The sequence below is a fragment of the Gavia stellata genome, chromosome 2 (genome assembly GCF_030936135.1).
Source record: "Gavia stellata isolate bGavSte3 chromosome 2, bGavSte3.hap2, whole genome shotgun sequence".
Taxonomy (NCBI): Eukaryota; Metazoa; Chordata; class Aves; order Gaviiformes; family Gaviidae; genus Gavia; species Gavia stellata.
The window spans coordinates 30,383,594-30,527,772 of record NC_082595.1 but is presented as its reverse complement, the minus strand read 5'-3'; the positions used below and the strand labels follow the sequence as shown (position 1 = coordinate 30,527,772).

General features: G+C 41.2%; 1 protein-coding gene across 1 annotated transcript; it reads left to right on the top strand.

Moving 5' to 3' along the window:
• Positions 1-120,705: 120,705 nt before the first annotated feature.
• Positions 120,706-123,178, top strand: MAP10 (microtubule associated protein 10). Its single transcript, XM_009815879.2, has one exon. It carries the CDS (start codon positions 120,721-120,723, stop codon positions 123,157-123,159), a length of 2,439 nt encoding a protein of 812 aa, XP_009814181.2. The 5' UTR covers positions 120,706-120,720; the 3' UTR covers positions 123,160-123,178.
• Positions 123,179-144,179: the final 21,001 nt, after the last annotated feature.

Below are 144,179 nucleotides of genomic sequence, written 5' to 3'. Positions count from 1 at the left end.
ACTCTGTACATATGCTTAACAGAAAGTATATGAAATGGAAGCATGTGTTCCCGCTCCTCTTAGAAATAACCACTTCAAAAAATGTTTACAAATTTAGTTTATATTTTTGAGAAAACTTTGTTGCTGCAGTGGACTTTGATCCTCAGCGTTTGCTGGCATGTAGCCCCGCCCTTCCCGAAGTTGTACAGAGCCATTAATTTCACTAATCTTAAACATGACAGAGAAATCTCAAGAAATTTCAAGAAAGAAAATCTTCATGTTTATTTTTTCTTAAAGTATGATTCCTTTCTGTCCTTATCACTTTCTCCCATTCGCAGAAAGATGAAACAGAAAAGCTGTATACAAGCGGGCACTAGATGAAGTGGAGGATCTGGGAAAATTTTGTATTCCTCCTTCCCCCGCCCCCCCAGGCTGCCATGCATGAGAGAGTACACACTCCATTCATAAGGAGGAATTTGACAAAGCAGCAGATCGGGTTACTAGGCTAAATGACAAGAGCGAGATGGCAAGGCAAAGGAAAAACTGCAAGAAGTCTAACAGGTAAGAACTACAAAGTATTGTTCACAGCAAACGAATAACTTTTTAGATGACTAACAAAGATAAATAGACTACTTGTGAGATTTCTATTTTTGAGACTAGATGCTTCCTCACCTCCTGCCCCCTCCTCTCCCCCCTCATCTTTGCAAACAGACAGGCCTCAGAGTGTGCTGGGTTAATAACCAGACCAGGTCAGTCTGCAAGAGATTATTTTAAGCTGTCTGCATTTTTTAGATAGGAATGAATGTGACAGGCTACCCAAGAGAAGACCAAATATAACAAGAGGTCATCTGTATCATATTATCAATATTTTAAGACTAAAATTTACTGAAAAAAAAAGCTTAGACATTCCATAGACAGGGTAAAAATATTACAGCATAGCCAGCTTCACAAAATTCAAAGCACTGATAGTTCTTTCAGACAATCCGTTTTGACTCTGGAAAATGCTTCCAAAACCTCCTTAAATCTTTCCCCCTTAATGAATGTCTATCACCCTGCTACCTAAGCTCACTAATCAAGGAATAAAGTACCTGAGCATTTTCCCTACAATTTGATTAAGAAAGAGCCGCAAGTCACCTTGACTTAATCTCTTTAATTCATGGACTTTATCAATACATTCTAGCTTTTTTCTGCTTGGAAAATACACATCAATTTCTCCCCTTTTCCTACAAATTTTCTCAGAATCACCAAATAGCTGAGGTTGGAAGGGACCACTGGAAACTATCTAGCCCAACCCCCCTGCTCTAGCTGGGTCTGATAGATGGGCTGCTCATGGCCATGTCTGGTCAGGTTTTAAATATCTTCAAGGATGGAGAATCCACAACCTCTCCTGGAAGCCCGTTCAAATGCTCGACCACCCTCACAGTATAAGTCTTTTGTTATGTTCAGATGGAATTTCATATATTTCAGTTTATGCCCATTGCCTCTTGTCCTGTCACTGGGCAACACTGAAAAGCGCCTGGTTCCATCCTCTTTACGCCCTCCCTTCCAGTGTTTATACACTGATGAGATCCCCCTGAGCCTTCTCTAGGCCAAACAGTCCCAGCTCACTCACTCTTTCACCATATGAGAGATGCTCTGGTCCCTTAACGTTCTTTGTGGCCTGCACTGGATGCTCTCCAGTATGTCTGTATCTCTCTTGTACTGGGAAACTCAGAACTGCACACAGTATTCCAGGTGTGGCCTCACCAGTGCTGAGGGGTAGGACCACCTCCCTCAACCTGCTGGCAACACTCTTCCTCATACAGCCTAGAACACCATTAGCCTTCTTTGCCACAAGACCACATTGCTGGCTCACGTTCAACTTGCTGTCCACCCAAACCTCCAGGTCCTTTGCCGCAGTGCTGCTTTCCAGATGGTTGACCTCCAGTATGTACTGGTTCATGGCGTTATTTCTCCCCAGCTGCAGGACTTGGCATTCTCCTTTGTTGAACTAGGGAGGTACTTCACTGCCCACCTGGAGTACTGTGTTCAGCTCTGGGGCCCCCAACATAAGAAGGACATGGACCTGTTGGAGCAAGTCCAGAGGAGGGCCACCAAGATGATCAGAGGGCTGGAGCACCTCTCCTGTGAAGACAGGCTGAGAGAGTTGGGGTTGTTCAGCCTGGAGAAGAGAAGGCTCCGAGGAGACCTTATAGCAGCCTTCCAGTACCTGAAGGGGGCCTACAAGAAAGCTGGAGAGGGACTTTTTACAAGGGCATATAGTGATAGGACAAGAGGTAATGGCTTTAAACTGAAAGAGGATAGATTTAGATTAGATCTTAGGAAGAAATTCTTCACCATGAGGGTGGTGAGGCACTGGAACAGGTTGCCCAGAGAAGCTGTGGATGCCCCTTCCCTGGAATTGTTCAATGCCAGGTTGGACAGGGCTTTGAACAACCTGATCTAGTGGAAGGTGTCCCTTCCCATGGCAGGGACACTGGAACTAGATGCTCTTTAAGGTCCCTTCCAAACCAAACCATTCTATAATTCTATGAATTCTACAGCCTGTCAAGGTCGCTCTGGATGGCAGCCCAATCATCTGGGATACAAAACTGGGAGGATTGTGTGGTATCGTCATTAAACTTGCTGGGGGTGCATACAGTCCTATCATCTGGATCACTAATGAAGACATTAAACAGTATTGAACCCAGTATCGGCCCCTAGGGTACACCACTAGTAACTGGCCTCCTGCTGGACTTTGTGCTGCTGATCACAACCCTCTGAGCCTAGCAGTTCAGCCAGTTTTCAGTCTATCTCACTGTCCATTTATCAAGGCCATCTCCCCTCAACCACCAACCCAGATGTGTATGATAAGATGGCTATCAAGTGGGGTAAGCAGGATTTTCCCTTTTTAAATCCATGCTCACTACTCCCTGTCACATTCTTGTCCTTCATGTATCTGCAAATACCTTCCAGGATTACTTGCTCTGCCACCTTCATACGGTCAGGCAAGGCTGATATGCTTGTACTTCTCCAGATGCTTCTTGGACATTTGCTTTTCTCCAGTCCTCAGGAACCTCTGCAAATTGCCATGACTTGTTGAAGGAAATCAAGAGTGCCCTCACACTGACGTCAGTCAGCTCCCTCAGCATTCATGGGTGCATCCTATCAAGTCCCATGGCCTTCTTTATGCTCAGTTTGTTTAAAAATTCCCTAATTTAATCCTCCTCCACTGAGGGTAAATCTTCCTTGCTCCACACTTTCTGGGATTCCTGAAGGCTGGTCTTACCAGTGAAGACTGAGGTGAAAAGCATATTGAGTACTTCAGCTTTTCCTGCATCCTTTGTCACCAGATCCCATACCCCATTCATCAGTGGGCTCACATTTTCCCTAGTGTTCCTTCTACTGCTTATGTACTTGTAGCAGGTTTTTTGTTGCCCTTCACATCCTTCACCAGCTTTAATTCCAGAAGGGCTTTGGCTCTCCCTGACTAATTTTCAAGTTCTTGTATTTATTTCATTTCTCATCTTTCCCATTCTGTTAAATGTTCTGTTTCTCCAATTTTCTCTGAGTAGTGTCTCCTTCAGAAATGCAGAGCTTTTTTCCAACCTTCTCACTCACCCTGCACAGTTCTGGTACCAACCAAAAACAAGCTCATAGGATATGTTTTTGACCTGTTCTTCAGTTTATCTTCAAAAGTATTTGCATTAATTCTTAATTATTTCAAATATTTCATTAGAGATCTTTTTCTGCATGAGCCAGAAACAAAGGACTTCAATTAAGATAATTTATTGTAATCCTTCACTTTGTATAAAAGAACAATACACAATTTATTTTACTGAAATAAATTAGGTTATATGAATTAAGAGATCAAGATGGTGTGCATCCTTTCCCCCACTCCCTCCTGATGACTTTCTTTCAATTCTTTCTATTTGGTTATTAGGGCATTTGTTGTTTCTTCTTACATCTTTTTAGTATGCATCAGTGGTGCATCAGCCTCTTCCTCAAAGAGAAAATACATACTGCATTTGCTGTGGGCTAGGGAAAGAACGTTTTACACTAGGTTCTCCCAATTTTTTGAAAATAACAGTCTCTTTCCCTTCTAAGACTCATCACTCTCCAGCTCTTGATCCTAGCTCTCCTCTCCTTATACCCAACCTGCCCACATTCCCTCTTTTTTCCCCCACACCCTCTCCAAAACAGCTAGCAAAAACAGAAATTAGTAAGCTCTTCTGTTTTATTAACTTGCATGTCAATCCACCTTGACTTCTAGTTTTGGTGAACCTCACTAATAACGTATGCCTTCACAAGTGGTCAAGTAGTGCTTCTTACTGTTATCTCTTTATTATTTAGAGTGATACAGCATTTGAATAGGTGAGAGAGTCCTACTACTTTCCAAGCTTCAGTAAGCTGAACAGACAGATCCAGCCAACCTGATAAATCTTCCCAGAACCACAGACTTTGTGAAGGACAGTGCAGAGAAACCTAACATAGCACAGGTATTTTTTGGCTCGCTGCCTTTAGGAACCAAAATAGCCCTCTACCTGAACTGATAAGTCCTACCAGATTTATGACAGTCAGAAGGGAACCAGACTGGGAAGACCAACTCTGCAGATTGATATGATTTTACAAAAACAAACAAACAACACATAGCATTAATAGTATTTTGCAGTATGTGATCTAGTAACTTTTTAACAAAATACCTGATCACTTACCCATGACCTTTCCACCCAGGTGACAGATGAATGAACTATTATGACTATGTACTGCTCCAAAACTGAAGTATATAGCACACCATGCCTTGAAAAATAAAGCAGCTTGATATTTTATTTATACGTGACTAAGTATATTTTAGTTCTTCTCACAGAGGAAATAAAGGATAACAATTTGGAGATTGAAAAGGGATATTTGAGACATCAGACATCATACAGAATTACTGAATGTATTACATCGCTATTGACAAAAACGGTATGTGCCTATCTGCATTTCTAGCTAGTTATTTTTCACTTACTGGTTAGAGCTAAAGTTCCATCATCATTCCTTCATCAGTTCTGGAGCACTGTGTTCTGGGTTCCCCAGTACATGAAAGACATGGAATTACTGGAGCAAATCCAGCGAAGTGCCACTAAGTGATTAAGGGATTGAAGCATCTTTCACATGAGGAAAGGCTGAAAGAACTGGGACTGTTCAGCCTGGAGAAGAGAAGGCTCAGGGGCAATCTTACCAGTGCCTGATCAGGGGCAATGAAAAGGGAGCAAGACTCTTCCCATGGGTGTTCACCAACAGGACAAGAGGCAATATACACAAACTGAAATACATGAAACTCCATCTAAACATAAGAAAACACTTTTTTACTGTAAGAGCCAGACAAAAGAACAGGTTGCCCAGAGAGACTGTGGAGTGTCCACCCTTGAAGTTATTTAAAACCTGACTGGACTTGGCCCTGAGGAACCTGGTCTGGTTGACCATCCTTAAGCAGGGGGGTTGGACTACACGATCTCAAGAGGTGCCTGCCCACCTCAGCAATTCTGTGATTTGTCTAATACAGTTCAGCTTCTGAAAACAATTTTCTTTGCACCAAATGCATGCCATGTTTTCCATGAAAAAGTCATCACACTAGGCTCTACATATATTATTGGATCAGATTTACTGCTATACATTTTTTCTTTGCATTAGTTTCTGAAAATATGGTACGTTTATGCACAAACTACATTGTTCTATCTACCCCCACATCATAACTATCAACACACATAAGAACTGTCAATAGTTTAGGTTTTCATTAATTCACATAAATACATAAGCCTTTAGAAGCAGATTTTTTCCCAGGTCACAAATATACTACCAAAATACCAAACTTCTAGATCAGATAAGTTGTCCCACGTATGTGTGTCCCTATACAATAATTATCAGAAATATGAAAGGAATAGTGGTTCAGTAGCTAGTGGTTCAGTTTGTCAGTACCTAAAGGTGAAGAGAGGTGGACTTATTTTAAATTTATTTATTTATTTATTATTAAAAGGAACTATACCACTGGATGCAAAACTAAGACCAAATGCTGCATTTAGGTTTACTGATTCTATATTTACTTCATATATTTGGACATATGCTCCCAATCAAAAGGTTACCTGGGAAGCAGATGATGACTTAGGCAAATGAGGGTAAGTTTATCACTTAAATCTGTGTGTGACACATATATTCTATGTGGATGTACAGCCTCTAATTTTATTAGCTGTTCCTCTGCCTTAACAGTACATCTACAGACATAAAGCAGGCCTGTGCCGTTGCAACAGCTAAACAACCTAAGTAATTTAGAATCCTTTTTAAATAGTTGAAATTGTAAACATTTCTCAAACTTTAGTTTTGTGTGACAATTTTTAAAATACCTCTTAAACAGAAACAAGCTTCAAATAGTTTTTACTTTTTAGTGTTACCATTCTTTAATAAATGGTTAACTACTTAGCTTTCTTTAGATATGAAACCACTATCTATTTTCTACAATGAGAATAACTTCCTTTCTGTCTACTTATGATAGACAAAAGAGTGAATAAGGTCTTACGGTCTACAAAATACTCTAGGTTTACATATTTCAAAATCAGGATTACCAAAACTGATAATCAGTACCAGTGCTACCATAATTGTAAGCTTTACCCAGAGAATTATTTTGACCTAAGTGCTTTAGCAGAATATATGGAACAAAACCAAACAAAAAGTAAAAGTCAATGTGTATTTAGTTCATGGATGAGCAAATCACAGGTTTCTTCTCCCAGCTGTAAACAGCAATATTCTTTCTGTTACATACCTTGCAAATTATGAAAGAAAAACAATGCACCTCATTAATATGTCAGCACATGCAAGATTAGACATCTGTAATCCTCAGGTTTTTTTGCAGCATTATTATTTTACAATTACTATTACTTTGAACTATAGAAAGAGAGCAAAACAGAATTACAAATTATATTTTTCAGCTTCTTCCAGTAGCCAAAGCTACTATGCCTTGGCTAACTATACAGCCAAAAGATAAAGCAAATGCAATACTAGAAGTGGTTATCATACAATACTAGACTAGATCTACCAGTGTTAAGTTCTCATTTACTATATAATTAGCATTATTCAAATGCAGATATTCTTGACAACACATAATACAAAATACACTACAATAGTGTCCTCTCAGTCTGACTATTTCTGAAGCAAACACTGTTTATATGAAAAGTAGCAGGTAAGATTTTCAGAGGTATGTTCTACACTGCCATTAATATAGCAGAGCTTCATCAGGCTCAGTAACACAGGAGTCTGGTGATCTTATTTCATATTACAGAACAGACCATTCATTGAAAAATGGAGTCTTAGATGAGAAGGGGAAAGAAACTATTAAGTTGATGTGAGCAAAGGAAGCCACTTAAAACCTGATAAACGATAACATGTAGCTATTGAGCATCCACCTAGTTTAACTGCTGTAGCACACAGAGTGCAGAGGGGCTCAGGTGGCTGGACAGAAAGTTCAGTTTTGTTTCTAGCATCAAAGCATAAGCCAACCATGCCAAACCACTGGCAAGGAAGGTCAATAATTCAGACTCTCCTAAATCTATGATTCTTTTAATAGATTGACAAACCTGTACAGAATTCAAAAGCAGTTATCTTACCTCATACAAATCTCTGAATGCATAATAAATTTAAAATACAATTAAAAAAAGAAATCAATTCTTCTTTCAGGATTATTTTTTTCTCCTGGAAACTATATGTAGTTGGAACTGAAAGTTAAAAGTTTTACTGGTGTCATCAATATAATACAGACAGAAAACTACTACACTGGAAAAAAAGTACAAACTGCAATTCCATGTAGAGCATTCTAAAGTATAAAGCAGAAATTATCTTTAAGCCTGCATTTGGAACACCTGGAATATTCTGGAAGGGCAGCCCTGTCCTGTATCTTCAACAGGCATGGGTACTTCACAAGCAGCTGCTGTTAGAAATTCTGCCCTCTCTCTGCTCTGTCTCCCATGTTTGGCTGACCTCCCTACTCAGATACCTCATCTGTGCTGTAGATGTCTGTCATAGGAACTGCATGACTATACCTGGCTCAGTCAGAAAGAAAACTTATTGCCTCACACCAGATGCAGCCTAGTCAGAAAAGCTGACCACCAGCATGGACATTAGATGCTTGAACATCAGCTTTCACAAGCTTAGTTTGCCTCCTGGGCAAACATAGCTTCATGTTGAACTTACAAACAATGGAAGATTTTGGGACAGTTCCATTTAAAAAAAAAAAAAAAAAAAGGAAGAAAATATATTCTAGATTTATTTTCCTGCCCCCAAATACAAATATTTTAGAAAAAAATGGATCATGCAAAATAAGTTTTTGTCAGAAAATAGAAGTTTCTAACCAGCTTCAGTAATGATCTTTTACATTCTTCCTGTGTGAAAGAACATAGAGTAGTGGAGCACTGTATTTACTGCAGAAGTATGGTCTTTGAAAAGACTAGAAATCAGAGGCCTTGGTTCTTATGGGGGACTTCAGTCACCCTGATTATTTGCTGGGAAGGCCACACAGCCAGGCATGTACAGTCCAGGAGGTTCCTCCAGTGCACTGATGATAACTTTCTGACTCAGGTGGTGGAGGAGCCAACAAGGAGAGGTGTACTACTGGACCCAGTACTGACACAAAGGGACTGGTGGAGGACATTAAGGTTGGGGGCAGCCTTGGCTGTAGCAATCATGGGAAGACAGAGTTTAGGATCATGTGCAGTACGCACAAAACAACAAGTAGGATTGCAGCCTTGGACTTCAGGAGGGCTAACTTTGATATCCTCAAGAAACTGCTTGGAGAAATCCCATGGGTTAGGGCTCTAGAGGGTAGAGGGGCTCCAGAGAGCTGGGTGACATTCAAGTCCCACTTCCTCCAAGCTCAGGATTGATGCATCCCTAAGAGCAAGAAATCAGGCAAGGGAAGCAGGAGACCTGCATGGTTCAGCAGGGAGCTTCAGAAAAAGCTCAAGTGGAAGAAGGAAGTTTACAGTATGTGGAAGAAGGGACTGACCGCTTGGGAAGATTACAAGAATGCCGTCAGAGTATGCAGGGATGAAATGAGGAAAGCCAAGGCCTCCTTGGAATTAAACCTGGCAAGGGATGTCAAGGTCAACAGGAAGAGTTTCTTCAAGCACATTGGAGGCAAAAGGAAAACTAGAGAAAATGTGGGCCCACTGTTGAATGAGACAGGTGCCACGGTGACAGATGATGCAGAGAAGGCAGAGTTACTGAGTGCCGCCTTTGCTTCAGTCTTTACTGCTCTGGCCAGCCCTTGGGAGTCCCAGACTTTGGAGGTAACAGAGAAAGTCTGGAGGAAGGAAGACTTTCCCTTGGTTAAGGAGGATCAAGTTAGAGACCAGTTAAGTAAACTAGACATCCACAAGTCCATGGGTCCTGATGGGATGCACCCACGAGTACTGAGGCAGCTGGCAGAAGTCATTGCTGGGCCGCTCTCCATCATCTTTGAAAGGTCCTGGAGAACGGGCGAGGTGCCTGTGGACTGGAGGAAAGCCAATGTCACTCCAGTCTTCAAGAAGGGCAAGAAGGAAGACCCAGGAAACTACAGGCCAGTCAGCCTCACCTCCATCCCTGGAAAGATGATGGAACAGCTCATTCTGGGTGTCATCTCAAAGCATCTGGAGGAAAAGAAGGTTATCAGAAGTAGTCAACATGGATTCACCAAGGGGAAGTCATGTCTGACCAATCTGACAGCCTTCTACGATGGCATGACTGGATGGATAGGTGAGGGGAGGGCAGCAGATGTTGTCTACCTTGACTTCAGCAAGGCTTTTGACACCCTCTCCCACATCATCCTCATAGGCAAGCTTAGGAAGTGTGGGTTAGATGAACGGACAGTGGGGTGGATTGAAAACTGGCTGATAGATAGAGCTCAGAGGGTTGTGATTAGTGGCACAGAGTCTACTTGGAGGTCTTCCCCAGGCGTCAGTACTGGGTCCAGTTCTGTTCAATATATTCATCAATGACCTGGATGAAGGGATAGAGTGTGCCCTCAGCAAGTTTGCTGATGACACAAAACCGGGAGGAGTAGCGGACACACCGGAAGGCTGTGCTACCATTCAGCGTGCCCTGGACAGGGTGGAGAGTTGGGCAGAGAGGAACCTTATGAAATTCAACAAAGGCAAGTGTAGGGTACTGCACCTGGGGAAGAATAACCCCATGCATCAGTACAGGTCAGGGGCTGACCTGCTGGAGAGCAGCTCTGTGGAGAGGGACCTGGGAGTCCTGGTGGACAACAGGATGACCATGAGCCAGCAACGTGCCCTTGTGGTCAAGAAGGCCAATGGCATCCTGGGGTGCATCAAGAAGAGTGTGGCAAGCAGGTCGAGGGAGGTTATCCTCCCCCTCTACTCTGCCCTGGTGAGGCCGCATCTGGAGTACTGTGTCCACTTCTGGGCTCCCCGGTTCAAGAAGGACAGGGAGCTGCTGGAGAGGGTACAGCAAAGGGCTACCAAGATGATTAGGGGACTGGAACATCTTTCTTATGAGGAAAGGCTGAGGGACTTGGGTCTTTTTAGTCTGGCGAAGAAGACTGAGGGGGGATCTTAGCAATGCTTATAAATACTTCAGGGGTGGGTGCCAGGAGGATGGGGCCAGTCTGTTTTTCAGTGGTGCCCAGTGACAGGACAAGAGGTAATGGGCACAAACTTGATCATAGGAAGTTCCATCTAAACATGAGAAGGAACTTCTCTGAGGGTGGCAGAGCACTGGAACAAGCTGCCCAGAGAGGCTGTGGAGTCTCCTTCTGTGGAGATATTCAAACCTCGCCTGGACACATTCGTGTGCAATCTGCTCTAGGTGAACCTGCTCTGGCTGGAGGGTTGGACTAGATGATCTCCAGAGGTCCCTTCCAACCCCTATCATTCTGTGAAATGAAGAGACTAGAATGAATACAATAAGAATATGAAGCATAACTTACTTAATATGATTTATTGATAATCATATACAATCTATAGTTTGTTTATATAAAATTTATCTACTCTTACAAAACCCAACATTTCAGTTATAGCAGTAATCAGGAAAAAGGCTAAATTATACTAGCTTCTCAGAACATTTACTTATTTTCCTAGGTATAAAGATATATAATTCCTTCTTTTTGTGCTTTGTGCAAAAGAGAAAAAGTGACTACTACAAGAATTAGCAGCCTAGTTTAGAAGGCTAGTTTCAGCCTAGTTTCAGGCTGGACATTAGGAAAAATTTCTTTACTGAGAGAGTGGTGACACACTGGAATAAACTGCCCAGGGAAGTGGTGGAGTCACCATCACTGGAGGTGTTCAAGGAACGTGTGGATGTGGCATTGTGGGACATGGTTTAATGGGCATGGTGGTGTTGGTTGATGGTTGGACTTGATGATCTTACAGGTCTTTTCCAACCTTAGTGATTCTGTAATTCTGTGAAAATTACCTAAAACTTCTCTGTGTCTGCTTTTAACCCGATTTGATTTCACATTGATCATATCCTCCCGCCTCCAAATCTGCCCATTACATAGAAAGAAGGAACATGAGTACAGCACTTCTTCCTATGACACCCATTGAAGGGTAACTTCAGTGCTAACATGAAAGTGGGAAAATTTTGAAAGCTTCTCTTAAACAAAAGGTTTCAGCATTTCACTTTCCTACTTTTTCCTACAGCAACTGTAAAATTGTGAAATCTTGAGTTATATTAAAAGTGTATCCTTAAATCTACAAACATTTATTACATCTTACCTTTAATTTTTGGTACACACCTCTGATATATGTTTGACTAATGGCTAATGACTGCCCCAGGAATGTTGAATGAGCCACAAGACATACTGTGGCCCTGTACTATTCTATTTCTTCTCTATAAAAAAAGATCTCCCACAACTACTTTTCCCCTCTCACTACTGTCTCTCTCACCCTGTAACATGAGAAATCCATATTGCTAATTTTGCATATATATCATTGCTTTTCTTTTAAGTTAGTTTTTTTTTTCAAGCTGTTTGTAAGACAAAGTTTTTCATCTGGACCACAAACAACTAAACATAATTCTGAAACTTACTCAAGTCTCACACAATTATACATAATTTATTTTCCACTGTTTATCATTATCAATATGACACTCCAGTCTTCAAAAAAAAGCAGTTACAGTACATATTTACAATGTCTGACAGTGACCAGATTACCAGATATATTAACTGAAGAATTATTTATGTGGCAGATTTCTCTCTAGATTTTGTTGGTGAACCCATGGAGTGAAAGTAGAATGAATGAATTTGATCAAGTTTTTCAAGTTTGTATTGAAATACTTTCCAAATGTTTGCATGCTGTTGAAAGTAAACAATTTATCTATATATCCCCAAAAGCAGGTTTTATTCAGAAGTAAACATGCATGCACACATGGACAGGAAGGTGTTCATCCCCCAAGAAATTATTCATTTCTTCACTGTGCTGCAGGGAGCATGTTTTCATTAGATGACAGCTTGTGTTCAGCCAACATGAAGTATTTCTAAACCCAAGCCGTACGCTAGAACTATAAAGCAATCCAGCTGGACTAGATCAAGGAGTCTGCAGAATTAGAAGCTACAAGAGGATGACTGCACCTCTTAACTCCTGTAGCAGAAAATATCAAGGTGTCATGGTTTTTGGCAACTGTAGGCTCAGGATTTTCTACAAGCAGCCTAATTAGCCCTTACAAAGGAAACTTTTTCAGCTTATTATGCTAGTGTCTATTTCTGGTCGTATTAGCTCTTTGCCAGAGGAAGACCAAGCTAAGAATTTCCAAATCACTAAAATTATGATTTTATTTTTGGTTTATCTGATGCATTAAGGAATGCAATCATCCTTCTGTATAATAACAGCTGTATAATAAGCATTGCCTCAGAGTGATTGTACCATACCCTTCAATATTAATGAGAGGCAATTTGCCAAGTTACAGATTTCAAAAAAGACTGAACTTCACTTGTATGCTGAGCCATATAAATGATTCTCTCCTGGGTTTGTTAAGATGCTTTAGATATCCCAAAGAAATTCAGTTTGTGAGATGTAAAACATCAAGAAAGACAGTAGCACAGCTGCCGTTTTATTTAAAAGGTAGGGTAATACTACAAATATGCTAAAAATATATTTGTTACTAGTTAGAAATTATGCTTACCTTTGGCTAGAAGGATTCCCAAAGGATGCCAACTTGAGTCACTTTTTTTCTGATATCAGTAAAATGGAGATACCTGCAAGTCAAATGAGAAAGGTTTGGGGTTTTTTATTTTTAGGTGAACATGTCCACTTATGATACTAAGGCATAAATAAAAACAATAATCTTAAATGAACACTTGTGTAAAGTGAGAATCTACTAATTTATACATGAAAATAAAATATCAAGAACAACTCAATGGCTTTAAAATTCAGCCTGGTATAACACATACCGTGTGTGTGTGTTGCAACAGAGAATTTAAAGCCATTATTTGTGTAAGTTCCTGGCAATAACTGGAAAAAAAGCTTTGCTAGGGAAAGAGGTCATGAACCAGTAGCTGCTGAACCATCAGACTATTTCATTACGGCTCTGCTTCAAAGGTCATGATAAAGGGTCTGCAGCTATTCCTAGAACCATATTATAAAAAGCAAGTAGCTTAATAATATGTTCAATTACAAGTCTGAGAAAAATTCATGAAGTTCCATAAAATGTTTTGAGGGAAGATAGTAGTCAGTTCATCCAAAAAGTTTATAAACGTTCTATAACAATCTGTGGGATGACTTACAGCCAATAAGGTATCTAACACTGCAAACCTGACATTTCACAGACAAAAAAAAAAGTTGTTGAAACATTAACAAAGGTGACTAAAATGCAGAAAACTCAACCTCGCAAATGGGAAATATTATTACTTCTGAATGATGTAAAATAAAAGTATATGTATAGGTTTGTCGGATATAGTATAGGTCTGTCGGATCGACATACAGAGATATAGAACATAAAACTATCATGTACCAATAAGCTCATTTGGATTTCTATTTTATATCTGCGCTAACACAGTTTCAAATGGAGTTCATTTTAGCATGACCTCAAATAGCAAAATCTAGTTTGAAAATACACAATGTTAGATTCATATTGAAAGGAAAAAGAAAACACACACACAGCAGGAACAGATGTTATTTCCTGTACTAAATCACCACCATAAGGATAAAAATAATTCTACTATTTTACAGACTAGTGCATACAATGGAAAAGAACACAAAGCCTCAAAATCTTAAATCAACTGCAAATCTAGGTATTACAGACACCAGTAACGTAAACAAACAAAAAACCCATACAGATGAAATGCAGGACAGTTTACTATTATCCTCATTTTAGGCCTAGCCAAAACTGGGCAGCCACTTAAGTCGACTTTTACCAGTATGCTCACGGTAGGAAAAACCTCCTGGTGCAGTTATAATCTAGAGCTTGAGTAAACACTTTCTCCAGTGCAGCTTTTATGGGAGAGATAAAACAAAAATAAACTATACCAGTAGTAGTGTTAACCAACACCGTTAGATGACTAATCTGTTTGCCAACAGAAGACACAATTAAAAAACCACAATATTAAAAAGAAAAATCTCATTCCTAACCTAAAAGCTACATCTGATGAAGACAAGTTTTAAATATAAACCTCACTCAAGTAAAAGCTGAAACTAAAGCCAGAGACAAACATTTTAACTTTTTTATTCATGAATCCTGGAAGAACAAACTTGAGAACACAACAACAACATCTAAAACCCGTAAGAAATAAGAGTATCCAAATTCTAAATAATCCTTGCATATGATAAAACAAACAGCTGAAGAATGAAAGGAAGTCCAGCAGAACAGATTTGTTTTCTCACGTAGATTACTGCTGGGAGCAAAACTATACATCCTTGTAGAAATTGTAGACTGGCATGTATTTTAGTCTAATCTGACAAACTGGAGACAACAATTTAAAACAAGGATTATCACAATTTATAAATGATACACATACTTCTACATAAGAACAAGTCCATACTGTAGTCTCATAGTGTCACTGTGAGATAGACATTTGTCCCAATGTAAAACTGGAATTGAATCATAAACTAAATCAAATATATATATAGATATACACACACAGAAAAATATTCAATAAGCCTCTCCAGACATATAAGAATAACCAAAATCCATCCTTATTTTCCAATAGGACCCTCTGGATTAATAAATTATATTATCTGGATAAGAGGAAACATCAGCCATTAGTCAGCACGGAGGGAGAACCAGAAATGTAAATACATGAGAAGAAAGCAATTGCAAAAATGGAAAATAAATTCTTTAGAATGGCTATGGAATCTGGTTAATTTTCCAAAAGAAACTGGTTTCAATTTTCTATGAATAACTTTATGAAAACACTATCATTAATAATGTTGTCTTTCTCACAAAAAAATTAAGATTTTTCATACATTGCAAATCACTAGAAGAGCAAGCTTCAAAATATCTGTCTCAAAGACAATTTCCAGATTGCCTATTTACGGGAGTAGAAAGTGGAGTCAATTGATCCACAGAATAAAGTAGGATTTAGAGGATTATGTAGTTCTTTTGTGAGGCAGCCAAATGGGAAACCACTAGGCTTTGTCCACATATTACGGGTTTTTTTAATCCAAAGTTCTTATACAGAACACTGCATCAGGGAAAAAAATATTTAAGAATTGAAAAGAAAAATAATTACATGTATTTAAAAAATAATTCATGATTTCACCAGCACTCTAAGAGTTTTCTTCATGACATCTTGCCCCTACATTCATAAAGATCTACAAATGAAAAAAAATACTCAAAAAGAAAGCAATATATGTTCCTTTAAACTCACAAAGTAACAAATTCTAAATCAGAAATCAGGAGAAACTATGCCTATTTTCTTAAATGTATTTTAAAACTTCTTTGTAGCATTAGACATCATAAGACTCCTGTGTGTGAAGTGATTATCATACATCTGTTTTTCCTGGACATCTTTTACTATTCCCAGAGTCCCATCTGGGTTGCTTTATTCTCCAGGCAGTAATACATGCATTTTGTTTGCTGGTTTGTTAGTCTTTTCTTTTTCTAAATGTCCTCTGGAATTGAAAACTGGAGCCTTGCTTCTACAGGGAATGTCACTGAGGAAGCCAGCTTGGCCAATGACAAGGCAAAGAAGAGTTCACATAAGAAGATATCTGAAACACAAGTAGAACCAATTCTTAAGTACATTAGGAAGGCCAATCCTTATTAGTACTCCTGTTTGGCAAAGATCAGACATTCATAACTGTTGCCTGCCATGCACTGCACCTCATTTTCAACTACGAAAACATGGTTTTTCTGCATGAATCTTTGGTACTACTTCTGTCCAGTCCTTTAGTATTTTCTATTCCTATTTTGTTGTCATAGGAAAAGTGGAAAGAGAGAATATCATCAGTACCAGACATCTGATTTTCTCTGGGCAAGTTTTCTTTCTCTACCCAAAAAAGTTTTGGCTATGCAGAAGAAACTGATTCCAGAAACAATGGGCAGACGGGCAGCATCCTAGACAGGAAAGCCTAGTTCCAAGCAGGCTTCCTAGTGCTCTGAAACACTGTACAGATGGTCACTGCAGAGATAAGCTCGCTCCACAGCAAGTTCAGCATGTCCAGAATATCAACTTGCCGCAGTCAATCTACACAGTAAGTCTGATGTCCCCTGGACATGCTCAACTCATAGTATAGGAGCCCCATTTCTCCTGGGATATCTGAGGGAAAATAGGAGGACTTGCATGGGAAGGAAGAAGCAGTGAATCTCTGAAAGATAAGCCTAGCAAATCTCCTAGGAAAGTTTGATTCAAACTCCCATATATACAAAAAGAAGCTGATTTATTACATTTGCAAGATGTATAAGGAAACAAATTCTTACATGTGAAATATAAACCTAATAGTATCCTTGTTAAAGAATATTCAGGACAAGAATGTAATTACATCTGAGATACCATTCACTTTGAAAAAAAATATTATGTTCATAATTATACATAGTCCAGCAAAATAAATTCCACATGGCACCACAAAGACTAGTTAATGCCCTGTTGAGTCATTTGGTCTAGGTTGTAGGATACTATTGGCACTTGTTTCTTCAAGACTCCAAACTTTTAAGAAGAAACTTTACGCTTTCCTCTACACCTAGACAAAGTCTCATTCATGACTGCAGTAGCTCTTTTGGTAACACTCTACCTAGAATGAAGAAAGAGTTTAAAAACACAGAGAGAAAGCAAACAAGCAGACACTTCTGACCTAGAAGAACACAAAAACAAATACAGGCAGCAAAGGAATCATTCTATTTCTTCTGTAAGGACAAAGACAGGACACTTTCTCCATTCACCAAGACATGCCAGTAGATAGACCACTCTCAGCTGCCGTTTACATACACACATGCACACACTCCAGTCTTATTTGCCAGATTAGTCTGAAATACTCAGACATTAGGATTTCTGTGTGAGGAACTGGATTCATCATGCAGGGGGGGAAAAAAAAAAATCATCTCTGTAACAGGGAACACTGCTGTTAAGGTTTTCTGTATTTAAGTACCCATTTTGAAATCAAAAGTGGAGTTCAGCATCTATTAAGCAAGAAAGATTTTTTCCTTTCTTCATTTCCATGCTTACTTGAATGCCGACAAAAGGCAACTGTATTAACCAATTTTAATATATGTAGCAAAAGAAATGACAAAAACTGCTACAATAAATTTCCATTTTCAAGTGTGACTACAGTAAAAGAACTGCAGATAGAATAGATACAGCTAACAAGTAATATTGTATGCATATTTTTCTCTACCTTGCTCAGTTTTATCGGCAAAGCTATTGTCTGTCCTATCAGCTTATATATACACCTGAGGTTTCAAGAAAGGTAGATTATTCAGTAATGCTTAAGCAGAATTTAGTTAAATACCTAATCGACAATTGTTACTCGTGATAAAGATTCTTGCTGGTGCTACAGAAGATAAATGAAAATCAAATAGCTATTCACAGAAATTAATTTTATAACACAGGCAAGAGTAAGATATCCTGATTCACACCAGAATTATAGATAATATATTTCACAGGTGAAGCAGAACTTTGAGAATATGTACACTCTACATGTACATTTGAAACCATTACTTTCAAGAAAAATCCAATTATGACATTTCTCTAGCAAAGACAACTGTATTTCAAAGACAGCCAGCTGGAAGACAGATGTGTAAAAGTAACTTGAACCAGTAATTAAAAGTACAAGTATCAAAAACGTTTGTTTTTAAATAAAAGCCACATTCCATAAGCTCCTAGCTTTTATTTTGAAGTGTAGCCCATATCTGATCAAGTTCTTACAATGAACACAAGTTACACATAGGATTTGGGACCAAACCAAAACACTCCATGTCCTAACTCCTGCTTTGATTTCAGCAACTAATGGGGGCATCTAGCACTTCTGAGGGTCAAGACTGAAGTGATTACATGTATTTTGCTGTTTATTTCTGCTCCAAACACTAAACTCAATTTAAGTCCATATAACTTCAATATTGCCAACACAATAGGCTGATCTCTGTAAAGGCACTTTTCCTTCCTTTCATACAGAAAATATCCTGTAAACAGCCTATTTTCCACTCTCTGAGTGACTCCTTTTGTTTACAGGAAGGAAAGGCAACAGAAATCTTGCCATAAAGAAGCGAGAGCTAAAAAGTTCTGTTTCACTTCCTACCATGCAGGTGTTTCGTACATGAAATCTATTGTAATTTTTCATTTCAGAGAGAAAACATGCTGCTTCTTTTTGAAATACAGACTAAGAAATAGAAAATAATAAGGTTAAGGAAGTAGCAGCATGCTTTACTGTGAAACAAAACAGAGATGTACAATAAACAAGCCATAAACAAGATCAACAATGTATTTTTTCCCCTCTTAGCTCCATATAACGAGACACCTAGATTTAGAAAGTAAAATGTAATAAAAGCATGGACTCAAGAAAACAACAGATATCCCTGATCAAGCATTCATTTGGTTTGTATTGCATTCCAGTTCTCCCTAAACTCCACCCTCTGTCTTTCCCTTTTCTGTGTAGTTCCTGCTATAAACACACTCAAAGTGTTTTTTCAAGGCCCTAAATGTAAGCTATACAAGTCAGTATCTTTGCTTTAAAACCTACAAAATCCCTGGCTTTGGACACCACAATTCTTTTATAGGTTGACTTGTGAACTGGGTTTTCCTTCTAAATCCGCAAGTTCTTTCTTAATTTTATGCTGCACAGATAAGCGTGTACAAATCAACGTTCCAGCCACCTCTGATTACAAAAAAAAATCCTCCCTTATTGGACAAGCTTTTTTTAATACAAATGCTGGTAATGTTATCACATCTATTTAAAACCCAAACTGGAACTCCCCATTTACAGATTTTTCTTGGACTCTGTATTCTGAAGTGCTGTACCAAAGCCACGAGTACAATGAAAAATAACTTGTGTTTGTTCAGGATGCCTGGCACCTCCGTTTTGTGGACTTGTTTGTGAGTTTCAAGAATACCACCATCCATCCTAGTAAGAATTAACATTCACCGCTCTAAGATCTATAATTCTCTATTGCACAGTGTTGTGTGTAAAATTCAAATTCTAAAAGAAGTCAAGCAGATGAGGGCACTAATCATGTAGTAGGCTACACATATCACCGAGTTTAAAAGAAAATTGAGAATTCTATCACTATCACATACTATCACAGCACATCTATCACAAATACTGTCACAATATAAAATTATATAAAATATAAAAATACTATCACAAAGTTAAATTTGCCTCTCTGCGGAAGGGATACCTTATTTGATCCAGGCTGGCCTAACCTCACCAGCTACAGGTCAGTTCACAGATAATTTCACCACCACAGTAAACATTGTACCTAGTCTTACATACCAGTCCCTGTGCATGCAGCAAAGGAGGGATGCCACCCCAGCGGATGCATTTCCAAGCTCTGAGCGTCTAGGTGAGTGTTGCATTCAATTACCAGAGAGCACACTGCCCAAACACACATCTCATATCTTAAAGCAACAGCAAGCCAGCGGGAAGGACTAGGTGGGCCCAAGACAATTTGAGGGTCATCAGATAGATCACCACTGTTTCAGTCAAAACACTTTCAACGAAACATGCAATTACTTGGAGTTTGTTAAAAGCAGCTTTCCATACCAAGCTGAACTGTCACGTTATGTGATCAGTTACCTGGGAAGACAAATTACATCACTGCAGTCTGAATACTTATAGAAAGATTTGCTAATTAAGGGCAATTAATTACACAGCAGTACTAATTTGAAAAGCAATATCCATTCAGCTTTTGTCTGCTTAAGTCTCAGATCAACTGCTCAGAAGAATTGTTTATGGAACCTGCTGAGCAACCTGTAAGTTTGGATGAGCCTTTCTCTGAGATGGATAAGGAAGAGCACTTCCTAAGAAACATATAAGGTAGACAGTGCAACACACACTGTTGGTTCATTCTCTAATATAAGTAGCAGTATAAATAGGTCTATCCTTAGGCCATTGTAATTTTCTTATATACACTTGAATGTAACTATACCTTTATCCTGAATATGAAAAATCAACTAGTCCTGCTCTGACCTGGAAGAGTTCTATCGCATTTTGAGTATCACCTCAAGTAACAAATATTCTTCATTATGAAAACAGAAAATACAAGCTAGAGGTAGCTCTACCTTCTGAACTTCCTTTTCAGTTGGGAAAGGTTTTGTGCATTACACCAAAATGATTTTGTCTGAAATGAACAGAACACCCCACATCATTGCCCATCATTTCACTAGATGTCTTTTTACCTACAATAAATTGGCAATTAATATGGAATGTAATTATTTTTAATAGACAAAAAGCTAAATCTTTATCATTTATATTATCAACATGTCACTTCACACACTGCCATTCATGTACATAATGAGAACACCATCTTCATTCCCACCTTTTTTATTTTTATTCTATGAAACACTGTTCAGCTCCAGGCATTTTCTTCTCCCTTTGCAACACTTCATTTTGACCACAAAGCAAAAGCATGTAATAAAGACCACAAAGAGAGCATGAAACAGTACCAATTCTGGCACTACAAAATATCACACTTGGACCACAAATTATAGAAAATACAGTAGATAATATAGCCACTTTCAGATCTATTCTGTCTTTGCTGCTTATCTGTTCTCAGCCAGGAATAGCTCAGCATTTAGTTCTCACATTCTTTTTTTTTTTTTTTTAACTTTGTACTGTGCTATACTTCATCACAGAAATGAAGAGGTAAACAGTTAAATGTGAATGGCTTGCTATAACCACAGCAAAGTTGAGTACCACAGCCCACAATGGAAGAGATAGGGGGTCTTAACTTTCCTGTATTTTCAGAGTACAGCAACAAGACATTTGCAGTGCTTTTGATACCCCCTTAAACACAAAAAAAAGGAAACCTCATGAAAGTGTAAATGCTGAAAATATTAATGATAAAGATGAGTTACCAGCCTGGAACTGAAGTTACTAAACCAGACAGAAATCATTGATGTTATCCATAGAAAAGCAAATTAAAAAAAAAAAAAAAAAATCAGCTAGGAGATGAGGTAGTACCTGACAATTTCCAGTTAAAGATAAGAGCAATGTGGCAACTGACTTAGGGCAACTGCTTAAAAGCAGCAAATATACAAAACTATTCACAAGTCATAAAACAGGCATGAAATAAACTTAACTGAATTACAGTGTTGTGAACACTATCCACAGAAATAAGATGATTTTTTAATATATATTGAAATTTGCTTAATATTTTATGTCATTAACTTTTGTCTGGGGTCAAAAAACACTTTTTGTTATTTTTTTGAGTGGAAAGCAAGTGAGTACTATGGAAAAACCCAAAACATTTCTTTATCAGCTCCATTTTCTTCAAGAGTGAAAAGCAGGATTGTGTTCAAATGCCATCAGTGGAGGGGATTTTTTTTGTATTATTATTTTCTCTCAAAAACAAGAGTAGAGTTTTGTGAATATCATTTGTGAATGCCTTAGTGTGTGTAGGATATTCCTTTTGACAGTGGTGTTTGCTTTTTCAAATAAACGTATGAGCCAGTGTCACTTTAAAATGTGGTAATAAAAGAAAGGGGATAGAGGATGAACAAAAACCTCATCAGTTTAAGTTTTGGAGTGGCTGAGAGGGACTTCTGGAATTCATGCAGTCCAACCTTCTGCTCAGAGCAGGACTGTCATCAACACTAGAAAAGGTCAGGCATGGCTCTGTCTTGCTGAGTCTTCAAGACCTCCAAAGGTGGAAAATTCAACAGCTTCTCCAGGCAGCCTGTTCAAGGGCTGTACTGGCCTCCCAGTAGTGTTCTTCCTCATGTCTAACCTGAACATACCATGTCACAGTTTGTGGCCAATCTGGTGCCACTGAGAAAAATTCAGCTCTATCATTTTTGTAACTACCCTTCAAGCAGCTACGGGATACTCTTGGGTCACCCAATAGCTGCTTCTTTGTCAGAGTAAATAAACCTAGCTCTGTCAACCTCTCCTGGCAGATCATTTGCTCTAAGCAGTGGGCCTTCTACCCATCTTGTTGGTGCTCCCCAGTTCCTCAACATCCCTCTTGAACAGCAGGGAACAAAATTGGATATTTAACATAAATCAAGATCTTTAATGTACTATCAAGCTCTCCTACTGAAATACACAGTAATTTAAAGAAACTAGTTTGCTGAATTTAGAAATTAATTTGATCATTTCTTCATTCAACACAATTATAACCTCATAGTGCTTTTCATACACACTGAAGTTACGCATTTGATCAAAAATCCTATTCAAATGAACCAGCCCAAAACTCTCAGCATCCCAAATACCATTAGTCCATATCCACAGATCAACAGGATTTGGTGACAGATTTTAGGTACATATTGATTCTAGTTTCACTGAAGTCAAAGAAAGTTTGTCATAGACACTATGTCAAATCACTATGATTTCACCCATTAAGTGAACTGGGGAAAATAATACCTTTTATGAAGGTTGTAACACTGGATGTTTTAGGATATGGTGGATGTATTATACTAAAAATATGTGAAGCCCATGAAAGTGTAAATTTTATATAACACTTTTGATTTGAATAAACATGTTTTGGAGGTTGGAATGAGATAATTGATCTTTACATACTTTACAAAGTTATAAACTAATTCTTCTCCCAATTAGTTTGACTAAGGAAGCATTTTTACTATGTTTTGGATTCCCATTGCAACTAGAGCCCAATATTTATATACTTACACTACAGTCTAGGGTATATTCTGTTTGCCTGACCAAAAAAAAATTTGCTCACCACTCTTTCAGTCATCTAGTGCTTCTGTGAATTCTTACTAAATAAATAATTGATATTACCTGTGGGGGGCAGTGGAAGTTGTTGCTTTTGTTTGGTTTTTTTTCCTTGTTTTTTGTTCCTCTTCACCCCCACCCCCCATCTCCCTGATATAGCTGCAGAGAAGGCTCATTCACAAGCATTTTTAATACACGCAATTACAATTACCAAGTTTACTGCTGTTTCCCAGCCCTTTGTTCTTTACTGAATGACAAAACGAAGAAGTCAGTGAAGAAACTTAAAACTAAAACTTGGTTTCTGGTCAGGATTGCCTCATTTTGATTCCTTTTCCATTTATGTTTGACATATATTTCTTCTATTTAAAATAAAAACCCACAGAATTTTGATTGTACAAAATTTCCAGTTTAAATTCTTAAACACATTCTTGCAAATGAAGCTTCAATAACTTACTTCAAACATGGCATGGTTTGTGTGGCTCTGAATGAAAAAAAACACAGTCTGTATTTCAGAAATATGCCAGCCTGTCAATCAAGCCAGAAGCATCCCAAAGGCACTATTGCACAGAAAGAGAGATGAGGAAAGGCACAGATAATAGGCTGCCTCCTATAAACAAAAAATTACTAAGAACAAGGTTTGTTTGCTCTACCAGAAATATGTGAAAGCAGTGTTTGTCATGGACTTTATAAACTTTACTGTCTGGAGAAAAGAAAAAAAATACAACACATCTAAATTACTGAATAATTAGCAGTGATAACAATTTAACTTTGCCATGTGCCATATACAGTATTTTTTTTTTCCATCTTCAGTAATATAGTCCCTGGGTTTGTGTATTTAAAGAGGCCATCTCTTGCTGAACTTAAATAAATGTCCTTAACTGTGGAGCAGTTACAGCTATTCAGTATTTGTGAAACAGGAGTAATAGCCACCTATAAGATGAAAAAAAAAAAAGTTGGCCAAGAGACAAATCCACTCCCCATATTTTTGCACACAGTTTAGAAATCAGCATGCATCACAGAAATAAAAACAGTGTTAAAAAATGCATTTACAATCTCCATTTAAAACTCCATCAGTTAAGATTTAACAGATTTCAACATGATTCAGATATGACCTAACCTGCTTCTAAATAAAGCAATAGTTAGCAGGTTTTGGACATATTTATTTGAGAGCTTCAAAATAAATGTAAGTAAAAAATTAGGAGACTACATTAGGATAATAAAGTTCAATACATTCAAATAAGTTGTGTGTGAAACAAAATGCAAATTACTACATTTATGGAAAGAGAACAACTCATTCTCTCAATGTATGTTTTTTAAGTCATGACTTGTACTTTTTTCCCCAAACATTAGTTATAACAGCTCTAATTTAAGGTTCATGCTCCTAGTCCATGCATAGGAGAGAATGCAAACTAACGAGTGTTGCGTACCTTAATTGGGACTTAAAAGTTTCTTGCCATCTTTTATACCCAAACATTTTATAGATAATCTTATTCGAGAAAGACAGCAAGGCTCTCCATCTTTGTGCATTCTGCTAGCTAGTGCAGGTTGAGCAGAGCTCAATAGCTTTGGCATGATGCCATGCCGCATCTTCTGCCTTAAAAGTAAGTCTCCCTCACTCATTCAGTACCTTGATCTTCAGTGTTGTGAACACAGCCTTTTGGTCTTGTTAAAAACATACAGTAACTAAGAGGAATTTAACCCGACCTGAAACAAACTTTCAAGGCTGCCAAAGTTCTAGAAACATATCCTTTATCTCAACCATTGAGTCAAAACTAAACCAGGGCAAACCCTTCTATTATAAAGCTTCAATTGCTAGGAAGAAGGCTGGAGTAAAACACTAACTGACTTACAAAGCATTTTGAAATTGTGTGTGCCACCATACAGTTTTATCTCAATAATGCACTTGTATGACAATTTATACCCATTAAGAATGCTACCTACAGTATATTGCATTCTAAAAACTGCAATAGGATGAGAGAGTAACAAAAACCAGCAGTCAAGTAGTGTAGCATTTCCACCAGGAACAGATATCTAGCAATCAAAAAAAAAAAAATTCTAAATCATAAACAACATAGACAAGGATAAACTGTCTCTTTGTGCTAACTTATAAAACTAAGGTCCCTGAAAGAACAAAAAAGAACCAGCGCTCTATTTCAGATCTGAGAGTGTTTTGCTTCTTTTGCACGTGTGGAACAGACAATGAAACAGTCACTCACAGTTACTTTATATTTTTTCTACGTTTCAGATGTGTGCACAGGCATGCGCACATACACACCCCATTCACTCACCTCTTTCCCGTCTGGCAAAGATTTCCCTGCTCCCCAACCCAATAGCGTTAGTGTTGCTTTTTTTAATTTCTTTTTAGTAGAAGGCTCTACCCAAGAACTTCCTACCACTTAGCTAGAATGTTGAGACTGGCTTGACAAGAAACCAGCACATCAAGATTGAGCAGTACTGAAAAAAATGCTTGAGACAACTGTGCCGTTGCAATATACTCTGCAGCTATCACAAATATCCTAAATATCACCCAGCCCTTCTTTCTCCTTCCCACAAAGGGATTAGTTTTTCCTTCTTTCAGTCCTGATTATCAGCTATAGGATTTTTAAGCAGCTCATTCTTTTAAAAACAAAATAGGTACACAGCTGCTTTTTGCTGAAAAGTATTTTCAAGTAAACATGCTTTTAAGATGTATAGATGAAACAAAAAAAGAACATAAAAGACCATCTAATGTATTTTGGAATATGAAGAGAGCAGAATATTTGTGTTGACAATTTTCTTATCCCCCACAATAGGATAAAAATAGTATCTAGTGTTGATTATTGAAACAAAGATACTTTGAAAACTGACAACAAACTTAAAAAACACAGAAAAGTCAGGATTCTAGACCTTGGCACTCTGACGAGACAAATGGTCGATAATCTTGCAGGCATCAGACTTGGCTTTAGATAAAAATCAGACTAGGATAGTGGGAGTAAGTCCAGGCACAGGCTTCATCTCCTTTGTACTGAAAGTGACAGCTGAAAAGAGTCTGCATCAGCTAAGCAGAGTAGTGACAGTTCTGTACAAAAAGAGGCTCACTTCACAAGTTTGTCATTTTTCTCATATATCACTCAGTCACAAAAGATAGCATTAAGTTTCAGACACATCTTTTTGTTCTGTTAAGGCCACAAGGCTGGGGCATTCAGACTAGTTACTTGTGAAATCCTATACAAATAGGTCATCATTTTGTCATAAACTGCTCCCAATATAATAATGGAAAAATAAAGTAGTCTTGGGGAAAAAAAAAAAAGGAAAGACATACAAAGCAAGCTTGAAGTTTGCTTAATATAGAATCCAAATTCTCAAATATTCTACTCAAAATATCAATGATCACAAAACATACATCTGGACTCCCATCTGTACCAGCCAAAGAACAGCCAGGAAAGAGCTGAAGGGGATTCTTTTGATATAAGAAAAAACCCACTATCTAAATTCATCTGATATAGCACTTAATATCTAAAAATGAAACTTGAAGTGATTTTTTTTCAGATGAACAATTTTTTTAATCTAACAGAAAAATTGAGAGCATTTTGTATATATGGAGGGTATTCTTAATAAATATTTTCATATTCCACATGTGTTTCCATTCAGTTGGTCTTCTCACTCTCCCTCCGTTTAAGAGCATCTTGAAGACAACAAATACCTACTTTTCATACAATGTATATAAATATGGAGAGCTAAACAAATGAGGACCGATTCTACAGCCCATCAGTTTATGGAGACAAACCGCTACTAATATACTAACTTCTCAGAAAACATAACCTTACAGCTTGTTACCTCTTAAACATGAATATCATCAACTCTTCTAACAAGATAATGGCGTCTTTAGTAACATACCTTCTCCATGTGCTAGTAGTTTGTAAGTTTTACAAATTGCTCATCTTTGATTATAAAAATAATATTAAAACTTAGTGGCTACAGCAGTCACATAGGAGAGAGGAAAAAAGAAAAGTGAAGGAACAAGGAATCTCTGTCAAGGTTACTTATGAATAACCTCCAGAGTATACATACTAACTGCATGTACCAGGCAAGTCGTTAAAACAAGAAAAAAAAGAAAGAAAAAAAAACCACCCTGATTCTACAGGAGACAAAACTGTTTGGTCAAATTATTCAAAATATTGATGACATACAGAGCTAAAGAGGCTTTCATCCCCATCGTACCTGAATGTCAGATTATTTAATACTTCATCCATGAGATAAAGGGTGCTAATCCTATGGGTATTAAATAGAAAAAAAAAAAGGTCAAGACTTGTATCCTGAAAAGTGTTTAGGCATTTAAAATCCATTGAATAAACAAATAAAAAACCCCACCATCTTTGTGAACCATATATGGACTTTCTGATCTTTGGAACCTCTTGCAATGTTTTTATTTCCTCTAACTGATGAGACAGAAAATCATTTGAAGTCTAACTAGCTTGAAAGGACAGAACATTCTCCGTAAATTTAGAAAAAACATGCTACCATCTATTCCTTTATTTAAAGGACGTGCTATCACAGGAAAAAGAATTTTAAAACAAAACAGCAAAAAACCTCACTCTACTCTGAGAGCTCTTACATTACAGACCGTACAAGTCCCATAAAACACAAGGCTGGAAAAGGATTTTCACTAATTTGCCAGTGGTCAAGGGGCAACCTGTGCTGTTGGCCTACTCAGGGGCTGAGAGCAGGTCCTCTTGGCAGCAGTAAATGTGAAACCTTGCAGGCAGGAGGCAGGAAGCAAATCTGAGCACACACTTCCCAGCCAGAAGGTACAGGAGCTGACAATCAGCTGTCTTTCACCAGGAGGTATGCACTGCCTCCAGCCTCTGGAGAGACAAGCAACACAAAACACCCAGGGCTTAAGTGAGTTATGCTGTTGTACCACAGGCCTACGGTTTTTAAACAAAGAAGAGAAGAGATTTTTTGTTCCACAAGTGAGTAATAGCAAGTCAGTAGAGGGGCGTGGGAGACAGAATAGAGCACGAATGAAGGGCATGAAGAGTTTTACTGTAGAATGAAAGACTGTCTGTGGGAGAAGGAAAGTATTAGAGTAGAAATTATGTTATTACAGTTTAAGAAAAAAATGCATTCTAAACAGATTTTTTAAAATTTATTGCCGAAAAGGTTGAAGGCCATAAACGTTTTATTAGAAGCTCAGGTTTTAGGTTTCATAACTGCAAGGTTTTACTGTGGTCAGCTTAACTATGAGAATTTTTATATTATTGCTATAAATCAGCTGGGCTACTGGCAATTAGTTGCAATTTTGTTATAGTGTACCCATGACTCCCTAAGATCCTTTCTCCAAAAAGCTCAGAGCAGTCAGAGCAGTAGTTTCTATCAGTTTATTCCCAAGTAAGTAATCCCATTGGGATTTGAATTGACTTTAAAGTATCAGTTTTTTGGGGTAAAAGGAGAAGCAAACTAAAAGCCAGAACATTATGGTTAAATAAAACAACCTGAGGCAAGATAAAGCATTGGGTGCCAAAATTCCCACTTCAAAGAAGAGGTGAAGAAAAGACCTTCCTTGGGAATGAATGGAAAGTGTAGCTCTGACTGACAGCTATTTCCTTAAACGTCATCAATGGCTGAACAGAAGGACACACTTCAACCCCACACCTTGTACTCAAGTGTTCACCAACTTTTCTCATCTTCACCTACTGTCTCAGCCTCTCTCTACCTCCAGCAGTCTATGAGCTAAGGAAAAAATAAATCACTTAGATATGGAATTTTTTTTTCTTAATTATTACTGTAACAATTAGTATTAGCAGCAGTTAGTGAGGATAGTCTCCCACTCTTATTTCTGCTCTATGAATTTTAAAATACCTAAAGAAATTGTCTGAACCACCTTCCCTTTAGTCATCTTGCCATTTGTGCTGCTCTTTTATTCAATAGCGTGACGTAAAGAAGAAAATTACGATGTAAATAAAAACAAGTTTAACTGAAATGATTCTTCCTGTTCTTAAAAAAACCCCAACATTTCTCCATTTTACTTCATGCTGTGGGAGCTTCAAAGTATTGTGGAAACAGTCCTTTGAAAATAGAATTTTATCAGAGTGTATAAACTGTTTGATACTTACTTTGTCTTCTCATTGTTCACACACAAAAAAACATCACAAACCAACCCCAAACATAAACCTTTTCACTAGACTATCCTACTTTCTCTATCAGTGTTTCTTTTTTTCACAGATATATTTCTCCAAAATGCTTAATGTACCCTGATCTCCTTCACAAGTGCAACAATTCAGATATACAGGGAGAAAAAGCCAGCAACATAAATAGACACTGTTGGAAGTAACAGCAATTAATGGCTAAAGCAAAATATGCTTTATGTGAGAAAACAAGATTACAAACATGCTAACAGTTTACAAGGTTGCTGGTACTGCACCACAGATTTTGCAGACACTGTTTTTTTCCTATATTTCTATATGTGGCACATCTTAGCAGTCAGTTCTGTTTTACCTGTTTTTAAGGTGTCACAGGCTTTTTATGTTAAAAAAATTTAAAACATCGAAGGAAACTATTTTATTTAACACTGAAATTATATTTTTACTTTTGCGTACGTGTTTTTCCTGCTGCGTTACAAACATAGGATTTGCTATACCAGACCATTAGACTACAAAGTTCATCAATTTGTTTCTAGGAGTGGCTCACAGCCAAGGACTCAGGGTGTCACAAACCACACCCCTAACACAGCATCGAATGATGTCTAGTGTTATCAAGGACTCAGGCAGGAGCTCTTTTCTCACCCCAGAAGAAGTTTCCAAACTAAAACCAAGATCTGAATCATGTTATTATCCATGACTATGTAACTATGTTGGTAGGCATCAAATTACACCATTTTCAGTCAATCTTGAGTATTTGATTTTGATCCTCCCGGAGCAATAATCTTAGGTGACTGACCATCACCAATATCAAGGCTTCTGCTGCCACTTTGGTCATTAGTCCTTGGGCGATGCGGTGCCATCCTACTCAAGTTCCAATAGCAGAACATGAATTGCTTTGAGATACTGAGCAATAAGCACGAAAGCCTCTCTTGGCACAACCTGTATTTCCAAAGGGCTCAACTCTTTGGCATCTCTGTTTGAATCTATAATTTAATTTTTACTCCCATGTTTAAATAAACACAGATAAGAATGATTGATTTTTTTTTCTTCATGTAAGTAACAGATGAAAGAAAACAGGTTATAGACAACATAACACTACACCTTCCTGATGTGATAGTAAGGAATGCAAATTCAAAGCAACCTTGTTCAGAGCATCCACCAGAAGAGAAAATTGACCCTCGTGGCTAGAGATGGAGTTATATCAGACAACAGGGGTTTTTTAATCATGAACAGGGAGGAAAAAAAAAAGCTATGGGTGAAGACTAGGATAACCAATACTAGAAAACAGAACAGTTTGGCCCTATAAAGCTTATTCAGATGGTAACAGGAAACATTAACGGATTAATATCTTTGTCTCATTTTGTCACATTGCAGTCTGTATAGTAGCTGGGAAATCAGAGCCCCAAACTATACATCCTGACAGCCTCTACATGACTTCAGCTTTTTATTATCGGTGAAGCCCCTACAAAAAGCATCTTTATAATACTTAACAGAATTTTTCCCTTAAGGCTCTGTCCTTTCCCATAGTAGCAAACACAGAGACCTCAAGACTATCAGTATATGGCATGTTACAAAGGATTATTTACATTGGAACTTTCACTTCCCTCAGGCCAGTTTACAGAGACACTCACAGTAACAGCAAAATTAGCTGCGAGTGCAAAACCTTAAAACTATGCAATTTATAAAAAAAAAAGGGGGGGGGAGAAAAACCCCACCAAACATATAATTCTTATTTGAGCATTTATATGTTTCTAACTACACTTAAAATAGTTATCTTCGCAATTTCAAACCATGACCTAATTTTTAATGTAAAACATTTTATTAAAATTTTGCTCCACACCATTCAAGTCAATTTCATATGTTATATTAATTTCGGTGGAGCTGAACATGAAATCTAGTTTAAATGAACAACAACAAAAAAAAAAAACAGTAAAGTGGTAGAAAAATACAAAGCAAATATAGGAAGCTGTGCGTCTATTTTGGTGTATGTAACCAAAATACTGGTATGTGATCAGATCTGTGAGTCAAACTACTACAGCAAGCAAAAGCTATAAAAATGAAACACTGAAAAAAAGGAACCATTACAAGATAGTAATCTGTGATATCTCCATTAAGAATTTAAATGACAGACATACTGCCTTCATGAGGAGAAAAGGGAGGATAGATGGGGGTGCACCTCAAGCTGAACCTTAACAAACCCCCAAAAAACTAAAGAGCAAAGTAGATGTGGCTGATGTAACGCTTTTAAACCTCCAGTATGACAGTTCTCAATCACATTTCCTTAGTAGTGTGGGTGGTTTTTATGGGTTTTGTTTGTTTTGTTTAAGTACCCTTCCCATTGAGTAACCATATCTCAGATTACTCAACTCAGTTTTAGCGAACTGGTCAAAATGAAGACACAGTACTTTTAATAATTCTGTTCAAGTCAAAACAAGTTCGAGAAAAAATTGCCTTCCTGAATACTTAGAAATAAGTGTTTACTCTGTAAACTTTGTTTCCTTTTGCCATTTGCTTTCTCCTCACATATTATCTTAAATTTCTGTAAAGCACATCACCTTCAGCCATGTTGTTTTTAACTTTCATGCCTCAATTACGCAGTCACACTGTACAGCATTCAGAATTAGAAATGCAGTTTATGCTAAGGTCAACATTTTATTTGGGTTAGTTTCATTACAAAGGAATATAATTGACATTCTCTGAAACTACTCCATCGTGCAAACAAAATATTGGTAAGTGGGAAGATCAGGAGATTAATTTAAAAAGCTTAGTCCTGCTCTGAAAATAAGATGCCAATGAACAGACTTTTTAAACTCACTAACAAATGGAAATCATGAGTAACTGACTTAAGAATCAGCGTCAAAAGCCTTAAAAGAAAAATAAAACTCATTGCCCCCTGTAATATAACTTTCAGCATAATTTATCATTTTCCAGATGTCCATAGAGTTTTATTGACCTGTTTGGAATTACTTAGTTCTGAAAGTTTTATAAGACGCACTTACAAAAAGCAGCAACTCTACTCTGTCTCATTTGTGAACTGGCCAGCTGCAGAACTTGGTTTGACATGAAGTTCCAAGGTCTGCTTTGTCCTGTATATTCCATTAGTAATTGTGCCAGCCTTGATATAATCAAAAGATTAGTTGGACTGCATGAAAGAACACAGTTTAGAGGAAGGAAGCTCACATTTCACAGCTATGAAAATTCTAGGCAGACTGTTTAAATTTTCAGGTGAAACACACTTCAGGACTAAACCTAGCACCCTTCAAAAACTGGGCAGATTAAGTGGAAACCCATAGTTTACCTTGTGGCTTTCCAGTTTGAAAACAGCACTTGATATCCTTTACCAACTACCAGTTACTGTGTTCCATATTCCAATGTATATTCACATGCGGGAAAGCAGATCATTGCAAAGTGAACAAGTACTTATAGAGCTTTCAAGCTTTTGTTTTGTTTTGTTTTTAGTTTTTAGGTTAAGGTTTGAGAGTACACATCAGATGGAGACAGACAGTTACCGATTCTGATATCAGCAGCTAGGATTAGGTTCAGCAAAGGCAAAGCAAAGTGATTAGTTTGCAAAACACTTCATAAGAAATCAGGATTCAATACTGTTATTTTCTGATGGTACAAGGTCAGATGATGTAAATACACTGAGACCTACATAATACTGGATGCCACTCTGTATGTAAAAATCTCATGCTTACACTAACCAAGGCCACACATTAGGACAACATTTTGCACTTAGGGTACTATTCCACATCAAAATGATAATAGCAGGGCATTAATTTCTAACATATCTATATTCATGTCAAAGCTGGAGGAATATTCTAAATAAACAATAACTGGTCAAATCAAATCTTTTCAAAGACATAACAGTTCCACTTTGATTTTGGAAGCCTGCTTTTCATGGATTAGTTTCTACAACTATTGTTGAGGTGAGGCAGCCTTCCATACTGCTACCACTGTATTTTAAATTACTGTACTGTCACTGCTTGGTACATAAGCCATACTCAATCTGTTTAGGAACTCAGCAAGAGCTACTGCTTCAGCTTGGTTCCCACAAGCATCAAGGAGAGGCTGGCTCAGGAACTGCAGCTCTACACAGTAGAAAGATTCCCTACATCAGCTCAATGGTATACAAAAAAATTGCTGTTGGAAATTGCAACTTGGAAAGAAGAAAGTATCTGATACAGTACCATACCGAAAACAGAACAAGCAAAGGGACAATAGACTTTCCTGAAAATAAACTAAAACAGTTTATTAGATGAAGCCTAAGATCAATCTTGGAATCAGTCTTACCTCCTATTTTCAGTAATGACCTTGACACAAAGTGGAAGTTACTAATGAAATCTGAATACAACACAAAGTTGAGAAGCACTTGGCACCGCAAAGAAAAGTAAAAATATAACCAAGAGAAAAACAAGTAAGTTTTAAGGAGCAATTTAATTCCGCTTTTATTTTATATTTGGAGTCACTCCCTCAAGAACTACAGGATAAAATTTTGATCTGTCTGGTAGCTCATCAGCAGAAAACACCAGAAAGAATAACCATGACATTGTACACAACGTGAAGACACAACTCCACAACACTTCCAGTAGAGACAAAGCTTTAATGCCATTTTATTTGCCACTGACAAGACTGTGTAGAATGCTGCTTAAATTCTTATTAGCCATAACAAAAACACACAAACAGAAAAAGTATAGAGAAGGGCCTTCTGTTCCCCAGTCACCTTACTGTACAAGAGGAAGATAAGTGTTCACCTTGTTTAAAGACTAGCTAAGAGTTGGCTAGATTGCCCTCAGAAAAATGAGGTCTGACAGAGCAAGTTGTCTGTAAGTATCAGGAAGAAAGAAAAAATATTTAGGTTAAACAAGAATATTGGCAAAATAAAACAAATGGGATGCAATCTCAGCATGTGTTCCACATACAGGTTAGCAGAAAATTCTAGTCCTGAGTAAAGTGAGTCCCTGGAACAGCCTTCCACTACAAGTATGAGATGGGAGAAAACAAACCAAAACCAAAACCCATCAGTAAATCAAAATTGAGTGCAACTGATTTATGAAAGAGATCAATGATTTAATTGTTTTCTATAGCAACTGGATTAGAAAGGAAACGAGTAGTTCAGGGCAAAGGAGGTTTCAGGCTAGGGCTGCTGATCTGCCTGTACCCATCATCAGCCTTAATTCAACAATTTTGGAGATCCATCAGTTTGATAAAATCAGTTTTAACTCCTTTTATTGAAAATATGACTCAAAAGGTTGTCAGACTGAGCTTCTCCATGTTGTCTCACCTTTAGCAAAAAATCTTCAGAAGTTAAGTCATAACTTTCTCTGCCAACTGACAAGCACTATCTATCAGCTTTATTTCAACTTTAAGGAATTTTACCCTAAAGGAAATTCTTTCCATTCCCTTTCCTGTTTGTTATGCTTAACTCAGCATGCATTTACAAACTCTTTCATACTGAAGCTGAATGTTATACAAAACCCTGAGTTTTTAAACACTTGATAAAATGGATTATAAAAACCAAAACAGGGATCTGAAGGTCTGGTTCATGCTTTGGTAAACATAGAAATACTTAAAAGTATAATTACTGTGAATTTGGATGAGGAAGAACAGGAGTCATCTCAATCTTCTGAGGTTCTGCTGGCTCTTGTTTATAGTTAATGAAGCTAAGAGGTTAAGACTGAACATAAAAAGGTGCAAACAGCAGCTGTTTTCAGAGCTGAATCACTTTAGTTTGGATTTTAAAATAATTTTACAAATCACAGCATTTTTTTTCCAGCCACATGGATAACGCTAGCGTAGATTATCAAAAGTTTCACCGTACTAAAATTAGTAGAGCAAAAGAACTAAATACAAACGTAGGTTTGACTGGCTGAGAGCCAATTTCAAACTCACATGTCCTGCTCTTTAACAGTAAAACCATCTTTTGGAGGAGATCCAACTGAATCGCTCAATAGAAGTTCACACATTCAAATTCTAGTATTGCTAATCATGTTTTAGAATTCAGAGACAAGGTGAGCAGAGTATGTCTGAAGCCAAACCTGAAAGGATGCTATTTTCTTTAAGTGCTTGTTCTTTTGTTAAGTACTATAGTTATAAAATATTTAACTGCCAATAATTTATTTGGGAATTCTTGTCAACTGGTTTAAACAAAGAATATATAATATGAGTATATAATGCTCTATGTCTTAGTCTTGTAAAAAAATCTTCCCAATAGAGAAATATTCTGTACAAATATAATAAAGTGGAAACAGAGTACACTGGGATATCAACTAAAGTTCTCAATTATCAGATCAACTGTCATGAAAAAGTTGTGGTTTTTCATAGAATAATTCACACTGGAAGGGACCACAGAACATCACCTAACCCAACCTCGTGCTCAAATTACTGAACTCAGACCAACTTGCTTAGGGCTTTGGCCAGTCTGGTCTTAAAAACTGGAAAGGATGTAGATTCCACAACCTGCCTGTGCTACCTGTTCCAGTTCCTCAGTGTCCTCAGGGTGATTTTTGTTTTCTAGTGCCAAATCAGAACCTCACCTGTTTTAGATTATGACCACTGTCTCTTTTCCTCCTGCCATGTACCTCTGTAAAGGGCCTGGCTCTGTCTTTTTAATAACCTCTTAGGTATCACCTTATGAGGCAGCTATTGAGTATCCCCTGAGCTTTCTGTTGTCCAGGCTATGCAAAGCCAGTTCTCTCAGTCGCTGCTTATGTGCTCCAAGCCCCTCATTTTGCTGGCTCTCCACTGAACCGCCTTCAGTTTAATCAATGTTTCTCATGTATTTGGGGAACCAAAACTGGATGGGGTATATCCGATGTGGTGGTCTAAGGAATGCTGAATACCAGCAACCCACTGGCTATGCTCCTGTTCATAGAGCCTAGAGTGCTGCTAGCCTTCTTCACTTTCAGAGTGAAGCGAAAATGATGACTCATGTCTGTCAGAATGTGCAGGTCCTTCTCAGCAGAGCTGCTTCCCAGGCAGTCAGTCCCCACCCTGAACGGTGTAAGAACGTGCATTTATCCTTGTTGAATGTCACGAGGTTCAGTATGGTCCATTCCACTAGCCTCTCTAAACCACAGAGCACTGTCCTCAAACATGTCAGCTACTCCCCCAATGTGATGTCACATGCAAATTTCATGAGGATACATTTCATCTCCTCCAGGTCATTGATGAAGGAACTAAACAAGATAGGTCCCAGTACAGAACCCCACTTGTAACTGGTCTCCAGGTGGAATACAAATCACTAACTGCTACGTTTTGAGCCTGACAATCCAGCCAGTCCTGCCATCCAAACCATAAGACTGCAACTTGGTTATACAGATGCTGTAAAAACCATGCTAAAAGCCTGGATAAACTCGAGGTAGATGATGGGCAAACTGCCATAAGCAATATCAAATCTAATCTGATGGCATTTACCATTTCAGCAGTATACAGAAAGGTCCCAGAACTATCAATAAGCATATAAAAGATACTCAGGAACTTCATACAAGGCCATATTAATTACTGCTTATGAAAAAAAAAAGCGCACTAGATTTCCTCCTATTGGGGTAGAAAACATAAGACTAAAGAAAAATATGTTTATGCATAGAACAGAAAGGTTTTAAGTTTCAGAATCTGTAAATACAGTCCATGAAAATAAAAACTAATTTTATCACCCAACCGGGGAAACCCAAAGCCATACTATAACAAATAAAGCAATACAAAGAACTACGTAAGTGAAAGTTAAACTTATTTATCAATTTAATTGAGTAGTATTTCATATACAGCTGCAACAGATATGTTGACCTCTACTTAGGGGATTTCTAGTTTAGCAGATTTTCACACAGTGACCCATAGGTGACTAGGAGTCTGGACGGCATTTGCTGAGGGACCATGAAGAATGGTTTGTCTGGTGGAGTTGTTTTTTCAACCTTATAACCTGTTGTTAAGTCACAGAGAGGACTATCTAACATATTTTAGATGTCTGTTATTATTACTTTTCCCCACAGTGATTCCTGTAGCTGCCACAAAGAATTCAAACAATTGTACTGAGAGATGTGGTTGAGACAGCTCGTACGGGAAAAAAAGTGGTTCATGAGAATCTCTAAATTGCAAATTTTTTTTTAAACACCTCTGACCTACAGGCATACTGGATGTTGTAAAATCAGTGAACAGGAACATTGACACTGTTGGGTACAGTCTACATAAGAAAGAGAAAAATATTACCATTACTATTTTCCCAGGAGAAATTATTATTACTATGCATATATGTAAATATTCTTTTTTAACACTCAGCCACAATATTTTCATAGGCACAAAGCAAAGCAGATATTCAATTAACTATTTGTGAACACAAAGACACAGTTTGTATGCACATTACCAGGCACAAAGGTACACTCTATACATTGACAGTATTAACGTCATCTTATATATTTAACAATACTTAAAAAATGCAGCAGTAAAATTCAAAGTAAAATCAAAACACTTCACAATATGCAGTATCCATTTACTGCAGATCAGTATGATGGAAAGAATGGTTGGCTATTTTTAAGAGTTATTTTCTAAGGAAACAAGCCTTATGCGATCACAGAGTGCAACACCTCCCTCCGCCTCAAGATTTTTTGAGCCTGTTGTTTGACTCAGCAAAATATCATAGAAAAGATGAAGTTTCAAGGGTAATTATGTTCACAGAAATTTTAATTATGCTTATAGAAACTTCAGTTTAAAACTTACACAACCACAGGAAAAAAACCATAAAGCATCACAAGTGTGAGAGAAAACAGCGACATTAGCAAAATTATCAAATCTGAGAATCTCATAGACTAATGAAGCACTGCTTGCCCTTCACTCAGAAATCTCCACCAAAAATGATTTTCAGGGGTCCAGGGTAAGAGGCCAACAAAAGCTCAGAATCCCAGAAAACCCCTCTACTCCAACAGTAGAAACCTCATCTTGTATAGAAAACATTGCTGGAGCTCAATTTTCAGTGTAGCACTCTGAGCAACCACCTGTACAGCTCTTGACTAATTCAGATAATCTCATCTATCCTGTTTCCTTCATGTAGCAAACTGGTCAAATTCTACATTTGAAGAGAAGTGGAAATAAGCAAACCTGTTCTCATATTGTTACAGCTTACACAGCTCACTATATTTACCCCACCTTGTCTCATCACCTTTAAAAATAATCATTTGAAATTGTTTCCTATGCAAACAAGGCTGTGTGATTCAGAGAGATGTACAAATATACTAAAAAAGTTGTTCGGGGAGGGGGTGGCAAGTAGCAGAGAATCTGAGTGGGGGAAGGCACCCACCTCTGGAGTACCTGCCTGACCTCAAAAAACTGGCAGCCAGATAAAGGAGAAAATATTTTGAGCATTGACAGGTTTATCCCAATAGCTTCTAATTCTGTCAGACAGCTTCCACCACTGAATGCAGATGCCTACGCATCTCTGCCAAATTATGAATGGACTATTGTTTCAGTTGTCTGAAAAGGGCATTTGAAATAGAAGGTTACTGTTTTGATAAAGGATTTTAACTACCTGGACATCACTTAATTGACTACTACAGCTCAACCCAGATCAAAGAATTTGAAGATCAAACTATGGGATATCTTTATGTAAGCAATATAAAGGATGCTATGGAAGTGCCAAAACAAGTCTCATGCATTAGCATATTTTAGAAAATCAAATAAAAAAAATCCTCTAAGTTATTTGAAAGCTTTCTTCATATAATTCTCCCTGATGACCATCCCAACAAGTTTCCCACCCCTGAACATGCCAACAATCTAAAAGTTATTTCAGTTGAAATTATTGCACCTCTTATATATAATGACCACATGCAGAGAAGCACCTTTTTAGTCATTTAGCTTGCTCTATGTAATAACATTCTTTTTCTCATTTACCACGAACAAGAATAGTAGCTCTTGAAAATGACAACACTAAAACAATTACTGTATGGCTTATCATTGAACACCAACTTCATACGACGTTTTTGTCAAAGACATGACAAACTAAACCTAACAGAAATCCCCAATGGTTTCACTTGTTAGCTCCAGTGTCAGACTGGAGCACGGTGACATAACATAGCCCTAAACTAATTCCTACCTTGTCCCCACTCATATCATAGCTTCCATACTATCAAACATAAAACATTTTTCTCTGAGCCTCAGATGGAAGAGAACAGAGGAGTAATGACAATACCGCTGAGAAAATAGGCCATGGGTTTGTAAATACAATGGGTTGTTTTGCATTAGTCCAATGAACAAAATTATTCTCACACTGGGTTTGCATTCATCATCAATTAGAATTTTTACATGACAAACCCAGAGCATCCTGCTGAACCCAAATCACAGCTGGCAATCCTGCAGCCCAATGTGGCAAGGCAGCCGCTCTTTTTGAAACAGCTCCATCCATTGCTATAGAGAAAAACCACTAGGAACAATAATAATAAGCTGTTGTCCCGACAACCTTACGAAGCAAAACCAAGGTTTACTTTACTACAGCAGAACAGCAAGGACAACCTGATCACCGTAAACTGCTCCTAATTCTTCAAAAGCAGCTGGCCACTGCAATAAGCAAGACCAGCACAGCAAAATACATATGCTTGCCTACACACTATAGATGATATGCACATTATGCTTGAAAATGTATGCATATACACAGCCACACTTCCCCCACACACACTTTTATTCCACTTTGTGTCGCACTAATATTGCGATGAGATTTCATGCTAAAACATGTCAGGTATTCATTTTCAGTGCTGAGAGGCTAGAAAAAATACTTAGGAGTGCTCTTTTCCTTGGATGTATTTTAGGTATCTAAAAGTAGAATATAATTAGTTTTGAACAGAAAGCCACAAATGAAAACAACCAGAGAAGACGAGTGTGATTAAATAACTTGTAACTCTCAGGTGAAAGAAAAACCTAAACAAATGGGAAAAAAAAAAAAAAAAGACCACAGACTGAAATTTCATATCTTTCACAAATGCCTTCTCCATAAAATATAGGAGACAGAACTGCTTTTGCAGTGACAGTTTTGCTAACTATGCATTAATTGCAGGATTCCTTTTTACTCCCCTACATGAAAGGAAAAAAAACCAGCAAAAGTATTTTAACAGCACGTGCATTTAAAACACCTATAGAAAGCTTTATTCTGTCCTTACTCACCTTAATTGCCATTTCGTTCTCACATCATTTCACAATTTATCCGATTTGACTGAAGTGAATGTAAAAATCCAACATGAAATGCAAGGTGGCCCAGAATCTCCTTTCCCTCTCATATACATATGGAACAAAAGTGTCCAAAAAAAAACCCCAACAACAAAAAAAAAAACAGAAAAATTTTACGAAGGTGTTCAAGAGCACATACTAGGTTTTAATAAACATTTTATTCCATTTGAATTAACCTGCCACAGAACCTCTAGTGTTCTCAGACTACCTTTCCTTATAAATACATTTTAAGTACTGTAATCTGTAAAATATTTCTATAATTTCATCACAGATTTTATCACGTTTAAAATAAAGGTTGGTGAACCAAAAGGGAAATGGAAGGGCAAATTGTTGAGTTGTATGAGAGCTTTGTATCTCTATTATGTGTCCTCTAACATAAATCCCACCAAATCATTTTCATATAACTTAAATCTGACAAGTCGTATTGTGAAATACCTACGATTCAAAAGCCTACCTAAAAGATGAGGTAGCAGGCAGGCATTATCACAGTCCACAACCACTGTGCCAGTGAGAATTCAAGGGGGTGAAGGGGGAGGGGGAGGAAGGAAAGAAAGAACAGTAAATAATATAGGAGGATTAGACAAATATCTGCAGAGCTGGGTACATCGCTTTGCAGGATCCAGGACAACAAATGAAGACTTTATGTAAGAAAAGATTCAAAGTCAATGGCAAAACTCCAAGTCGTGTGCTCAGAATTTCATCTGAGCTGCTGAGGAGGAGGGGAAGTCAAGACAACTTCAGCTACTGCCACCTTCCAGCCTCCTAGCTACTACAAGACAATTGACTACCTCTCCTCCAGCCTGCTTCTAGATTCCCTGACTTCCAAAACAGCTATGGTATCTTTCTACATAACATCTCTCAGCTTTTCCAAAAAACCAAATAAAAAAAGGTGAGAAAAGGTGAGTACAGGTCATTTTCCTAAGCAACACAGCATCCCCAGTTAACAGCAACTAAAACAAATGCCTACTTCATTTCAAATATGTACTATTCTTAAAATGTTTTACAAAGCATCAGATCCAATAAAGCTGTTTGCTTGCAGATCCAAAAAGATGGGGCAGCAGCTGCTTACATTTATTACGTGTTCACAAGATTATCTCCATAAGGATTCAAGACTTTTTTTAAACAAAACCTTTAATTATGTATGAACTGATCACTATTTGAGAAATTTCAAAAAAACAGAAGAATCTACTTACAAATCATGAGTAGCTAACTGCTGATGTAATTACACTTTCATGATTCTAACAAGAGTCTACATATCTTCTAGTAAGAACTACAGTGCAACGTAATCACAATGACATTTCTGCCTACTGCTGTCCTGTCTCTAGCTAAAACCAAGAAGAGTATCACCAATTATAATAATCCTTCTCAATCTTCAGCTCATCCCGTTATGCCTGAAAATGGCTTTAAATCTGGGGTCAATGCTTTACTACAAAGGAAGGTAGGGTCTCTCTCATTTACTTCTGTCAGGATAAATCAGATGTTTAACATTAAGTTTGCTCTTTCACAATAGACTGGGAAAAAAAAAGACAGCTACTCATGTGACGTCCTAGCAATTCTTAAAAATCTAACCAGTCATACAGCATCATCGCTGAATGTCACGAGGAATTAATGTTATTCTTAATGCAATCCATGTGAAAAAACTAGATTTTTTAAAACAAAAAAAAGAAAAATGTGAAACATACTTTTCAATCTACTAAATCCAAATTCTATAGTCAGAGCTATACATCATAACAGTCCTCATGAATTCTTCTTATTGGATTCTTGGATTTGGTAGACAGTCCTCACAGTACTTTCCCAAAATAATTCAGGTAGAAAAAACAGGATAGAAAAAGACTGTGAGGGGCACCCCTACCCTAAACTTCCTGAACTGTTCAAATTTATAAGAGGATGAATATTCCCTTAAAAATAATGACATAAACTGAAGTTTGTCTTAACTTTGCAAGAGGTAATGTTTTAATCAGTTGGATATAAATTATGCTACCCATCAAAAATTTCTACTGTGAGTACAATATTGCAATACGTAAAATAAACAGCCCTCTCCTCTTTACTTCACTGATTCACAACCCAGCTTGCTCAAACATTTTAAAATTGGAAAGCATTTTAAATTGCAAAGCAAAAATTGCATGGAAAGAGAAAAGAGCATTCGTCAAACCATGATTTCATTTCAAGCTGTCAATACAGCTACTGTTGGTAGTATTGGATGACTAATGTGAGAAACTAGATAACTGAGTGCCCCACCCTCTTTCCACAATCTGTAACTTAGCTTATATTTTCATAATAACATAGCATTTCTCTCTCAATATTACCAAACTAAATCACTGATCGGTAAAAGGTACAAAACTACTGAAAATATTTTAACATCCAACCATCCAAATAGAATATTAATTCCAGCCAAGGCAAGGAGAAAATATTTACTTTCTCCTGCAGTTTGAACTGCTGATCTGCACATAAAAAGCTTAGGTGCGATGCCTGACTGCTATGCTCAATATGAAGCTGAAAGTGAAAAAACGAATTGCCTTGGTTCACTTGTAAAGGTCAAACAGCAAAAGAAATGGATGGTTTTGCCTGTTTGACCACTGCTTTGCTTAGTTCCTCATTTGACTCTCTTCATTCGCAACAGTATTTCACAATGCACTTGAGTAATGTTATGTCAGTAAATGTCTACAAAAAAAGACCATATTATCTTTCTTTGAGGAAAACAGAACAGAAACCTTTAAAAATACCCTGATTTGCACAATTAGCAAATACCAGCTAGAAAAAAATTGAGGTTTTGTTTACTTCCAGGTTTCACATTATACCCTTGGCATATATGAATGACATGAACTTTAATTGATCCAACACGATTGGTGAAACAGTCTGGCATCCTTACAAGTAAGTATTCCTTCTTGTTACATCTAAGTGCTGCATGACCTGGTAAGGTAACCCACTAGGCATGCAAAACCAAGACAATACATTCAGAGACCTCTCTGAAATCTAGCTTTATATGAATGCTACATAAATTATAAATCAACTGTTGTGGAGCCTAAGTGATGTTTAAATAGCCATAATGCATTATAGCTCTTGATGATTTAAACACGTTTGCATTAATAATAAAAGATATTTCAAAGATCAAATTTAAGACTGAAGTATTTCAGAGCTACTACTGAAGAAGCAAATGGGGTACAAATAACGCATTCTGCTGAAAACAGGCGCAGTTTTAGAAAAACACACGAAATAGATTAATAAAGCCTCAGGCGTAGGCATTCCTCCATCCAGCAGGCTGTGATACACTATGTTTCTGAATCCAACTCCAAAATGTTGCAGTCTCAGACAGTTAGATACAGAATCTAGGAAAAAATAGCTGAACAAACAATATTAATGCACTACGGTGCTTTTTAAAACAAGTCCATCAAACTAAGTAGTAATTGAGACTGAATTATTGTGGGGTTTTTTTTCCCATTTTCAAACATCCCTCCTTATCCAGCGGCCTTCCTTTAAAGCAACCTAAATATTTTGCAGAGCTATCTTCCAACTAAACAAACTTCCTTTAGATATTGGTAGTATGTATATAAAATAATGCCTATAAGCAGCAAGATGAGCTGATCTAAACAACGAATTATGTCAGCTAGTAAGCAAACTTCAAATTCAGCTCTAGTCTGATCAGTGCAGAACTGATCAAGAAGGCAGCTTACTGTTCACGCAAAGGAAAAAAAAAAAAACCTAGACAAATACAGAAACAGTAGGCTGCAGAGACAGATTACATGCTTTACTTGTCTGGTGGATATCTGATATAAGAAAGCCATCTAGTGTTAACTTTTGGAAGTGAAAATTGCGCACAAAAGAGCTCGGAAGAATTTACATGTGCAATTCTCTTTAACTTTCCATGTCTTCTGCATTATAAAGAATAAAACTTGTTTCCTCTAGAAAAGCCAGGCTGAAAGCAAATATTCAAACTTAAAATAATCCAGCAGCACGTACTAAGCTAGTTTACTGACCTACTTCGTGAACGTTAATAGCCACAACCGAAATTTGTCAACTTCAGAGTTGTCTTTGTCAAGACTGCGTAACGCGACTTCCACATTCACACGGACATACACCACCTCAGCAAAGCCCTGCGGAGCGCCACAGAAGAGGTGCAGAGCCAGGAAAATAAAATCTAAAGCAAAGTTGGTCTCAAGCGACTATCGTTTAACGAATTAAAGGCTAAGTTCGGAGGACGGACCACTGAACACGTATCAGGGTATTACAAGATAACAAAGAGTGCAAAAGGATACAGGTTGCGCCTCGTCTACGATAGCTGCATAAAGAGCATTAAAATCACTTAAGGAAACTGCACGGGCTGAAGAATCTTTCCCTCTGCTACCCCAAACGCCTGGCGGCCCCCACTGCACCGTCTCCGCTCCGAAAACCGGCTCCACCCCAGCGATGTCCGATCTAGGCAAACTTACTCCGCAATTGCCATTATCCTTTGCGTGGGCAAAGGGAGGGAAGGGAGGCGGCGGGGCGCGGAGCCCTCACGGCCGGCGGCAGAGCCGCCCGGCAGGTGACTGCCGACCCCCCCCATTTACACCCCCGCCGCCCCCACGGGTATTATTTATGGAGCAGACCACAACGCTATTTATAAAGGCGACGCTGGGGAGCGAGCCACCCCGCTCCGGCGCGGCGGGGACGGTGGCGCGGCTGGGCCGAGGACGGGCTGCCGGTGGGGAAGGCTCTCTCGGAGAAAACCGAGACCTCCTCCCCTGTGGGAGCAAGGGGGGCTTCCGCCGGCACCTGAGAGGGGAGGGGAAGGGGTCCCTCCCGCGGCACCCCCCTCCGCAAACTGCTCCCGAGCCCTTCCCGGGAGGGAAAGCACTCGGGCGCCCGCGCTCCCCCGGGCACCCCGCCCGCCCGTCGTCCCCCCGCCCCGCCGCGGGGCACGGACGCGGTGGCAGGCGCCGCTCCTCACCTGGTGCTGCCGCTGCTGCTGCCCGCGCTCCGGCTGCTCCCGCCGCGGGACCCCCATGGCCCCCCCGCGCACACAGGCTCCTCTCCACTCCGCTGCCCCCTCGCTCCCCGCCAGCGGCGCTCGCTCCTCCCCCCTCCCGCGGGACACGCCGCCCGCGGGGCGCCGGAGCTGTTAACGGAACCGGCGGGCGTCCGCGGGGGTCTCGCAGGCTAGCGCGCGCGCCGCGCCTCCCCCTCCTCCCGTCCCTTCGCCACCCCCTCCCTCCCGCTCGCCCGCTCCCTCGCGCTCTGCCCGGCGCTGGGTCTCGAGTGCGGCTCAGCCGCCGGACAGGGAGGAGAGGCGGAGGGAGGGGCGGGAGCAGCAGCGACACACACACGCTCTCGCCTTCCCTCGCACACCCGCAAGCCCCACCCCTCCTGCCGGCCCCGCCTCCCACTGGCTTCGTCGGCTCGGCCCCAGGGGAACGCGAACTCCGCATTGGCCACTCGCGCTGTCGCGCAGCCAAAACAGCAGGCCCCGCCCCGCGGCGTGCCCGCCGCCTGCCTCCCCCCTCCCCTTCACCCACCGTGGCGGGGGTCGCGGGAGGAGATCCCCGGGGCGTCGCGAGGCGCCCCAGGGCCAGGCTGCGAGTTTGTGAACGGAAGCGAGCAACAGGTGGGGTGGAGGGACAGAGGGACGGCAGAGCACGGGGCTCCGGGAAGGGCCCTACCCGGCACGAGCCGGTGGGCGCGGGCTGCCGCCCGGGTCCCTCAGCCGGAGCGGGCCCCCCAGCCGCTGCCGTGCCCAGCCAAGCCCCAGCGGAGCGCCGAGGCAGAGCGGTGCGGGTGCAGCGCGGCGGCGCCGCCCCTGCCCCGCACGGCCCCTCGTCCCCGCTTTCAAGACCCTGGACAACGCTGCTCCGCCCGGCCCGGCCCGGCCCGGCCCGGCCTCTCAGCCCGCGCCCCCCTGCGCGGCCGCCCGCCCCTGCCCCGCTGCCGTTACCGCAAACCGCCGCTGCCAGGCGCGGGGCGGGCACCGCCCGCCCTGGGGCTGCTGCGCCCCCCCGGCTCCCTCCCTCGGGATCCCCGGGGCCGGCGAGCAGCAGAGTGACCGGGCCTCTGTGCCATCCTACTGGGCTCTGCATTGCCTCAGTGAAAGCCCGCCTGAGACCCTCCAGGCTTGCAGTGGGGAGCGACCCTTTGGCTTTGTTCCCGTCCCGCAGCGCCTGTTGTTCTTACCTATAGCTTCAAACCAGAGATACCTACAGCGAAGAAACACATGGCAGTGGAGTCCTCGGAATCGCCCTGTGTGCTCTGCCTCCTGCATACAGCTCTTAAATTGTAGATAGTCAGGAGCAGCGGTGCTTTCCCTCTGTGTTGTACAGCCCTGAACATGTTTAGTTTGCCTGCCAAATAAGCCATGGTTAGGTATCCGCATTTCCTCCACCTCCTCCATGCGTTCTGGTAAGCAAACCATAGTCTGGTTTTGGAATTTGAATTTCCCTATTTCTACTCTGCAGGCCAGTTCTGCAAGGGGCCGTATCTGCAATCACAGGGCCCACTTCTACGTAGAGGTTGCAAAATAGAAGATGTTATCAGGACTGATGTGGCTGCTCCCATCTGCTACCCCAAATTACGAGGCCTGCAACATCATTGGAATAAAGTCTACTCCTACAGAACCCTACAGAAACAACCCAGGATTCTTTTATTTTTTTCCAGTCCTCTCTCTCTCTTCCTTTCCCCTCCACTCGTGCCCACCTCTCATGGGTATGTAACTTTCTGGTTGTACCAGTTTGCTCAGCTCTGGTGAGCAGTCTGCATGTTGACATTTACAAGTATTCCGCTGCCTTGTAAACTTCTCCTCACTGCCTACCCTTTGCTGGAAACAGAGCACGCGGCTTTAGCGGAAAGGAACTGCCACATGTATGCCAAAGATCCAAAACACCCAGCGCAGGCCAAATTTTAGGGTATTGTGTTTAAGTGTTCCTTTAATATCAATTTTAAATCAAGAAAGAGAGTCCACAATCATAAGTTTAAGCATAGGTTCATGCAGGCTTATTAGAACGAACTTTAAGGTATGAACATTTACTCTACAAGCACTGGCAAACATTACATTCATTAGTTAGTGTGCGGATGCCTTCTTGAGTGTTATTGTTTTGGTTAAAATGACATTTTTGAACGTCATCATTTCTACCGAAAATCACTAGTCCGGTTAGGCAGCAGACTGTCTCTGTACTGAAGCAAGACCACAGGAACAATATTATTATTCTGACAAGGAGCCTCAGAAAAACCCACTGCCAGTGAAAGGAACAGTGTATTTTTCTACTTTAATCGTGTTACAGACAGTGTCCTTCCTGGAAGGTTCATTCCTTTAAAAGCTAGCCCAGGAAATGTCAATGGAAAGGCAGGGAATCAGGAGAGGTGTAAGTGTGCACAGAGTACAGTAGGCAGTACTTGTCTCTGATTTCTGTGCTGGCCAAGTTCTCATTACTGGAGTGCGCAGGCTGCTTATTTCAATGAGTCCCTTTCACTCGGAGGACGAGCTGCCTTTCTGGAGTTCAGACTCTTTGTAGCAATTGCTGAATTTTCCGTCCTTGCTGTCATTCATGTTGTACCCTGCACCTCTGGTTCGGAAGGAAAAGTGGACGATGAGAACAGTTGTTCCCCAGACTCTCTCAGGATCTTCTTTAGCAAGAGCCTTCCCCGGTCCTTCCTGACGTCTCTTCTCTTTTTCGATCTCAGCTCACCCTCACTCCCTCTACATCATGTTATGCGCATTTTGGTCCTTCTGCTCAGGTTTTACAGCGCCTCTCTGCACCCTGTCATTAATATCCCTCACCTGACAAGTGCGCGTTAATACCGAGCAATGCACAACACTCCTGATCGAACGCCGTTTTCGGCAGCGTCCGTGCGAGGCTGGACGCCCGGGCAGAACTTGCGCAGCCGCCTGTTTCCTGCAAGCCCTGCCAGACCTCACTGCTGAGGGCAGGGCATGGCGCAGGCCGGCTTCGCTGGGTTCCGCGCGGCGCGGCACGGCGCGGCTTAGCTCTGGGTCGGAAGAGGGAAGGAGGGCGGGCGGCGGCGTGAGCCCGTACGTGCCGCGACGCGGGCCCCGCGCTGGCGGAGCGCCCCGCCGCCGGCCGCCGCTAGGTGTCCTCTGGCAATCGCGCGGTGGCGGTGGCGGTGGCGGTGCCGGCGCTGGCGCCCAGCTCCGCGCCGGGGCTGCGGTCTCACCGCGTTCTGCTAAGCTTGCCTGTCTAATGACTAACCTGCCCCGGCTGCGGCTGGTTTGCTGCTGCCTGTATCGTCAGTGAAGCTAAATTGTTCTTTTATAAGCTTGGCTCCGTGTCATGTGCAAACTTAGGAAGCTGGTAGTGTCCTACACTAACAGGTAGCTGTAATATTTTGTATGCTAAGAACAATATTTGCATTTACTTACTGGGTTTTCTTTTAGCGACTCGTTTTATAAAGCACTTTGGATGCAAATTAGCTTTCTCCAAGAATATTTCGGTGTTTCACCTACTCCCCCAAAGAACACCATGCTTAAAAAGAACTGACTGAAGTTATCTGTAAGTCATGGCATTTCCTTCTCCCCTGAAAAAATGCCAGTCAATCCCTACCAGACTGCAGTGGTGCGATTAACTCCTTCGTGCACATAGGGTGAACTCACCCCTCTGCATACTGTGCCCACAGCCTGCGTAAGAGGGCTTCATTTGGACATGAGAAATACTTAGGCATTCTCCTGTGTGGTGCCTCTGCGGCTGACGTCCACCATTAAAGAAGAGACTAACTATAGCACTGCCTGTGAATAAAAAAATATTTCTCAGCTGACAGAATGGACTTCCTGACGGAACTGTGATACCTTACTTAACAGCTCTAAACATTTACAGCCAACAAGCTTGATGTTGTTCAGGTTGCATTCCCAAAATTATACATTACCTCCACCTTGAGAAGATCCATCACACTGATATGTATTAGGGTTTTGCTGTTAGGAGAGTCTGGAGGCTTGCTGTGATCACTGCTTTTTTTTCCTTTTTACTTTTTTTCCTCTCTTACTTTTTTTTTCCCTTTTACTTTTTTTCCCCTCTTACTTTTTTTTCCCTCTCACTCTCTCACTCCTCCAGTATCATTCCTTTTGGCTTCCAGTATCATTCCTTTTGGCTTCCAGGCTACCATCTGTGTACCCTCAGGGAGTCAACAAGAGAAGAACAAGGGCCAGAAACGAGAACACAGGTGAAAAGAGGTAAACAGGAGCTTCTTGCAATAATAAGCCTCAAGAGCACAAGAGCAAACGGGGTAAGAGGAATCCCTTGCCCAAACTAAAAAACGATAAACACAAAAATGTAATTGAAAAGGGTGGGGAGAAAGGAGGAGACTGATTTTCCCTTCAGCTTCCAAGATTTTACTTGAATTGTCTAGTGAAGGACACTCACTTGCCGCAGATTTGGGGTAAGTCACTTACAGCAGGACAGTCCAGCCTTTGATAATATGGACCCAGAAGGTATTATAACAGTTCAGCTATGGGCCAGGTAACATACAAGCAGAAGCCAGGCAGAAGACATCCCACAGGGCACAGCTTGGACAACTCTGATTAAGAGGGGTGCCAACCTTTTCCTGCAGTATCTTTTCTTCACTTTTCCCCTTTTTCCTGCAGTATCTTTTCCTCACTTTTCCTCTTCGTATTTAATTTCAAAGCACCCAGCAAACCACATTTGAAGCCAGTCTTCAAACACTATTAATACACAGGGAGTTGTTCCAACATCTCCTCCAGACTGTTTCCAGTGACGTAAAGACAACTCTAACAATAAAAGTGGACTTTTCCATTCGTTGTTGGGGAAGTGGGTTAAAGTGGGATCCTTGGAAGTGGTGCAGGAGGTGGAGAAAACATCCGGTAGCCACATGATGAGGCACGTTTTGCTGACACAAGGCACTCATGAATAGGCAAGCTGAAGAAAGTTTAGGTTTGTTTCCTCAGCCTTGGGCACAAGCCTAGAATCCAAGTGAAGTAAGTAAGTGCTGAGCACAAGATTTCACCAATGCATAAAGATGTCATCTCACTCACAAATCTTTTTGCTGACGTTGCTCAGTATTTCCTGATGCAGTTAATGAGGTGAGGTGCTCTATAAGGGAATTCTGGCTAGGTCTTTGGAGCAACCTAAACTCCCTCTGGTCACACCAGAGGAAAGCTGTGAGCAGTAGCAGTGAGCCAGCCGCTGGCTTCACACACTCCCTGTGAATCACCATGCCATCACCAGGCTGGTGCAAAGGTCAGCACTGCAGGCAAATCCCCAGACTTCATGCTTCTGTAGTTCCAGCAGCCCTGGAGCCACACACGCATAGCCTGGGGACACCAGAGCTCATTCCAGTAACCACGACTGCTTGGCAGTTTCTTGTACCTCAGAGTAGGCTGAGGGTGGATTTTGCTCTTCTAACCCCAAGCTGCCCTTTCATTCGGACATTATGTGGCTGAAACCATGTACTCACAATCTGTAAAGCGCCTATTTCATATGTTGCTCTTAAAGCACAAGCGCAGTTTACCGCAATACTAGTATTTCATCCCAGTGGCTTCCCTAAACTACGAGCAATTCAGTGCAACAAAACATCCTCTGTATCCTCTGAAACTGGTTTTGAAAGCCCAGATGGAGGAAAATACTATTGGTTTTAATTAGCAATATCCTTCACATGAATCCCCTATTAACCAAAGGAGCATACTATATTTCATCTCACTTCCTCTAGTTTACTTACTACTGCCTCTCTTCTCTGTGGTTTACCAGCAGGAAACCACTGGAGGGGACATACCCAGATAAGATTAAACAACATAATATTATCATCTTTACTATAACCAGGCTGACAGTTTTTCTGCTAGATGCTGAAATGAGATTCACAGCTGTTTGGCTTCCATTCACTGTGGAAAGAAGCCATTCTTTTAATTCCACACTATTTCACTAATTCCCCAACTACTTCACTTGCGACAGGCCTTTTTTTTCTTTTTTTTTTTTTTTCTCACTGAACTGCACTTCAGACAATAGGCTAGGTTCACCCTAGTTGAATGTAACAGGAAGCAGAATCTGGGTGTCCTGTCAGTGGACGTATCTCCAAGGGTAAGACTACGATAGAGCAAGGCAGCTGTAGCCTCTCCTCTGCTGAGGAGCTCTTGGAAAGCCACCAAGTGGCTTTCTTCTAGTGGTGGTGAGACCAGAGTGTGCCTGGCTCCATACATTTCTACCACATGTTCCCCCTGAGGGTCTTTCAATGGACACAAAGCCTTAAGAGTACAGATGTGAAAAAAGACAGGCAGACAGAAGCAGGAAAAAGGTGAATTTCTCTTGCTCCATGCTGATCAAACTGTACCGTGGATATTCCCACACTGAATTCTCTATGTGTTGTCATGCTGGGTAACATATAACCACCCTGCAGCAGTGTGGGTTGACTTGCATGAAGCCTGTGAAATTTGCACCCATCACATACATCACTTTTTACTGGGACTGGGGCAATAATACCCAATATCCAACATGGATGTTCAGTTTCTACTTGCAAAAAAACCTCGCACAGTCTTTAATGGGATCAGTACTCTTCCGCACTTCCGGCAGAACGCTGCTGTGCTCTTTATCAGAAACCTTAAGTGACTTGAAAAGATGTCTTTAATCCCTTAGCTGTTTCACAGATACTGAGACTGCATTCATTCCCGAGGAATTTCTCCTGCCGGGTAACAGAAAGTTCACCCAGTAAGGGAATCTCCTCACTGTAAATAGGTTGCAACATCTGACTCTGCTGGGGGCGGGTGGGGGGGGAGGACGGGATTAAATTGGCATGATGAGGCATGTGAATGAAGTCAGCCAGGGAGAAAAGACAGCCCAGGCATCGAGGGACAGGCTGCTTCAGCACATCTCCCGGGCAACTTCTGCTGGCAGGTCTCTTAATGTCTGCATCTTAGGTTAGGCAAACTGATAATGTGCACAAAAATTCCATTATAATTATCACTGAATTCATTTTTTAATATGACCACTCCTCTTTTTTTTGGTCGCTATTAATTTGACAAGCAAGTTTTCTGGGACTGACATCTTCCAGACTTGGTTTTAGCACATGACAAGTTTGGGGTATTTGAAAGATGAAAGAAAATCAGCGGAGCTATTAAAGCATGTAAAGATTATTTTCCACATGGTCCAACCAGAACTTTTGCACTCTACTAAGTCAGAAAAATCTGAAATTAGAAACTGTAAACAAAACTATTTTGTAAAAATACTTAGTTCTTGATAGAAAAATGTTCAGAGCTAATTTTTTAAGAAGTTTTAAAGTTTTGGCATTTCTTAGTTGGCAGTTTTACCATGTTCACTAAGACTTTAATTTTAAGATGCTTTAATGAGATATAATTGGATGGGTTGTTTCTCAAATGGAATAAAAGATTGTCTACATTTAGACTAGTTAGTTCTTTCAATGACTGAGGCAGGCTGAAAAAGAGAAGACGCTACGAAATCACTATTGATCTCACGACACTAGTCTAATTTATTTGGGAAGGACTTAAGACAATGATGGAAAGTATGGAAAATCCATTAATAGATAGAGAGATTGATCTTTGTTAAGGACATTCTACTGGAAGAAAATTTGTTAATATCTTTTCAATCTCCCATAAATTCTAAGACTTTAAAGCTCTAAAGGCCCATTTGTGATAATCTAGTCTGACCTCCTGTATATGACGTGCCATTGAACCTCTGTGAATTAATTTTTGTTTCAACTAGGTGTCTTCTAGAAAAATTTCCAGTCATTCTATATGTATTCTCATTGTAGGAAAATTGACTGAAATCCTTGGTAAATTGTTTCAATTATTTTCGCTGTTAAAAATGTGTGCCTTATCCTAGTTTAACTGTCTGCCTTTCAGTTAATGCATCTTGTTGTACTTTTGTCCACTATACTGAAAAGTTCATTCATGCTGTGTGCTCAGCACTGGTACATACAAACCATAACTGCGTTACTCCTCAATCAGTTCTGTAGGTAGCGTGCTCAGAGTTTTTCGCTATGATCTGTTTTTCATTTCCCATAATAATTCTTACGGCTTTTCTCTGAATTCTTTTCCCTCTGAGTTCATTATAAATTCCTTCCTGAAATACAGGAGAATGTAGATGCCATACTGGCAAGAACCCCAGGGAGATGTCTTCCTCAAGCATGGATCTTTGTTAAGTTGCTATTGAACAGTTCAGTTACTTTTCAAATTGTGCCAATAGAATCTAAGCTCCCACTCTACCTTGCATCTCCCAATTCTTGTTTTTAAGGCATTCAGTTTGAAACAGCAGAATGACAGGAAACAATCATGGCTTATTCTGTAGGCCTATTATATAGCATTGCTCTGCTGACCAACATTTGGAGTTGAAATACAGAACATTTTAATTCACAGGAGAATTTACAAATCTTATAGAAGTCATTTGTTTTAGTTCACCAAACTATCTAGTGTAATAAAACTGCAAATTCACTTACTTTTGACGGTTCACACATGGCACAAAGCTGTATTTAACTCTTTATCTTTGGGGTTATGTGGTAGATGATGAAGCCTTACTTGGGTCACGTACACATGAAATTAATTTCACTGGTAAGACTGGCTCACATGAGAGAAGCAAAGGTGAGTAATCTTGAACCTGGGCCTCATAATAACCTCTGAACTTCTGCTCTTATTCTGCGCTGTGACATCCCACTGATAGCACTGTTTTCTACACTTTCCTAACTTAAAACACTTTTTCCCCCTGGAATTCACAAAGGATGCAAATGGAGGATCGCTAGAGCCTAAATGTTTGCCTTTTATTTGCTGCAACATGTATCTGCTGTACCTACTGGTGGTCTTTGGGGAAGGCACCTGCTTCTGGTCACTGAAAACTATTGGAAAGAACGATAACTTGGATTTTAATTGCTCAAATGCTTGAGGAACCTGGACACACCCTTTGCCCACACAGTGTGTCTCCTGGTATTTTGTAATTGCTGTATCTTGTCTTTCATCTACCCCACAAGCTGTGGGCATTTTTCACAAATTATCTCTTGTCATCCACAGCTCCATTTTCTTGTTTTGCAGCCTGCTAAATTGGTAACAGTGTAGCAGGAAACAAAGAGTTTCTGACTCATCTATCATGAGACATCTAACAGTTCAGTGAGGTTTGGTTTTCTGCTGCAACTTCTCACCGGGCACTTGGAGTAGTGTAACAACATTACCTATATGTTTCTTCTGACGCTGCATTAAGACTTGTGAATTCACTGAGTACCCTGCTTCAGAAATAAGCAGGCCACAGAAGAAACATTGCAAATACCCTCAGGCTTCTTTGTGCGTAAGTTATAAGTGATTCAGACCAAATTCTGGAGTTCTTTGACCTGATTTTGTTTTGCACCAACAAGTTATTTGCATGACTTTGGCAGCAAGGCTCGGCACCCCAGGAGAGCAGGGGCAACAGCAGCTCTGCTCAGTTGCGTGCCCGTTCCGGACAGACTTTCTGCACAGGGGCAACAACAGGTTTGAGCAGTAAAAGTTTGGGGTAGTCAATCCGAGAGGGAACATTACAGCAGAGACTTTATTGCTCAGTCAGCTGGTGTCAATTTGAGCAGCTCTGCTACCCACAGCTACTGAGGTGGCCAGAGTTTGCAAAATGATCCAGCCGCTGGGAGACACACTCACCCTGCCAGACCTGGAAAAGAGGGACATTTCAGGTTCTCTGGGCTGGTTGATCACACTGGTGGGGCACCACGGGAGGGTTATGAGAGACACACATGGCATTAGCTGAGCCCTGAGATTTTCAGTTGCAGCTATTTGATCTTTAACTACTTGTGTATTTGAGAAACTTAAGAACACATCAGCTTCTTGGTTTTTTTTTTCTTTTTCCTCTCAGTTTTATCATTTCCATTTGTTGCTGTTGCTTTTCCCATTTTATGCTAGAAGGTTATTTTATGTGAATTACTGGATTTGACAGCCTGCCACTGTGGACATAGGAGAACTGGAGCAGCCAGGCAACCACATAGCCTTGGTCTTTTGGCCTGATTGAAAGCTTATTGGTGTTGTAGGAATCTTTAATTTTCTTCAGTGCATTTTCTATTGGAGTCTTATGGCAAGAATCTGGTACACAGAAAAGGAGAGAGAGGTAAGGTACACAGCTTTCAAATGCCAGGCAACATTGGTCTTTTCCCTTTTTTCTTCTCCCTGCATGAAAAATGTCATACTGGTTCAGAGCTTGGGTACATTTACAAATGGCCATGGAGTTGGCCTAAACTTGGAGAGGCTGCCCTAGAGCCAGAGCAGGAGGTGTGCCAGCCAGGGGGTGCAGTGCAGCACCCAAAATAGCAAGCCCTGCTGAGGGGTAGGTCTGTGGAGTCTGCTAGTGTAACGGTCACAGGGCTGTACTGCTTTCAGGACACACAGGTCCATGTGGTGCTAAATTTAGTCACAAGCATTTATCACTGCAAAGTTGGTCAAAATTGGGTCTTTGCGTGGTGCCTTACAGAACAACGCAAACATCCCCATCCCCTTTTTTCATAGTTTTATTACTGTTATTCTATTTTGCCTTCTCTCCTTTACAAGTCAGACACAGATGAAATGAAAAGATCATTCATCCATTAAATAGATCAGTGGAATAGTAACATTCACCTTGGGTTTTTGCCTGTTTTACTGGTTGGTTGATAATGTAATTACTCTTTGCATGAGAGCCAAAAATGAGCAGGCATGTGGATCAAGTTTCCAGAGAGTTTTCCACAGATTCAGTAAATGAGGTAGTGACACTTGGGTAATCTCCTAATATCTTGTTGCTTTTGAAAGGCTGGTATTTCTGTAGATACTATCTTCTAAGTTTTGTTGAGCAAGCATGACTGTACTAAGAGGGAATTGTTTCTTTCTCTGGGCTACTTTCCTTCTCACACACATTAGAAAGGGAGATACTGGCTACTCAGAAACACCTCTCTCAGTGCAGTGAGATATACTGCCTCTCACCTGTCAAAACAATGTCACTCCATCGTGAGTTATAGAAAGCTGTGAATTGGCTTTTGTTTTTGCACTGTGCCTTTCACCTTTCCCCAAACAGGAAATCCCACCTCATTTTGCGTATGCTTTTATTGTGGATGGAGCTCAGCCCAGATACTCCCTGCAGAAGTGATCATGAGCTCTTTATTTCAGGTTGCTTCAAACTTGAGAAGGGTTGGGAAGACAGTTCTGCAGGACTATGTAACTCCACTCAGTAAAGGAACAAAGACAACTCAAAATAAAGGAAAGGAAAATGCATTTAGTCTGGTTATTTGTTTTGGCAGCTGAAAGTTAGTTTTAATTATGCCTCATGCCTCATGAAGGGGTGTCTTACAGCCAGTTGAAACAGGTCACTGTTGAAATAATGAAGACATAGTAACATGAGATAATGCTGCTGTGCATACTCCTAAATCTGTCCTGAGCAGTGAGGAAGATACATCTTTCCTCATGCAAACTGTGGCTCACTCTGGTTAAGTGCTAAATATAGCAATGCAGCTTTAGCTCTGCTGTCTCTGTCCAGCTCCTTGAGCACAGCTGCTTTCACTGCATGCCATGCGGCAACCCGGGTGCTGACCTACTTTGCACAGTGGTGAAGAAAAGGTGGGAGCCAGCAACCTTTTCTGCACGGGCCACTCCTGAGGAAGTCAAACACAGTTGCCAGCCCTTCTCACAAGTGTGGCACAAGGCATCCCACTCGGGGCAGGGCAGTGCAAAGACCTCATAAACAGAGAGCTCTACCACCACCTCTTAGCAGCCCCATAAGGGCAAGGACGCAGCAGCAGCATTGCAGCAGAGTTGCAAGGCACTACGTACTGGAAGCAGTGCTGCTGCAAGCAGGGTGGCTGCTCCAATGACACCAAAATTCCACTTTTGTTTACGTAGCATGGTCTTCTTTTAAATGGCTACATGCACGTTTTGCCTGAAGTCGAACCCCAAGAGATCTGTGACCAACAGATGTTACCCATGAGCTGCCTGTGCTCTGCTGTTGGGTTCCAATGCATTGGCAGGGGAGGACACCTCTCTTCATGAAACTATTTAATTAGGAAACCAGGAGCATCTCTAGAAAAGTAAAGAATACTATAAGAAGAAAATGGAAACAGTTTTGCCCTCTGTAGAAATAGGAACTTCTGTTCCACCCCATTCATAAACTGTATTACCGGCATTATTACTTACTATAACAGTATTTGAATGTTCTCTTGGATTTACCTTCACAATTATTCTATGAGGAGTTGAAACATGTTCTCCCTATTTTACAGATGGAAATAGTAAGAGAAGATAAATAAGGGAAATATTCAAGGTGACAGGAAATACTTGATATAGCCAAGATCTGCACGCAGGTCTCCAGCATCTCACCTTGCTTCCCCCTTCTCTCAGACTGCAGTGTCAGGACCCAGCAGGGGCTGCGCAGAGGGCAGTGCTGGGCAGAGAAAGCTGCAGTAGCACAGTGAGCCATGGTGCTCTACCCAGCTAAGTTTCCTATGGGTCCCAGCAGCAAACCAGCTCTGTGCTGCCTTTTTGTTGTTGTTGTTGGTTGGGGTTTTTTTTAAGTTATGTCGTTTTCAGTACCTAAAGTAGTTTCTTGGGTATTTCTATCATAGTGCAGCTGCATAAGCCAACCTCCTGCAACTCTCTGCCAGCCTCACATCTGGAGAATCTGGACGTTGGAAGATCAGCCAGCACTGAGGAACCGCAAAGTGATGAAAAACCAGTATTTGTTGCTTCTCTAACAGTGCCTAAATGTTACACCTGACTGGTAACAGGTTTCATTACTGTAAGATCCCACTTGGAATGATTTGAAAAGTCAAAGAGCAGTAACAGAAAATTACAGTGTTCCAGAGGACAGGATCTGCTGTTGAAACAACTCATGAGACTGCAAGAAAATCAAAGGGGGAAGAGAAAAAAAAGAATGGGGAAAGAACAGAATAAAGTGTACTTGGTGAGCCTGAAACAAGTTTATGTCAGGCTTGATGGTGATACTCTTACTCATACTTAATGGTATGTCAGCACATGTAGGGTAAATTATTACTGACTTGAGGCCATCAAAATCAGATCCATCAGGCTCTAGAACTAAGACAGCCACTGTCTGGAAACATCCTCTAAAATTAACAAGTCAGTGAAACTGTTTTAGCATGGGGAAACAGGTCAATCTACTTTGAATCTGTTGAGCAGATGATGCTATGAAATGGCCACGGCTGATGCTTTTAAAAGTGATTCACAGATATGCTTTAGAAGCAATGCTTGAATTGAGAAAGAAAACGGACTGCAAACTAAACGTATTCCAAAAGAGAGAGCATACCCAAATTTAGCTTCAGCTTTTCTTTTTCAGTCATCTGGCAGCAATGGGAAGCTATGGTGGGTACATTCATATCATGTAGCTTAAGCTGTCCAAAAAAGAAAAAGAAAAGCTGATAAAAAAGCTAGGCACTGTATTTTGTCTCTAAAGTATTCTGAGGCAAGGCAGCAGATGACACTGATATCTGGACATCTGCTATATTGCATCTGATGGTTCCTCCAGGTAAAAAACCAATTTGTTCAATGAACTCTCAAAAAAGTTGACTCAAGCCCTTTAGCAACTCCAATTATGCACCTTTGAATTTTCTGAGACGAACACTGACTCTTTTGCCAGGAGGCTGCAAAGAGTGGAGAAGAAGGTGTATATGTTACATTTTGTTAAATAAACCACATAACTGGCACTGTGGAAAAAGGAACACATACTAAAAAAAATAGAAAATTGTGGATACAAGCCTATCAAAACTTGTCATTTCAGCAGCTCTCAGCATGAAGGAATGTATTTCCCTGCAAGAGAGATTTACACTAGGACTATTAATTTATCCTCTTTTTATGCTACCTTACATAGGTTCATAAACTGCAGTCTACCCAGGATCTTTTTAAAAATTTTATTAATAGCAATGAATAAGCATAGATGTGTTTGTGTTTGTATGTGTGTGTCTGTCAACTGTTTGACTTGAAAATTTCAAGAGGAGAGATTAACTAATTAATATAGAAACCACTTTCAAACTAGTGAAATTGGAGTTCAAAAGGACAGCTCAGATGAGAGGACGTTAAGAGACTTCCGCTGGAGTGCCTGTCAGAGCAGAGGAGTGAGCACAAGGCCTCCTCTTCCACATCACCATCAAGGCATCATCTATCTGTTCTCCCTGACTACACATGGGGGAGGCTGCCAACCCACCTCGCAGGACTGGCAGCCCTCTGCTCCTCAAAGAAAGCCACAAAAGCGATGTTGAGACCAATAGAAGGCACCAGGAGAAAATCCAACAACCCCAGTCTGCCAGGCAAGATAACAACACATGGGGAAGATGTGGAAAGCATTGCTAAAATGGTTGGGAATGCTCAAAGTGAAGAAATCGGATAATTATCGACGTAAGACCTGATTGTCCTGCCATACTGGTTTTATGATAGTATAACTCTGCTGACTATGAAAGAGTTGCTTCTGATTCAGACTGAACTAAGCACTTTGTGAGCATCGTGATGAGCATCATCAGAAGGTCTGAGCTTGCTGTTGATCCTGGTACACCTCTGTGTATCTGAGTCATGAACTGGCATGAGAGTCAGGACTTGAGAATCCTTGACTCTTCCTCACTCACTCTTCTGACCACACAAACCAAGCCTGTACTCAAGTTGCTCTCTGCAGGGGGACCAGTTAAGCTCTTCCTGAGAATACCTGTGATTGAAATACACTTTCTTTATTCTCTGCAATGCAGAACTAAGGCCATGGCCAGTGAGTTCCTCATCTGGCTTCCTGCTCTTGGTGCTTCCCTTGTACCAACACCAGTGTTGGGCACACACATGCCAGTGACCCAGCAGATCATACTTTTAGGTGAGGTACTTTTCAGCTGCATCTGTTCTCCCATCTGATTCATCATGAATCATATCAATGTTCATGTCACCACAAAAGAGGCAGCAGCAGGCATAGGTGGTTAGTAAGTGTTAGGAGGGGGAACATGACCCCATGGCAGCACAAATGGCAGCACAGGTTTATGTCAGATTAAAGTAACATGCTTAGTAAAATGCAAAATATTCTTTTTCTTTCATCAGCTTTTGAGAGAACTTCTGTGGTTGTAGTTTTACTAGTGTCCTAGAGACACTGACAAATTCTGCCCTGTTTGGAAGTCTTACAGTACGGGCATTTCTTCTGCTTGCCACCAGGACAGCTGCTTGTACTGAGCAGCAGTAATATCTACTCTCACATAGAGCCATGCCATTTTATTGATGAAAATGCCAATGAATGTCATGACAGTCTTTCAACTTCCTCTTCCTCATTCTGGTTGATGGACCATAAATTCAAAGAACTAGTCAGCCAGAAAGTGCCATTGCCAAATTCTATACCTACTGCAACAATCTGAACTGATTCTTGTATTCTAAAGAGGAATTTCCTCCAGAAATTTAATATGAACTATTCTAGTCCTCTGCGTCTCTCTACCAACACAACCACATTAAATAACACCTATAACAAATGCAGCTTCAACTGAAAATTAGCACACATTGAATGTGTCACATATAAAGACAACTAAGATTTTCATTTCAGCTTTAAAAAGCCAGAAATCCTATGGTTTGTTTATTTTTGCATTGCAGGCACATCCTGAGGCAAATAACTCAACCAAAGGATTTCCAAGAGCCAGCTCTTATCTAGAGGACGTGAAATGGAAGTGTTAATAGCACCAATATATAGGTGTCAGTGTCACCGCAATAATTGCACTACAAGTCAGGGGCTGACATCCTCATAAAAGAAAGTGTCAAAACAGTAGAAATCAAGGCTATGAGATTTTCTTCACTTACGAAAACAGGCTTCAAACACGTATTCAAATGTTCAACTGAAATTTGCTACTATATTTAAGATGACAATTAAAACTGACCTCTTTTCACTAAACAAAATGCATGGAATTGTCATGTCAGCATGATCTGGATAGAAATAAAGGGAGTAAGTGCAGTAGGCTTATCCACCCCAGGTGACAAGCACTCATGGTCTGTGAGCCACCTGTTCCCATGGAGGTAAGGCTCTTTCTCACAATGGAACAAAGACATTTCCAAGGTTTCAGGTGGAGTTACCTGGAGACGAACATTTTTTGTAAAAAAAAATAAAATGTATCAGTGGTTTCAACAGCAGAACATACACAAATCTATGTAAATTGCAATCTTATCAAAAAGGGATTTTTGTCTAAAAAGGGGCTGTTTGGTTGTTTTCTTTTTACTTTTTAATCTGTGTTCTTATTTCCGCTGACCAGAATTGACCAGAAGGCTTCGGACTTCAGGAATGCTCACTTGAAAATTCAAAAATAAGTGAATGCAAATGAAAGAAAAACAAAAACGAATATTTCTTTGAAATGTTTTGATTTTGATAAAGCAGCAAAAGGATGACTATACTTCTGTCTGCCTTCAATGAGTCTTTCACTGAGAAATTATAGTTTATTTTGTTTGAGACAACGAAGAAATTAATTACTCTCAACCTAGTTGAGAGAAGAAGTTGGTAGCAATTAGGATTTTTGCCCAATCTGAAGTCAAAGGATTATTGTTAAGAATATGACTAAGTACGTGTCATTTCCAGATCTTTTCAAGGCAAAATGGACATGATGGACTAAGCCAGATTGTTTATCTGATCATTTCCCTTGACCTTTGAAGCAAACGTTGATTTCTGTATAGAAGTCCTTTGCATTCAGCTCTTTGGTCTCTGCAAATCAGAATTCATAAACAATGGTAATTTCCTCCAATGTAGGGAAATAAATCATCGAGCAGACGGGATGATCAGACCTGATCAAGAGTGTCGCGGTTTAACCCCAGCTGGCAACTAAGCACCACACAGCCGCTCGCTCACTCCCCCCCTGCCCCAGCAGGACTGGGGAGGGAATCGGAAAAATAAAAGTGAGAAAGCTCATGCATGGAGATAAGAACAGTTTAATAAATGAAATGAAATAAAATAAAAATAATAATGATAATAAAAATTGTAATGAAAAGGAAAATAACAACAACAACAACAAAAAGCCCAAACAAGAAAGACAAGTGATGCAAATGAAAACAATTGCTCACCACCCTCCGACCGATGCCCAGCCTATCCCCAAGCAGCGGTCCCCCGGCCAGCTTTCCTCCTAGTTTATATGCTGAGCATGACGTCATATGGTATGGAATATCCCTTTGGTCAGTCGGGTCAGCTGTCCCGGCTGTGTCCTCTCCCAACTTCTCCTGCACCCCCAGCCTACTCGCTGGTGGGGTGGTGTGAGGAGCAGAAAAGGCCTTGACTCTGTGTAAGCACTGCTCAGCAGTGACTAAAACATCCTTGTGCTGTCAACACTGTTTTCAGCGCAAATCCCAAACACAGCCCCATACTAGCTACTATGAAGAAAATTAACTCTATCCTAGCCAAAACCAGCACAAAGAGATAAAAGTAGAAAAAACCTGGACATGTTTTTACTCTCTGCAAACACAGCTGCCAAGAGTAGAGAAGGGAGTATCTTCTAGTTCTCTGCTTAATTCTGCTTGCTGGGGTGGCAAGCTGCACTGGCATCACAACAGTCATGGGCATGGAGTACAAATCCAGGGAGCACTTCGTAAGGCCAAGTTTTGTGTCTGTGCCCTGGTAACTGTATTATTCCCACAGAGTTGCCAGTAGATGCCATCCTGAGGCAAGCAGCTTTTCTAGTGGTTGACAACACAGGTAGAGGGAGGAAGAAGGGGAGGTCAGCAACTTGTGAGAATAAGTAAAAAGAGGGAGGGGAAAAAGAGGGAACTAAGGGGGGAAGGTGGGAGAGAGGGTTGAATGGAGACCCATTTGTTCCTCAGCACAGTAGAGCATAATGAAATCAGGGAGTCCCTGGCATCACTTCCAACATCCACATGGGCATGCCCCAAGCCTGTCTTCTTTGCTTCCCTTCTGCTGACTGCTGGGTGAATAAGGGACCCTTTCTTCATTGCCTTTTATTTCCCTCTTGTTTCCTTGAGTTACAAAGGCTAAAGACAGATAACAGTTACAAACCCAAGTCTGTCCTTAGTGTAAAAGCACTGACTTGAAGCATGCCAGTATGAAGCTCTTGTCTTCAGAGCACTTTTCAAAAGCTCTTCACAGCCAGGCATCCACCTGCAGAGTCTGTTTACACTAAAAAAACTCCAGCGCATTTGCAGAGCCCCTGAGTTAAGTCACTGATGCAAGTCATTGGTGTGCCGCTCCACGTACGGCACCTCCCAGAAACACCAGCAAAACTATAAACTACGTGTGTGAGGGGGGTTGCTCTCCTGGTCAGACAGGCAGATGACCTTTTTTCATACATGTCTCTGGCTGGATGCTCAGAGAAACACAGGCACCCCTCACCCCATCACTGTACTTTGTACTTGAAGAGCACTTGTGGAAAAATGGCTCTTTCATTTCTGAGTCTAAAGGACATTGAGCTCTTTCAAGAATTGAGAGAATCCTGTTGTAGGCTAATTCAGTCAGAATGGAACCCATGAGATATCCACTTTCATTCAAATCTCACCTGTGCAATTAAAGAACTCAGTGCCAAGAACTTTGATTAATGCAGAAATGGGGGAGCAGCAGAAGCATGGTACGTTTTGCAGGTAACAAAGGCCATTCTAGCCTCTGCAGTGTGGAACAGATTGAAGCTTTGTGTGAAGGTGACACCTTCAAAAGCCGCAAATGGACAACTGCAAGTGTAACTCCTCACTCCCCAGACCCCGCGCTGTTACTGCACTGGTGAAGTAGGATTTACTTCTGGATGTATTTCTAAAATGAGTAGTTGTTCTTACATTTGAATATATATTAGAAAAGAAAGCTGTGAATGGAAAAAACTCCCTAATGTGCCCCCACTCTGCAAATGGCCATTACATTAGCTTCCAAGGATGCAATTAAGTTTCAGCTTGGTCTGTCTTACAGCCAAAAATTCAATCCTGAGGTTTATTTGAATTTAAGCTTTTTTCCTCAGCTCTGAATATTGCACTGTGTAATTCTGCAGAAAAAAAAAAAATACGCTGTAAGCACTAGATTAATTTAAAAAAAAAAAACCTGGCAGGGATTTTCACAGAAGTGCAAGTGGATATTCTGTTAGTCGGTGTATTTATATTTGGGATTTTCTATGGCTTTCACATATCTCAGCACCTCATAAGGATTAATCAATTTATCTTTACAAAACCAAGGGATGTAGCCTGGTTGCCTTAGGCCTGTGTGTTCAGCCTACCCCTTATAGTAACTTCTGCCTTCCCTCTCATATGTTGCCTTCTACTCCTCAGACATTGCACATTTTTAGCAGGATCTGTTTGCTGCAAACAAGTTAACCCTCTGTCAACACTCCTGTAAGACAGGGCAGAGCTCTTACTCCCAGCGGTCACAGAGACACTCAACAACTTCTCCAAGATCAGGTGGGACATCTGTAGCAGAAGCAAGAGTTATTTTGTCCCTCCTGGACCTCAGTCCCAGTGTTTTAATCACAGAACTTCATTACCCTGGTAAATAATCAGTGAGGCAGCAAAGTATGGAGGGAGGACATTGTAAGTCAGCCTCCGAGGTGCTGACTGTACCAGTACCTTTCGGTCAAAGGAAAATGGTATGGATGAGATATGGGTTACAGGTTTTTTTATCCGGTGTCACGGCTCCAGAACAATAAACTCAATATATTTTTACTGCCGCATGCCTACATGAAGCTCTGCCCTAAATAAACTGGTAGTGTCAATTCAATACAAAGTAGGGAAGTGGTCAAGATGCAGAAGTTACCATCACAACTGGTGCTCACTGGCACTGTCAAATGATAGCTAAAGAGACGAGGAATGTGTGAATAATGCAAAGTGGTTATCACAAACAATGTGCCCGGACGGACCGTGGAAGCCTGTACCTATGTGGCCAGTGTCACAGCTTTCTGTGCTTAAGTTAAAGATTACAGTATCATGGACCAGGAGGCACAAGCACAAAGTTCACCCCAGCAGAAAAAGGAAAATTGAAGAATTAAAAGAAACAAACCAAACAAGGCAAAGCAAAGCCAGTCAGTGACAAAGCTAGTGAGTTTCCCAAGAGAACTGCATGCAATGATAGTTAGGCACTAGCAATGCAAAAAAGCATTCATTTCTTGAAAATCATTTGAAAGCAAACAAATGTTCTTTGACCCATAGTGTGCTGCTGCCAAGATTTCTGTATACAAAATATGCAATTGATTTGCACAAAGGTGAACAGTCGGCGTTTTGTCTTCCTCTAATTAGACTGTTACAAACCTGAGCACAAATCTTGAGTCTTCCAGCTTCTTTTCCCTCTGAGATGCATGCTTTGTTTTCTCATGCTTATGTTATTTTATGGTCTCTGCCCTTCTTTCCTTCTATGCTTTGGTCTTTTTCACATCATGTAGACAAGGCATTATCTATAGTAGAAAAATCTTCAGCTGTCTCATTCATTCCAAACCATTACTATCCAAACAGATAGTAATAGTTAAATCGGTATAAGATCCATTGACCTCAAAAAAGTTATGACTCTACCAGCTGAAATGCAGTCCTATGTTTTGAGACACTATCAAATACAATTTCCAAATCAACATGGCATTTAACATTTCCTACCTCGGTTCAAATATTCGACCTACTCTGTCATGGCTTGAAGGGTTGCAGAAGTTCAACATTTATTGTGATTTTAATGCAGCATTGCCCAAAGGCCTCCACTAGAATCAGGATCCTGTTGTCTTTAGTGCTTTTAAATGCACAAGAAAAGGAAGTGGGTCAGGAAAAGCTTACAATCAAATGAGCAGGCAACACCATCAGGCTTGTTCTAATGAGGGAACTGGGAAGTGTACCAACAGTTCATGTTAAGTTTGAAACACCATTCCAGTTGGTAAAATGGAAAGGAGTAGGAAAATATGCCAGCTCTTTTGAGCAATCGTATGCGCTTACCCAAAAAGCAGAACTTTACACTCCAACTCAATTTATTGAGTAGAAAACTCCTGTTTAAAAAAGATAAATTAAAATCTTCCTTCTCTCTAGAATTGTCCATTCAGTTTTTTATGAAAAATGCCATAGCAAAATAGTTGTAGCTGCAAATAGAAAGTCTTACTGGTGTAAAATATGAGGACCTTTTAAAAGGCAAGTATTTAGATGGGAAAGAGACACAGAGGTGAAGGAGCTTTGCCTAAGATCTGTCAGCTGCCCCTGGCATGGCCAAGGTACCCACTGATCTACAGGTCAACACAACAGCAACAAGATCACACTCTCCCTCTTTTTAAAGATGTAGGCTAGAGAGTGCAGACAGTACCAGGAAAATTTTGCACAAAAAGGCAACTCTTTTTCAGGTACTTTTCCCTGGATGCTAGTAGCATCAAATACCTCTGTAGCCCATCCTCATCAGGCAATAAAGGAAGCAATTGATTTTCCTATGCTTAATTTTGCATGTCTGTGTAGCTTGATTTATATACAGGGGAAACAACAAGACCATTAAGGATTAAAATAATTGAACACAAGGGCAACAAGGAGGAATGATGTAAACTCATCTGATGATACAGTGATTTTTCTCTCCTTACAATCCTTACCTCTTGCATGAGATTTATGAGCTTGAGGAATCACAAAACTAAGGGTGCAAAGAGACAGGCTACTGGAAAGAAGAGGAAGAAGACTTAGATCTTTGTTTTAGCCTTTGCACCCAACGGGCATAGAAACAACGATCCTATGTGTTATTTTTCATTTTCAAGGGATTTGCATTATTGCCTAATTCACCCTCAAAACCACCCTCAAAGAAAAGAATAAAGTTGTAATATGGTTACAACAAAGGCTTTGGACAATTGGTTCCAACAGTTTTTCTGTAACAATAGATAAAACTATCATCTACTTATTGCCTGTAACAATTTAAAATCACTCTATCTATGATGCAATATTTTATACATGCGAGTGTTTGATAGGTTTGGGGTCTAAGTGCTGTGCCCCATGGCCCGCTTAAAAGTGGATAATTCACGTCTAAATCAATAAGATATCAGTTCATCAGGTAATTTAAGTATACGCCTAGCTCCAAGTTATACATCCAATTCACACTGGGGCCTCTTGAAAGCATTTTTCTATGATGTCATCTGTAGGCTAGAGAAAATTTAGCAGAAAGATTAGGAAAATTGTAGGAAAGTATTTCATAGCAGATGAACATTGCTATCTGACTCAGTTGCAGGGATAGAGAGGTGTCCTGGGACAAGAGGGGTAACACTCACTTCCCTTAACTGTAGATGACTGCAATGTAGACAGGTACACCTCAACTATCCTTTAAGGTCTCTCTGTAGTCAGTGGAGAAACAGGCTTTTTTAAGTGCAGCTGTGATCAATCTCATCCTAAGACAGATGGTAGGATGGGGAAAATCAATCATGACCTTTAGGCACCTCTTTCCCTCCACTTCTTATGAAGGGGGTTATCCCAAAGGCAGGCACCTACACTGCAGATGTCTAACGTTAGGTGAGATCAGACCCCCTTCTTCTCCCCAGGAGGAAACTCTTATGCAAAGGCCTGGAACAATCATCACATTTGTATTTTCCTTGAAATGGTTTCAGATCCTGCTTTTGCCTCTAGTCATCCACCCTACGTAGGACGCATCCTCCTGATCCTACACTGTTAATGATCCCCAAATGTGAGCCTGACATTGGCAATGTGTACTTGACCACTCTTTCTTTTCTGACAGTGGTGCTAATAACTGCAGCAGCCAGAGACCAGATGTGTCCTCCGTGTTCAGCCAGGAATTCCGTGGCTGCAAGAAAAGTAGGTAAACTATTTAGAAGCAAAATGACTGTCAAAGTCAATGAAGTGCAGCACCACTTGTATGGATCTATAAGCTTCAATACCAAAAATACAATTCTGTCACTTTGATTCCTATGTGTGCCTTATTCCTACTGAAATTCTGAGCATTTATAGAAGTGTCTGTTGTATCTTGAGTACTTTTTATCCTAGGAATTCAAATTGCTCAATTCAGTCAAACAGCACACCTTTCTTCTGAGATATGATTCATTTCCCAGGTAAAGTAATACTTAGTCTAGAGCTGAATGGAAACTAGAACCCAGCCTTTGGGGGGTTTAGTGCTATATTTTAAATACACATTTCTCAACCTGGAAGCAAAACTTCTGTCTATTCAAAGACTTCCACAGGTTCTTAACTGTATGCTGGGCATCTGTCTCCAGAGATGTCAAGAGGATTGTGCACAGTGCCTGATGTTAATTGTGGGTATGAATCTTGTCAGATTGGTCTTAGATACTCAGTCTCACAAGGTTCTGGGCATTGTGGCCCCAATCTATCAATCAGAAGAATCATTCATGTCATCTACTCTTTCCCCTGAAGTAATAAAGATCAGATAAGTACCAAAAAATCTGTGATTCGAGGTATAGTATAATTTTTTGTGTAGTCAAACAGTAGCTTAGAGCCCATCCTTTATATGGTAAGATTTTCCTTCTGCAGAATTAAAACAGAACTGTATGAAATTCAGGTGAATAAATGAGATGAGTTGCTAGCAAAATGGGCCATGTACAACAATGCTTATTTCCTAGAAAAAAGTACTCAGCAAGGGAATTGCATCAAGAGTGTGTATTTCCAAAACCACACTCCGCCATTCTTTCTGTATTAACTGAAATGACTGTTTTATTCAGTACTCTGGTAAGTGTTTTGTGCCATAGCTAAATCAAGTTTGTTAAAGTGAAGGCACGCATTTTACAGACAACTTAATTTTTCTCCTGCCTTGGCAGGTATATCAACTTGCATCCTGCTAATTTTAACTCAGCAGCTTCATCACATGCAAAATACATGATAATACACAGGTGCACAACTATATGGATGCTGATTGTGTTTTAAAAAACAGGAAGGTCAAATGTGGTCATAGGAATTTCCTTTAAACCTATATAAGGCATCAGCCATATGCAGCCTTCTGTCACAATTTTATGCTATATCAGATTTTTTCCCATGTCTTAAAAAGCCCACGGAGAACAGGAAACATCATGTTCTTTTTGTGCTAAGTGTGATGTTACTAGCGATTCACTGAATTAAGGCTGATTTGTCAGTTGTATCTAAATTTGAAGAGCTACTCCCTTGCTCTAAATCTGGGGTTGGCACTTCCTGCGAACTGTAAGTATCCTCAGCTCCCCTTTGCATTCTTAGAGCTATCAAGAGTGGGATACACCAGACCTTAAGGCATCTGTCAACATACATTTACAGCTGAGCTAAGCTAAGCTGGGTCCTCTTCGTAGGCTTTGGAGAGAAATCAATACTTTTAGGGAACGAATCATCTGATCAGTTGTGGATACATGAAAGAAAAACATTTCTTCTTTGACTTTAAAGAGAAGTTAAGGTTACTAACTCAGAGATACCTATTCAGAGTAGCTCTTTCCTAGCATCATTTATGAACTACCTCTATCACTTTCTCATGTCCCAGCACAAGTTGAGACTGATTCCCTGGAAGATGGAGTTTACTTTCCCTTAGACACAGGTAGAGTGATGTAGATTCAAAGATGACGAGCATCTAATTTATATGACCAATGGCAAGCAAGGCTATATTCAGCCAAGGTAAATAAAAACAGGCTAAAAAAGAAAGTCAGAAAAATCTTTCATTATACTGCCTACTATTTCTCCCTCTTCTATTTTCAAGATCCCTCAACAGGACTTTCAGGCCCCGCTTCTTTACCTACTGAGAAAGCTGAACGTTGCATAAGGTTCAAATGTACATTTGCCAAATAATCCTCAGCCTCAGCAAGAAATGGCAGTCAGAAAATGGCACTGAGTTTGCAGAGCATAGAAATGCTCAGGTGATACCAGAGATCAAAGGGAGCACAGGAAAGTGACGGTGTCTCTGCCTCCATTGCTAAGAGCAAGGCAAAATTATCTCCCCATGTGCATAGCAAGCCTGTATTTAACAACTATGCTCCTGAATGAAAGTGAGTTTCCAAACCGAGTGTTCTTCTAGGCTTTTGTCAGTAGTCATTTAACTTTTTAATTTCTCCTTTTTAACAAGGAGAATCTCAGAAATTTTATGCATAAGAACATTCTGGAAGAAATACCCAAAGGCAACAAAAGGTTTACTCCAGGATCCCAGCATCGGTTGTGGAACTAATGAAACGAACATCGATCTTTTATATAAATATCCAATGATGCAACTGTCCCACTAGTTCAAGTACCATTCAGAATCAATGCCAAAGGCATTCAGGCCAAATATACTGTAAACGTATTTCACAGAAAGAAAATGAAAAAGAAGAGGTAAGTCTTGAAAATAGTTAACGAAACAAACAGCCCAGCTGCTGTGTGATGGAGATACTGAGCTCAGAAGGTACTTGCTTCTCAAGCCAAGGGGAGATCTGACAGGTAATGAGAAAAACAAGGACTAATAGGCAATAAAAGAGTTACTGCACATTTGATATTTCATTTAAAATATCTTCCAGCAATGACCTCTTTCCCCTTTCAATGAAGAAACCCATGGATACATCACTAGAAGACTGGCCCCGAAGAGCCAGCTGCTGTGCAAAAAATTCAGTTTCCTCTACCCAAAGATATGGATGCATTTCCCATTTGCATTTGAATTAATTTCCCTGGGTATTCACAGATGAAACATCAGGCACAGCAACTATTTTTGCAGTTTTTGTTTCCTAAGGTCATTCTTTAAAAGCCATCTTTCCTTCTCTCCACATTTATCATCGTTTGCCTACAGGGAATCTGAGAGCAAGACATGTACATCTGTATATGCTGTAAGTGTGGCTAGCCCTTTTGCTGTAGTGAGTGAGCAATAAGAAAAAGAAAATAAATAAATAAAAATAACCTGAAAAACATCCAACTTATCAAGCCAGCAAGGACTTTCAGACAGGGACAAACACACTTCTCCGTGTTTGCACAAATCCGTACCTGAAGGAGTGCTGCTGATGTATTGTGGCTTTATTGCAGGCTTACATCACCATAAAATGAGAGTGAATTGTGGTGCCCAAAAAAAGTTGAACAAAAGTGAAGCAAGCCTGAGGCTCATGTAATGCGCTGAATTGATAGAGTACTGCACTTCAGAGGCATTGTACCAAAGCATACCAATAATAATCAGACATCAGCAGGGAATATTCATCAACTTAAAGCTTTTAAGGCCTTGAACTGGATGGCTTACTGGTGTACATTGCCACAGCTCCATTTAGTTCAGTGAAATTGCACTGACTTGTGCCGCCTTACCGGTCTAGCGTCTTCTCTTTTTATTACTGATTCTTAAATCAAGATAGTGAAATCAGCCAAATTACTAAGGGCAAGCAGGTTCCATATTCGTCACTGGTTTATGGATACGTTTTTCAATAGCTTTTTCAAACTTCCTAGCAGTTTGGTTGGCAAGAATCAGTGTGCCACACTCCTCAGAACAAGCTTCTTCTAGACATTGCAGTGATTTCCGTTACATACTAGCACAAAGCTCTGGATCTAGAGACGTGGCCCTTTATTATACCCAGAAGAGGCAAACATGCACAGGTACCAGCACTCAGTCTCCAAACCACTGTTTGCCAAGGTCTTTGGACACAGATCACTTGCTGTCACCCATGGCTCACCACAGCACATTAAACTATGCTGAATCCTGCCATTACAGGACAAAGGGCGCCCTCCCATATACTACAGTGACTAAACAGAATACAATGAGAAAAGTAGGCACCCCTCAGACAAGCATCTTTGCTCTCTCAGTTTAGCTCAATCCACAGCCTTCCCAAGTACAAAAGGTACCTGAAAATTAACAACAGACAAAGCCCTCGTCATTGAAAGTCAGGAGAAAGTAAAGATCTAAAGATATTCCTCAGTATACATTAAAGCAGACATTACTGTTACAGGATTACCTAAAGAACAAATCCCCCACACCACCCCGAATTCTTCCCAAAGAGCAGCTTGCAAGCTACTAGAAGCCAATGAAGCTTTTGCATGAGGCCCAGAAACAGGTTTTTGAGTTGTGCCTATCATTGAGAGAATAAGACAACTGATGATGGATCTGCAGGGAACTCCTTCAGGGTTGTATAAGTACTCAGTAGAGGCCCCAGGGGACAGCGAGGGATATCTGGGGGTAAGAACACCGAGCTGCTTCCAGGGACATCCCATTGCCGGGACTGGCATCTTCAGGCCAACACCTGTGCTCACGTGCAGGACAACCGAGGGATCAGGCCCAGCCAGCACGGGTTCATGAAAGGCAGGTCCTGTTTGACCAACCTGATCTCCTTCTATGACCAGGTGACCACCTAGTGGGTGAGGGAAAGGCTGTCGATGTTGTCTACCTGGACTTCAGCAAAGCCTTCGACACTGTCCCCCACAGTATTCTCCTGGAGAAGCTGGTGGCTCATGGCTTAGACAGGTGCACTCTTCACTGGGCAAACACCTGGCTGGACAGCCAAGCCCAGAGAGTTGTGGTGAATGGAGCGAAATCCAGTTGGTGGTTGGTCACAAGCGGTGTCCCCCAGGGCTCAGTTTTGGGGCTGGTCTTGTTTAATATCTTTATCGATGATCTGGATGAGGGGATCGAGTGCTCCCTCAGCAAGTTTGCACGCGACACCAAGTTGGGCAGGAGCATTGATCTGCTCGAGGGTAGGAAGGCTCTGAAGAGGGATCTGGACAGGCTGGATCGATGGGCCAAGGCCAATTGGATGAAGTTCAACAAGGCCAAGTGCCGGGTCCTGCACTTGGGTCACAACAACCCCAGGCAACGCTACAGGCTTGGGGAAGAGTGGCTGGAAAGCTGCCCCACAGAAAAGGACCTGGGGGTGTTGGTTGACACCCGGCTGAATATGAGCCAGCAGTGTGCCCAGGTGGCCAAGAAGGCCGATGGCATCCTGGCCTGTATCAGAAACAGTGTGGCCAGCAGGAGCAGGGAGGTGATCGTGCCCCTGTACTCGGCGCTGGTGAGGCCACACCTCGAATCCTGTGTTCAGTTTTGGGCCCCTCACTACAAGAAGGACATTGAGGTGCTGGAGCGTGTCCAGAGAAGGGCGACGAAGCTGGTGAGGGGTCTGGAGCACAAGTCTTATGAGGAGGGGCTGAGGGAACTGGGGTTGTTCAGTCTGGAGAAGAGGAGGCTCAGGGGAGACCTTATCGCTCTCTACAATTACCTGAAAGGGGGTTGCAGAGAGGTGGGTGTTGGTCTCTTCTCCCAAGTGACTAGCGACAGGACAAGAGGAAACAGCCTCAAGTTGCGCCAGGGAAGGTTTAGATTGGATATTAGGAAAGATTTCTTTACGGAGAGAGTGGTGAAGCATTGGAACAGGCTGCCCAGGGAGGTGGTGGAGTCACCCTCACTGGAGGTATTCAAGGAACATGTGGACGTGGCATTGTGGGACATGGCTTAATGGGCATGGTGGTGGTTTTTTTTTGGTTGATGGTTGGACTTGATGATCTTACAGGTCTTTTCTAACCTTAGTGATTCTGTGATTCTGTGATTCTGTGATTTATGTGACCAGATGTAAAACTACAGCTTTCCAGATTAATTTTGTAGCATGGCTCTCAGGTTGCCATTTCACCCATGAGAGGGCTCTGCATGAATGCAGCTTTGGAAGCCCCTACCCTGGAATTATTTCCACTAGGATAATGAGTTAGAGCAGTTACTCAGAGTCCACTGGAATCACACAGGTCCTGCTTTGACATCAGCAGCCTGGTATTGTCATCATAAGTGAAAATGTCAGGCAAGCTAAGGCAGCCTAGTGACAAAGTCATACCAATGCTGACTCAAGAGCAACCTTGGGATTCCTGTTTCTGAGTCAGTGGTGACTGGACACATTGCACTGGTAATGGACTTCTTATCTGAGGACGAGCTGCCATCCTATTGCAGCAGCCCAGTGACTCATCCCGAGACTACCTGTACTACCGTTTGCCTAGCAGGGAATGCTGATAGCGGGGGAAAACGGCCTTGTTCCAAAGGAGTGAAATAATGGTATGATAGTAATAATCTACTTCTGCAAAGTCGCTCTTACTGTGAAGAATCACTCAACAGATTATATATGTGTATATGCAGGGATCAATCAATCCCCTCTGCAGGGGACATGCCAACCATTCTGCATCAGCAATGTTGCACCAAAGCATTTTAGAGGAGAAGTGAAGATCAGCTTCTCCAAATGAGCACACAGAAAGAGGATATTGTGCAGGAAAAAACACCCAAGACATATTTATGAATATTTGCCTCTTCAAACAGGAGGCTCTCTTATCTTCCACTTCCCTAACGCCAGGGCAGTGCCAGGGCAAGGCTTTCTGTGAGCTTTAAAAAACACCCAGGCCAAGAGAAAAACCCAAGGCCCAAAGGAAAACAATAAATACATGCACATTAGAGAGGTGGAAGCCCAGCAGCCTACCTGCACTGTTGCACTCAGTCTGACCCCCACAGATCCCCTATTCTCTGCACCCACAGAGCCCACCACAAAGCCTTGCCTTGACCTCCCAAAGCATGAAGGCATCACAGGACCCAGTTAGATAGGATCAGCAATCAAAGGGGGAACCCAATGTGTGAAAATGTGCCCTCTGCTCACACAAGAGTGGCCACCACGCCTGCCTCGCACGCTCCCCCTCACTGCTCAGCAGTGCTGGGTTTCACACAGCCATAAAGAGGTGTATCTTCAGCTCACTGAGATGAGGCAACTCCTATGAACTCAGTGATTTTGTCCCAAGTTAGGCCATCTGGGGATGTCACACCTCTCAGCTCTCACCCACCACCAAGGGACGAGCCCAGGATGGCAAGAGCCTCCTCACCCCAAGCAGCTGCTGCCACGCAGTCTATACCCTGCCCAGCGCAGCAAGCAGTGCTCTTCAACTGGGGCCGCTCCACTGGGGACCAGGGTCCTCCTGCACCCTCCCATAAGGCACCCAGGCTCCTACACCCTTGCTGAATCACACTTCAGCTTCAGTGCTGCTGTGAAAAGGTGTGAGCCCACCTTCCTTCCACCTTGCCACACAGCCTGCTCCCTCCTCCACTGCACGGTGATTAAGGGAACAGGCAGATCCACCTTAGCAAAAATAAAATAAAATAAAATAAAATAAAATAAAATAAAATTAAATTAAATTAAATTAAATTAAATTAAATTAAAATATAATAATAAAAAAAAAAACCCAAACTTTTTCAACTCTTCCGGTTCCCTGACCCAGCTCACTGCGCAGGAGTACTTGTGCTGACACAGCACAGCCTCCAGCACCTGCCCTAGTCCACACCCTCCACTTTGCAGCAGATGAGCAAATCCACAACCCTTAGTCCAATTCTTAGTCACACCTGAGGCACCTGTGAGGATACCATAAGTGGGTGCGAGTTGCCACTAGATAGTGATAGAGTGCCTCAAAGGAGGGTTATTTCCTACCTTCATGGCAAACTGCTATTATCTTTCTTCTTTTCACAATAATCTTACAGGAAAGCACAGTAAGGTTCAAATAACCGTGCTTATTAACTCTGTGCAAGGCGTTGGGTGAACACTTTGCAGTGCTAGTCTTTTGAACCATAGTAGGGCCAGGAAACAAGTCGCATACAATTTAAAAGATAGTTGGCCTATTCCTGTCCATTACAAGTAGGTTTTAGTATAAGAATTACTGCAGTTAATGTATGTAAGCAACCCAGAACAAAGGAAAAAAAGCCAGTAGTTTTTTCAAGACAATGCCAGCCAAGCAAACAATAGACATACCTAGTGTGGGAATTCAAAGACAACCAACAGTGACCTAATTGTTCTCCCATCAAAGTCTATGGGGGGTTTGCCATTGATTTCCAATATAGCTAACGTTTGCATAGGCTGGAATTTAACAGTGGTGAAAAGACCTCTCCTCCACCTTCAGTTTTACAGACTGCCTCTTCCTGTTCATAACTGTGGAGTCCTTTTCTCATGTCAGCTCCAGAACTTTTTACATAGAAAAGTCATAAATATTCAACTCTATTGAATTTTCTCTTGGTGCAGTTTGGAAGCTGGAAGCAAGGCAGGAAAACCAGTATCACAGATTCAGAAAAAAATCAGCAAACATTGCAGAGTCCCTCTGCAGCAAACCACATCTACTCTCTGATACGTGTTTTTCTCAGAGTGCTGCAAGAAATTTTAATCTGGGAAGATATGAGGTACATTCAAGGAGTGTCTGACTCGTTGGGCAGAAAGAGTAGGTAAAAGCCTAGACTGTGATGCTGTTGTAGTCCGGGAACCATTGGGATCAAAATCCTATCAGATTACTGGTGTAATTTAATTAAGTACTTAGACTTACACACACTCGCATTTATGTAAATGGGGCGTCACACCCCCAAACCTCCTGTGAAAGCATATTTGATATTTGTATTGCAGTAATGGCTAAACACTGTCGGCAGTAGCATTTTTTAATCTGTTCCCTGCTGTTAGGAACACCTTGTTAGATGGCACGTGGAACAACCTCCTCACTACAACTTAGGGCAAGGACAAGACACCTTAGAAGGACAAGAGGAGCAAATGAACAACACGTGGGTATTGTATTTTGCCACCCCTTTGTTCGCACAGTGCAGCTCACCACCTGCCCAGCAGATATTTTTCGTATGTTAGCTATTTAGAATATGTCAACAAACGCATGTTTATGTATAAATGTTAATTATGCCAACGCAAAGGAAACCAAGATGATAGTAACGATCTTCTCTGCACTCCGCTTTGATTTTTTTTCATTTGATTCATTGAGTTGGCCTCAACCCTGAGTTGCAGGGTGCCCGAGGTTTAAAAGCGCACATGATGGATCTCTCAGGCTGAACTACGCAGCAGCCTTTGTAGCAAAGGTCAGGTCTTAAACCATTCCCTTGCTCATAATCATGTCAGAGTCAATAAACATTTATATCTGAATACCAAATGTAGCACTGCTGGTGGTTTAGATTAAGGAGGAAGGAACACAGGTCAGGCAAAGAGACCACTCTATTGGTTTTCTCTGTCACAGTATCTTTGATCAATGCAACTAGCATCTCTCACCACCTGTCCCACCACCTGAGAATATCCTACCTACCTCTGGAGAATAGCCTGCCTGGAGTCTCTTATAAAAAAAATGTTTACTCTCTCAGTATTTTTACAGAACCTTGAAATGCGATCTGTTCTGGTCTTTCTTCAAGGTGAGACCTGATCTTTTCAGCCATGAATTTGCAAAGCTAACAAAACAATTTAGACATGTTCATGAGGGTGTTTCCAATGTCACCAGGACAGATCGTAAATTTTGCCGCTTCTGCCAAAAACAGGAGATAAGCTCTAGGCTAAATTGCAAACTCAGCTTAGTCAGCTCAAGGCTGAGCCCCAATGCTTCTGACACCCCCGCACATATGTTGAAGTACTTGTAGTTAGCCTCTGGCTTTCAAAACTGGCATTTAAGTAGATAGAGTTTGTGCTCCTCTGGGTCTCAAATACATTTTACTGAGTGGAAAATAAAGTATGTAAATTATTAGCCCCAAGATTTGGGTAATTAGCGGGTTAGTCAATTTATATCAGCAATTGCAACAACAAACAAAATGCTGTGGTATGCCTTCTGTATCTTGCTGGACCAATCGGCACTTAACAGTGAAATTGAAGGTATGCTGCCGACAAGCCAGCCCTCCCGAGTGACAGCCAGAGATTGTGAACTGCCTTCTATGATTTTTCTGCCAATGCTGTGTGCAGGTTGCTTGAAATCTCACCTTTGTGGGGAACTGGGGAAAATGAGGGACTCATGACTGACTGAGCATCCACAGACTAAATTTTTTCTGAAGCAATGTTTGTTTTTAAGTGGTTTCAAATCATCCGTTCAGAGCAATCGCTGGAGGTATGGGTTCACTGTGGCAAAACAATAACAGTTTAGGAAACATTTTCAGTACATTTCAGTAAATTTGGAATAGCCTTCTGTGTGTCCTTCCTTTGAGCAACTAGTGATCTAGACAGTTTTAGAAGACAAAAGTAATAACTTGAGTTTAAAATCCCAACACGATGCAGCATCTGTGTCTGAGCTGGGTGCACCAGACCTAAAGCAAATGCTGTGGTGGCACAGCTGAATTCTTCACTGTTGTCGACCTTACCGAGATATTCACGCCAAAGAAAACTTGTAAAAATTACTCTCCCATTTTGTAACATCATACAGGTTCCTTTCTGTGCTGGTAGAAATGCCAACATAAAACGTGGAGCAGCAGTAAACCAGGCTGGTAGCAGTGATGGACGTTCACCTAGTCTCCAAATATAGCTCACCTAGAACACACACACACACACACACACACAAAACACACACACCCCCCCACACCCACACACACCCCCCCACACACCTCTGCTATTAATTGCTATTTACTGACATGGGAGTCCATTCACCTTAAAGCTTGGGAAGCCCTGGGAACATGGACCAGTGCTCACTCTCCCACACTGGCAAAGACACCAATGACAGCTGAAGGTAGGTCTTCAGCTGCCTTGAGATTTCATACCTCCTAAGGATTTGCACCCATCCCCTCCTGTTACTGATTTTTTTTTATTTGTTATGCTTTTCAGAAAGTTTTACCTACCAGCACCATGGAGTTTTGTTAAGCAATACTACCCCATGAAGCAGACAGTCTGAACGCCACAGAAGTTTGACGTTTTCTGACACTTTAATCAGTAAACAGTTACATTTAAGGGAAAAAGAGAAAGACAGAAAGAGACAAAAAGAGAGAAATTAGAACTCCCTAATTGATTCACAAACTGAAAGGATCAAGAACACTTTGGATTATTTATTCACAGTAAACAATTTATCCAGCCCTAATTACAGCCGCTGGGACACTTTCTTAGCTGCAATATTAATTGTACTTCTTTCATGGCTGCTATTTATATGAGCAGAAGATGAAATATGCAATTAGGTGATCAGATGCTACAGCGGTATCACTGATAATTTTTTTCACAATAGGTATCATTATCCTCTTAAAACGGTCCTAAAGGTTGGGTGTAATTGCTGCCTGTCGTTTACCACAGAGTACAGAGAGATCCAGGAGAGCCCTTACGGAACCAGACAGCAGGTCCAAGGCATCCCCGCCCCACAAGCAAGCTCAGAACACCCAAAACAAAGGCACATGTGTGCAGAAAGGTTTCTCTATTTGCAGAGGCTTGAGTATCAATTACAAACACAAAAAGAAACAGAGAAGCGAAGGGAGAAGGCTGCCAAGAAACACCAGATCAGAGTTAGGACAACACTAGGCACACAGTCGTGAGAAAAGCAAAAACAAAGAGACTTCTGCACCTACGTGCTGAGCGGAAAGGGGCTCAGCACTGCAGGCAAGGACACCGACCAGCTGGAATCCCCGTGCTGTCAGAAAAACAAGACTGGCTTGGCCAAGAAGAAGAAATTCAAATAAACCCTTGATTCCATCACCATTTTCTCCAACTATGGAAACAATCTATCATGACACTTTATATTTAGCTGAATGCTTGCGTCAAGAAGGATAAAAACAGGAAGAGCACTAATATCTTGGTCTTTTATACTGCTCCTTATATACTGCTTTTCATAGAAGGTAACACGTTATTTCCATTTTGCAGGTAGTAAAGCTGAAGCGCAAAAGAGACTAAAAATATGCTAAAGCATTACTGTACGATGCAACAGAAAAAATAATATTTCTACTGTAGAAGCTCCTATAAAATCTATTAAAGCAATAAGTTCTTAAAATTACTTCTTATGGTGTGTTAAAAAAAAGAAAAAAAAAGGAAAAGGGCAGATAGAGCATATTTAATTCCAAAGAATCTTGGAGTAAATTATCCATATGAAAAGATACATATTAAAATTCAACAGAACATATACTTGTGCTATCTCTGCTTATTTTGCATCTCATATACTTTGTTCCCATAAAGATCTTCTTCCCTGGAAAAGACCAGAGGAGACCTATCCCAGGGCTTCAGTTTCCTTACTCGCAAGTTTGAGAAGGAGGGTTTGCAAACTATCTTTTTCCCCATTCTTTCAGCAAAAGTCTATTTTGGTCGGTTTTGTGAGCCTGGCTTCTAAGGTTAGTTGACTGTTTGCCCCTTCTGTGTGGAAAATGAGAGCACTACCATAGATCCAAGGATTTCCTTTCAGAAAGAGAAGCATAAATATAAAAGGATTATCATGCTTACTGTTTAAAGTCCCAGCAACCTGCAGGATTTATGAGTCCTGTTAATGGTCACAGTTATAGGAAACCGTAAACTTTAACTAACAGAAAGGAAGGTGGTTTGCTTGTGTTTTGCTCTAACAGAGAGAACAAAGCCGAGACAGACTTTTAGTTACTGCAAGTGTACGCAATTTTGAAGGCCCGAAAAGAGGACGCATGTTTGCAAAAAGTAAAACAATTTGTGATTTACTGCTCTGGAGGGGCAGCTGTGAGGCTGAATCTCAAACCAGTGAGAGGGCACCTAACACTTGCCCATTCGCAAGAAACACTGTTTCACAGAGTAATTGGCAGCATCCGGATTGCTGGTAGGATCACCCCAAGCCTACTGCACACTGGCAGGAGGCAATTATTACCCTAGTGTTGGTTAAAAAATATTTGGTGGCCAAACATGTCTTTAAAGCTTCTCCAGAAGTGAAACTTTTAAAGGGAATGTGTTGATCTGGGCCAAGTTACGAATAAGTGAAAGCTTAAATAAGTAATTTCCACAACTTTGCGTTTACAGCAGCTGTTCCATTCTGTTAATGTCAAATTATTTTGGTGAGGCAAAACTGTTTACATTTAACCTGTTTATTTTGACTTTCTATTTAAAATACTAAGGCATTATGTTTAATAATTGATATTAAACTATTTCAATGTGACCAGAAGGAAACAGTTAAATATTTTCAAATGAATTTTAAGCAGGAATTTCCTTTTCAATACTTTGAAAACTTTGATTCCTATTCAGAATACCAATTTTCAAATACTTGAATTTCCATTTTCTAACCAGTTTTTGCTGGTCAAAGTGCCTTATGGTTTCATAGGTTTCAACTTAATTTTCACTGTTTCTTTGTCCACTTAATAAAGAATATCTCTTCCTACAGCTCATTCAGAGTTCACTGCTGGAAGTATATTTCTGTAGGGAGTTCTTTTTTTATGGCCATGACACATTTCCTTCCAAAATTTAACTTATTGAATTCCTTTGGTTTCCTTAGCTGACCTAGGCTTGCCAGGGAGAAATATGTAGCTTAATATATTTGAGGCAATAAGAGCCCTCATGCAGCTGATGAAGCAGCAGCACTGGCTAAGGTTAATGGGGAGAAACAATCCCCTTAGAACATGCTCCGTGTGGTACCATGGAAATCAGAACAATTTCGTTGAGTGAAGAAGACATTTTTCTTTGAACACTGCCTCCTTCAAAGCAAACTCAACTCCAGCCTTGCTCCTCAGAACCGTGCACTACTTTCTAATGCTGAGACACATGATGGATGGCCCACATTGTTTGAAGACAAAGCTGTTTATAAATATCTCAGCCTACGACAAAGGGCCTGATCTCACTTATACCAACTTTAGCCCAGCTTTACATGAACTTAGGTGAAAGCAGATCCATAACATATAAACTCTGGAGAGTAACGCGTCTGCCAGAAACATGATCTGCTTCCTGTATTTAAAAGATATTTATGATCCCTCCCTAGCAGGCTGGAGTCTGCAAGGATTTTTTTTTTTCCTAAGGAAAGATTGATTTATAATGCTCTGTTCATGTTGCTATGTAGTCAGTCCCCTCTGCATTTAGAAGGTCTTTACCTTTTTATCTTCACCATCAGGACTTATCAGCAAATGCATACAGAAAAAGCGGATCACCAGGATGAGACTGTCACCTGATGACATCTGGGCAGACATGATGTCATGCAAATTTCTGTATCTCATAACAAAGACTGTGAACACAATCGCTTAAAAGACCAGCTATGTAGATAAAATACCTCCTGCCCCCATTTTAATGAACATAAGTAATTAAGATATCTTCCCAACTCCTCCTTCTAAAGCCTTGCAGCCATTGCCTGCTTTCCCTCCTTTCCAGGCTTGCTGAGAAAGATCCATAGTTTCTCAAACACGTACCACTCAAGCTGATGGACTCATATGTCTGAAAATCAGTGATGAAGGCAAGCTGGAAGATTAGAGAAATGCCGTAGTAGGTCATCCAGAAGAATCAGCTCTGGAGGGGAAAGCAGAGTCTATTAATAACAGACTTGTTTCTTTCCACTTCAGAGCTTTCAAGGTGCAAAGCTTCAGATGTGCAAGACTTGTCAGGCCTGTAGCACTTACAATTAGGGTGTGTAGACAGGGGCGTTTGGCACCAATGAGATGGTTTGTGAAGAAAATGTACCATTTCAGTCATCTGAAAATGGAAGCGTTAGACACTCATCACAGGCAGAAATTGGAGGGAGATAGCCAAACAGGGGCTAGGACACTTGTAGCCAGGTCAGTGAGAAGCCCAGAGTTTAGGCAGCGGGAGAGGAGTGCCTCAGTGATCAAATACCCAAGAAGAAACGCACCTGTAAGAAATGTCACAGGGGAGCAGCAGTGCAGTTGGAAGAGGGGTCAGTATCACCAAGCCGAAATACAAAACTCCTCGGGACCCAGAGGGAAGAGTCAGTGAAGCCAAAGCTGAAAACTAGCAAGCTCCACCACGGACAGATTTACGAAACTAGGGAAATCTGGTGAGTTTCCTGGAGAAGCAAGGCTCAGCTCCCCCATGGGTGAATGTCTGAGCTGTTGCCTATGGGACGTGAACAGCCTGTGTTCAGCCCAGCTGCTGCCGGCAGCTGCTCTGGGGCTCCGCAAGAGGCAAGCAAGCAGGGGCGATGCCTGATTAGCATGGGACTGATGGTTCTGGTTTCTCCAATCTGAAACTCACTCTTAGTAAGTTAGTGTTTAACATTTGCTGATTAAAAAAAATAAAAAGGTGGAAAGTTCACACCTCAGACAAGCAATATAATACCAATCAGCTTCCCATTTGAAATACATTGTAGGACTCACGATGCTTAGGAAAAGCTTGCTAATATAAGCTCCATAATTAAAAAGAAATGAGACCACTCATTCAAAACAAACTCTTTGAAACTGAAATTTCTTTCTTAATTGCGAATTATTTTCCCCTTCAGCTCATGTTTTTTTGGATTCATTATTTCAGTGTGACAAGAACTGGAATTTTGGTGGGGTTTTTTTTCCCTTTATAATCTCTGCAGGGCTAGATTTTGATATCACCTTCCACACTAAGATCCTGTTGGCTTTGTTGGTCTACAAGTAGCAAAGTTTACTTTACAAGGGAAATCTAGCTTGATCCTGATCTTTCTCCCATTAATATTAAAAAAAGATGGCTTCATCTGAGTCAGCTGTCTAAACTAGTGAAACAGAGCAGAGGGAAATAAAACCTCCGTATTTCCACCATTGTTTGTTCTATAAACCCTGGAGAGACCGAACAGTTATTTCCTCCATCATTTCTACTTTAGCAAAAAGATCCTAGCCATCCTCCTAAAGCCTAGCATTATGTCTGCTTTTTTATAAACTACACCATATCAAGGATTAAAACCCCACCTCTTGAACTGGTTTGGAGCATAGACTTGACTTGTCATATCTGCTCAAGAATGCTTAGTTTAACACATCTTGAACATGCTGGTAGAAATACATCCTGTGTCAGGGAAAACAAACCGCAAAAGACTAGCTGTTCATTTTATCCATGCAATGAGTTAACCATGCATGGTAACTGTATATACAAAAGGGCTTCCTACAGCAATGTGTGTTTATTTTACTACAGGAGGAAAATAAGTGAGCATATTAGAGCAGTCAATGTGAGAAACACAGATTAACAGTGTGCTTGGTACTAAAGTCATACTGGTGTAAAGCTGATTCACTTCTGATTTACATTAGTGTAAATTCAAGCTGGCTGTGACTTTTTGGTTAATGTGACAGTAAAGCTTACTAGTGACTGATCTGAAGTGGTTCCCTCAGGGCAACTGTGACAGAGCGATGACTTCAAGAAGGCTGTTATCATTATGGCTGTGTTGCTGTCCTTAGAACAAAATAAGCTTCAGAAACCTGAAGTATTCATTAAACCAGTGCAGTGTGGAACTGGAAAAAAATAACATTGTATGAAGAAAATAACACAGAATAAAAGGCCTTCCATCTTTATACAACTCTTTTCCACACATAATGCCGGTGTAAGACAGTATAAAATCAGACTTCTCCATTAGTCTATGTAAATGACAGTTTTCTAAATCGTCTTTATACTTGCTTCTCACTGATGAATCACTTCCTGTGTTCTTGCTACATACTCTTCAGTAATGATGACGTAAACTACCGCTGTAAATGACAGAAGAAAAAATATTTTCTTTCGTTCGACAGAGAAGTTGAAGTCCTTAGGGAAAAGGAAGAGCTCTGACTATTCAACACCTGCAGCTATGGCAACCTGCCAGCATGATCATCTAATGAAGTACAGAACAGTGGCAAACCTCTATTGCAGTCTTCCCAAACCAAATAGATTTTCGGCATAGAACAACACGTACCTAAAACTCTGCAAAGTGATGTGAGATTGCAGCAACGAGCAAAATCAGAGCAATATGTCACAAGCAATCACACACCCTGGCCAGTCTTCCAGAAGACAAGCACACATTTTATCTCTCAAGAGGGCAAAAGTAATGAAACGGCTTAATCCATTCATTCTGTTCTCAAAAGCAGGGTCCAATTTTAGCATAGTATCACAAGAAACATCTGTTTCATGTTGGCAATCAGTCATTCATCAGCATTTAAGCCACCATAAATTCATCAACCTGGAACGCACCTGAGGGAAATCCTAGGACTGCAAGAGCAGGAATGTTGCTGGTCCAGATGAAGACACAGTGTCAGCTCTAGGTAGGGAAGGTGCTGAGCGCCAGTGTCGGGCCCCCTCCTTCTAAACATGTGCTACCAGATCTCATCCGAATCACACAGGCACTAAAGCCATGCACATGCATACCATGCAAAAATATAAGACCCCTTTCCTGACTCCCATATCCAAGAAGAAAATTATCTCCTCAGGGCCTGTCCAGCCTGAATGACTCTATGACCGCATGGTGTCAGTTTTTACTGCTTCCCGATGCTAATTACTGCACTGGGTTAAGAAAACCTGAGAACAAGGTGCAGCCCACTGCCCGTAGGCAGCCCAATAGGAGGAAGATGTCTGTACGCTGGAGATGACAAGCAACACATACACTGGCATTGCAGCACTTTGTGTCTTTAATAAGCACTTAGGAAGGCAGGATGGCTAGACTGTTGCTGCCTCTATGACAACTAGGTTTAATGTCAGATATCTAAAGCGGCCTAAATATTACTTTACTGGGGCTAACGTCAGGTACTGCCATCTGAGACTGCTGGCCTTAACTCACAGCGATCAGACTGATTGCATTTATTCCAGGAATGTACCACCACACCTGCTCCAATATATACCTTCCTTTACAGTGACAGTTCCCATGAACACTTTGCTAAAATCAAACTGTATGTGTATATACCAACAACCAAGGAAGTAATGATTTAAATTCATTAAAAATACGTAGGTTACCCACATTTCTGATTCCTTACAAATATTTCCTATGTAGCTGACATTAAGTGCATCCTGGATGACTACAATCGCAAACTGAGCTGGGAGGCAGCTAGGAGTGTCTGTCACATTCCTCTGCTTCACCCTCCTCATCTGGCAAGCAACAGAGCAGCCTGGCCTGCAAGAGCCACCCAAGTGCACTTCAAGGTGTAGTGCAGTGCCGAATTGGAAGTCTCTCCCAGCAGATTATGCATCAATACACCAGTGAGTGCTTTTAGAGACATCCTACTTATCATCTCCACTCCTCACAGTTAATTATTATAGGAAGCCAAATACGGTGTTACAGAACAAAAGCCTTGAAAGGTGTTTTCCTTCAGAGGTTTGTCTGCCCCAGAAAACCTAACATTTCCCCATATATTTGTCATTCTCAAGCAAAGATTGCACATTTGGTGCACTCAGAATATTTGAGTTAGAATTCATATGTATCAAAATTCACTGAAATCCCATTAGCATTTACTGTTTACAGGAAAAAATTACAGATATTATGCAAGATGGCAAACGCTTAAAAAGAGCATTCCACAGGTCCTATAGTGCTGTTTCTTTGGCTCAAGCAGTGAGTTTTGGATTTTTTTCTGTTAGGGTGAGATGTAAAGTACGTGGGACTTACCTAGCACCATTTGAGACCTCCAAGCCACATCTGACACAGGACTTCTGGGAGGCCACTGCCTGCTGCAGAGGGAGGTAGGAGTCTAAGCAGAATACTGCTAGAGCACCACACGCCTCAAATGATGCTAGATGCTTGCAAATTGCTGAATTGTTTCCCAAATCTTGCTTCTTCCAGTGAAGAAAAGCAGGCAGTTTCCCAGCTTAAAAAATCTCTGCCTACTATCCCAGGAGACTCCATATCCAACCTCTCTCTCCCTCTGCTTCATTTTAAGGTCAATTTTCCACCAGGGACAGAAGAACATTTCCTTAGCCGCAAAGTTCATTTGCATGTTCAAAAACCTGGAAACCCCTCAATCCATGTAATTTAGCTCTGAGCTGCCATTGAGGGCTTCACCTTCAGAAGCAAATTAAAAATCGTAACAACCTCCAATAGATAACTCATTATAAATGTACCTTCTTAGATTCACAGGTACATGTGCAAGAGCTCTGATGGGTCTTGGATGCCTCTGTATAAAACAAACCAGGCCATTTAAAAAGCAGACATTTGCCAAAACTACTTACGGGCGCCCCAGTGTATTGGGTGGTAGCCTCATATATCCAGCCTGTTTTACTATACAAATCAAAGCTCTGTTGAAGCTGAAGGCAAATGCTTTACTTTCATGAGGTGATGGTTCCTGGATCTGACACACACTTATTCACAGTTATTAACATTTTTAAGGCTAAGAGTATGTCATGAAGAGTACAACCATGTCAATGTAACAACGCATAACAAATAACAAACCATTTTCAGTGAAGCATTTATAATGATGGATTGTTACCAATTTTAAAATACTTGTCATACTTCCTTATGTCTGGAGTCAGGAGATATCTCCACAGGCTCCTTGACTGATTTAACAAAACACAGACCTTTACCCCTGAGATAGCTGTCTTGAGTTTCTGCACAGACAGGGAAGCAAACACTTGCGGGGCACGATGCTAGTGTCCCAATATGGGTGCCCAGAAAGCGCAAATGAACTGAGCCATAAAAGGACCTATTTCTCCCCTTAACAATAATGGGCATGCAGGGTGATCGGCTCAGCTCGCAGAGACTGGAGACTTTCATGTTCAGCAAGAAGGGTCCCACTGGGAGCGCCTGTCGTCATCATTTTGGTAATGGCCCCAGGCACTATGACAGATTGAAGGGGAAGATAAGGAAGCAGAAGGCCAAGGGATTAGCCTAGATTATCTGAGACACGTTAAAGAAGCACATTACACTCTTCACATACATTTTCTTCTTTTTGAAAAGCAAAAAGTGAGTATTATTATTTTTTAATGTGGGTCCTTTCCCATTACACTCAACCAGGCTGAGAAGGATAGCCTAGGGTGGGCAGTTACGCTGAAATACAGGAGGACATGCTCTGCTTTCTCTATCCAGTAGGCAAAGCTGGGATGTTTGTAAACAGGAAACCAACTTTGATTTATGCTGTTCAGGAAAAACGTCTTTGTCTTTATAACTGGAAATGCAGCTCTTGGTAAAGTCAAAATTTCTGTGGGTAAAAGTAATTTTTCACTTTTTCATTAGAACACAGAAATGAAATGCCTTTGAATCATGTCAACCTGAATAGAAATGTCTCAGATGAATTTGTGGTGTGTCAGTTCAGCACTAAGCTGCATCCACTTGAATTGCCACAGTGCTACACATGAGACTTCAGCACAACATAAGCTTTCCCAAGAGGACAGTTTCTCAGGCTGCCACGTCAGCTGAAACATTACACCCGGATGGGCAGTGCATGACTGTGGTGTGACCAAACAGGTTCAGTCCAATCAAGATACTCGACCTGGAAAGAAAAATTGAAAGCAGAGGAGCTGGAAGTGAAAGTCCCACAAGATTCAGATTCTCAGTCTTCTGGACACAGAAAAGGTTAAAAAAAAAAAAAAAAAAGATTAAAAGAAGCATTTCATTTCAGTTAAACTACTACTTTGGACTTTCCCAAACTGTCTCAACTTTCCATTCCAAGTCATGAGGAAGAAAAACTAGAAGTATCAGAATTTTCCACAGGATGGAAATCCTAGTCTTATTGCCCACCTACAAGAATAACGTCAGGTTTTCTGCATTTAAGATGGATGTAGACAGTAAGTGAAAAAATGAGATTTTTCTTTCTCAACATTAGTATTTCAATTTATCAATGATTCAGGAAAACAGAGTCTACTGATATACATTCAGAGGCAGCTTTTTCAAAATAAAAATAGCCAGCATTTTTTTTAGATGAAAAATTGTATTTAGCAGAAAATAAAAGAGAAATCCTGCAGTATGTATCTCTAGGAGCTATAATTACAGTTCACCTCTTTTCAAGATAAATTAAATCCATGATTAACAATGCTTTTGCTAAGAACCAAAATGGTATTTAGACAATCCTATGCCCCAAACCTCTTTCTTATCTTGTTACATCTCTGAAGATGAGATTCTTTCATGTGTGAAAGATTCCCTGAAGGACAGATGTTTATAATGGAAGTGACAATGAGAAGTTGATGATTTTCATGTTAATTTAACAAATAATGTGAAATCATTTAACAGTATCTCTCTTTAATTATAAAACAAGAACATATTTTTTTCTAATTTTGAAACAGCACAAGTAGAGCTGTTGCTTTAAATTGATGCTTCAGGCAATCTCACACATTCCTTGATCACCTTAACATTTTATATACGGGCAGCATGCACATTTACTTGCACTACATGCCCAAGGGTCAACGTATGGTGTAGGCTGCACAATTAGAGTTATCAAATATTTATGCAGATATATAACTCTGCTGGATATGCTTTAAGTGCTCCAACGCAAGAAACAAACTATGTGTGTGGAGAAAAACAATCTGCACAATACAAAGGCTATCCACATGCAGCAGTTGTCGGGAACTTTGTTCAGATAATATTATCTACCTTCTGCTTTTTTTATCCCAGGCTGTTCAGAAAATGGTATTACTGAAAAAAATGAAAGTAGCAGATCCTAGATTTCTGCCTCACTTAATTCACTCCTTTCTAAACATCTGTATTCTTAAGTGTGATGGCAATACTTTTTTCCTATTCCCTACTGTTGTAACTTGATACAGCGATTGCACATATGGAGATAAAGTATTTAAGAATGTGCTGCCTTGATCATAGGTAACATCATATGTCTTGCCAAAAGGCAATAGGTTCCCCCCTCCAGGATGCAGAGTCAGCCATAGCTATTTCTAGATAATTTACGAAGCAATTTTATAGTCTCAGGATCCCAAATTAAGGTGTAATGAGGTAGAGGAGATCTATGTGCTATCACAGCATTTCATGATAAGTAACCTTCAAAGGAGTGCTAGATAAAATGGTCAGATGTGTACTTCACATGCATCGTTTCTGGGACCTATCCCCAGCTCTGCATGTCTGGAAAAAAGCAATTGGCAAATTACTTGTAAAAATGAGGGAGTTCCTTTGTTACTGACTATGGAGTCCGGTTACCCCTGGGAGGATGGACCTGCTTATTCAACGGCAGGAATTAGTGCCTGGCTAAAGGACTTTCAAGAGGTACCTAATCATGTAGTGGCTTTCAGCCTGGGATCTGCAGACCTGGGGCATGCAAAGTATCTCCCTAAGATGACCATGAGGAAAGTTAAGGAAAACAAGACTATTAATGTAAGAGGGTTACATACCTCAGTACCGCTACTGGAGGATGTGCCTGGCCCATCAAATAAAAATAAAAAGCCCCCAGCCTGCTCTAAGTCATTGTGTAGAACAGTTCCATCTTATACAGCAAAGTAGAAGGATTGCCTCCAACAGAGTTAGAAAAAAATGACATTTAATGACAGTTGTTTCTAACATGTTCTCTAGAATAACATCAATCTCACCTTTTAGATAGCATACCATTTGTTGTCCTGTCACCTTGCTGCCGTTTTTATTTCAGAATTAACTGTGCAAATTAACTTTTTGTCGCAAGAAGCAATGGACGTTTCATTTTGGTGTCTAGCTGTGAAGGCCAACTTTTTCACCTAAATGAGAGTCCCGGGTCCTTCTGACTTCGCACAGCTTAGTTTGTGATCAATAGGCAGACTTCTTCGTGACTACTATGTCTACCATAATCTTGAATATTACGCATACCCGCTCTATTTTGTAAAATGCACAGTGACTAAACACTGGACTGTCTTTGAAAAAACCCCAGATCCTCATCAACTGCATACATTTTCTGGGCTCTTTGCATACATGACTGCGTACCACCCATACTCCCCTTGAGTTTTCACTGACATGTTTTCAGGGTCAGTGCCCACCTAGCTGTCTGCAAGCAAAATGGACATGCCAGGAAGCACAAACAAAAGTCTAAGAAGGACACAGTCACTCTGGTAATTACCACTCCTGAGGAGCTGTGCTTGAGGGGGCCCTTTGCACCCCCCAGAGCAGGGTAGTTGGTGTGAGCAGGTCAGAGGAGCAAAGCTTTGCTTGGGACTTCTCACAGCCACAGCTGGATGGAGCGGGGGACTGGTAAGGGATAGAAACCTTCTTCCACATCACATCTATTTCCATTCTCTCTCACAGAGAGCAGAATGGGACATTATCGCTGATAATTAACAAACCCAAGAGACTGTCACTGAACAAGTACCATGACCAGCTCTGGCATAACCCGATTGTAATCGCTTCTGCTTGGGCTTGCACTGAAATTGGCTCTCACATATCTCTATGGGACCAGTGCCTGACAGGCAGAACTGAAAGCGCTGCACCTATCTTTTGGAAGAATCAACACTTGAAAAAGTATCCTGAAATGTGTTTCTCTGCCAGAATTTTTACAGCAACAGGTTGAATCGAAAATTCCTTGTTGCTATGGTTGCCACTCGCTCTAAATCTCTTTACTACTCCTTGTTGAACAGCAGCAAAGGAGAATAAAAACATATACAATGCTTGTAATTGCCTGGTGCATATTTTAACATTTCTCTTTGGTGGCTGCTTTAAATTATGCAGTAATATTGCTGGCATGCCTCTCCAGTCCCTCTTCCCTAAGAGGATACATTTTACAGTGCTGAAATTGGACACTGGGAGTAAGAATCACACATTTGAATATTTTTCTCAGTAGCAGATGTGTCACATGCAATGTATTACAACTCAAGCTGTAAAAATTAAGTGGCATTTGCCTGCGTTAAGCATACATGAAATCTAATTCCATTAGGTCCAGCAGCATTAAGGTCTGTCTGTTGCTGCTGATGTTACAGTTTAAGGACATCATATCTTCTGGCTAGATTCCGTTTCATAACCTAATAAAGCCAGGAATTACATCCTGGCTTGATGCCTTTGCAAATCCAGCTCAGTGAACATACAACATGAAAGCTGTAGATGTAAATTATTTATATTCATCATTGTCCAAAATACTAATTTACCAAAAAAGGGTTAATAGATTAAGCAAACTACAGGCACCAAGCCCACAGCAGAACAAATTTAAAAGACAACAATATGATTTGCTGAAGCTAAACCTCACTTCTAATCTTCCCGCTTTGTTACAGATATGATACAGAAGAACTGTTAACATTTCATCAGGGCTATTTAAAGAATCAAAAGCTTACAGTTACATGTCAGTCAGCTTCCCAGAAACGTTGATCTGCATAGTCCCCCAGGAAAATCAGGGATACTTTACATTTTAGATTTCAGTGTTTTTAGCTGACATAGAAATTAGGTAAAGAAAAGGAAGGCGAAATGTGAAACAATTTGAATTGCAGCTTTTATAATTTATTCTGCTGAAAGGATAGTTTGGGTGCTGAGCTACAAGTACAAGCCCAAACTCAGCAAATAACCCAATGCAGACAAATCACTTTGGTCTGCACATAGTTTCACGGAAGACATCATGACCGAGAACACAAGACTGCCCTCCTTACTACTCCAAAATCAAATCTATCAATTAAAAAGCATGAACTGAATTTTTACTGGCACTTTCTGTGAGATGTATCCAGGTGCCAGTGTAAGTTCTCATCCACAGTCCTTAATTTCCAACTATCAAATTAACAAGGGTTCATGAAGTAAAAGTGCTTACCTTCCAAAGTCTCTGATTTCTTCTCTGATTCTTAATGGCATCATCAGGCTAGTCCTCCTGTTGGAAGTAACAGAAAACTGTTTATTTCTAATGAGCTGAACAACGAAACTATTTCCATGGAGATGCCAGAAACAGAAAGGGTTTACTTAATTGTGTACAAATGATGCCTTATTTTCCTATAAGTAACTTCCAGTGGTCTGAGATGTTATTTTTCAGAAATCAAAGTTCTCAGCTGTATCTACAACATAATTTCAATGGCATAAGTGTTCGCCACAGGCAAGAGATTATTATTTCTGCCTTTTCAAGGACTCTTGATGGACAACCTTATCTTTGTTTCACTTTAAAATGTGCTAAGTGTATATATTTTATTTATATATATAAATGAAATATAAATGAAGATATAAAATGAAACTAAACTCACAGCAGCTTTACTTCCATTTCCAAATCATTCTGTCATCTCTTAAAAAAATCCCTCAAACTACCAAGACAGCCTTTGAAATTCTTCAGATCTAAGCTAAGTCACCTGTATATTTCTCCATAGTCAATGGAGAGAGATAAGAACCCTCAGAAAACAATCTCATCTTAAAATAGGTGGCTTAGATAAGAGAGCTGAGCCATTTTGGAAGTCACTGTTTCCCTCTAGGAAAGCATGCATTGCACAGCTTAGATCACTAACTCTTAGAAAGCTCAACTTAACTGAGATCTCACTTGGTATCTACTTTAACTGAAATCCACTTTGAGAGCACAGTCTCAGCAGTATGTTTCCTATTAATTCATTGCAACATTGTGGGAAGAAGCTAGGAAGCTGCACATCTCTTTATTTATGAGTCAACATAAAGCATTTCATCTATAACAAAAAAGCACGCAGGGGATGACTTAGCAACAAATGGTCCAGGCTGCCTTGTATCCAACTTAGAGAAAAAGCCATAATGTAAAGTCCCAGTCATATTTAGGATGAAATGAAATAAATATTTTTTTATGAAATTGGAAAAAAGTGATATTCCATTTTCTGTTTCCTAGTTGTCATATTTTAACATTGGTGTCTGTCTGGAACTTGACAGACCACAAAATATGAACCTATTTCTATGACACTTAAAGCTGGAGAAATGCAGAAGGCTGTGATCAGAGGCCCCGGCCACTTTGCACTGCAGAAGTGATACAAAACGTGCAGAAAAGGCCCTTCAAGGGAAGATGAGTTTACTCCTATCGACAGCTTCTCTGCAGTGTTGATCCGCATCAGCTGATGCCAGCCTTTCCACCACAATACTCTGTGCCAGACCTGTGTAAAAACATTTGCCTCGATGCAGTATGGATTCTGAGCTAGGAAATATTCCGGGCCAGGGTGGTGGTGGAGGGGAGGGAGATTTTTCATGGTTGCTTATGGCCCAGCACAGGAAACTGCCCTTCATTTACGGAGTGCACTTGCCTTCCTTCTCCTTCTCTCTCTGGCCCAGCACAGAACTCCTGTCTGTAACGAGAGCAGCATGTTTTATGTAAATCACTTCCCAGTGGAGTCACTCATTATTAATGCAGACAGCTCTAAAGGGAGAAACCCATGGCATTTAGCAGCAAGAGCTGTTAATGAAAATGTCATTGAGAAGTCAGTCTGCAAGCTATGAAATGGCCTCTCTACCTTTTTCTTTTTTTCCTGTCTTACACACCTCTGCATCTCTGGGTACATTTCCCTCAAGTCAATCTTTTTTGGCACCAAGTCACACCTTTGCCTAACCTACAGCCAGTCACTGGAGTCTCCGCTTCCTCAGCTTTGCCGTTTAGTCCCATACCTACCTAATGTATTTCTGATGCATTTCCACAATGTTTAAATAGCACCTCCTCTCAAATATGACCAGTTTGCCAGAAACTGATGCCTCCCTCCAGGTAATTTCCAGCAGCACTAATCTGGAAGTTGCAATGTAGCCCTTTCCTATATACTCAGTAGAGTTGATGACTGAGCATCTTGTTTGCTTAGATCTTCCAAGTTCTTCATGCTTGTAACTCATATTGTTCACTGAAGTATCTTTCTGGCACACCTGTGTTGTGGGGATCTACTTAGCTGACTGAAAAAGCCAAATCCAACAATTCTGCTAAAAATTTCCCTACTCCTTCAGATCATTTATATCTCAGCATAATGGACTATATTGACTGGAAGCAACTGCCTGATAAACTGACTCAAACTGGCAATGAACATCCCTTTTTTCTCTAGTTCCTCGGGACTTACCGTTTCCATACCTGAATGTTGAGGGCTTTCCTTTGGAAACAGAAGCTATTGGTATCAGGGGGAGGTCACCCTGGTCTGGGTGCACATGTGCTGGTCATGGCTCATGTTCGTAAGTTATAAGGGAATTCGATACCTTTCTCCTTAATTCTGAGAGTTTTCAGGATTTGTATTGTATGCATGTGTTTACATTAAGCCCCCAAAAATTTGTGGATAAAGCCAGCATCTTTTATTAGAACAGCTGCTGTATTTATAAAAATACCCAAGATTTTAGGTAGACAGAAGGTGATGAAAGCATGTGTCCAAAAGTCTGTCTATTTTTTTTTCTAACAAACAACTTTATTGGTCTATTAAATAATACTACTCTACTCACAGACTTTATCTCCCTTGTGACCTGACAGAATTATGGCTATAACAGCCTGAAGTCCATAATCACAGCATCATAGAAGGGTTAAGGTTGGAAGGGACCTCTGAAGGTCACCTCACCCAACCCCCCTGCTCAAGCAGGGACATCTAGAGCCAGTTGCCCAGGACCATGTCCAGATGGCTTTTGAATATCTCCAGGGATGGAGACTCCACAACCTCCCTGGGCAACCTGTGGCACTGCTTGGTCATCCACACAGTAAAAAAGTGTTTTCTGATGTTCAGACAGAACCTCCTGTTTAAATATACTGTTTAAACTGTACATCGACCCTTATTTGTGCTCAGTACACACCATCCTACCTTATGAGTACATTCCTTTTCCCATCAGGTTGGAAACGGGTTCAGGCTTTTACACTGCAGTATTATAACCCACCAGTGGCAAAAGGGAAAATTACAAGTCTATTTTTTCTCAGCACAGAGTGACAATTCAACACGATGTGGCAAAAGATGGCAAAAAAAGAAAAGCACCATTTCCCCATTCTGCAAAGAAGCAGAGGCACTGAGAGACTGCCACCAGCGTAAGTCTGTTCTCCCTTCCCCTGTTACTGTACTTGGCAAGAGGAAGGAAAGAGTACTGAAAATGTTCACACCAGGCAGTAACAGGCAGCCAGCGATGGGCGGGGAAAAGCAAAGCAAAGCTGTTTCTTGCTGAAGTGTTAAGAAATAAATGGAAGTCCCACAGACAGGCAAAACGTAACCAGCATTTCAGAATCCGCTCTTTTTGCCTTTCAAACTTGCACCCCAGTTTGGAAGCTGGCACTGGGGGAGGCCACTAGCACGTGCTGGCTGCTGTGGGTTGCCCGTGGGACAGCCGGCAGTGCTGTGCAATAGCCCACAGTGATTTGCTGTGGATTGTCCCTGTATCCGACTGCTATTTATTGTGCAGGACACATATAATGTTATGCCCCAGTGGATGTACTTCACAGTCATGCCTGATCAAAAGTGTTGCCTTGGAGTGATCTTAGCTTGAAAGAACCCCAAGTAGTTTTATAAGTAAGAAGTCACCCCAAGGTGACACTTGAGAGGAAAAACATTAAAGTGTACTCATCTCTCTTGTGTCCCTGGCTACTTCAGAAGCTCACAAACAAAGCCTAGCTCTGCTAGCTGCTACTCCGAGAGTAAAAGGACCCTTATGCCCTTGTTCGTGTTCTACCAGTGCTTCCCAAGCAGAAAACTAACTAAAAATGCTGACTCTAGTCATGAACACTGGAGTTTTAAGTAAAGATCATTAAGTAAAAGATTTATTTTAAGGATATTTAAGTAAAGATAAAAATATGTAAGCTAGTGAGCTCACTCTCAAACTCGGAGAGAAACCACTGGCACAGAACAACACTTCAGGCCTGGTCTCAAGGCACAAAACAGATTAGTTACACACAGAATGGTCATATACCCATGCACACACGCAGGCAATCCCCCTGAGCAATGCAAGCTGCAGTCCCCCAAGGATTTTCCTTCAACCCCAAGGAAATGCCTCCATTGTGCATGGAGGTGTGGATCAGAGATGCCTGAGCTAGCTCCAGAGCCAGCAAAACCGCAGCCAGTACAGGGCAACACAGCACCTGCACTAAAATGCTTGGCTGACACAAGCCAAGTGCATGTTTTCCATATGCAGGGCTGAGGCACCATGCCACCTCTGCACCACATTGCTACTGTTCAGCACAGAGATGGTCTCAATGTGGGGAGAAAGAAATGCTCTCCCCTTGAACCCACTGCATGCAGATAGTCCTTTTGACATATCCTTCTGGTCAGCGCTTACATCATTACTGCCAAGCCCACGCTTTCCTGCTCCTTGATTCAGTCTGCCTACAGCATCCTCACTATTCTACCTAAATTTATTTTCTCCCCATTGATACAGTACCCACAAGCAGACAAACAGATTAAATTCTCTTTACACTTTTGTTTTCTTCTTGCTAAGCTTATTCGTAAAAGTAAGGCTCAAGTGTTGTCTTATAGCCCTCAGTCAGCTCTGTTTCCATCTGCTGAAATGAGGAACACAAATCCCAGATGATGGGCTGCAGCCAGCAGCCAAGAATGGGTTAAGTGAGTCTCTTGGGCAAAATAAAAAATGCCACTTCTCTGCAGCTGAGATAGGACTTGTCTTGGGCAAAAGCACTTGGGATGGGACTGCCAGTGTTATTTATCTCCTCAGTCTGACAAACAGTTGAAGGGAAGGATTTGTTAAAGATTCATCAACCTTTCTCATTTGTTTAAGAGCTGAGAAATCCCACGCAGGAGCACTCTGAGCAGACCTCTTCTGAAGTTGGGGGAGAGTACTTGGGTGAGAAAACAAGCAGCGCAGCTTGCTTAGGAGCAAGAAGAGCTGGACTTTTCAGACAGTATCGATTAGAAAGAAGCAAAGCAGGCCACCTTCTCCTTTCCCAGCCAGGTCAGTGCTACACTGGAGGTCACCGCAGACACTGGAACGGCCTCTCTGCTTTTACAGTTGATGCAATTTTTAATCTGCCCACGTGGATCCCAGTAAAGCCACCAAATTTATCCTTTGTCATCAGCCAGCCCCAAGCCCTTCTGTGGCATCAAGTACTCTGTTAGATTTCTCTTAATTTGCTCTACTAAAAACGGGAGAAAATAGCTATTTTCTCTCATTTTTTATCCACATGGAAGTGTAAATTTTTCATGCTTTGGAAATTCTTTTTGCTACACAGTACACCAGGGTCTTGTGTCCCAAAGTCCTCTGAAGAGCTAAGATATCAAAGATGCATATCAGCTACTACTAAGCCATATAAAATGGACCATGCTGAAAAAAAAGGTCTTTTGGATTGCGAAGTCTTTTGGTAGGTTTCCAAATACAGTAAAATTAATTTAATTTTTCTGAGCTCTTTGAAAGATCCAATGCTGCCAAACACTTAGAGATAGTTCATTAAGTTCTTGAGTAAAATGAGGGGTTTTTTCATCAGAAAGTAGCAAGGGGCTGAAACAAGTGTTTTGCAGGGAAACATAGCAGCATTGTCAGAACTTTTGTCAGGAAAGATTTTTCATCTCTAGTGTGTGATTTATGGTCAAAACCTGAGAGAGGCTTAGAAACTACAAAAGCCTAAAGTCACGGGCTCTCACAGACCTGAACTTAGGACCCCTGCGTACTAGGCAGGTCGTATCAATCACCAAGCTATTAACTACCTACCAAAGTCAGCCTCTCACCTTCACAAGTTAGCACTGCTCCATTTTACATAAAAAATTTAAGATTACAAAGGAGATCCCTGATTTTTCTGTGGTTAGAGGACTTTTCTGGAATGTGGGAGGCCAGCAATGTTGAATCTTTTTCACCTGATGTGAGTTGATTAATGAACTGTTGGCTATGCTAAGTGAGGTTCTTTCTTTCTTTCTGCATTTTTTTCCCATAAAAATAGAAGGAACTTGGTTTCAGCCCTATACAGCACAGAAAAGGGTTTGGCTTTTTTTTAAACCTCAAACTTGTGTACAACTAGAAAATCATCTCTCACCCAGCTGTTAGAGATGACTCATCCTTGTAAGATGGCCGTAATTTTCTTTTGGGACACTCAACAGCTTCCAGGTGAGCAGCAGTGCAGCACATAATGGGCACATCCTAAACTGTAGGGCCTTCTAAATCAAGCCCAGATTAAATGGGGCTCCTTGGAGTTTGGGAGCAGAGATCCAGGTTTAACATGGACTTAAAGGGAGAGAGCTGCAGGAGCTGCGAAGTTGCATGGTTTATACTTCGCCTGTCTCTTTACCAGAGCTCTACTGCTTCATGCTCAGGGGGAATCAGGATTCAGGAATGAGGTGGGTTTTTTTTAAGCAGCCTGCTTAGGATATGGGCAATGAAATGAAATATTTGTTGCAGAGGGACCACAGGTTTTTGCAGTTTGGGTGGATCTAGGTCACATTTTAGCCTTAAATCAACCTTGGGTTATAACAGTTCATTCTAGTCTAGGGCCCCTGCTTTCACCTTACCACAGGTTAACTGGGGGCCATCATACAACCAGTTATTGTTTCATGTAACCAGCAATAAAACTACCTGTCTGGATCACTGCACGCTTATATATCAACAACAGGACATGATTTAGGAGTCCTTGGTCCTGCTGTTTCAGATATGAAACAACAATGAAGCGTAGCCACCATGTCAAAAGCTGCTCTTGGGGCCAGGGTTTGGGCAAAATGGAGTGTACCCAGGAGATTTCAGCTTCACCTTCGCAAAACAGCTGTTTCTGAGTTGTGTCATTACAAATACAGTGTGCATATATACGTATGTGCACATCCCAGCTAAGTGAGGCAGGAACAACTGCCTGCAGCCTGGAACTTTTATCTTCGAGCATCCCAGGATGGCTCAAAGGATCGGCAAAAGAAGCAAGCTACTTCCTGGACCCCGTGGGCAACAGGGTTTTTGCACAGTGCAATTTGTTGTGGTTTCCCACGTGAGCAGAGCTGGAGGGCTGTGTAGCATTAAACTTCTCACAGCTTTTCCCAGAGTACCTGAATCTTCTCCTTTTCTTCATGCCCAGGCAAACCTTCCCTGCCCAGGCCCTAAGCAAGGTGCCTCTGAAATGGTCAGGTCTCAGGTCCCACCAGCTCCAGGAGTGAAACATGTCACTTCTCTTGCAGCCACTCAGAAGGCATAAGAGCGTATCATGCCTTGATGTATATCGTCACTCTTGTCCCTTCACTCTTTCACCTCCATTTCTTCAAGCAGCCACAGAAAAAAAAAAAGAAACCAGTAACTTTATTAAAACTACCTGCTTCACCTGTAGCAGGAGTATATTCTACTGAGAAAGTATTCCCTTTGCAGATTTAAAGTCAACTGCACAATTCTTTAGGATGGAATAAAACTGAGTGCACTCCAAGCAAAAACGTACCTGGGTGTCTAGGGATCTCCTGAAAATCTCCAGCTCATCAAAGCACTGAAATAGGGAAAGAGCTGAGAGAAAACATGATGAAAGTAGATGCTGATCTACCTTTTCCAGTCAGTCCCCACCTACATCAGCCGCAAGGAAGAGCTGTAGCTGCCCTAGCATTCCTCCAGCAATTACTTATCCTTTTCTTGAAGACTTCAGATGGCTGAAGGCCCACCGTCCCTTTGAAAAGCCAGTGACAGTTATTCTTCCCCTTTCGCTCCTTCAAAATAACAGTTTCAGCCTGGCTTTTACAAACATGAAATACCATTTTTCTTCTGAAAACTTCCTGTGAACACACAATAACTCTTAAGACCTGGGAGCTGGGCAGAAATCCTCTGGAATGTAAATGGTGCCGCCTTCATTTCAAGTGTGCTGGCTGACAGCTGACACATACTGACAGTAAACATGAAATAATACAACAATGTTTATCTGCACATGCTGTTTAGCTTGTGGCCATCGTCACAGTAGACAAAGCTCTCACATCCCATTTGAAGAGACAAGTAAACAGATTTAGCTTAAAATAAGAATATCAAGCACCTATAGTATTTCCTGTGTGACAGACTGTATGTGTTCATGCATATGTGTATGATAGACAGTGCTGGAATATTTTAAACACTAAACTGCCGTATCCAGAGATCAGTAAATTAAATAATCATTCATTAGTTACCATAGCAATGCAGATGCAATCACAGTGAACAAAGAAGGAATGGGGCAGGGGGGGAGAAAACAGAACAAATGCTGACAGGAGCAAGGCCCTGCATTGATTTTTGTTAATATATTTTTATTTATTAAAATTCCCTGACTGCAAGATCTTGTTCCATATTCATTAGTGTTTCACCTGCTTGCAAAGGGAAATGGCAGATCAACCTGAAAGATCCAAATCTTGAGCTGGAGCAAATTGGTATAGCTCTGCTGACTTTGGCAGAGAGCAGCCAGTTTGTGGCAGCTGGGGATCTGGCAAAAAAAGAGCATCTAATTCTTTTTAGCTTCTACAGCAACTGAATACTACTGGATCCTCTGCTACTTTATAACTTCTTACAGCAATGCTCTCCAGTAAACACGCACAGACAGGGAGAAGCTGGCTTTCCTAAAACCAGCTGGAGGTTTTAGCTGTATAACTGTCATTAATTTCAATGGCAGCTATGTAGCTCAGTCTTCTAGTCAGCCTTGAGAATCTCATAAATAATCCCTTTGCTGCTGACAAAAGAAACAGCATGGGGTTAAGAGTAACGCTCATCAGGCAGGGTTTAAGCAGAGGGGGATGTGCCACCTTGCCCAGGCCCATCGGTCCTCCTGCTTGCAGGTAGCACTGCACCCAGCTGTATCACCCAGACCCCCGCAGCACCCATGGATGAAAGCAGCAGCATCATATAGGAGGCTAAAAGAGAGAGAAAGAGAGGACTCTGCCCTCTTTTGGGTCACTGGCAAACGTGCCCATGGTCAACTGCCTGATGATAATGCTAAGTGACCGGCCTGCTGAAAGGCCAATTAAAACTTCTTCATTTATTTCTGCACGTGTATTTGGATGGAAGAGAGTGTGCTGATAGATGGAAACTGTGCTGAGACTAATGCCAAGGTCTGCGCTAGATAGAGGACAGGGTCTTCCCCAAACCAGGGCAAACTGCCTCAGCCCTGTCCTCTGCCATACGTCCCCTCACCCCAGCTGATGGCAGTGGGCAGGTAAGCACCTGGCCTGCTACCCCAACAGTAAACCAGCAGCGAATGCCAGTTTGCACTAAACCACCAACACTAGCACCTGACATGGTTACAGTTCTCTTTTTTCATTCTACCACCCCTTATTTGCTGGTGATAAACTATGACAAAGGAATGGGACAGTAACAGCTTGGACGCAGCAAACACAAGAAAGACACCAGAGCGCGTGTGTCAGACATGGAGTGGCCTCAGAACAAATCCCTGCCACAGCCCGAGTTTGTCGCTCTTTAGGCTTCTGACACTTGTCCAAAACCAGCGTAAATCTCCCAAAAGCTGTGACTAGAGTCGGCTTTTGGCTAGTAATTCTCAACAAAGTCCATGTAGAATGGGTGACCTATTGTGACCCTTTTAAGGAAGCCAAATATATCTCCCATATATCGGAAATACTATGTAGATGCTCCAAGAAAAATCATTAACATCTTAGAGGCAGAGATGAAAGTAGGAAACTGGGCAGCATCACTTGCAGGCCAGCCCCAAGCTGGAGGTGCAATGTGAGACTGCGCAATTCAACAGAGGCTGCTGGAGTACGGCTGATGAAAGGGCACTATTTTCTGCAGTGTGGGCTAGGCACTGGGAGCAAAGCAGACTTGCTGCACTTCGGGTAGCAATTCCATCCCCTTTCTTCCACTATTAGCTAAAGACATCTGCTCAGTGATGTCTCAAATCCCTCAGCATCACGCAGTTTTTGTTTAGATAAGCTGATATTATTAAATCTACTTAGAAATCTTGGATACAGTAACTAATAGCTGTCTTTACATAGAAACCTTCTTGATGGTAATCCCACTGTTTCAACTGGAGGTAAGAGAACCAGTACTAAGCTTTTTCATACTTCAGTGAAAGAAAATACCCACTTCATTGCTATATTGTGAGCTGTGAGAGGAAAAAAGCTTATGTTTACAAATCATATTTTGTGTTACATTTTAGCTGACTGTAAAGGCTCTCTATATACAGTCTGAGTCCTGTAAGCAGACCTCTGTGCAGAAGAGAACAGTCTGAGGTTGCTCATCTGTGGTTTTTTATTTCTATTATATGTGTAAGTGGCTAATAGCCTCAAAACAACCTCTTCTCTTTCACAGCACTCTGAAAAGCACAAAACCTTGAAAACATGGTTCATCCCCCCTCTCACTTCCACAGGTACTAACTGGGAGTAATGCTGCTGAATAAAGGAGGAAAGAAGCATCTCCCACATGCTCCTGCAGCTGCTCTGCCCAAACTGCCCTGCGGACACCACTGCTCCCCGGGGATGTGGCCTTTTAGTGGGACTCACACCTCCGGCAGAAAATCCTCCTCCCCCCGCAGCAGTTGGGCAGTGGCAGATTAAACAGTTCCCCATTTCCCTTTACAGAGAAGCAAATGCCTCTCTGGAGCCGAGCGCCGTCCATAGGACTTGATGTTCTCCTCAGGCATCAGTAAAGCTTGGGCTGTGAACACTCTTCCCTGTATGAGACGTGTCCCGTGCTCTTACCCTGTGAAGTTGTATAGTGGAACCGCATATGGGGAGCATGTTGACATTGTTAAGGTTAATGATATAACAACAGAAAGCACATTTACAGGCAAACAGATTATAATAATTGCTCGAGCAAACAATACAAGCAACATATTGCAAATTGGCCTTCGGTGTGCTTTAGCAGCATTGTCGTCATCATTGCATTTTCACAACAGCTAGTATGCTATCTCTGATCCTGGGAGATGTGATACTTTCCACAGAGACTCTCGCACATAACTGTTGACCACCCGTAAGACAAGCATGCACCCTATAGCTTACTGTATACCCTAAGGCACCATTGGATGCCCCTCCTGCAGCTTTGTGGCATTCAGAGAAGGGGCTGATGTGGTTTCAGCATCGCATGTGTCTTGCCTTTGACTTCCCAGCCAAATGACCAACTACTGATTGCAGGTGTTTAGCAGCAAGAGGCCTTCAGCATGAACCCAGTGAGGCATTAACTGCTTTAGCACTGTGCGCTGAGGGGGCGTAGAAAATAAAAAGTGATTAAATGAAGAGATTCCCCTCCCCATCTGATACCCAAGGGGGGCTGCTTCTTGATTTCTTTACTTGTTAGTCCTGTTTCTGGATCTTTTCAGTAGCGGTCATGACTTTTTAATGGTTTTGTGTGATGAAAGACTTTGACAAGAGCATGTGTCACAGAAAGCACGGCGGTGAGCCATGGTTTTCATATATATGTTAACCAGCCTTTATAGCATTACGGAGCCTGCGTGACACAAGAGTAATTCAGTTAAGCTGCATCAAAGTACACGGTTTCTGTGCTATACATAAGAAGACGGAGGAGTGTGGGACTGAAAGGCGAACAGCCGGAGAGCAGCAGCTCCATGGCATTCCACAGCACATGGTTAATATGGAAATACTGCTGTGCGAAACACGTGGGACACGCTGCTGGAGACAGTGCTGCTGGGACCTCTGCATCAGGAAAGCATGCCATGAAGAAAAGCCTTTCCAGCCAGACAAGTGTTTACGCACAACTTAATGCTGAAGTGAGAATTCGGGACAGCTTGAAGCATTGAAGAATATCACGTTTCTGCTGGAGATATAGCCAGATTTGCCCACAAGCAAAATTCACTCAGAGACATATACAAAGTGAATTTGCTTTTCCCTCTGATAATGTTGTCCCCCCCATATAAAAGGAATCTCTGGCTGGTGTAAATCTGCCTTTGAATGAGACTCATGCCTCTAAACTCCTTAGGAGGTTTTTTGAAAATCTGACTTTAAAAGTTCTGGTTTCCACCAAGATAACAGTTGTCTTATTTAGAAAATGACAATAGACTCAGCATTTGTCCACATTTGCAGTCTCTAAGGCGAGCTACTGAATAAATGCAAGTATTCTGCTTTGTTGGTTTTTATTTTAGTATTTTCTACAGCGGCTTAAAAAGTATCATCTACTATAACACAGAATCTGGAGATGAGCAGGATAGGTTAATAGGAAATCAAACATCTCTGAGGTTAACTTAGAGACATTTATTGTATTTCTATTTCTAGGCTTCAATTAGAGTAACATAATTTGTAAAAAGCTGAACAGGTAATCAAATTGCAATCAGCAAATCTTAAAAAAAGAGACAGAGAGAGAAAAGATTTAAACAACAAGCTTTACAGATAGGAGAATAAAAGTAAATTCACTTCTACAGCCCCATGACAAAATCTAGATGTAATCAATTCAGGGTAAAATTTAATTAAAAGACAGAGCAATGGGATGGGGGACAAAATTCAGGTATATAGGAAATCTTTGAGAAATACTCCTGTGAGAACACAGTAAGATCATTGTTATTCTGCTCATACAGTTGAGTCATATCAGTAAGCAATCCATATACATGCATCATCCGACTCACAGGGAAAAAAATAGACTCATTTTCTCCCCTTACCCAAGGAACTCCCAGCTTAAAGGGGTTAAAAGACTGTAACAACTGCTTCATAGCATTCTAAGTATTTCTGTGCCTATCCCCAAAATAGTAACTGGTTTATCAGTTCTGCTTTATGTAAATCTTAACTCCTCATTGGCCTGCCATGTAATTTTGGTTGAAAATGACCTAGAAATTAAGCATAATAATAATAATTACAAAAGGGAGGGAGAAAGATAAGGGACACTCGGGGTTTTCTTTAACTAAAAACCAGCATTGAGCTCCCTGAGAAAGAAAACCTATTCAGTAAGGCACATGATTCATTATTAAAGACAATCTTGTAACTCATAAGGAACATTAAGTTAATGTACACTACGAACAGCGAATGAAGTAAAACTGCATCAACTATTATATACTTATTATAATCAAAAGATTATACAGCTCACTTTTAGAAAACACTTGGGAAATGCTAGCCACTGAAAGACAGGATGAGGAAAAGACATGACCCACAACAAAAATGGAGAAGAGTCTGAGGTAGCTCAGAAAACGTTACATTTGTCTCTTCTCCCAAGTAACAAGTGATAGGACAAGAGGAAACGGCCTCAAGTTGTGCCAGGGGAGGTTTAGATTGGATATTAGGAAAAATATCTTCACCAAAAGGGTTGTCAGGCATTGGAACAGGCTGCCCAGGGAGGTGGTTGAGTCACCATCCCTGGAGGTATTTAAAAGACGAGTGGATGTGGCGCTAGGGACATGGTGTAGTGGTGGACTTGGCAGTGCTAGGTTAATGGTTGGTGTCGATGATCTTAAAGGTCTTTTCCAACCTGAGCGATTCTATGATTCTCTAACGATTCTATGATTGGATTTGAAAAGCATGCAAAAATCAAGCATAAAATGCCTTCATTGCAAACTGCAGATTATATACTGCATTTCATTTATTGGACTTTTTTCTGCCAGGACACTGCAGCACATGATCGGCCAGATCCTCAGCCAGTGACAGTTGTTACCAACCTGTGACCCAGCTCAGGTACCACCACTGCCCAGGGGAATGCTGAGAGTGGACCAAACAACAACACATAAACAGCTCAACACCAAGGGCATGCAAACAGAAACAAAAGGCACCTGGCAGGTAGGTCAGATAGATACCTCCAGCAATCTGGAAACAGCACACAGCACCTTCACGGCCATGCTACAAGTCCAGACGAAGGCCAAGCAAAAAAATTTCATGTGTCAAACTTCCACGTGAGCAGAGAACATTTTGTCAGGATAGTAAATATGCATTTTGGCACTCGTAGTAGTGAGAATATGCAGGAAGATTTTCACAAGGCTGGTCAGTTCTGCCAGCTGTGTGAGGCCACTCACTGTGTGCTGCTCCCTGGGGACTCTTCCAGTGCAGAAACAAGTACAGCCAGTGATCCCAGGCCGCTCCGCGGTGGACTTTTGTGGGCACTGCCCAAAACATAAATAGCTCCTATCCATCACTACCACTCCCTGCGGGCTACTGACTCCTCAGTATATGACTTCCCTGCTCCTTCCCTGGTATATCTGTGCCTTTACAGAGGCCTCCAGGTCATGCTCTAGCATGCAGCTTCAGGAGGAGGGAGTTTGTGGGTGAGAACTACCCCCATCTACATCAGACCTATTTTCCAGATTAATATAGGCTTGTCTAAAGAGTAACCACCAAGATTTTCAGATAAACTAAAAACCAAAACAAAAACCCAACCCTAATTTCAAAACAGCTTTACTGCTGTACACCTGTGACTCCTGCACACATACTGGAGTTCTGCACTCGAATATTTAAAACTGGCCTCTGCCCTCATTGTACAAGGACAGGGAGCTCAGTGATGGGCTGTAGGGAAACCTTGAGGATAGGTAGTGAGAAAAACAGTCAGAAGGAGGAAGTAAAAGTGAAAACCAAGAAGAAATATATCTCCCTAAACTCTCAGTAAGTTTCATGCTGTCCTTGTAAGGCTAGGAGGTAAAACATTTCAGGCAGAAATGTAGTTGTCTAAGTTGATAGCATTCCTTCAAAACTCTGTGTTACGATGATAATGAAGAGTGCCCTGTTTGTGTTTTCTTGACAGAGGTTTCCAGCTTTCAGAAGGAAAATGACAGAATTTGCAGAAGAGAGATTAAAAAGTCTCTCATTGATAAAGGCAAGGAAGACGTTCCATTTTGTTTAAATGGCCTCTATAAAATGCTCATTGCCTATCAACTGATGTATTAATTTTTGATAGGGGAAAACCAGCAGGCAGCACTGCACTCAGTTTGACTGAAGGTGGGGAAATGTGCTGGCTTGTACCACCAAATGCAGAAAGTGCCCGATCCATGGGAAGCTGTCCCAAATGTAAAATCATTTTTAAGGGGAAATTTCTACATGAAAGGATGACACTGGTAAGAATAAATCCTGTTCCTCACTCAGTCCCACTTTCTTTGAGTAAATGAGTATGCTAAAGGGCTTTTACTTCAGATGAAATGGTGTATCACATTAACATGCTTTTTTAAACTTGTATTCTAACTGCTAGGAAAACAAAAGTGAAAAACAAGTTAAAAGCACTCAAAAAGAAATGAACAGCAAAAACCCTAACAGCCAACAAGGGTTCTAATACAAAGCAGAAGAAATACATATATAATGTAGATGTATACAATATTTGCTGGAAGCTAGCTGGAATTATTGATGTGCTGGAAGAGCCACAGTCAGATTTTGCTTAAAATCAGATTACAGTTCAGTGTGTAGGGAGTTAAACCGTGTGTTACCGAAACCTCCTAGGATTTTAGGTCTAAATAGAAAAAAATAATGACACCAGCTATTTGTAAGAAATGTTGCCAGCATGGCAAAAAATTCAGTTGAATAAAATTCGAGGTGTATGCTGTGTGCGTGCTGGATAAGCAGAGCGTATTGCCCAAACTGAGATGTGTTTTGAAAGTTCACTCCCAAAGACAACACTGGGGATGGTGTTTTTTCCACCCTAAAAAATCCTTCTATTGATTTTCTTCCCTTTAAAGAAATCACATGCCTACCACATTTCAAAGGAAACTGTCCATCCTGCAAAAGCTCTTGTTTTTCTGCTGTTGATTTTCCCTGGGTCTCAGTAGGGGTGCAGCTACACACTTGAAATACGTATACAGCAGGCCAGCACATTGCTCACCAAGTGTATAGTCAAAATCCCTGCAGGCAGGCAGGCTGGCCTTACTGCTAACAGCAGTTGCAGAATAAGAGATTCAGAAGTGCTAATAAAAGCCCTGCTGAAGAAACTGAAGCATTTTTCAGACACTATAAGAAAGCAATCTGTGATCAGGTGTATAATTACACATCATGGTTCACACATGAAGTCCTACCTAAACTTCTGGATTTCCTCTCCTCTTCACCCTAAAATCTTCCTATTTCTTTTTTCCTTTTTCTCTTTTCTTCTTCTTCTACACAAACTGTGCTCTTGGCCCTTTGAGTAGATTTACAAGATCTACTCCTGACCTACTTTTCTATTGTTACTTCTGCAGCTCTCATCAAGAAACTTGGCAGAACCAAAAGGTTTAGAAGCAAGGCAGCGAAGTCCTCTAATGAGCTACATCAGTGAGCAAACCTTCCCCAGCCTCACCCTGCCCTTGTTTCAGTTTCTTTGTCATTCAGGTCAGGAGCAAGCTCTCAGAGGAAGAAGCCTGATCTCCTCATGGAGCAAAGCTCTTGAATTCAACCAGAATAGCAGCCCATGGAGGACCCTAGGAGCAAGCAAGGACATTTTGAACTTTTAAGGAAGAAACCAAACTCACTTATCCTACTTGGAGACTTACAGCTTTGAGCAGAAACATCTGATTTGTCGTACCACTCTTGGAAGCTGATAACATGACAAAACCTAACAATAAATGCAAAGATACAAATACAGTCAAGGACAAGGAAAAAGGACAATGTGGTTTACTTGGATATCACACTTGCCCAAAGAAGTAACAAAGAAAGTGACAGTGAAAATGAATAGTTTTGGGTTTCCTTCTGCTCATTTACTTTTTGCATCTGGCAGAACTTTGTAGCTTTTCACTCTTTCATCTCTCAACTGTTCTCCATCCCTGCAAGATAATCCATACATCAGGTGCCCGTGTGTGCACACAGCTCCCCCAGGGCTCTGACAGGCCTGTACAGCAGTACAGAGAGGCACCCCATCAGCCAGCAGGCAGGATTTGCAGCGTGATTAATATGTTTCACCCTTGCTGAAAAGGTCCTTCACAAAGCTCCACCGACCTCTACCATTCCTAACTAATAAAGGGAAAAAAACCCTAAGAAACTGAAAGGAATTTTAACAAGAGAAGTCAGTGCATGCTCTTTTTTTTACAGGGTGTTATACTAGAAATGGAAATCTTTTGCAACTTAAAAAGCAGCTAGACATGGAGCATAACCAACACCAACACTTCTCACATTGGGGAAGCTTCGATTCCAGATCTGGAGCTTTACATTATCTCTAGGCTTCACACATCCCGTTACGGCATCAGGGCTTCAGATGGTGCAACCACTGGCACAATATCAAGGAAAGTGTTTGGTTGTCTGGGCAAAGTTGATGTTTCCAGCTTCCCTAGTACTCTTGCTAGATTACAACTGTAAGTACTGTTCAAGAAGAGCAGCCCTTTATTATGTACAGTACAGCATAGTTTATTTTCTTAAAACAAGCACGGAATATATGAAAGTGGCCAGAATTACTGCTGTAGAAGCTAAAGGACATTTTTTTCCACAGTATGAGTAGACTTACTGACACCATAAGCTGCACTTGGTCCCTAAATTATACTACAATGTATCTCAACCCTGATGCAAAGGGAGTACCTCTCAGTGACGCACAGAATTTTTTGGCCAGAAGGCTCTATTATGATAATTTAGCTCAATCTCCTGAACAGTGCTGGCAGCGTCCATTTGTTTAGTAGCTCCTTTCAAGAATACCAGCAGAGGAACCAATTAATTTTGTGACGGCAGTGGTCATTTGCAGAATGCCACCTCTTGCCTGCTAAGGACTTCAGAATGGCAGCCCCGCTTCTCTGGAGCCAAGCCCTTCAGCCCTCCTCTCTCTGGGGCCAAGAACAGCCTTTGGATACCAGTGATGGAGTTACGGAGCCACACGCGAACCTGTGAACAACAGCTGAAACTCTCTGTATGTAGCTACTGGTTCCCTGTGTGATCTAATACGTTAGTGACAGAAAATCACGATCAGCATGTTTTCTCTTAGCTGGCTTTAAGTATGTGCAAACTGTGATTTCCTATTCTAGAAAAAACACATATTCATGGATCTGTTAAGCTGATAGCCTCACTTATTTAAGCGAATACTGTCTCCTTTTTGCCCGGGTGATTTCAGAGGAGTTTCCAACACACTTCATATCTATTCAAATATCCTGCCACAAATTATATTGATGATATATCCTCCAGCTTGCAGATCAGATAAGATCACAGCACATTGTTTAAAGATCTGCCTTTTATACAATCAGAGACTGTGCCAAACAGCAGTACATTACAAAGCAAAGCCTTTATTTATAAAAGAAAAAAATAACACCCCACTGGAGATCTTCTTGTTGTGTACATGGGAAACTATAGGAGTAAAATTAGACCAGTATAGTTTAATAATTAAGGTTATACTCCCAGGGCTGACATTTTTCAACAATGTACTTTTTCCTGACTCCCCTTAATCTTTTTTCACAGGGATTTAAGATAGAGTATTTTACTTCGTGGTGGGTCAGTTAAGGGTGTAAACATGGTCACTGAGAGATGCAAGGTTCATTAGTGCTCCTCGAGGTATCAGCATCCATCAGGTGTCTGTGCTTGTTCACATGCTCAGGGTTCAGCTAATCACCAGATTTGGAACAGGGAAGCAATCCTCTTCCAGATTAGCTCATCAGAGACTGCTGGGTTTTGTTTGTCTTCCTCTGCAGCATAGTGCATGGTCCAGAAGCATCTGCAAATGTCACCCAGCACATCTCCTGCTAGCCAGGAGGACTTAGAAATGCCCTTGATCTCTCCTCTTCTCCTCCTGTGGCACAATTGTTGTGGCATTTGGTCTTCTAGCACAAACTTGGAGTCTGTTGTGAGAAGCTTGGAAATGTACAGCATCCCAGGGTGAGATGAGCTACAGTGCACAGGATTGCGCATCTGCAGCATGCCTTTCTGCAATTTGAGAGGCACTGACTCGATGACTCAGGTGGTGCCCTTCAGTCTTACATCTTTAGTTCACCTGTGTGGTCGATCCCTTGCTCTGGAATGACTGCCATGGAGGGAGCTCTGCACGTATTGTGGATGCAATTTACCTACATATCTCTAGATGTACATGACCACCCCAAGCTATTGCCTCTAGGTTCATTTATAGTGTGAGGAGTGAAAGAGAGTCTTTCAGGGTTCATCTTTATCCATCTCTATGTTCAGTCTGCATTTGGTCAGATGAGTTCCACCTCCAATAATGATACCATTTCAGGCTCCAGCTTTAACTCCCAGTGTTGATGTAAGCAACATGCTGGGCTTTGCTTTACACTCTGGTTGTGAAAAAGACTCTTAAAATTAGTGTAAGAAAAATAAAGCAACTGACTGCTCTGTTTGCTTGCCAACCTTACCAAAGATTGAGGTGTAGAGATCAAGATCACCCCACTCAATTGTAGACATTTAACCAAGCCAGCTAAACAAGCCTTGGTTCCTGTACAATCAACAGACAAAAAGAGGCTCCTTGGAGAGGGAGTCAGTCGATCTGACAGCTCTGGAAGACCCTCTTTCTCTGCCTGCAGTAGTGGAAAAATGTGGCTAGGTTGTCTTTGCTAAGCAGGATGAATGCAGACTTTAGAGTAGAGATGAACAAACTGGGAAGACATACGAATGAGAGGAGTAGAGAGCGAAATGAAAGCTGCTGTAAATTTGACATCTGTTTTGTGCAGCATGTGTTTTTCACACACAGATTTGAGGTGCAGGGGTTGCACTTTGCTCACCCCTTGCTGAGAACTGCACAAAGCCATCCCTTCTGACATAGGCTGTCCCACCACAGCCAGATACTCCCACGCCGTTCCAGGTCGCAGCACCATGTTCTCAGTGCGCTCAGGAGAATGAGCCTTTTTCCTGTTTAAGATCAGCCTAAAAAAGCACAGCTGAGTTTTCAGAAAGTATTTTACCCCCTGCCTGCTCGCAATGATACAGATAGCTTTCAACTGAAGTGAGAAAGTATTGGGGGGAAGGAATCCTCCTCTGAGAATTTCCAGTGTTAAGGCCTTCATGAAAGATGTCATTATAAAGAAATGAATGAATGCATTTGTCAGCCTCTGGGACGTTTCAGAGTGGCTTCTATTTTTATCTCTTTTTATCCCTTGAAGCAACTGAGAACTAATATTTGCAATCCCTGACTGAGGATATTAATGTTTTCAAAAAGCCGCCATTCCTTCCAGGGCAGGAAATGGAGTAACTTGTTTGGGTTTTTTCACTGGTTTGTCTCTTGAAATGAAATTTCTGCGACTGTGTTTCCAGTAAGATGTGCCTGCAGGACCATCCAAACCTTCTATTCCTGTCTGTTTATCCAGTATTGAACCTTAACAAATCTGAATGATGTGTGACCAGCTAATACATGTCCAAAATGCACTTCTTTTTCTTTTCTTGCAGTATTTTTGCTATGCTATGCATTATTGTTTAGTCTGGACTTACAGACAGCCCAGAGACCACAGGTTCATGTAAAATCATGATATGTGTTTACTGAAGATAAAATGCTGAGAAGAAAAAAAAAAAGAATGAAAAGGATGTTTTCAGAAGAGAAAAATCTCATGGCTAGCTATTATATCCATACCAAACTCTCTGAGTGTAATGATTTGCCTGCCTGGAGCAGAAATGCAAATTTATAGTTAGCAGAGTGGTAAATCATTAGTCCAGTTACCAGTACATTCAGGCCTCATACAAGCATCCTCAAATATGAGAAGGCTTTTTGAAAAATCATCACCTGCTACTGCAAGACTAGATGAGACTTGTCTAAAAGACAGTTGATGTTGCATTCGATGAAGCAGATGGGTCACTGCTGAGCACACACTATTACCTTGCCAGAGGCTAGGTCTATTGTCAGAGCAGCATTTCTGGCCTCCATTGGCCTGAACAGCAAACGATCAGCAGCGAAAATTGAGACTCAGATCCCATCAAAAGGAGATGGCAAAGAGCTCACTGAGTAAGGTTATAGTAAGGACCCTTCCTTTATGGAGCAAAGATTTAATATATATTTTCATTCATTATGTTTCAAATTTCACTTTTCACGACACGAAACCATTACCAGCCTAGTGACATGCTCACTGTCTCAGGACTTAGCATGGGGAAGAGGATGAGACACTACACCCTCTGAGTGCCCTGCCACAGAAGCAGGGCAGGCTTGCATTTTTCAGAACTTTTTCTTCTTGATTATTTCCTCTGCAAAATTAAAATAAGCAATTTAAAGGCAAAGTTTGAATTAGCATATTGAGGACAGTTTATTATTTATGAGATGGAAATCAGGATCTTGGATGACTGAACTCATTAAAGACCATTTGGAATAGTTCCCATCTATTTCTTCCACAGCACCCACAAAACAAATAATTCACACAGTAATTAATGCCACGTCTTCCCAAACAATACATGTTTCCGACAGGAACTGTTCAAATAGGAAATGCACGAAACTGCACTGAAATAGCAATAAGCTGAAAATACATGCCAGCAAACCCAGGAAACTTTGTGTTAGGGCAATCACAGCTGCTTCAGCTGAACTTACTGGGCCAAAGACATCCCTGATTTAGCTCAGAGAAGGTCAGTGGAGTTAGACAAGGGGGGAGTTTGGCTGGCCAGGCCTCTGCACTGGCACAGCTCTCATCTGACCTTGTGTCATGGGCTTACAACAGACAGTGCTCTCTCTTTCTGCCCACGCAGACTACATTGTGTAGCACAAGAGAAACAAGCTTATTTTCCTCCCTAGCTGTAACCCACAGGGCTATTTGCATAGCAGTGAATTAAATACTTTTCCAGCATTGTGACTACCTGTGTAAAGCTCCTACAGGCATAGATACGCTCTGCAATGAAGTGCAGCCCTGGGATCCCCTGATTGGGGCCAGCTGAGGAACCGGCAGCAGGACAGCTGCGTCAGCACAGTGCCGTGCCTGGACTAGCCCTCTCAAGAGCTGGGGAAATAATGAGCTCAGGCAGGCTGCCACATTTTCAGCACCTAAGAGCTCTGCATGGCAACACAGTGAGCTATGCAGATGCACCGGCCTCTCAGAACGTCTCCCCTTGTGCTGCAGTGCCCACTCCTGAAACTCAGGAAGGAGCTGGTCGTGTCTTGCAATAAGGAATTGCTTGCTTCCAGCCGCTCTTCACTGCTTGTGAAGGGCTGGTGGCCTCAGTAGTGGGCTGTGGTACTGCATTTAGGGGCAAGCAAAACAATCCCAATGACAGCCACTCGCCATCACTCCCCAGGGCAGGGGCTTGTGGGGCTGGCCGGGATGTTGTGTGCTCTGTGCAACCCAGAGATTTGTTCCCTTCCAGGGGGTACTTATCCACTCATCATCTCTATGAAACACTGGTCATATCTTATGAGAGGAACTCAGGCACAGAGAAATTAGATCTTCCCGAGGAAATCTATGGTAAAAGAAAGAGTTGAAGCTAGATCTCCAGATTCCCACATTTATCATCCTACAACACAGCTTATTCTTTCTTTCTAATCAATAAAGCAACATAACAGGCCATGGTTTTGACCTGTCCATACATTTAAGTTTCACATCACAACTACCACCATGGTAAGTAAGAGTCAGCAAGTTACAGACATTAGCAGGACACCAGTGGGAAGTACCTACTTGCTGCCTGGCAGAGTAAGAGTAAGGCCAGAAGCTTGAAGGGATGAAGCGTGCGGGAGGGACATCGCTGTTGAGATCCCTGGAACAAAGCTGTTAGCCAAGAAAAGGACCTCATCTTTAGAGTGGAAATCCCACTGCCAGGCAAGCCAGGGACAAACATTCATTAGAGATCCATTTCTCTCACAGTCCACCTTACTGAACCATCGGATTGCCACCATGTCTCCTTGGAAAACAAGAAGGGACATGAAAAATACAGGGCTAATTGGTTCCTCTTTTTGTGACCTCCACAAGCAGTTTCATACCTCCTATTCACTAAATGGGATGGAATACTTCTGCCCCATTCCTACCAGGCACAGGCACTTGAGTATCACCCAGCCTCATGCACAACCAGTGAGGAGGATGGGGTCCAGCTCTGCAGCTCTGCCTAACAACATCCCTGGCTCTTTTTGTTTTGCTCTCTCTAAAGGAGAGCTCTCAAAGCAGTCAAATTGGTTTTAATTTGTTTTTAAGGGGAAAAAGAGAAACAGCTTAGAGGTTAAAAATGTGAAATGAACAAAACAGCTGTACTGTAAACCTCTGAAAAAACATACTTCACAATGGTAATTATGAAAGATTAAAGAATGAGTGTCATCAGTGTGACGGTACAATGCACACAATACTGTTTCCTACTCAAATATTTGCAGACATCTCCAATTTTTTATTTTAATGAAATCTCATCTAACTATTGAATTGACTTTAAGAACCATCCTGAGGCTCACAAGATCTTTCACTATCAGAAGCTCTGTCAGATATTTGAACTGCAATTTGCCCCCAGTGGTTCCCAGCTTGAGCTAGAGGAATGCTGTAAATGCAGCTTTTTAGGAGGTGGTGAGTCTAAAAAATCACTGCCTACAGAGAGAGAATGCTAAACCCTGTGAGAGGGGCTGAGGACCTATCCTGCTCTGCAGTTACAACCGGAATTGTAAGGACCCTCACACCTTGAAGAAAACTTTTGGTACGGATTTTCTCTGCTTCTCGAACATATGCATGCAACTATGCTGCTGTGTGATTAAGCTGTCTGCCCTCTTTGGATGGCTAAGCACCTGGAATCCTTTCGTCATTCAGTACATATGTGCATGACAAGTATGGGCTGCAACCATTAAGCCAAAGAAAATAAATCGATCCCTTTGAGAACTTTCTGAGAGCTTCCCAGCTATTGGATGAGGAGTAACACAGTTTAAACAGGGATACATTAATTAATGCTAAATGACAGCATGCAAACCCATGGAGTTTCCATTAATACCAAATGAGTTCATGATGGTTTATATCAAATAAAAGGAAAGACTGATGGTAAAGCCTCCATGTGCTGATGACACCCAGTTATTTAAGGAAATTGGCTTTGCATGTTGCTAGGCATTATACAAAGAATATTCAATAGGCTAAATCCTGAGGTTGACCCTTCACTATTGTTTTGTTTTAAGCAAAAATGTCTATGGTCTTTAATAAGAACTTTTTTTAAATAAAGGAAATCACCTCAGATGTGACCCTTATAGATATGTCTCATTGTCATGTTTAATATAGTTGTCTAAGCTCCTGTATTTGTGACATCCTGCTTCCTGTTGGCTCTCACAGTGGCATTCTCTCTCAAGTATTTGCCAGATTTTCCCATGTTTCCTTTAAGCATCTGCTTGGACTGAGTTTCCCCAGATCCAACAAAGATGATGAGGACTGATCAGTACAGAAGGAGAAGCTGTGTTTTGCCGCAGTCCCACTAATCCTTGAAGAAATTTGGAATCAGAAGGCAAGCTGGCATGGGTTGTATTTCCAAGCTGGCTGTGAAAGCCACGGATTCACACATATCTTAAAGGCCAACCATTTTTTCCCCCCTGAGGTAATGAGAAAACGATCCTGTGTGCCAGCCCTGTTGACTTTGCAGAAGTAACTCTGACATAAGCCTTAACTCTCACCACTCTGAGAAAGCAAAATACTAAGGAGAGCAATGAAACCATTAAAAAGACAGGAAACAGACTGGTGTTTGCCAAATGGAGAAGGGCCACACGACTAGGCAAATAATGTTTATTTTAACACTCCCAAAGTCTGCTAAAGATAGTAGAGAATGAAAATAAACGTGAGAGCTATCATACTGAAGTAAGAGGAGTTAACAAGCATCTTGAGGGTAGCAACGCAAGGAAGGTATTTTGGAGCTGTACGTCTGAATAGATTCTGTACCGGCTGACAGGGCCAACTGATCACCTAACTGACAGGGCACTTTGTGGACAGGAGGGTACACCATGAGAAGTGGGGAGAAACCACAGTATCCTTCATTTTGATGGCTATCAAAATGCCTGTGCCAATAATACCATTGCAACTGTTCCTAGGCTGCTCCATACATCACTAGATCTGGGTCAGCACAAAATTAAGGATGATGAAGTAGAATTTGGACACAGGAAACAGCAAAGCTCCCTGCAAAACTCTGCACAATATACAGAAACATAAGCAAACAGTAATTTCTGAATAGATTTAACATTCTCATTTGACTTTATTCCTCTTCAAAACTTTTTCTAGGTTCTTCAAGAGAGAAACCTAAATATATTGCAAAAGCCTCAAATGCTTTGCTCGTGTATTTTATAATTTTTCATTTTTTCTGAACTGAAGAAGAGAGTTCATGAAAACTGAGAGAGTTATCGAAGGCTGCCATCCTCATTCCTGAATTTCTTCGTTTACTGCTCTTTTGCAAGTGACTGACTCAACAGACAACTGAGAAAAGACTAAGTCAGTCTTCTCTGGCTGGCATTTTAAGCTGGAGTATTTTAAGAACTGCTATTATGTTGCAGCTGAATATTCCAGCAGACTGCCTGACCCCCTTCTGAATCAGAGTGCCACCAGGCTAAATATTTGCACAAATTCCAAGCATCACCCTGCAGATTCTGCACAGAAAAGAGCAATTTTATATCCAGCTGAATGATGGCTCTTTACTCCAGCATTTGATCTGTAAAAAATGCAATCTTTAGAACAATACCAGAATAAGTAGATTTAATTGTAGATCTAGCAATGTTTTCTCAAGATCTTTTTTTTAATAGTAATTCTCTATCCATAAACAGGTATACAACTGTATAGAGAGCTCTCTTTGTGTAGAGAGATCAATAAATGTGAAATTTTGCCGAAATTAAAGACCAAAAAAGGCATTTCAGAGCCTTCAAAAGATAGATTTGAACCAAAGTTGCTGAGTTGCTGCTAATGATATCAATCATCTGGGCTGGAATTTTTTGAGATGAAATGTTAGTACTTCAAACATACAAATAAGGTCAGTGAAAGACTTCACTGAATCAGCAAAATTCCTCAGTCTTCCAGGCTTTTAGAAAAAAACAGAAGAATTGCAGTCTGGTTCTAAGAAAGGAGGACTGAAGAGATTGCACTGAGAAGAACCAGAGCTATTTTGAAAAGGTTACTGAATGTAACTAATGTAGATCCTAATATATACCTGCTGTCTTTGGGGCAGTAGCAGGTAATGAAACTTGGGTCCATAGCCCTGCCTCTCTGAGTCATGCCTATTTTCTAAACCACTCTTTTGTGACACACAATCTAAAGAAGTGTTATCATAAGTCTCCTTAAAATGGTGGTTAGTAGAAACTGTAACTATTGGAAAGAAAAAGGTCTTTTTTTCTAACTTGCAACTCAACAACAAAATGTTGTTTTCCATATGTTTTGAAGAGAAATATGCTTTTGTGACCAGAGGATTGACTTAATAAGACACACCAACAAGAACAAACTTAAAAATCAATACCCCTTTCTATTTAAATAATTGTTTTGTCACTAACTCAGACTGATCTTACACAGCTTATTAACACCTCTAGTTTTCACAAGTATTCAGTAATTTTTATTTATATTGTCTGTGCAGAATGAAATACAGGAATAGGGATGATTTTCAGGGACATGAAACTGAAAATTTCAGTTTCATATGCAACTGTTGGGAGTGCAGAGGCTCAGCATCTTAAAAGAAGGCTTTGGTTCCTCCATAATTTACCCCCTAACTTCAGTTGCAGTTACCACACACAAAGATGTGTCTCTTGCCTACACAAGTTGGAAGTTTCAAAAGTAAGAGGTTAGAAATCTTGGACTAAACGTCATAGTCACAGTATGCCCATCTGTAAAATGGGCAAAATGCCTATCCATCATCTTCCTGGGGGATCTTGAGAGCGATTATTTGACTACTGTTAAATATGTCTGTCACTTTCAGTGTATTGGGGGTCTTTTGTCATTCTTCCTTTATGGAGAATGACAACTAGGCCCTCCTGGGAACAGGCTGGGAATAGGCTGGAGGAAAAGGAAACACAAGGAAAGAAGATGACTGATGGCAGGAGATTAATGTGGCAGCGAAATGGACTGGCCATTTGTTTCATCTGCCACAATGCCAGTGTAATGGCAACATCCGAACACTAGTAGCCTTGACAGCAGAGGACTTAAAGAATCACAGAATCACAAAATCAGACTCATGTGCTTAGAACAGAGGTAGCGGAGAAGAACTTAGTTATTTACTTCTTAAGCCCTGGTCACAATTCAGAGGTCAAAGTCCTTAACTCTCTTCTCAGACATAACAGCTAATGAAAGGTGTCCTTTAAATAATAATGATCAAGGGACCTGATCAACAGTGAACGGTTTGATTCTTTAACCATTTCCCACTGGTTTCTGCTTTTCTAAAAAGTGATTGTGATTTGGCAGAGGCAGGAAAGGGGAAAAAAGGAAGGAATAAAAAGAATGGAGAGGGGATTGGTCTTTCTTTTAGTTACTTCCCTGGTGGTAAATGGTGAGGGTGTTCTGTAACTTTAACCGAACTCCACCAGTTCAGGATACATTGTTTTAGAGTCAACTTACTAATTCAACAAAACAATTTTCTTCCCAGCTCAGCCAGTAGTTGCTGTGCCTGTGGCAAGGAGACTCAGGTGTAAGGGAAGGGCGGTCAGAGAGGGAAGGGCACTCTCTTTGCCAGGCAGGAGGCGAGGAGTGAAATTCTCCACAGGGGTGTCTGCCGCAACTCCCAGTTTACATGCGGACAGAAGAGAAAATAGGCATTTATCAATGCATGTCCAAGGCACTCAGGCATTGCAGAGATGGAGACATTAAATATGAAGAGGTGACATTTACAGCTGATTAGAAAAACCTAATTGATGTAGAACTACATTTTTAAAAATCTCACGATATGTACAGGCCTTCAACTGTGGACTCTTCAGACGCAGCCCTTGGCACAGACCTCAGTATTTCTCTTGGGGTGGGAAAAGGCCGCAAAGAAGCAGACAACTGTTTAATGTCCCTCCCTGCCTCCACGTGTACTCCTGCTGACTGATGGAGCACAGTGCGCCATCGCACCCCTGCTCCTGTGGCTGTTACTGGTGATCCACAGTGGGGAACACACGACCAGAGCCGAGGGCAGAGGCACGACAGAAGCCGCCACGCTACACAGGGCGCCTGTGAACAGACAGGCCGCGTCCGCCGCTCCCCACCCGGCCTGTCACCACAGCCCTCGGTCAGGGCAAGCCGCAACACGGCTGCCGCGAGCCCCCGGCTGGGGGCACACAGGGAGCCGCGGAGCACTGCTCATCGCCCCACCCGTGGGATGAGGGGCTAAGTACCCCCTCAGAGTCCGCGGGCCCGTGCGACCCCTGCGCCGCAGGGGGTGGCGGGTAGTGGTTCCTGTGCTTGCCCCGGGACGCCAGCGCCCACCCGGCACGGACTACAACTCCCAGGGTGCTTTGCAAAGGCGCGTTGCTGGGGGCAACGGGGGGGGGGGGGCTGGAGCGACTCCCTGGGGAGGCTGAACGCCCTCCCCGCGGCGCGGGCGGCCCTCCTCTCGCGAGAGAGCCGGCGGCCTCACCTAACACCCCTCATACACACACACGTCTCGCGAGACCTGGGGCTGGGGCCGCCATGGCCGCGGCGGGCGCGGAGGGGCTGTTCGCCCTGGAGCTGCTGGTGGAGGCGGTGCGGGTGGCGGCGCCGGGCCCCACTCTGCGCCCGGCCGTGGCGCTGCGCCTCCTGGACTTCCCCACCCTCCTGCTGCGCCCCGCCGCCGCCGCCGCGCCGCCCCTGCGGCCGGGGCGGGCCTTCCCCTTCGGCCGCGGCAAGCGCTGCCTCTTCCGCTGGCGCCGGGCCTCGCTCTGTGCCGCGCTGCGCCGCCGACCGCTCCGCGCCCTGCTCCTGGCGCTGCCCGTTGGGCTCGCCCCGGGGTCCCCCCGCCTCCTCGGCAGCTGCGGCATCTCCTTGGCCCCCGCCGCCGTCGAGCTGCTGCAGCGGCCCGGGGCGCCTGTCTCCTGCGGCCGCCGCGGCTGCTTCCCACTGCGGGACTCCGCGGGCCGCCCCGTCGGAGATCTGGTCCTGGCCTACCGCCTCACTAGCCTGGAGGCCCGTGAGGAGTCGCCCCCGCCGAGCCCCACCAGCCCCGGCGCTGCCACGCTGCCCGCCGCTGCCAGGCTGCCCACCCCCTCCCCTGAGCTGGGGGGTGAGGAGGAGGGCGAGGAGCTGGAGGGCAACATCTTCTGCCCTCCCGTGCTGTATTACAGCCGCGAGCCTGCTAAGCCTCATCGGCTGTCAGCAGCAGCGGCCACAGGAAAATGGGAGCATGTCGAGGCCTGGAGACCGCAGGAGCAAGACCAGGGCCAGAGCCCCCCACGTCCCAGTGCTGGGCCCTCACTGTTGCACCCCACCAGGCCTCAGCAGCTCCACGACACCCTGGGGCAGCTGCCACTACTCAGCGCCTTGCTGGCAGAGCTGTCGGTGCTCACCCGCAATGCTACACCTGCTGCTGTCCACCCACATCTGGCCTGGCTCTACCAGGCCCCAGGGAGTGGTGGCACGGCCTCACGGCCCCCGGACCCCACCCAATCCTCTGCCCTCGAGCCTGCAGAGGCACCTGTAGGGCCAGGTGGGAGCAGTGGAGCTGCCAGGCCTCGATTGAAGCAAGGCCAGCAAGAGGCCACCTCACCAGGGTCTTCTTGGGCTGGGAGAGGACCTAAGGGAGCTGTACCCCAGGGAGAGACAGGCTCTGTAAGGAACTGCAGAACCAAGGAAAACAGACCTCCCAGAAGGAAACTATTGTACGGGCTGACAAATACACTGAGGCTACGGCTGCAACAGACCAATCCTGATAAGCTGATAATTCATGAAAGAAGAGAGCAGTACAGAAAAAAGCAAATGGAGATGCTGAAGGAGAGAAGCCCTTTATCCAAAAGAAAGCTGCTCAGAAATGCTGGAGAACAGGGTGTGGTTTCTTACAGGCAGTCTAGCAAGGGAGACAGTTCAAAACAGAATAATCAGTTTGGTAAAACTGTTGAGACTTCATTACAAAACAGTGCTCTCACAGAGTATGTTTCCGTGACAGGAGATGTGTTCCCTGACCTGCAGAAGAAACAGGCTATTGCAAGTCTATTGCAGAATGATGAAATTGCAAGCAAGGAATGTCCATGCAAAGTAACTACAGCCCCTTTCCTGGAGGAAACTGTATTAAAATCTGCTCACATGGAAAAGTGTGCAAAAGCCCAACTCCCAGCAGTTTTCCCATCAGATGCTAATGCAAAGGGAAGTAATGAGGAAGCAATACACTTAATCCATCGTAAAACCAGGGAGCATGATGATGCATCTGTTGTAAGTGATCATAAACCAAGCCCCAGCAGGAGTGTTGAAAACAACTCTGAATTCATATACTCAGATGACTTCATTGCTAGTCCTGAGAACACAGTTTATTCAGAAGATTTCACCAGTGCTGAGTGTACAGGCAAAGACTCAGAGGCTCTTAACAGCAGCCCTGAACCTCTGTGGCTTGAAAGCCCAAAGCAAGGTTGGTCAGATACAGAGCTGGAATCCAGCAGGTCCCGAATTTCAAAGACAAGTCAAAGAGCTGAAAGTACTTCAGATCTTCTGCCAGTTCCTTCAGTTTCATCTCCAGTCCAGCCGTTGAAGACAAACCGTGACTTAAAAACCAGCAAGAGAACTAGTGGTGAATCTGTTGATTCACTTAATGATGCCTCCATTCAGGCAAGTTTATTGGATGAAGAGCAGGAAGCCCAACAGATCAATAAGGAAGAGAACTGGGGTGATCAGCGTATTAAACAAGCATCTACACTGAGAACAACAGTTAGCTCTGATACTGATCTGACTATAGGAAGGGAGCAGACCTCTGCAGAAAAAAGCCAGGCAGTAACTCAAGTTAGCTCTTACTTGCCATCTATAATGCCTGATCTTGAACTTAGTGTCCTGGAAAACAGCATGTCAGACAAAGAGGATGATTTCCTGGGAAAACTACATGTTCCTAATCAATACAAAGACATCAGTGAACTTGTAATAAACAAACTTCCGGGATACACAATGTGATTGCAAGTGTTCACTGTCTAGATTAAGATATGGTATTTAAACTTTATAAGGCCTGTTACATTTAGCTGCTGTATATACAAGTTAACTTAAGACTATATTATGCACATTTAACGCATTGGTGAATTTACTTACGAGTTTTTTTAAATAAAACTAGTATTTGAATATCTAACAAATGTCTCTTAAGTGGTACCTACAGTATGACTTCAGTGTCACTATCTTGATACAAAACTAATCCAAACAGTGCAAGAAATGTAACTTATAGTCAAAAGCAGAAAACAGAAGCAGCAAATGCAGTCAGTACCCACAAAACTTGTCCAGGGTAGAAGTAGTAACATACTACAGAAACAGCCAAGTACAAAATACATTCCTAACTGAACATTAAGTTTTTATCCTTCATGAAAATAGTTCCATGCTTCATTTTCATTACAAATAGTTACCTAAAATATACAGTCACAGCCAGCACAGCACAGACTTTTATCAGCTGATCTGTATCATGATGTATTTGTTTCACTGTTCTGTCACTAAATAACAGTGACCAGAACTAGATGAGCCCTTTTAGAGTTTCTTAGGTTGAAGTTTCTCATTTAAGTCAGATTTTCACAATGTATTATAAAATAGTTTAAGAATTACTGGTGACGCTAAATCTATATAATCTGGGAGAGCTTTGAGAGGTTGATGGAAGTTACTTGACCTTGAAGACTAAGGATGTGCAAAGAGCAGGGAAGAGTGCAGTAAATTTTCAATGCTTCGCAACTCCCTGATTGCATTCTCTGACACTGGGGAAAAGGGCGGGGGGGCGGGTGGGGCTGGTCAGCAACCCAGAAACTCTGAACAAAAATGAGCTTATTACATTATGATTTAAGGATTTGAGATAATGAAGAATCTGCCACGTCCCCTTTTCTGTTATGATGGTTGAACTACCATCTGATGTTTGCTTTTGATTTCTGGTTTGGTTTTTATGACTTCCAGTTTGCTCACTGAACTTAATGTCTTGTCTTTTGTTTAACTACTGAGGTTTTTTAGAGTCCATATCCCTGCTACAAATTTCAGAGATGTTCTTTGACTTGAATCTGAAGAAAGCTTACAATTCCTGCCTTAGTTTTTAGGTCTCTCTTGTCCTCTCTTTCCACTCTCTGAGTAGTTTGTCTCCTTTGCCAGCTTTACATTCCTAATTATCTCATTATTTAGGACATTTATCCTCAGGGTTAAATGACAGACTTACCAACTCGCCTCTTCCTTGTAATTTACAATCTGACTTCTTTTCCCAGCTTTTTCATTTCTCACTGTAGTTCTCCATGTACTTACTGAAAAAAAAGCCTGTGTTCACACTTTAACATCTTGGAGGGATTTTTTTTATTTCTATCCTAATATGTGTTTATTTTGTAGGAATGACAGTACCGCTCCTATTTAAAGTACTAACATCTGTGAGGATTATTGAAGTATCCCGTGTTGACTACTGAGGATACCACTACTAATATTGTTAATCTAAAGGTAAGCAGCTGAAATTACCCATATAGCAAAGGAATCTCTGGCCAGAGCAAATCTTAAATGTTATTTAGGGTGCCTCTGTTTCATCAGCTCCAATTCCACACCGAAACATATTTTTTTCTTTTTTCTTCTAATGCCATGGACTTTGATCCACATGGATTCAGGCTGTCATTTATACATGGCAGTAATTCTGATTTTATTGATGGAATAAGATCTTGCAGTTCTCATGGGCAAAACTGTCATTAAAATAAAATGCTGCCCAACCGTTTTTACTGTGCAGCTATTTAAATAAGTTGCTAATGTTAAGAGTCCACGATTTGAAGACCATTAGTTAAGAAAACTCTATTTTAAAAATGAAGTTTATTTTTAACCCCAAATGGGTTGAAACTCAAGGCCAAATTCCCAGTCCTTTTTCTATCCCCTATCCCATCTTCACTTTTCAATTTCCAGAAGCAAATTATGGTAGGAACAATATTTCTTTTGTTTAAATAATGAAACTAATCTCTTTTCAGCTAATTTTATTTGGGATAACATTTCTAATGATTATTGTGTAATAGCATTTATAATTTTATGAGGAGACTGATGAAAATGACAGAAGATGCATACTAGGAAGACAGTAGGAGACATTACACAGCGTCAGCATCATGCTTACATATTTTAGTTTGGTTTTGTCTTTTCAAATACAGACTCAAGGTAGTTATTATGGCATGGAGAGGTTAATAGATAGTTTCTACCCTCTGGGATAATAATCTTTTCAGATATTATCTATGTTGTTGTGAGAGTAAACAAAATTTTACTTAATATTCAAACAGCAACTCTCAGTCAACAAAAATGGGAAAGAACTTTGTGTCACTGATTTATCATTGAAAACTCATAAACCAATATATTGGCAAGAAGTACCTGCTAATGACAAGAAGATTCTATATGTCAACCCAACAGAGCAAACCAGAGATATTACTATCAATATAAAATATGAAGAAAAAAAAATGTCAGCAACAAATTCCCTTTTGCACAAATCCTATAATAATCTACACTACCATATTTGCTTCTGGAAATTGAAAAGTGAAGATGGGATAGGGGACAGAAACTTCACTACAGTGAAATTAAAATGTGAGAAGTAATTACCAAAGTTTGTTATAGATCCTCACTAAATAAAGCCATCTAGGTTCTTACTTTTGACTTGTTACTTTAGCAACTGATCTTTGCTTTAAATCTGCATGGTATTCTAGAAATAAGGTAGATGGGTGTTCAAAACCATAGTTTTATTGCTTAAGAGAAGGGTGGTTAAATCAGCTCAAATAAAATTGAACTTAATGTTTCACCACAAGTCCCAAAGTGAGAAATAAACTCTTAGATTATTTAATTAATTAATTATTTTCAAAATTTATGACCCTAAAACAAGTTTGCTATGACTGTCTCTTAAACAGTTATTTCAGCATACTATTTATTAAAATAAATTTAGATAGCCAGTACTATATAACTGATGGTGTGATGGGAAAAGCAGGATACCAAATACTGACAGTTTGGGTCACTTTACCTCTTCTACTGTAATGTTTTCCTGCTGTTAGGTAGTTCTGATCAGTCTTGTTACTCAACCAGCAGCTAGGAATATTTTTAAGAAATCCCAGCCAGGCATGTTTCCTCCACTTCATTTTTTATTCCTCAGCTCTCAGCACTCTGACTAGATGTCACAGTTTCTTTTCCGTTTGTGATTTCTCTGATGATAGTTCCTACCACCTATTTTAAAATTTGTAATCCCTTCATCATTTTGGAAGTCCTTTTCCTCAGTTTTCTGAAATTACATCCAGCCTTGGTAACTATGCGATTAAATTTTTTGACTGAGTTACTCACTCATTCTTACTACTTTCATTTTTCTAGGTCCCAGTATTTTGTGATGCCTGGTATTGTAATAATTTTGTTTCTCTTTGTGTAAGTGCTGCTCAGAGTTAAATGCTAGTCATTATTTGGAAATCTTTGGGACTTTGCTTTCCTTTTCTCACCATTTGTCACCAGCATCTACTTTACTGCTTGCTCAGCTTTGATTATCTAGAAAGAAGTAAAATCATTGAATCTTACATTCACATCCTTAAAAGGTTTTGTTGACTTCTACATGCAGGATCTTCACCAGCTCCTGTGAAATATAACACCGCTCATTCAGAGCTGCAAAATGACTATCCAGGACTGTGAACGTTTGCCCATGGTTATCAGACATCAGGTTTCTCTACCTCTCCCAAAGCCTGCCGTTAATCCTTTTCTAAAGTTTTGATTTCCAAACTAACCTTTTTTTTAAGATGACTGAGGCCATCTCTGTGAGAACAGATGCTGGCTTCAATTTAACATGCATTTAGAGCTAATGGCAATCACATCTGGTATAGCTAATGTTTGCCACCAGCTAGCTGCTTGCATTTTCCATCCATTCCTTGTATATGTGCAGTTCTGTTATGCTGAAGTCACCCAGATGAGCTGCAGCTTCACTGCCATTTTCTTGTTTGGCATGGACATTCATTGGTATCAAACCGTTTTTGTTTTATTTTGACTTTTATGATTTCACTTGTCTGAATTTCATATGACAGTTGTAACGAAACTTCCCCTGACTTTACGGAATTGCTTGCATTTTCCCAGCAGGGTAGTCAGTGTTCTCTATTGGTTTCTAGAGGATGAATTTGAATGTCTCATGCTGGAGAAGACAGTATTAATCTTCAGTTCTGCAGAGACCTCTGCAAGTGATTCACTTGCAATTGTTTAAAATAACATGGCTTGGTAGAGGAAATGTTTAAATAACATCTGACATACACATTACTCCTAACTCAATTAACATTTAAAGATTGATTCAGTTACAGTTAATAATAAAAAAAAACCCTAAAATGTTAAGTAAAAAAACTTCAGATGTCTATTATATGTATTTATTCTAATCATAGACATTTTTCAAACATTTTGGGTGATAGCCTAGTAGATTTCCTTCATACATTGCAGTATCTGAGCTAAATCAGGTAAGAATTTGGTTCTCTATGTATCCATTAACAGAAGGTAGCAGGTATTCAAAAGGAAGTAAAGGTATTTAAATGGTCAAATCCCCTGAAATTCCATGGGAATTAGTCATTTCAAAAAAAAAGGTTGCAGAATGGAAACCCGTGCAGAGGACTCTAACAGTATTATCTCTTGGAATGCAAAAATGTTTTTGAAAGAAGATAAGTCATGCTTCAACAAATATTTTCAGAGCCATTTGGAAAGTTTAGTGGTATCATGATTGAAAGAAACTCCCTTGGTGTCAAGGAAATTCCAGCTCTTTTTCTCATGTCTTTAAGTGTTGGCAGATAGAGTATTTTTCCTGTCCCTTATGCGTATGTACTGAAAGTACATAACCTTTGACTCTCCCCTAAATTTCAATGCCACCATGCAGTCCTGCCTGTTATTCCTCACAGTATGTCCAGAACCTTATTTCAGGGACCACCCCCCAAATCCCTGTTGTTACTTTCACCTTGATGCTTTGCCTGTTCCAGCTTCTCCTCATCATGTATTTCATGCCATCTTTAGAACTCAGCTTGCCCATACTTATCATTCAAAAAAATCCCCAAACACTTCTCGGGCACCTTCACTGGCTTGTTCTCATCTTTGATATCAAACTGAAGCTCCGCCCATTGTCTGCTGGGCTCTACATGGTTTATCCCCTTCTTGCTTCCATGCACCTTAGTTTCCTATTCTGTGCCCATTTCTATGTAACACTAACTTCTTCCACTATCAAAAAAAAATCTTTAAAATCTGGAAATTGCTGTACATCTGTGTTTCCTTCCTTCATCTCAGGTCTGCTCTTTCTGCCAGTGGCTAGCTGTATTGCTTAGGGTTCTTGTCCACAGGAACATGCCAAATACAGAATTTAGGACAGAAATCACCAGATCATGGTTTGACCTTCTCTACATTGCAGTCCTTAGCATTTCATCTGCTTACTCCTGACTGCTGGTGTCAACAGTGCAATACGATTATACTAATGATAATGCTGATCAAAATTTAATGGCATATATAGTGAAGGAAATGCTTCAAGAAACGTAGTCAAACCTTGTTAACCTAGAACAAAATATAAGGGAAGCTCTAATATGCTGTGGGATGCAGTTTCAATTTTCTTATCCATAACTCTAACAAGACTCAGCAATAGAATTACTGTATGTAAGAAAATCTGGTTTCTGATTCATAGCCGTAATTCATAGCCATTGCTGTACTCTTCTGAAACACAATTAACAGCCTTTTGATTGTTGCAGGTCTCTCATCTCCTACTGCTCCTGTAATGCTACTTTACAACCCTCTGATCATTGTGCAGTTTTATTTGTAAAGTGGAATAGATGCATTGGGTTTCTTCAAAATAAGCATCTAACCAGTTGTTCAGGGTCCTTCAACAGAAAGGCAAGACCCCAGAAAGCAAGGTACTTCAGTACATTCCCTATATACCCATTTTTAATAACAAAATATTGGAGCAGATTCACCGTTATCGACACCTTTCATCAACAGGAAATCTGGTTCATTTTCAATGAGAGCAGCAGATTCACTAACCTACTGCTTCCGTGGTATTCATCACTGTTACAACACCACTTTTTAATTGCATCCTTTTTCCAAATTTTTAGCTGTTGATTAAATTCTGTCAAATTACACACATGCTGTGTGAATTTAGTTTGGGTTGATACAGTCAAGGGCTGCATCAAGGAAAGCACTAATAGCAATAGAGTCCTAACTGAAATTTGCTTTCTGTTTTTCTGAAACCTTATAGCAGTACAGGAGTCAGGCAAAGAAACATCCCTTGTCTGCTGCTGGCATCACATTTATATGTCCAGAACAAAGAGTCATGGGCAAACTTAGAGAAGTTTGGTGAAAAGTTGGGGGCTAAGTTCCAGATGTTCCTCTGAAACTTTATTTTCTTCTTTTGAAGCCTTAAAATGGAACTGAAATTCTGTTTCCCCAGCCTCTATGAGACTTCTAACAAACCAAATGGAAGACAAAACCTAATTTTCTAGAAAGGGCCCCTGTCTTCTTAAACACACACTAAACCTAGGCACAGGAAAGCTATTCAAGCAATGTATACAGAAACAATTTGAGAAATATTTTGAAGCATTTTCCCATTCCACTTAACATCCCAAATAATTTGAGAACAGCTTCCTTCACTGTATTTATTACTTCTACTTCTGATCTCAATAGGAAGAACTGTGAAGATACGCATTTTGTTTTGGTTTGAGTTTAGCAATAGTGTAGATCCCAGCAGTCCTGCTTTTACTGGAGCCATCTCACACAGGCCTGCCAACAGTTCCGCAACTGGAGTAAATACCAAAGTTATGGATCAGATGTACAGCATAAAGCAGAATAAAGCTGTACTGATGCAATACTAACAACAGGAGTTTGCTCCCTGCACTCCAGGTCAAAGAAAGTATGTCTTTCTGGAACAGCCCCACAAGCCTCGCATTTTGACCTGTAGGACATTAAAATGAAGACAGACAAGAACAGGAAGGAGGGAGTAAGTTTTAGGGACGAGTGCCTCTTGGAGGGACCCTAGTTTATTTGCTTCTCCCCTGGCTAACTTAAGCATCTCAACTGGTCTCTCAATTACTTTCCTGACTCCACAAGGAAGAGTTTGTCCTTTAAGACACTCTGGATAAAAATTACTTATGTATCAGAAATTACATCGTGGGTTGGACTCTTAAAATGAGTAATAGCCCATCCCTGTACAAAACACCACAACTTGCTGATCTTTTCTCTTTCTTTTCAGTTTGGGAGTTGTTCTGGACAAACAAGCAGTACACAAAGAAACACACACACCACCAAACACCCTTTGCCACCCCAATTAAAGACAACAGAGTAAAGCAAAAACAACGGAAGAAGCAAAGAGGAAAGCCCTGCCACCTGAAGTTTAGAAATTGCTATAAAGCCACCAGTGGTGACAGGGATTACTTGTTCTCTCTTTTTTCATCATCTTCCTGACAGCTGTTGCGGAACATCAACAAGACTTTTAGGCACGTCTGGAGGGTAAGTGCAAAAATGTCTCTTGATGCAAATGAGTCGCTCAAATGCATCAGCTAGGAAACCACAGAATCACTAAGGTTGGAAAAGACTTGTAAGATCAAGTCCAACCATCAACCATCAACCCATGCCACTAAACCCTAATGGCAACCTGAGAGCCATGCTACAAAATTAATCTGGAAAGCTGTAGTTTTACATCTGGTCACATAAATCACAGAATCACTAAGGTTAGAAAAGACCTGTAAGATCATCAAGTCCAACCATCAACCAAAAAAAAACCACCACCATGCCCATTAAGCCATGTCCCACAATGCCACGTCCACATGTTCCTTGAATACCTCCAGGGAGGGTGACTCCACCACCTCCCTGGGCAGCCTGTTCCAATGCTTCACCACTCTCTCCGTAAAGAAATCTTTCCTAATATCCAATCTAAACCTTCCCTGGCACAACTTGAGGCTGTTTCCTCTTGTCCTGTCGCTAGTCACTTGGGAGAAGAGACCAACACCCACCTCTCTGCAACCCCCTTTCAGGTAGTTGTAGAGAACAATAAGGTCTCCCCTCAGCCTCCTCTTCTCCAGACTGAACAACCCCAGTTCCCTCAGCCACTCCTCATAAGACTTGTGTTCCAGACCCCTCACCAGCTTCGTTGCCCTTCTCTGAACATGCTCCAGCACCTCAATGTCTTTCTTGTAGTGAGGGGCCCAAAACTGAACACAGTATTCGAGGTGCAACCTCACCAGTGCCGAGCACAGGAGCACCATCACCTCCCTACTCCTGCTGGCCACACTGTTTCTGATACAGGCCAGGATGCCGTTGGCCTTCTTGGCCACCTGGGCACACTGCTGGCTCATCTTCAGCCGGCTGTCAACCAACACCACCAGGTCCTTTTCTGTCGGGCAGCTTTCCAGCCACTCTTCCCCAAGCCTGTAGCGTTGCGTGGGGTTGTTGTGACCCAAGTGCAGGACCTGGCACTTGGCCTTGTTGAAACATCCCATGCCCAGTCCTGCAAGTGGTCAGGAAATCCCTCAGGCACCATATCATGTATTACTACACTCTATTTTCCAAAAGCTGTCTTTGTGATTGACCCCAGTTCCCATGTCTAAGTAGGCAGCTGGTTCTGTCATTCAGTACCACGCTTGCTACTCCTGAAGAGACCTAAATAGTTACGTCCGTTTCTGCATGAAAGCTCCCTCTTGCCATTTACTCAGAGCAGGTCAGATTCCTGCTCTTACAAGAATCCCCTGCAGCAATTTTACCTCCTACTGCTTCATTATCCCACATGCAGTCACAGAAACAGCTATGAGGAAAAGGCCAAGCTACCGCTTCTTCATGTGCATGGCAAAAGGGACAACACCTCCAAGGACACAGGCAGGAAAGTAGGGTGCAACCCATGCCTTCAGCTTTAACGGCTTCAGTGATCATCCTCCTTTTCTGCCATGACTAGGCCTGCCCCACTGCAAGGAGTGAGCTCAGTGAGTGTATTTCCTGGCCCAAAAGGTCCTAAGCAGGCGTTTAAGAAGTGTGTTTATGCACATCCTTACAGTATGTATCCTTTCTTACCTTTCATAAACCTGTGATGGTAGGCATATTTTCTCCATTTGTTTGTCCTGTTCATGTCTACCCAATTTGGGTATCCCATCCCGCATCCTGGAAAGCATTTGCCTCAGGGTAAGTTTTACTTACGTTGCACATACTGATATGCCGAGACAGTGTGACTTGAATTACCTCCCTGATTGGATCACAGCTTTTACACTCTCAGAAACTGTGATTTTTTTTAATAGGAACCCACTAGTTTATTGTGGTTAAAAAGCTGCTAGGGTCTTATTGATGATTTAGAAAACAAAACAAAAAAACCCCAACTTTAAGAACTGCCTGTGGAAGTTTATTACTTTACACTATTTGGTAAATACTGAAGCAATTCTTTTTTCATTATTTAAACAATAAGATACGCATATTAAAAATTTGCAAAGTACATGTAGCAATTGTCCTGGTAAGAGCACAGACGTCTGCTGCTATCCAGCACACAATACGTGGACATAACAATTAGGAACCATCTGGTGACCTGGCACTTGCTGGTACGGGAATGAAATTTCAATTAAGTTTAATTATCAGAAAGTGTAAGTGACAGCTCCCACTTGAAACCCCAGAGCCAGTAAACTGTCCAAATAAAGAGAAGGATGTCACCCAGTTAATGGGTTGGATCATACTGCTTGATTACATAGTTTGTAAGTAATGTGCTCCCATCCCGTGTTCTTGGGCACAAATTGCTTATGCAGTTGGATTTTTAAGAAGAGCTGGCCATATGGCAGGTAAATTGGGAATCACACTGCAATTTTCTGAGAACAAGGCAATACAATAGATGAGTCAATCATTTTCCAGGTTTGACAAGCCAAGATTGCATCTTGTGCAAGATAAACAGAAAAGCCCAATGGAAAAACTGTATTCTAACAATAAGGCTATGCCAGCTAGTACTGCAACTGTGTTCAGGTTTACGTGGAGCTGTGAAACAAAACTCAGAAGTGGGAGAAAACTTCTTCTCTCCTACCCCAACACTCACCTTACTATCAGACAGTGATTCAGGTGGTGGTCTTCAGGGTGCCAGAAGAAAACCAGCCCATCAGCAAGCTTCAAAAGAGAGAGATTATTAATGGGGTAGCAAAGGCAGACTCACAGTCTTTTAGCTGTGAAATATGTTCCCATATTAGATGAAAAAGCCCTAAATTTCCTGTCCTCTTTCAGCCATTGATAACTATTATTGCTATGATTCTTTTCTTTAATACTGAGTCTGTAACAGTAAGGGTCTGTCCAAAAAGTATCAGTTACCTCATCCAAAAATGCTTCATCTTTTTTACATTACAGTTGAATTATTGTTCTAGTTCCATTAAAGAAATGGTCTCTGCAGCTACTGACCCATGAAAGTTATTACAGATCTCAATTTTGTAGTCAAGAAACCGATTTGTGATACAATTACAGCACCTGGAGAAGGTCTGTTCTGCTTCAACCAGTCTCCAGTTGTGTAAACCAGAATCAAAATTTACAAATAAGAAAATTAAATCCAGATTGTGACCCACTGCACTTTGAGTTAATTCAAAAACAATTCCACAGACCCAAACTGCTGAAGAGAGTTACAGTCTCAGTCTCTGGAGAATTTCTCCAGTGCCTGTTCACAAACATGCGGATACGCTTGTCTTTGCAACATTAACCTTAAAGTATCCATCAGCTTAAGAAGGAAAGTAGAGGATTTCTATACATTCATTTTAAAGTTTCAGCAATTTTCCTCTTTTAGCAAAGATGACTGCGCAGACAGAAATCACTGCCATCCTCCACACAACCAAAACAACATAGCCTTTAGATTAAGCTTCATTGCACAAGTATAATATTGGTTTGCTTATATTTATGCTTTTTGGGCACTTTTTATTAAGTAATATATTTTTCACTCATAAAATTATTTCTCACAGGCGCTATGTTTAGTAAGGCAACAAGATTTGTACAAACAGAAACTATTCTCAGCGTTGAAAAACCCTAACATAAATTGACTCTAATCCCAAATTCAAGCAAACATCAGTAGCATAATCCTGTTCTCAGAGTAAGCTCTGCTTGGAAACTAAATGGCCAAAGTGCTCCCAAGGGCAGCAATTAGTATTTTAGCCAGTGGAATAATTCGAGGAAACTCTTGGAAATTTAATGAATTCCCCAGTAGTCAATTCATCATAGTCATTACTATGCTGGCAATACTGCTACTGATAATGTTACCAATACATTATAAGCCTTCATTTATTGCCTTCAATTTTAATTCATTGAATTCTGCATGTGAACGCTTCTCAGATGGTAATACTTTGTGCTAATGCAATCATAGATGGGCCATTTGGGAATATAACAAGACCGAACTTGGTACACTTGGCAGGACGTCACTGGGAAGGCAAGACATTTCTCACCCAAGCTTCTGTTCTTTATCTCTTACCACCTTAATACTTGTGCTTCTGAACTAGAACAAAATTAGATCTACCCTTTCTAGGCTTCATTTTATGGATTAGAGAAAAGCACAGGGAAGAGGTCTGAGTGAAAACTCAGGTTCCCTATGTATTCAGCCAGCTTTTAGACATGAATATGGAAGTGCTGAATTCAGCAGTGACACACAGAACTACAGACAGTAGCGCTTGAAGGACTCAAGACTTCGTCTAACCCATCCCCTTGCCCTTAGGCAAAAAACAACTTGTAACTACATCATTCCTGACAGATTTTTGTCTAGCTCATTTTTTAAAAACCCCAGTAAGAGAGATTTTGCATCTTCCCCAGGCAACATGTTCCAGTGCTTAATTATCCTGAATGTGAAAAGTTTTCCCATTGTCAAACCTTGGTGTCCCCTAATACAATTGCAGTCCATTATTTCCCATCTTATATGCTACAGACAAAGAGAACAAATTACTCCCCTCCTCTTTAAGGGAGCTTTCTGTGTACTTAAGACTTGCCTTTCCTCTTGGTTTTTCTCTGGATTAAGCAACTACAGCTCTTTCAGCCTTCCGTCACAGGCCACTGGTCATTCTTACTGCTTTCCAGTTACAGCTGTACACATCTTCCTCGAAATACAGTACTCTGAGCTATACACAGCCACTCCAGTGGGAGTTTCCCTAGGACCTAGTAGATAGGAAGAACTACCTGACACACCTTTCAGTCTCTCCCTGTTTACTATTATCTGCAAGTGTAATGCACATTCTTCCTCTTTTATCAATTGGCTGTTAATGAAAATATTGAGTATGCCCAGAGTCATAACAGACCCTTACAATGACTTGCTACTAGTTACTTCCACTTTGACAGTGACCCATGGAGAGCTATGGACTGAGAACACAAAACCAACCACATGAGAAATTTCACATCCAGAGCATGTTCCCCAGCTTATCTGCAGGAATGTCAGAGCATCCTAATGTCAGGACTCGTGGTATCTGTTGATTCTCCCCTATCCAAACAGCCTGTTACATGGTCATAGAAAAAAATAGATTAGTCTGATATAATTTGTTCTTGACAAATCTATGCTGGCTATTACTCATTTCCTTGTTAACTTCCAAGCACTAACAGGATGTTTATGTGATTATTTATTACAGCATTTTTCCTCTTGAATTTAAAAAAGGAAAACAGTCAGGCAACGTGCAGGTAATCAGTAGTAAGGACAGTCTGTCCAGAAAAACAAATGATGAGTAAGGGAACACAACGTACCTCAGTAGCTTATGTCTATAAGCAACCAAAACTCTAATAGATCAAAGTGCATTTGAATAGCAAAAAAAAAAAAAGGATTTAAAGTGAAACTAAAGAAATCCTTTATGTTCCTTACTCATCGTTACCCACCAGAACACACAGAAACTTAATAATGATAGCATTAAACCATAGCAGTTTGATCAGACTCATTCAAATCCCTGAACAACTTTGCCTTAACAGGATGACTTAACTGTTACAAAACTACACTAACAAGACAAGCGGTTCAACATGCTCTAAAGCAAAGTAAGTATTTACATGAGTCAGAATAGAAGTTGCATTTCCACTAAGCAGAAATTGCATTTCTATGTAGGCTGGAAATGACTTACAGTACAGATTTCTCACCATCAGTGCTTAGGAAGAAGTTTCCTCCCAGGTGTAACCAGGAAGAGGATTATCATCATCTATGAAGCATCAGGCACTGGCTCTTGCTGGCAACAGGAGAACCCAAATCAGAAAGAAATTTCAATGCTTATGGGGACATAGTACTTGGGCTACGTCAAAAATAATAAACTAAGCAGGGCCAGAGCACAGACCTATGCCCTGGTAAATGAACAACCATGCTGTTTAACAGCCTGCATGTCACAAGCTGGGCTTTAGTTGCACCCAGCAGCCCTGTCCCACATGTGCAGGCTTTGTTTGGGGGACAGCACAGGCTGGGGGCAGTTCCCAGGAAACACACCAGATAAGACCGTCCCTGTCTAGAAGAAAAAGAATGTGATGGTATTGAAATGGTCTCGACTCTGCCACTTGATGATGGGCTGGAAGATACATCTCAGCCTGCTGTATTTACTGTTATACATGTAGCCTTGGAGACCAGCCTGGAAAACAGACACAGTTTCCCAGAGTGGTGTAAAGAATGTTACTGAGAATCTGTGACAAGCTCAGAGCCTGTCTCTACCCAGTCCCTCAGTGCCATCTCAATGTTGTATTTTTGGCTTAACCTGGCAAGCAGCTTGCTCTCTGGCTCACCACATCAACAGGCTAGGCTAGGCATCCAGTGGTTCACACAGAGAAGACAGGGAAAAGGAACCAAATCCTTACAAGCCTTGCCTGTGGATCCTAGTGCATGCCTGGGTAGAGGAGCACAGCTCCCTTTTTTCCCTATCCAAGAACAGCATATCCCTCTTCAGCTTACAGCAGATCCCAGTTTGCAATCCAGGAGAGATAGGTATAAGCCCCTTTTTCATAAGGAAGGGCATAATGTCAAAGTGATCTTTTTCCCTGAAGGACAGGGCCCCTCCAAATCCCAGCTTTCATGGTAGAGAATCTTGAATGTAGTTGGAAGGGCAGAGACATTGCAGGTCTTCATGTAAACTTCAAAAATAAAGCAGAAGTAAAGCCAAAATGTGCTTTCATGCCTCCATGTCCCACTATCTCCATTCTTTACCTCCTTCCTTGGACTTCAGTCTGCCAGAACTTCTCTTCACTCAACCCAGTAGAACCAATTTACTTAATCATTGCTTTAAACCTCCCTCCACTATTTCCTTCCACTTGTGTATCCCTTGATTACATTTCAGCTTCCTACCAACATTTAAGCATTCTTTTCAAATCTGTACAAGCTCTTTCTGAATTTTCACAGCTGGACTCAGATTATATTTCCCCCAAATAAAAAGCTGCAGCATCCTTTCCTCCCTTAATTTTCAATACTGTTTGGATTCAAGCCTGCACTGAGTCACACACTTCATGCAAAAGACAGAAGCTTTGCAAAACTTTTGAGTTTTCCATTAATTCATTTTAACCATTCAGTCAGCACTTTCATACCTAGAAAATCTTTTTTAAAGAAAATATATTTTCAGTTTATTGTTGTCTGACAAACTACTGTGTATTGAGTACCAGAATGAATAAAGCTGAGTGACAGACAACTTGATCAAAGGCCAAAGTTAAGCTTCATGTCTCAGCAAACACTGGTGGAATCTATAAAATCTGAAAGAAGATTCTTTGGAGTGCAAGGAGAGAGTATTTCAAGAAACTTATTTTAAATAAACCCAAATTTAAACAACAATATTGTTAAGAAGAGCATATGGCATATCACAGATGGACCAACATTTGCATGAGATAGATCAGTAAAGGAAGAGAGAGAGATAACTGGAAAATAGCTTTAAAAGTAACAAACATTAAAAAAAAGCAGCAGAATTTGCAAAGCCAGAACAGAGCTACAGCATGCCTTCCTTCATTGCTTATGCATGACTCCAGCTTTATTGTGCTTAATAAATCATTCTGAACCTTTTATTCATACTAGATTTTTCAAAGATCTATCAAATAGATAGTTCTTTAACCTCTGTATTTAGAATTAATTTTGCTTTAACCAATCAAAATGTATCCTTTAAATACACACTTAAACATGTAACTATCAGATTAAGAACTGCTATTTTTAATTTTAAATTTGCCCCACAACTGTATTAGTGCATTCCTATTTCACAAGGGAAGAAGACAGTACCACCCATAAATGTACTTTGCCTTTTCTGATTCAGTTTGATTTCACTGTTCATGGATAATGATTAGATGTGATGCAAGAGCTTAATATATTTTTTCTTAGCACTTTCCCGATAGAAAGCTATTCCACAGCTACTGGGGTAGCATAGAATATGTTTGTGTGTTATGCTCTTTTTCACATGGTCCATGATAAGAAATTAACTTTTGACTGTAAACTTGGTTTGTGTTCTGAAAAGGATAAAGAACAAAGCCAAATCTGAAGTGGATTTGCTCAAGTGGTTTGGGATTTCAGTAACAATTGCTTTAAGCATGGATATAGGGCTTTTAATACAGTTCCTCTTACATTATTCAGGCTTGATTCTATTATCAAAAAAGTGAATTTGTAACTTGTAAATAAAAGAGAAAAAGTTTCTTTACTAAGTCAGATTTCTCAAGAGCTTGGACTGGAGGCTTCTTGGCAACAGCAAGAGCTTTGCCTTCTGTGTTACTCTCCCTTAGGCAAAAGAGATGAGTTGCGTGCTTTTACAGTGTGGAGATATATTCATTTGATGTCAATTTTTAGCTGGAACCTATCAGATTTAACAACAGAGGCAACTTTGAATTCCAGGAGTAAATCCTTACTTAGTGCAAGCAAGGAGGGAGGGAGGGAGGCGCAGATCTCAGCGTTACAGATTGGCAACAACGTGGAGAATCTGTCATCTTACTAAATACATCTAACAAGCATATTTTTTGAGTCAGCTATTCTTAGATTAATTTTCTTTGGACGCACCACATTTAAAGGTGTTAGCCCTCAGAGCATAAAAATTCAAGAGTAAGAAGTTGTAAATTACGGAACAGATCTGCCTTCAACAGAGGGCAAACTGGAGAATTTATCACAGAACCAGAGCACAATAAAGCCCTGTCTTTCAAAGATAAGCTGAAAAGACCTTTCCATTGGGAACTAGCCACTTAGTTAAATAATGATATGCCAAGTTTTAAAAGCTGTTTTATCTAGGACTTTACAGAGTAGCTGTACTGAGTATAACTAAAGGTCCATTAAAAAGTACAAGAAAAGGGCACCTATACAGTAGCCCTTCCTCACTATATTCCCAGCCTTTGCTGGATGCATTGTCCCAGCGACACATCCTTGACAACATGCTGATGATCCCTGCAGTGCTAAAGCAATCATTTCAGCCAGCTGCATCCCAGACACCGTTGCTCCATCCTTTTATTCTGTGGGAAAGCACACACAGGGCACTCTCAGCTCCTTCTGACTTCCATTATTTTCCAAGGGCCTGTGGTGGAAACATAGCCCTTCTTCCAGAGGAGAGATGGAAAAAGCGAAGGATGAATCACAACACAGACCTTAGTTACAATTTTAGAAAAGAAATCAGATCAGGCTAACTAGATTTATAACACTGGAGATACATTTAGGCTGACCTGATGGTCAAGATACCCCAGATCAACTAAAAAGGATTATAAATTTTAATTAGGTTCTTTTAAATAATAGTTATTGTTCTCAGCAATCTACACATATCGTTAGTCAGTCTTTATTTCCAGTACCACTGCAGTGAACTTTGGAGCTTGAGACCACCATACGGATGAATGCTGGCTGAACACAAAGAGAGGTAAGGAGCCTGTAAGTAGCATCTCTTTCTGCACTCTTGGGTGATCAAGAATGGCACCCTGTTCCTCTGTGGGGTGCCAAAAGCATTGGGCACAGAGTTAGTGTTATTTTTGTAAAAGACTGATTCTTTTCTCAGGTCCCTACACTGGCATTGGCAATGATGTAGAAGGCAAAAAGACAGTTGCTTCTCCACAAGCTCCACTGAACATGCTCCCTTGAAAGCAAGAGGAGTGCATTTATATGGATGAGCCAAGCAAATGAGGAGCTGGAGTCACTGACAGTGCACTGGAAGAGCTCTAGTTTTAGAATGGCTGCTAGTAACAGGAAGGCTCAGTGATCAGACATCTCCATCCCTAGGTTCCCACAATGCCCCAACCTACCATGAAGTTACAAAAGGCTGTGAAACATTGCAAGACTAACTGAAGGGGAAAACAGATAACTAGGTTTTTAAAATATCTTCACTTTTCTCTGTCATTTAGCACTGGTTCTACAAATAGGCAGAATATATAGTTTTATCAGGCTCTTTTAGCCCCCTCAGAGTCCCTCAGGGATAAAAGGAAGACATTTATTTCTCCCTTAGATACCTCAGAGTTCAGAAACAATACAGGTTATGCATCAGTGTCAAGCTTTGAGCTTCTTCCTCTTCACAATAGATTTTCAAATAATAAATATTCATTTATTGACCTAGAAAATCTGACTTTTTGCAGGCTTTCTCATGGCAACAAAATTAAATACTGCATTTTCATCTGGATATTCTCCACCTTCAAATACCCATCCTCCTTTAAAAATGTTACAGGTTAACAATAGTAATAATACAAAAGTAGTACCAAAAATAATCCAAACCCTTGTGTAACCTGCAACAAATCAAGGCAGAAGGGTTATTGTGGGAAAGGGATTAGACTATGAGGGACCAAGATCAGCATGATGGAATAAACTTCCCTTGGGCAAATGCCCCACACGGTTACTGAGTCACAAGGGTTTCATACTTATTCATAAATTATATCTGGAAAAAACACAAACCTTCATAGACAACATGGTCATCCAGGTAAGCAAAGTACACAGAAACCAGACACTTTAATAACTTCTTTTCAAACCCAACCTAGCAGAGTAGCAGTGAGAGATCAGCTCTGGCCTAAATCCCTTAAGTCTCCTCCAGTTCCTATAGTACATGGAAATAAATAGCCTAAGACCTACAGAAACATCCACCAACCCTCCACTCCAGTGGCCCATTGCTCTGCCTTCACTCAAAGCAGCAACTTCTTCCCCAGGCTTCGACTGTCACAGGGACAAGCCAGGACATGGGCCTAGCTCAATAGGGCCATAGAGAGCTGGAGACCAGCACCACTGCTACATCACTGGAGCAGGGACTGATGGCCCCAAGGGCTGAAATAGGGCCCTGGGCCATGGAGGGGGGTGATTCCAGGTAGGGCTTATCAGGGCCATTAAGGCCTGTGGGTTCCTCCAGGGCCATGACACTCTTCCAAGTACCTTTGTCCAGTACAACGTAGATCTTACCACTGCAGACACAGCTGGTGTCAAATTCAAAGCCAGACTTTAGTGAAGGTCTTCCAAAGACCCACTGCCTTTCAACATGAGATTGCCTAAGGGGTCTCAGGGCTGTATCCCCATCCACACAGCTCTCCCCAGCATGAGATGCCCTCAGATGTGATGGGGAGCAGCTGTGGATCCTTCTTCCCCATCCAAACCCACCTGCGGCTGCATTTACTCCTGGCCTTTCCTTGCTCACTCCAGAGAACAGAGCCAGCACACAAATGCCCCTTCACTTCTCCCCTGTAGCCCAGGCTGGGGTTTGATGTGGCACACCAATCACAGGCCCTGCTCAGATTCATGTCTGCAACGTAAATGTACGATAGTGCTGACCCTTGTAATACCTGTCTGCAGATAAACCCTCTCTGCTTCATCACCACAGCATGTGACATACTTTATTAAGCACTTATTTTTTCCATAGCTTCCCAAAAACCCAAGCAGGCGAACAGCAGTGACAGTAGCCATTTGCCATCTAATGGCACAGGGGGGTTTCCTGCAAGTACAGTTTACCTAAATGCCATCTGCTCTCCTACACAGTCAGGAATGTTTTTCTTGTGTAAGGAGTTACCCTGGATCTAGTTTATGTAACCCCCTGAGGCACATTAAGCCCAAAACCTAATTGTTTTCGAGATGAAGACATATTGTTTAGACAATCAGGGTCTAAAATTATGTGTTCTGAAATCTAGTTGTGGTTAATTACCAAAAAAGAAAAAGGAGTAAAAAAAATAATTCTCTTTTCTCCTGCCTTCTCCTCTGTCTGAACTCCCCATTTGTTTGTGCTAGCTCTCTTGTTTATAGCCAGTGTGGATCTCACACTGGGTTGTCCCAAGATGCATTAACAATTTCAAAGCACTCTGTTCTTCTGTGTATTCCTCACCCTTGCTGGAAGAGTGTTATTAATCACCTAACAATCCCACATGTCTCCAAACTGAAGAGCCTATCGCTTCCTCCAGAAGCATCTTCCCAAAGCCTCACAGGTAAGCCTGCCCATTCTCCCTGCACCTTCCTCTGCTGACCCCAGAGTATGTACAAATTGTGCTGACTTTTTAAAAGAAATGACTGCAGGTGCCTAGCTCTTTGTTTATTCTGGCAAGGCTGAAAATAGCAACTGCTAACAAGTATTTTGCCCTTCACAAGGCTTCTCACAGAGATGCAGCTGTTATCTCATCTAGTAAAAGTGCCAGCCCTAAGGGGAAAACAGACATTTAATTAGGTTAGGATAAGCTTCAAAAAGGTGACTATCTAAAATTAATACCCATAATGCTGTGTGGGCTCAGATCCTTAAACCGAATCCTCACTTGTGCGGTAGGGAACAATTATTTCAAGCTTTTTGTTTCCCATACTTGTCTCTCATGGATTGATGGCTCTGTTTAATCATCAAAAGCAGCATGTAAGAGGAAAAAGTATGGCTCTGTCGAGGTGGACAGACCCCAGGGGCATAATGTTTAGCTTCTGCAGAATATATCACCTTCTGGATTCCTGAATTTACAAACCTGCCAGGGCAAAGTGCATCCACAGATCGTCAACTGCAGGTTTTACAGTGAGACCAACGTGTTACGCGGAACGTTGGGATTTTTGTCTGCACCCTGTGAAAATCCACACAACAAATGGTGGAACCTGAAACACTTTTCCCCCAGTAAACGTTAGCACCCTAACACGAGAAGCTTCCTGTAATTAGGGACACAGTAGTTAGTGCGAAATTTGCAAGGAACAAATCCAGGTCAGATTCAATTATTAATACACATTACAAAAATGTATTGGGCTTTGGACAAATAGCCTCCAAAGTGAGATAAGAAATTTTCTATTCTGAGCCTCTACCATCCATACCAAAATGAAACGTTGTTCAAGCACATTGCTGTTTTCATGAAATAGCAATTAAAATAATACTAACACAGAACACAATTTGTTTTGGAAATTGAGCCACATATGAGAGCCTCACCAAGGAATTTCTATCTCACAGTCCATTGCAACAGTGTCTACAGGAAAAGCTCCAACAGAGAGACTAAGCAAAAGGTCATACCGGTACATTTATAATGGCTTAGTCTGAAGGATCACAAAACTCCAGGTACAATTCATTAATCCATTTTTGCAACACCCCATCATCCCTTTTTATAGATATTCAAGAAGAGAGACCTAAATCATGGGCTTTCTGACTGCTTTTTTACATTAGGTCTGCTCTGAAGGCTTGAAAGCTTGCCTTAAAAGTTTATGAGGACAACCAGGGCGGCCTGTCAAGACTATGTTTCCCTGCTCACATATGTGAAACTATTTTTAAAATTATGGGGTACTACAGTCTGGTTAAGAGGCAAAAGGGATTAAGTCTGATTTAAAACACTTGAGGCTAAACAATGTTTGATATTTAAACAGAAATATCTTCCTGGGATTTCATACAGGGCATGTCAGTTAGATCTGTAGTTTCACATATGCACATAGACACACACTCAATAACTTACTACAATTAAAAATAAATACACTGAGTCCTTGCATCAATCCTTGAAAAAGCAGTTGTAAAGGAGACTACAACCAAGAAGTTCTGGTTGGTAAGATACTATTTTTAACAGTTTTGACTATTAATGCATAGGTAGAGATAAGATTAGAAAGCCAAGAACCTGCATCAAATGAGAAAGACACCTCAATGTTCAGCTCCCAGTTTTGACTGTCATCCTGTTTTTCTTCAAACTTACAGACTTCTGTGCCC

Coding starts and splice junctions, on each gene's coding strand:
- MAP10 (XM_009815879.2), top strand. CDS start 120,721: ATGGCCGCGGCGGGCGCGGAGGGGCTGTTCGCCCTGGAGCTGCTGGTG.